At 35.3% G+C, this 144,179-nt stretch overlaps 1 protein-coding gene across 1 annotated transcript; it reads right to left on the bottom strand.

The window, feature by feature from the left end:
* Positions 1 to 41,728: 41,728 nt before the first annotated feature.
* LOC149560104 (uncharacterized) lies at positions 41,729 to 115,010 on the bottom strand. Its single transcript, XM_089824508.1, has 7 exons — positions 114,863 to 115,010; positions 70,039 to 70,251; positions 65,300 to 65,441; positions 65,099 to 65,187; positions 42,414 to 42,468; positions 42,206 to 42,291; positions 41,729 to 42,103 (listed from the first exon to the last, which is right to left on the bottom strand). The coding sequence occupies exons 1-7, from the start codon at positions 114,917 to 114,919 to the stop codon at positions 41,948 to 41,950; spliced, it is 798 nt and encodes a 265-aa protein (XP_089680634.1). The 5' UTR covers positions 114,920 to 115,010; the 3' UTR covers positions 41,729 to 41,947.
* Positions 115,011 to 144,179: the final 29,169 nt, after the last annotated feature.

The following is a 144,179-nucleotide window of genomic DNA, read 5'->3' as shown; positions in this document are numbered from 1 at the left end:
TGATTTTCAGTAACTTCCAAAATATAAAGTTTATCTTGGATGCATGATAATTTTAATTGGGCTTACTATACTTAGTGAAAAACTTGTATCTAGACATTTATAACCTTGAATAACTAATTCACACCACTGGCGCCCCCCCCCCCCCCCCCCCCCCTCCGCCCCCCCCCCCCCATCGCCCTGCCCCCTCTTAGTTATTCTAAAGAATTTTTAATATGATGATGAAGAAGATGAAGATGAAGAGGAAGAAGAGGTGCAAGGTCAAGAACCTTTAGCTATAGAGGAAGAAGAAGCCAAGGAAGCACCAATAAAGCCAGAATCTAAAAAGAGAAAGGCTAAGGCATAGCATGTAGCCAAACCTAAAGTAAAAAGGGCTACAAACCCAAGCACAACAAAGCCAACTACTCCAACAACACAAGCTAGTACAAGGGCCACTACTCAAAAGGCCAAAGAGCAGGCAAAGGAGAAAAAAAGCAATTGAATAGAAGGGCCCAGTGTAGAAGAAACAAAGGAGAAAGTATGTTGCACAGCCTAAAATAGATGATAAAAAGACAAAATCAGAAGATACAAGTCATTTTAGGGTGGTAAGTCATGCACCTAAATCTAATCTTAAGAATATCTATGATAATGTTAAAGATAATGCAAATATGATAGGATTAAAGAGCATTGATTTTGGAAAACTTGCTAGAGAAGAGAAAAACAAGGTAGAAGACTCAGTGTATGCCATGATGTCTAAGTTCAAGAATACTCCACTTGAATTAGACAACATAATTCCCAAGGAGCTATACACCCTTCTAGAAAATAGGTGGCATTATTGCTTAAACCTTGAAAAGAAAATAAGGGAATCAATCCTTGCCCAAGTGATGCCTAACCTAACAAAGGGGAAAATTATCAAGACAAATAAGAAGTATGGTAGCAGATTTGCACCCAAATATAGGGCATGCAGCATTCTCTAGAACAACATTGAAGACATTATAAAGAAATCCAATCAAATGTGGAAATTGATATATGGGTTAACTACTATCAAAGTAGGAGAAGAGGATCCATTTGAGGGAAGAAATAATGGAGAAGGAGAGGAAGAAAAGGAAGAGGAGATAGGACAAGAAAAAGATACCAATGTGGAGGATTACACAAAAGAAGAAAGATGAAATGGCCATAGCTGAAATGCAACAAGAAGAATAGAATGTGGAAGGTACACAAATGCCATCCATGAGCCCTCCACATGATACAAGAACACTTGTAGAAATCATAATAGTAAAGGATGTTCTTGATAAGTCACCTCAGAACATCAATCCATTAACTACAGAGGACCTAAAGAAAATCTTTGACCAATCCACACTACAAGCCATATTGTGTGAGAATCTTGTATTGGTTAGTGTTGAAGAGCTTTAGAAGGTAGTAGCTACTATAACAATGGATAAGGTGAATCCATAAGAACCACCTTCTTCTATCCCTTTAGCTACTAGTGCTCAACCTCTAGTGCAAACATCAGATGATACATCTTCAGAGGTTGAAACTATTGTAAAATTTGGCATGGCTAAACAACAAACTCAAACTACTCAAAAAGAGAAGGCTCTAGAAGCAAAAATAGGATAGACAGAGGTATCTGTACCTAAAATACAAACACAAAGATCAGGTAAAATATCAATGATTGATCAAGAAAAAAATAAAGAAAAGGACATACCAAAGGAGAAGGAGCAAGAAGCCATACAAACATTGGTAAATTTACCAACATCTAGTCACTTCAAGCCTTTGTGCAAAAACTTCTAGCTTGGGTAAGAAAAATAATGAGGAAATCATGTCTCCTAGTGGGCCAAGCAAAAGAACAAGATTGAGTTCAAGGAAGAAGGTAGATGAGGCAACTGGGCATTTGGGTTCTCTACTACTAACATTATTCACAATACTATGGAGGTAGGCAAGGAGGTGATAAAAATGATCAAGGAGTTCCAATAGCTACTGGTGATGGTTCTTGTAACTGGTCTCTGGTTTGGTTTTCTTAGATTTTTTTCTTCCTTTTGTTTTAAACTCTAAGTTTCAGGTCCTTGTAAAACCTAGTTTCATTTTTTAGTCCTTTTTTGTGGTTTTAGGTCCCTATAAAACCTGGTTTTGCTACTTTCATACTGCAGGTTTCAAGCCCTTGCTTATTTGAATATCTTTTTCTTTTCTATTAAGGGTTTTTGATCCCTTCAAAACCTTTCTTTACCTTAATCTTTAAAAAAAAGTCCTTCAAAGATCAAGCTCTGATTCAATACCACTTCAGATTTCAGCACCAGGCTCCAGCTCATCCAAGGTTGCCAAGGTATTTCACTATGGAGATGCAATTTTAGATGAAGAAATAGTGATACCAAAATATGACTATGCAACCATGACACTAGAGAAAATAGGCATAATGCAAGAAGCCTTAGAAAAGAAGAAACAATAGGAAATACTCAAAAAAGAGTACAAACAAAGGCAAGCATTACAAGATATTAAAGACATATTTTAGATGCCTTTAGCTTACAAATACTTGATGAATCTAAGCTAATATTAGAAAAATTATCATAAATTTTGGAACAAGTGAATAATGAAGACCAGGAAGCCAACATCAAACTTATGGAATGGTTTGAAAGAAAATTCCAAGGGAAAGTCAATAAAAAAATATCAGGTGATATAGCACTCTCACAAGTTAAATTGGCCACAAAAATTGAGGAACTGAAGAAGGTACTTGAGAAAATATTCTCATTGTACACAAAATTGTGTGATCCCACATTCTTCACATAGGAAACAAGCCATAAAATTTTGAGTCTAGAGAATAATTTGAAACTATAAGGTATGCAATTACCCAAGAATCCAGCTCAAAGTGAGAAGCATTTCCATTCATTGCTTCAAACACAAATTCAACTAGCTATGCTAACAGTAGAAGAGGCTAATATAAGAGCTAATTTGACTAGCATTCAAGCCTCCCTTACCCCTCATATGGAGATACTCCACAAGGAACTAGGATATGTAGAGACATTGATGAAGAAAGATCCAAATCTTTCAACATTAGATGGACTAGTTCACCTTGCAACAGAGATAGCCATCCAAATAAAATCATTAGATGTTGCATTAAACAACTGCGATGCTACTTTGAAGATTATAATGGAAGTCCACAAGAACTTTTTGGACAAATACACAATCAATGTATAGACCCTTTGACATAAGTCTCAAAAAGGGGGAGATAAATATGAAAGAGAGAGATAAACAAAACAGGGAGATAAACCAAAGGGGGAGAGCACACAAAAAGGTAGAGAAAATAGCAAAAGAGTAGAAACAAGGTACATATCAGATAAAGAGTATCAATATTTTTGAAGCCAAAGAGTATTAGCAAAAGACAAATCGATGGAGACTAGATTTTGGATATAGAACAGGCACATTAACTCAGGGGGAGTTACAAAATTTTGAGGCATATAAACTGTATTACAAAATTTTGAAACATTTTGAAGTTTTGTGTATATGTTGAGTTGTCAATGTATTATACTTGAGGAGATTAGATCTGTTATATATAGTTAAATGTTTTTGACACTCATGTCAAAGGGGGAGATTTTTTATCTTAGATTGGGTTTCACAATTGAGTGTCAACACACTTAAGATATTTACTAAGTTCATGCTTAGCAAGTAATACATGTCAAGTATAATATGTATAGATGTCGAGTTGAAATGAGTGTCGAATCACTTATGTGTCGAGTCACTCAAGTGCTAAGAAGATAGACCATGCTGAGTGATTCAAGTGTTGAGCAAGTAATTGATGCTAATTAATTAAGGTGCCAAGCTAGAAACAAAACTATAGTATGTGTCGAGCATCAGTATTATCAAGTTATAAGTAACACAGATTAGATCTAGTTGTTTGTAATGGCACAAAAAACTATGTAAACCATTTTTATGCCAACTTATGGAGAAATCTCAAAGCTTTCAAGATAAGGACAAATCTATTTGGATTCCCTCTACAATCAACATGCAACCAATCATAAAATTGGAAGGGATTAAGTGGAAAAATGAATGAATCTTAGCCATAGATTCATACCTAACCCTAAGCCACCAAAGTCTTTATAAGGAAGATAAATCCCCATAATTCAATATGTATGTATGCATGTGATCGAAGAGGTGAATTGGTCAAAAAGCATTCAAGGTGATAGCAGAATGAAAGAATTGCATAATCAGTTTATAGAATAGAGGATCGAAGACCTAGCATTGAAAAATTGGATTAGAAAGGATTAAGAAGGACAGCATGGTGATCTAAAACCAGCAAGTTAAAGTTGTAAATCATCAAATCAAACATTCTACTATTACTTTCTAACAACTATATCAGCAAAGTGAAATCCTTTGGACTAAGGTTGACATAACAATCATTGTGAAATCCTTTACTAGGGTGACATTCCAAGTGAATGTTCTAAAGTCCTTTAACCAAGCACACTTCTAACAGGGTGTTAAAATCCTTTAACAGGGTAAGATTTAATAGTCTCTTGTAAGCCTTTAATAGGGTAGGCCTTTTAGAGGGCAGATCATGTTTTATAGTCAACTTATTGTAACCTTAATAGGTGACACTTTATCACTACAGTAGTGAAGAATTGTGGGTGTCATCCCCACCCCAATTTTACCTTCTCATTTGGAGGGTTTCTGGGTAATCATATCAGGTGTCAAGTGTGTGTATTCTTATATGTATTGATGCATTTTCTTTACATTCTATTTCAGTTTATTACATGCATCTAATGAATGATATAAGAGTTTTAAGTGCTAAAGTTTGAACTTTTGATTCACCCCCCCCCCCAAGAAGTGTATGTTTTCCATTTTTAATTCCAACACTAAGACCAAAGAACCTTACTAAGTGATGATAATGAACATACACAAAGGAAGGAATTTCTACACTAGGTTCATGTCTAATGGGAAGGAATTTCTACAATAGGTTCATGTCTAATGGTAAAGTATGAAATGCATGTCATTTTTATAGTGGTAGCACAAATAATCTTATTTCTAAGGGAATGGTTAATAAGTTAAATTTAGAAAGAGATAACCATATGAATCCCTACCAGATTGTATGGCTGCAAAAGGATCATAAGACCTTGGTTATTAAATAATGTTTGGAAAATGTTAATATTGGGAACTACCATGATGAGGTTTTGTGTGATATTATACGTATGCATATTTTCCATTTTTTGTTGTGGAGGTCTTCAAAATTCAATCATCATGAAGTGCATGATGTTGGACTAACCACCAGTGATGGCCATCAAGATTTGTGACATCACTTAACCACCTCTTGTGTTCTATAATTTTAGTGGTTTTATCAAGCATTAATAGGTCAATTTTTTGGTACAACATCACCCCTATCTTGTAACAAGTGGTAATACATCTTGGTCATGTCTTTTCATCGGGTAATGTTAAGGGGTGATTGTTGGACTAACCATCAATGCTTCCCTTTGGGATTCATGAAATGGCTTAACCTCCTCTTATTTTCTATATGTCTAGTGGTTGTATCAAGCATCAACATGTTGATATTTTGGTGCAACGATAACCCTATCTTGTATAACACATGATGGGTATGCAAATACATATTCTTTGGTAATGGATGGAGTTTGACAAAAAATTAATCTATTGAAGGAGATGGAGGAAAAGGTGTAATGCCAAAATTTGTTTAGTTGATGGAAGGAATTTTCAATAAGGTATCAGACATGAGCATATATTTTTTGGTTTAATTCCAAATGTTTGTAAAGAAGAAGTAGAAGATATACTTGCACAAGTTCAATATCTTTTTGATGAATTTTATGATATTATATGGTATACTATTTGTGTGTTGATTGAAGAATCATAATAATGTCATTGATGATGATTTTGGAAGATATGGCTTTCATAACTAGCAAACTATTATATAGGTGAAAAGGTTTAACCAATAGGTAAACAATTATATAATAGGTAAATAGATAAACCCATTGGTGAAAGGAATCTCTTAAGGATATAGGTGAATAGCACAACTAATGAATAGATCAATAGGTAACAAGCTAACAAATGAAGGTTGGAAAAATAAAAGGAACACTTCTAAAGACTTATTCATAAATAAGAAAGGTCACTAGGTGAAGATCAAGTGGTAAATAGGAAAATTCGTTGTTATTGGTGAAAAGGAGGTATTGATCAATAGGAAAATAGGTGAACTACTACTTGATTAGATAAAAAATAGGTGGAAGAAAAATAGTTTTGATAAATTTATATAATTGATCATGGTAGAGATAGATTCATCAAATCTACACAAAAAGGATAATGTTCTACATAGGTTAAAGAGCTAATTGAAATGGTTTATGGGAAATATTGAATAAATCTAAGTAATGAATTCAAATAAAATCTTTGCAAGTAAGAGCAAAGAAATATTTTATCTAGGGAATAATAGAATATCCAAATCCAATCAACATAGTAAAAAATTCAAGAATATTTGAGATAGTTGTGAATTATAAAGGAAGACTTCTAGGAACTTAAAACCCCATCAGGCTCTCTACTCAATGATAATGAATCTTTATAAGGATTTAGTTATGACGAAGAATATTTACTTGAAAATAGTTTTGGTCATGTTGAATTGTTAATGATTTTGAGTTGTGATCATATAGTAAATTGTAGAGAATTTATAGGAGAATTGTATGATCAAATATAGGTCTTACTAGGTCTAATCATCATATGGGGAGTTCAATTATTGTTCATTTTCTTGATGTATTCCTAATAATTTCAATAAATTGTTAAAAATACTTTAAGAAAGGTAGTTCTTCTTGGAAATAACAATGGGAAAGTAAGCTCTAAGAGTAGGGGGTTGAATCAGTACTTCAAAACTTTAACCATAAAACATATACCATACATCCATCTCACATTTTAGCATGTAAAGTGAAATAACTAACTACACATGTTCATCCATAGCATGAAACAAATAACACATAACACAATTAATTTTTTACCTAGAAACCCTCCAATGAGAAGATAAAATTGGGGTTGGGATGACACCCACAAATCTTCACTACTGCAGTTGTAAAGTGTAGCCAATTAAGGTTACAATAAGCTTGGCCACAAACTATGATCTACCTTGTGAAAGGTCTGTCATGTTAAAGGATTACAAAGACCATTAGGTCTCACTTTTCTAAAAGTGTGCCTTGTTAGAGGACTTTAACTTTCAATAAAATAAGCACTCTATTAAGAGATTTACACAAGCCTATTAAGACTACTTTTTTAGGATATTTTCTCTACGTCACTTGTTAGAATGATTTAGCACCATGATCCTTGGTTATCACTCTATTGCTAGATGTTATATTTTATCTTTCCTAATGTATACTTGATCCTCCTGATCAGATATGTCTCCTCTGTCATCTCTTTGCTTTCCTCTATTCTCTCTAAATGATTCTGCAATTCATAATATTATCAGAACCTTCATAGCCATTTGAATGCTCTCTCTACACTTAGAATTCATCTCTCTTGCATCTCCTTCTCTTCCTTTATGCATGCAAACTATATAGGGTTTTTCTCCCTAAGTAAACACAAGTGGGCTAGGGTTAGGTTAGAATGAACAACTGAGGTTGATCCATTTTGCCTCTTAGAACATCCCTCAATTTGATTGATTGCATGTACTACATAGGGATTTTTCATATACATATGTATAAATCTTTTAGAATCATAAAAAAAAAAATTAAGTCAGCTCAAAATGGTTTACATAGAAGTTTGTGCCATTACAAACAACTATGTCCAAAACTGTTCACTCGAAAATTGAAGTCTTTGATGCTTGACATCCACTATATCTTCAACTCTATAACTTGATTCCTAAATGACTTGGTATACCCTATTTACTTGGCTCATGAGTGACTTGGCACTTATTATCTTCTCGGCACATACTAGTGCTTGACATTGATTGCTTGGCTTTCTCTAATCACTCATCTTGCACTGTAATTATGTTGAATAATCACTAAGTGTTTTGTCATTGCCTTGTCAAAACCAATCTGAGATTAACAATATCCCCCTTTGACATGAGTGGTAAAAACACATTGTCATGCATATACAATCCTTATCATGAGCATAACTCAAACAATATATATCTATGACTCGGCTCATATACAAAATTTCAAAACTTCAAAATTTTACAAAATGGATGATTAAAATAGTCATACCTCAATTCTCCATTACTCCCTTTGAGTAAATGTTTCCTTTTTGTATCTGAAATTGATGGTTTTGCTGAGATTTTTTGTACCTTGTTTCTATATAATTACTCTCCTTTATCAACAAAAAATTTATAATCCCCTTCACTTCAATATCCCCTTTTTTGACACTTATGTCATGGATGCTATACTTATTATCTTTATCCAAAAATTATTTATGGATCTCCATGATGATTTTCAATGTTGCATCCCAATTGTTGCACACTACCTTTAGAGATCAATATTGAATGTCTAGTTTGGTAGCAAGGTCAACTAGGCTATCATGAGTAGAAATTTTGTTATCTTTCTTTATCAATTTCTCAACATAGGCTAGTTTCTTGTGCAATACTTCCATTTGTGGGGTCGGTGGGCTCTTGAATTAAAAAATTTTGAATAACCTAGTAATACGAACCCATACATCTAGGGGAAACTACTTCCCATCTACAACATACCCATTCAAACACTAGGGCCAACTATAAGGCTATACTCCTCCTTCTACTTCAAGCTCTATAAAACCTAGGCAGGTGGACCTCAGATTCCTCTATAATACCAGTATCAAAGAATACAACTAAATCTTATAAAGTAGCTAATAACTTTGAATTTTATTCTTATACAAACAACATAGACATTAAATAGCTAATGACATGACCTATGAACTTGATAAGTTAAGTAAGGATAACTCTTTTCAGCTCCTAAATAGAAAGGGAAAAGGATTTTGATTATAAATTTGATTTTAGCATAACCAAGATATGAACAACAAAACACATCGATCCTCTAGCCGATTAGTGCCTTATCTATTAGGAAATTCCACAAATTACTAACATACGTCCTTGAAAATCATTGAGACATTTCATGTATCAGGAGTTCCATATCTATCCATTCACCTTGTGAATCAGGCATCTACATCATTTATGACTCTAATACTTGACCTATCCCTTCATAAAAATTTTGGAAATATAAGAGGAGCAACTAAGAGGGGAGGGGTGAATTAGTTACTACAAAAATAAATCTTAGATCCCTTAGATGTCAATATAGATCAAAAATTTGATTGAACTGTATTATGTTGTAACTCAGAAAACACATATGCACTTAATTTACACTAGCAAATATTGTAACTTGGTAAACACTTAAATAATTTGGTAATTGCTTAACATGAAAATCTTAAGATATTATCTATGATTAGCCTTATTTAACTTAGTTGCAAGCACATAAAATAAATAGCATGAACACAATTGACACCAAGATTTAACATGGAAACGCAATTTGGGAAAAGCACCAATTACAACTAGTTACTAATTTTCACTCTTTTGAAGTGAGCCTTTTTAGGAGCCAACCCTATTAAAAGTTATAAAACACACTATTAGGTGTGACCTATTAGAGGATGTAATCACTCTATTAGGAGTGGCCTTATTAGAGGTCTTTAGACAATTCAATCTAGAAATACCACCTTGTTAGAGAATTTACAATTAGTTTTTAAGCCAACTTTGTTAAATGATTTAGATCACTACTACAATGGTTAAAAAGTAACAATGAGATGACCTGATTTCTAATGCAACTGATTTGTGAATTAGAGACCTCAATTTTGGCTTGTATACTTGATCCTTCCTGATTGAATGTATATTTGCAACTCAACAAGGATATTTTACTTATCCTTCTAATTCATTTCCTCTAAGCATTTCCAAATCTTTTTTTATATTACACACATTCAATCCTTAACTTATCCTATATATATATATATAGTGTCAAGTTAGCTTGAATATAACTTAAAATACTTAATATTCATCTCCTTAGTCAGCTAGAACCAAGAAACAAATTAATTATACTCAATATGCCAAAATAGAAAAATCCTTCGTTAGCTGACCCTACTCAATAGACACTAACTCATAAATGATTTTCCTATATTAACCAAGTGAATTTGGTTAAAATTACATATTTACAAAGTTCCTTTGGTAACTAAGTGAACTCAATTAACACTAGTTCCATCCAACATTTCCTTCATTAACTGAGTGAGCTTAGTTAACACTCAACTTCTGCGAACTTTCTTTTGTCACCTAAGTGAACTCGGTAGACACTGTCTTCTGAACTTGGAAAATTTTGGAATGCTCAAAAAACACATGAAACTATCTTCAATGCTTGAGTGACCTTAGTATACACTGACTGGAAAGAATATAAAATTTTGTGTAATATCAAAGACAATACACAATTAATCAATTATTTTCAATAATCTCCCTCTTTGGCATTGATGGCAATAGAACATGTCATAATACAATAAAAATTTTAGAGAAAGAATAAAGGAACATATCCTTCATTTAATTCTAATTTTAATCCATGAGAACTCCCTCTATTAGTGTGAACTCCCTCTACCTTTAGTTCCTCCCTCTGTCAGCAAAACTCTATCTTCAACATCTTCTTCTGATAGCAAACTTGCCTTCTTTGATATTAGACCAAGTTCTCCTTCTTTGACATCTCTAGAAATATATAGTCTCCTTCTGTATAAAATTTATATGAGATATGATAGCAAACTTCTCCCTCTTTTACATCTTATGCCAAAGACAATATTTAGTGAATATCAATGTACCTCATGTATTGATTCATATGCAATGTGCCCTTTCCAATACTGCATCAACTAACTCATCTTTGACATGCTCTAGTGGATGCATCACTAAACTTCATTTAGTGAGCTTTAGATAGGGGAATGACCCTTAGCTTACCTCTTAAATACAAAATGCATCCTTAGGTAATGGCTTAGTGAATATGTATACATCACATATTCCAATCTTGCTTCTTTATCTTGTACCAATTCTCTTAATAAATGATATTTTATGGCAATGTGTTGGTTTTGATATGCATCACAAGATTCTTCGATATATTAATTGCACTAGTGTTATCATAGAATATAACCACTGAATCCTTGATTTCTATCTTCATACCTACTAACAATTGCTTGAACCAAACAACATTTGAACAATTCACTATTGCTACCACATATGTTTCCTTTTTTGTGGACTGAGAAATATAATTATGCTTCTTGCTTGTCCAAGACACTAGTCATTTACCAAGAAAGAATGCTCCACCACGACTGCTCTTTCTGTCATCAATACTTCCTACCCAATCAGCATTTGTAAATGCTTTCAAATCCAAATTTCCTCCTTTTTTGTACCATAATCCATATTCTTCAATACCTTTTAGATACCTCATAATTCTCTTGATTGTCATCATATGATTTTCTTTGTGATTTGTTGAGAATCTTGCCACCAACCAATTACTAATGCAACATCAGGCCTTGTGTGCATTACATATTGTACTTTTTCAATCATTGATCTTTAAGTTGTTTGATATGCCTCCTTGGAATTATCATTTTTGAAAATCTTATACCTAGTAGACATAGGTCTTCCAATTTGAAACTTCCATTCCAAACATCTTTAGTGTCTTTTTGATATATTTGGATCAAGTAATGCAAATACCATCTTTCTTTTTCTGAATCTACAATCCAACAAAGAATTTTATCTCTCCAAACATGGACATCTCAAATTCTTTACTCGTCTCTTCTAAAAATCCCTTGTGTAAATTTTCATTTCCTATAAATAAAGTGTCATTCACAAATATTTCAGCCAACATAATCTTCTTGTGTGGTCCTTCTTTGATATGCAGAGTATTGTTATCATTTGTTCTTTGAAAACCAATCTTTATCAAGTAGTTATGAAGTCTTTCATATCAAGCTCTAGGAGCTTCCTTGAGACCATACATTTCTTTGTGTAATTTATAGACCATACCCTTTTTGCTATGATCCACAAAACCTTCAGGTTGTTCTATGTAATCTTCATCTTCAAGAATGTAGATTTTACATCTATTTGATAAACTCTATATCCTTGGTGTGATACATATGCTAATAAAGTTCTAAAACCTTCTAATCTTGCAATAGAAGAAAAAGTTTCACCATAATCAATACCTTCTTTTTGAGAATAACCTTTACATACTAACCTTGCTTTATTTCTAGAAACTTCTCCATCTTCATTTAGCTTATTTCTAAAAACTTAGTTTGTGTCAATTATATTTTAATCCTTGGGTCTAGGAGCAAGAGTCCAAGTCTTATTCCTTTTTATCTATTCAATTTCTTTATTCATAGCTTCAATCCAACTTAAATTATCCAAAGCATCTTTTACTGATCTAAGTTCAAATTCAGAAAGCAAACATGTATATTTTAATTTGTTTCTTGTCATTGTTCCATCTGACTTGTCTCCAATGATCTGATCAAGTGCATGGTGCCTTCTAACATATATTTCTAACATAGGTATTTTGGATTTAAAATTCATTCCGCTAACCTCTTCATGATCTTCTATATCAAGCTCAGGTCCCACTATTTGTGACTCAAGTCCATCAAACTCAATTTTCTCTAGCAATAGCTAGGTAGCTTCTGATTGTGACACGAGTCCTTCAAATTATGACTCAAGTTTTAGTAGTTGCAATCAGTAGCTTTTGGATATTTTGGGGACTCAAGAGGTGAGGCCTCCTAACTTCCAAATAGATTTTGCAATGTATCAAGCTCAAAAATAAATAAATCTTATGTAATCATGAGGTTCTTTGTTTCTTTCTTCTTCACTCTTTTCTGCAAACTCGTCAATTTTTACATGTGCAATTTTTATGATTTTATGAGTTGATAAATTCAAACATTTGTATGCTTTACTTCTGCAGGAGTATCCTAGGAATATGTTTTAGTCACCTTTGACATCAAATTTACCTTTCCTAGATTCCTTAAAGATATAACATTTTCTACCAAATACTTTCAAGTAACTTACATTAGATTTGTAGCCATACCATAGTTCATAAGGAGTTTGATATGATTCTTTCATCAACTATACTTTATTTAGGGTATGCATTGCAACACAAATTACTTTCTTCTAGATTTTACTACAACATTCTTTTCTATCATCAAGGTTCTTGCACAATCCATGATGGATATGTTCCTTCTTTCTACTATACCATTCTGCTAAGGTGTACCGAGGGCTGATAGTTATCTCTTAATTCCTTTTTCAATGCAAAATTCATTGAATTCATTGGAAATTAATTCACCACCTTTGTTCGATCTTAAACATTTGAGCTTGTTTCTAGTTTCTTTCTCTACTCTTGCTAGATACCACTTAAATTTTTGAAATGTTTTAGACTTTTCTTTTAGATACATTATAGTCATCATTCTAGAAGAATAATCAACAAAAAGAATAAAGTACTTATCTCTACTATAACTTTCTATTCCAATAGTTCCACATAAGTTTGTATGAACTAGCTCCAAGACTTCTTCTGAATGATAGTCTTTTCTTTTGAAACTTGTATTTCCCATCTTACCAATTTGACAATTTTTGCATAGGCTCATATCAGGTTTCCCTAGGCTAGGAATACCTCTTACTCTTTCCTTCTTGCTTATCTTGATTAGGTTATCAAAGTTTACATGACAAAACTTTTATGCCACAACCAACTTTCTTTGACATGAGCAACAAAACATGAACTTTCACTGAGATATAGGTAGAATATATTACCTTTTTTTTTTTTTATAGACCCAACCAGATTTCATTTTCCATCCAATAGTTTGGCCTTCCCATTCATTAATTCTACCTTGAATCCAATGTCAACTATGCCACACTCAGTAGATTATGCTTTATTCCTTCTACCCAATAAGCATTATCACATCTAAGTTCATTTGTTAGTGAGATACAACTTTTTCCCTTTATCCAGCATGGTTCATTGTTCCAAATCTCACACTTCCACCATCAAAATGTTCCATATGTTTAAACTTTGTTTTGTCACTAGTCATACGATGTGAGTAGCCACTATCAATAATCCATGTATCATTTTTTCTAACATGAGAGATAAGTGTCATTTTGTCTCCATCATCAGATTCATCTTTTACAACAATCTATACCATTTCATCATCTTTACTACTATTTGAATCTTTATATATGAGACAAGATTTCTTACCTTTGTAGTCTTTGTAGTTCTTGAAATCCTTCTTTCCTTTGTACTTGACATGCTTCTCTTTGTCTTCTCCTTTTGGACATCTTGTAGTAATGTGTCCCACTTCTTCACAAGAGAAACAGATTAAGGGAATCTTTCCTTTATATTTTCCTTTGCCTTTGGGATATCTTCTTGCAAGTAATGACTCAATAGTTTCAAGATCACTGTCATAACTATCTTCCTCTTTACTTTTAGATTGTTTTTCTTTTGATGTTTTGACTTTCTTCTTTAGTGACAACTTGGCTTTAAATGTAGACTCAAGATTACTAGAACTAGGAACATAATTCTCATAGTTATCTAGCTCAAATCTTGTTAGTTAGTCTTCCAAATACTATATCCAATGTTATGTCATTCTTTGGATTGCATCTCATTTATTGAATTGTTGATACTCTGATTGCATATATAGGAAGAAGTATTCTAAGAAATTTACTTACCACTATTTCATCTTCAATCTTTCCTCCTAAATCTTTGATAGCACAAATACTAGCTTGATTCTTTCTCTATATTTTGCAATGTTCTCATCTTTATTTGATCAAATTTTCCTCTAAGACTTTCAGCTTTAGCTCTTCTTACATTATTATCTCCTCTGTAGATGGCTTTCATCTTGATTCACATTTCATAAGTAGCTCCATAGACTTTGACCTTAACAAATTTGGCATAGTTAAGAGATGAAGCAATATCAATCATCATGATGTTATGGCTCTTCTATTACAATTTCTTCAACAATCATAGTTCCAGTAGGTTACCAAGATTACTGAGAAAATGGTCCATAGGGTTACAGGATTTCCAACCCTAGATCGGCCCAAGACATTGAGCAGTGAAAAGAAGGAAACAATAGAGAAGAACATAGGAGCAAAGTGGAACAATAGAGGCATGACCATAGACACCATAACTGATCCCCTTCTAAAATTTGCTATAAGGATCATGTCGCATAAGTTTTGTCAATCCAGCAAGTTGAATAGTGTACCCTGCATAGCAGTGGATGTGGCATATAAGCTTGTAAAGAAAGACCACACCTATGACCTTGCAGAGCTCATGTTGCAACAGATCAATGAAAATCTTGGAGCTATTAGAAAGTCCAAGGGAGCACAGTGTAAATTTGGTTCAGTGTTGGTTTTTATGTTCTTTTATGTGATTAAGGAATTCCCTTCATTTGGAAAAGTTAATTGGAGTCAGAATAAAACTATTGTTGATCAAATAAATAATTTCATTACACAAATGGGAGATAGCTTTGATGATCAAATGACTATCTATTTTGATGATTTCAAAAATGCAATAAAGAAAAGAATGAGGATACCAGTTTCACTGGTGGAAAAGCATGTAAATGACATATGTTTTTTGATTGATATTGATTATACTTAGATTCAAGCAGTCCTTCGTGGATTAAGATGGCTTAGACCATTGGGATATGAGCTTGATGTTGACCAAGCTTCTGCAGCCATCACAGCATTACTTGTCGAGGAAATGGACAAATCTGCAAAGGCATTTGGAACATCTGACACTGTCAAATCAAGAGTTGTTACAGAACTCAAGACAGCCTTAGCATTAAAGAAGAAGGACAAGCTGGCGAAGAAGATAAAGAAGAAATTTGGTGTTAAAGAAACAAGTGCAGCAGGCAAAGCAAAGGAGATTAGTGAAGGAGAAGAAGAAGATGATGAAGAGAAAGATGAGGATGAGCCAGAACAAGGGCCATTTGAATTGTCACAAGGCCAAGGCAAAGACAAAGATGAGAGTGCCGAGGAAGAAGAAACCAAGGAAGAATCCATCAAAGGTAGAGTCATCAAAAGGAAGGCAAAGACACCTCCTGCTTCTCAACCTTCACCAAAGAAATTTATCGTGCAAACACCCAAGAAGAAAAAAACCAGAGCTACAACAAGGGCCTCTACACAAAAGGCCAAAGAGGAAGTGAAAAAGAAAAAGAATTCAGTCAAGAAGGCACAGGAAGAGCCAAGGAAAAGGAAAAGATATGTGGCTCAACCTGATACTGATGAAGAAGATCAAACTGAAAAGGTAAGTCATCCTCCTAAGTCTTCAGTTGATATATTATGTGAGAAGATTAGGAATGGAGATTTAAGTGAAATAAAAGGAATTGATTTCAATAAGTTCAGCAGAGAGAAACAAAATAGCATTGAAGAATCAATCTATGCATTAATGGCATAGTTCAAGTATACACCTCTTGAACTAGATGGACAATTGCCAAAGGAATTGTCTAAAATTGTAGAAGACAGATGGCATTTATGTCTAATGATGGAGAAAGAGATGAGGGAATCAACCCTAGCAAACATACTGCCTGATTTGACAAAGAAACAAGTAACTCAAGCAGTCAAATGGCATAATAAAAGGTTTACACCTAAATACATGGTATTCTCCATCTTACAAAACAAAATTAAAGAAGTTGTACAAAGAACTACAAGAGCATGGAAGAATTTATATAAGAAGACTGAAGATGTCCTTGAAGAGGAGTGCAAAGAAGAAGCTGCTACTAAACCTGAAGAAAGAAGGAAGAGGAGAGAAGAGAAGACAGAAGAAGAGAAAAAGGTTGAAGAAGAGAAAAACAAGAAAGAAAGAGAGAAGGAAGGAAAAGATGAAGAAAAAGGTACTGATGAGCAATAAAGTGTGCAAGAAAACAACTTTCACCTCCTAGTCCTCCTCACTCTACTACCACACCTGTAGCAAACATAAAGATTAAGGATGTTGTTGACACCTCATGTCAAAACATCAATCCATTAACTGCAGAGGATCTTACTAAGATCCTTGACCAAACAACTCTACAAGCACAATTATGTACAAGTCCCATATTGGTCAGTGTGGATGATCTCCAAAAGTCAGTAGACAAACTCAAAGAAGCCAAGGTGTTACCACAAGAACCACCTCAAATCATTCAAACTACTGGGTTTACATCTCTACCACCTTCATCACCACCAAGAATAGCCATTCAAGCTCATTAGGAGCTGAGTGAAACAATAGAGGAAGTCACAGGTATAATAGTACAGACAGCAAGTACACCTCCAGTAGCAGTGACACAAGAAGAGGATAAGGAAGAAACACAAGATAAGGAGGAATCTGCAATACAAACTTTGGTTGAATTGCCAAAAATAGGAACTCCTACCAAACCTATTTAGAAGCCAAGTATTGAAATGATGAACTTACATGTTAGTACACCAAGTTCAAGTTCTACTAGGGTAGCCAGGACCATTCATTATGGCATTCCTAAGCTTGATGAAGAAATTAAAATACCCTATTATGATTCAAGCACTCTAAATGATGAAAAGATGAATGAAATACAGAATGCATTGGATAAGAGAAGGAGGCAAGAGGTAATGAGGAAAGACTAAAAATACAAGCAGGCAATGAATGAGATCAAATATATATCCATGGATGCCTTCAACCTACAAACTCCAGATGCAAACAAGCCAATTCTTGAGCAACTATCTGATATAGTTGACCAAGTGAATAATGAAGACCATGATACTAATGTAAAACTAATGGAATGGTCAAAAAATAAGTTTATAGGTAAGGACAACTAGAAGATAGCTAATAACATAATTTTGGACAAGTTGACCCAACTAAGAAATTGGATAATATAAAGATTGTATTAGGGAACATCTTTTCCCTTTATAGAAAATTGTGTCATTTTTCCAGGTTCACGTAAGAAATAAATCCAAAAATTTTGAACCTTGAGAGTAAACTAAAGCTCTCCATCATGCAACTACCCTCGGATCCTACATAGAGTGAAAAGTAATTTTCTCAAACACTTCACACTTAGAGGGAATTAGTTGCATTATCAATAGAAGAGGCCACTACTAAAGAAAAGATAATGTAAATACAAGCCTCTATCACTCCTCACTTGGAAGTATTACACAAGGAGAAAATGTATGTAGAGACAATCCTGAAGAAGGATCCAAATATTTCTACACATGAAGGACTTGTTGATCTAGCAGCAGAGCTTGCAATTCAACAAAAGTCATTGGATATTGCCTTGAATAACTGGGATGCAACTCTCAAAATACTCCTTGAGGTAAATGAGACATGTTTGGCCAAGCATGGCATTACCATTTAGGACCGTTTGACATCAGTGTCAAAAAGGGGGAGATAATATTCTAAGGGGGAGATAATATTCTAAAGGGGGAGATCATATTAGAGAGATATATTAAAGAGAACATTAGGCACAATCGTACAAGACATCAAAATTCATGACATGACAAGGCATAATCAACTCAGGGGGAGTCATAAGTTAAGTGGTTTTTTTTTACACTCATGTCAAAGGGGGAGATTGTTGATCTAATAAATAAGATTGACAAATGAGTGTCAACACACTTAACCATTTTCACCATACATGCCGAGTACACAATGGGAGCCGAGTCAGAATTTCTTTATGTGTCGAGTCACAGATAGTGCTGAGCAAACTACAATTGATGCCGAGCAGAACACATTTTAGTATATGTCAAGCTATATAGAATTCAGCATGTGCTGAGTAGATCAAAAGATAGTGTGTGCTGAGCATTGTGAAGTTAATAGGAGCTGAGTGATTCAAGAATTCTATAGGAGCCGAGTAACACAGGAAACACAGTGGATGTCAAGCAATCTAGAATAGATGGTGTCGAGCATCAGTACTACTTTATGAGCCAAGCAACGCAGAATTAGCATAAGAGTTTGTGCCAATACAAACCAAGATGTAAAATGATTATGCATGACTCATGATAGGATAAGGAGATAAGATTGAATCCTTTCATTTACCTATGTGATCCTCATTTAGCCAATTAGAAAATTGGAATTGCATGCAACCAATGGGTGAATTTCTAGGGTTTGAGCAGGAACATTTTATCCAAGGATGCATAATGATCCACTTATCTTTATAAGGAAGTCCTAATGCCATTCAAAGAGAGTTGAAGAGAAGAAGGAATAGTAGAGCCTTTTTATTAAGGTCATTGCAGAGCTTTGGTGTTAAAAAAAGATTAAGTGGAAAGGACAACAATTAGACATTCAGTTGATTAAAACAAAGCAAGGGATACGAACGAATATCAGATCTTAGGAGATCAAGATTAGGGAAAGTAGATCAAGTGCCTGTATTCAACAATCAAGGATTGTAAGCTATTAGGTTTATTATACCTAATACTCTTTAGCCATTGTATTAGAAAGGAAACCTTATGTTGATAGGTTAGCTTAACAGCTATCTTCTAGATCCTTTAAAAAAGGTGATTAAATCCTTTAACAGGGTAACACTTCATGTAAAGTGTTTGTAAATCCTTTAACCAGGTCACTATTGACACAGTGTAAAGCCTTTAATAGGGCAGGCCTTTAACAAGGCAAACCATCAGAAGTGGTTGAAATTAATTGTTGCAGTAATTTCATGGGTATCATCCCCACCCTATTTTTACCTTCTTATTCCTGAAGGGTTTCTAGGTCACCAAAATCTCAAGTGTTATGTGGTGATGCATGATTGTTTAATGTTTATATGCATGCATGTCAATTTCAGTTATATGTTATTAAGGGTAGAAAAAGTGGTTAAAAGGGCCAGTACTTCTGATTCACCACCCCCCCCCCCCCCCCCCACTTAGAAGATCTCTTCCAATTAAGACATTCCAACATGTTTAAAATTGAGTTGATGATATTTTAACATTGTATAATCCAATCCAATGCACATTCTATATAGTAAATCTAATGATTGTGTGCATAACAATTACCTTATTTCTATCAAACTTAATTACAAGATACTTTTATATGAAACATAACTGAAATATTTTGCATGCAACTTCATGAACAAAAAGTATTCAAATTCCATTAATGATTTCCACTTTATGACTATAACTAAATATGAATTACATTAACTATTGAATGCCTATTCTACATCTATATATAACTCAAGATTGATCATATAATGCATCTAATTGTTTCTATGAGAATAGAGGATAATATGATACAAGAGATAATTTCCTTTACATCTTGGTAATGTCTACAATGATGCTTAGTCTATCTTTTTAATACATTCATATTCATGATAATGAAACAACAACATCAATACAATGAAATTCTCTTTCATGATCCTCTCAAGCTTCCATCCAACACACTTGTCAAGCATGAACATAGGGTGGTGAAATCACCATATCAAAATATACACAATGGAAAGTCCTTTTTACAATATATAGAGGATTCAGAACCTCTCTGTTGACAAGGAGTGAGAACATTAACAATACTCTTACATAAACAAATAAATCACATAACAAGATGGAGCTTATTTCTCCATTTTCAACACAAAACAATAGTATCCTCTCTTTCTATGCAATAGAAAAATCTTCGTGAACTCCAAAAGTCCAAGGCCTCAAGTCAACCCTACAATAAGAGACAAAAATGTGGAACCATGGAGGCTCACCTCCCATCCTAGGCCTCAAGGAGTTTGTTAGATGACATAAGGATAAAAGTTGAATATAGAGGTATATAAGTCATTATTTGTACCAAAGAATCCATAGTAGGATATCAATATGGACTTTTTTCCAGCCTTAACAAGGATTTAGAGAAGGTATAATTCATTCTTTATGATGGTTGATAGGTTTTCGAAGATGACACATTTTATTCTCTGCAAGAAAATTAATTATGCAGTTCATGTGGTAGAATTATATTTTAGAGAATTAGTGAGACTACATGGTCTACTAAAGACCATAGTTTCAGATCGAGACACCAATTTTTTTTTGGACTTTTGGAGAATATTATCGAAGAAGTTAAAGATAGATTTAAAATTCAACTCAACACATCATCCACAAATCGATGCACAGATAGAAGTGGTGAATAGGAGTTTAGGGAACATTGAGATGTTTGGTCAGAGATAAGTCAAAGGAATGGGATTCAATTTTACTATAGGAATAATTCGCATACAATGACTATATTAATAGATGATGCAAAAGCATCCTAGGGAAGTCAAAAATCCTATACGCAAGAGATTTGACCTTGAATTTGTCAATTTGTGGTTTGCATGGTTGGGGATGTGTTTGAGACATATTGGGAAACCTTGTCCTAAGTGCACATAGAGTTTAGATTAATTGTCTTGGAGTTAGAGCCATTTTGTTAATTGTTTGTCACGTGTTCCTAATTTACTGGTAGATTTTGGAGATTATTTCAGTGAGCTTCAATGTGAGGGATTTGGAATGTGTGCTCTTGGATTTGCATAGTTAGATGGCATGTGGACCGATGCCTAAGGGTACATATTCTTATGTGGACTTTTGAGTTTTTTATGCATTATGAACTTGGGGCATTTCTTAAGTATTTAATTATTTCCTATATGTAATGTATGTAGCCAAGCTGACTTGTGGCTTGAGGGTGTATTTATTGTGAGTGTTTGTTTAATGTAAGGTTTTCTAGGCTGACTTGTGGGTTTCTTTAATATAATTAGAGGGGGTCTAGTGGAGTCTAAAGCATTATTCATTTAGCATGGAGTAGATGAGAGGAGCAAAGTTGAGAAGAGGTAGTAGCTAAGTGTGGGCTTGGAAAACAAGAAGGTTGATTGGTGGCTTGTAAGAAAAATTTTAGATTCTTCTTGGGGTTTTCTACCAGACTATGGGTCTAGGATAGCTAGGAGTTGGACCTTGTGAGGTCTTATAGAACTATTATTGTAATTGTTGGTGTATTTGGTCATAACCCAGAAGGCCTTACAGCGAAGCATGTTGAATATAAACCTTATGATTATATAATGAGAGTTGGTATTATTTTGGATCTAAATTTTTATTTTATTTTTTATATTCCATTGTGTAGTTATTTTTTGGGGGTTGGGACATCTCTTTTAGGGATTCTCCTACCTTGCATTGCATCAAGTGGTATCAAAGAAAAGGTTGGTCTAGTTGATCTTGTGGATTCATTTCTTTGGGTTTGCAAAGATCTTGTAAGAGGGTAAAAGCACAAACCTATGTCACCCTTTTACAAAGGAAAAGGCTAACAAAAGTGTAGTTGTTTGCATTCAATGACATAAAACTAGTATTATTATTTAGAATTTTAAAATGAAGTAAACTAATGAAATGTGTAGAAATGGATGAATTTTAGGATTATAATTTTTAATAATTATTTGGAATAATAAATTATATATTTTCTTATTTTTAAAGATACATTTTAGTTGCTAAAAAATGCTAGAAATTAGGGGTCTAGTTCCCACCACAAAACTATATAGAAATAAACTTATTTCCCTTTGATCTTAGATTATATTATCAATAATATATGTAGCTAGAACAATCAAAAATAAAATGGGCTTTAGACCTATATTTTCTCTTTAATAATGAATCAAATTGATAGTTTTCATCTCCCACCACATTTTTCAATATAAATCTATTTCAACCAAAAGAAAAACTATAGATTCTAGAAGAGGACTCTCTCCTCTAGAACATCATATAAAAAAAAAAATTTAATTGATATTATTCAATATTTTTTCTTTCTCAAAATCAACATCTTCTCAAGTGTTAAAATACGTACTTGTAGAATTTTTTAATTACAATATACTATATCTAATTAAAACACTATGAACTCTATATAAGAATGTTCTTGACTTTGAGCTCTATAAAATGGTGTTTATATGTTATTAAAAAAAATCATAATAGATAGTAAGAGTTATTGAAACATTAATTTTCTAAAATAATTGTATTTTTTTAGTAATTGGATACTAACTAGTATAAAACATGCATTTAATAGACATTTCCAATTGGAAAAGTATGAGACCATATATCACTTAGCTAGAATAATTTTATGAAGATCATATGTTTGAAGAAAATTGTTTTTTAGATACAAATACTCAAATTCAGTCATTCTGATAAGTCAACGTAAAAGGTGACACAGCTTTGTACTCTTACCCAAGATGCCTCTAAGAGGATTGGACCCTAGGGAGATTAATGATCTATGTGATGTTGTAGAGACTAGGATTTTAGAGAAGGTTAAATCATATTTCATATCTGAGCCAGAGATGATGAAGAATGATATCATGAGAACTATTGCTAGTGTACCTAAGACTATGGGTATTGAAGACGGTTATAAGGAAGTTGTCAAAGACATTGAATTTGTTGGATCTAGTCAAGAAGATAAAGTTGATTTCATGGAAAGGCCTATTGAAGATAGGGTTGGTCGATTGGATAGATCTGGATCTCAGTTGAATTTGAAGCATAAGATGGATGTTTCTAATTTCTCAGGTACTTTGAATCTTGAAGACCTAATTGATTGGATTGGTGAATTGGGAGACTACTTTTAATTAGAGGATATTAGAGATCCACTCAAAGTGAGGTTGGGACAGACTAGGTTGAAAGGAAATATTTTTTTATGATGGAAAGAACTGCAAAGAGATGGAGAAAAGGAAGGTGAAATGAAGATCACTTAGTGGAGATTGATGGTAACAAAATTGAAGGCTAAGTTCATTCCTTATTATTATGAACTTAAATTGTTTAAACAATTGTAGAATCTAAAACAGAAGGATATGACATACTAAGGAGTTCTATAAGTTAACTATTTAGTCTGTACATGGAGATTTTTCTAAGGAAAATGTGGAAAGATATATTAATGGCCTGAGATTCAATATTCAAGATGAGATTGGTATGCTAAATATTTCTTTGGTTGAGGATGCTTATTAGTATGTTGTGAGGGAAGAAGAGAAGTTGAAGAGAAGACATCAACGTAATTCTTGAGGGAAAGGGAAGAAGGAACATTTTCAAAAGAATAAATAGATTGTTGAAGATGAACCAAAACCTATTAAAAAAAGGAAGAGAATAGATAGAGGTATATTTAAGGGTACTTTCTACAATTGGGGTGAAGGACACAAATCTTTTGAATGTTCATAGAAGGCTAGCAATAGGAGAATTGTTGTAGTGAATAAGGTTGACCATTTGGTGAATGAACCTAACTAGGATGAGGAGAACTTTCTCATTTGAAGAGTGTTGCTTGGTAAGAAGATTCTAGAACCTTGCCAAAGGAGGAATTTTTTCAAGACCCATTGTAATTCTAGAGGTAAATGTTGGAATCTAATTGTAGATGGTGTTAGTAATGATAACCTAGTTGTTGAGGAGATAGGTCATAAACTAGGTTTGAAGAGAATGAGACATCTATGTCCTTATAGGATTAGTTAGTTACAAGATAAGCATGCCTTGGACATAAGGGAGAAATATCTTGTTAAGTTTTAGATTGGAGAGTATGTTGATCAAACATTATGTGATATTGTAGGCATGAGTAATTGTCGCTAATTACATGGTAGACCTTGGTAGTATTATTGCAACGTTATGCATAATTGTGTCAAAAATGTATTTACTATTGAGAAGGATGGAAGGAATCATTCCCTAATTCCCTTGCGGAATGCAGAACTTGGAAGGAGGAACCTAAGTTTTGGTCGTTGAGTTGAGTTGAAAGATTATGAAAAGGTTAGAGATCAGTATAGAAAGAAGACCTGTTGCAAGTAGAGGATATTTGATGTGCAGAAGCAGAACAAAGGCAAGAGTGTATAAGTTGATGTGGTGGAGGACATGTATGTGAAGAACCAATTTGGGGTCTATGTGCTATACCCTAAAAGATTTTCTTATATCTTCTAAGAACATATTCCTTCGTACATGGGGTGTCTGATGCAGGAGCATCCTAGGGAAGTCATCAATCTTATATATAGGGGCTTCAAGCTTGAATTTGTGGAGTTATGGTTTGCGTGGTTTTGAATGTGTTTTAGACATATTAGGAAACCTTGTCCTAAGTATGCATAGATTTTGGATTAATCATCTTGGAGTTAGCCATTTTGGTGACCGTTGGTCACGTGTTCCTAATTTATTGGTATACTTTGGAGATTATTTTTGTGATCTTCGATATGAGGGAGTTGGCATGTGCATTCTTGGATTTGTATAGTTGGATGGCAAGTGGACCTATGCCTAAGGGTGCATATTCTTATGTGGTCTTTTGAGTTAGTTATGCATTATAAACTTGGGGTCTTCCCTAAGTATTTAATTATTTCATGTATTTAATGTTTGTAGCCAAGTTGACTTATGGCTTGAGGGTCTATTTAATGTGAGTATTTATTTAACGTAAAAGTTGCAAGGTCAACTTCTGGCTTGGTTTGGTATAAGTAGAGGGGGTCTTGTGGAGTCTAGATTCATTATTCATTCAGCATGGAGTAGCTAAGAGGAGAAAAGTTGAGCAAATCTAGTAGCTAAGTGTGGGCTTGGAAAACAAGAAGAATTCTCGGTGATTTGTGAGCGCAAGTTTAGATTTTTCTTGGGATTTTCTACCAGACTATGAGTTTGGGATAGCTAGGAGTTGGATCTTGTGAGGTCTTGTAGAACTGTTATTGTAATTGTTGATGTATCCAGTCATAACCCAGAAGGCCTTACAGCCAGACATGTTGGATGTAAATCTTATCATTATATTATGAGAGTTGGAATTATTTTGGATCTAAATCTATGTGTAATTGTTTATATTCCATTGTCTGGTTATTTACTAGGGCTTAGGACATCTCCTTTGAGATTCTCCTTCCTTGCATTGCATCAATAAGAGAATTGTAAATCACCATTCCATATGGTATATGAAAGTAGTTCCAAAAATGCTTTTGAATTAAGAAATTTTGATAAAGGGGAGACAAGTAGTGTTGAAGTTGAAGATTTTGCAAAATACTTAAAGAATTTTCTTGAGGGGAAACATATAGATGACTAAATTTGATTACATAAATTCATAATTATATTCAATCCTCTTCTAAGACATTACTAATTTAATATTTAATATTTAACAAATTTATGTCATCAGTTAATTAATCTAATTAATAGTTAATTAATCTAATTAATTTACTGTAGTCCAATTAATAGATGAATATGATAACCAATAGTCTTATTATTAATTAAATCCTCCCTTCCTCTATTAAATTAAATAATTTTCAAAACCTATTTAACTTAATTTCTCAAAATCTCTTTTGATTAAATGATCCCCTTTAATCATTCACAACCCTAGGACAACCCTTAACCCATCCCTAACCTCCATTTTTAGACTCAACCCAACCCATTCACACATACTAAGTGATTAAATATTTCCCTTTAATGAATCCTAATCCTATCCCAACCCTTAACCCAATCCTAACCTCCATTTTTAACCTCAACCCAACGCATTCACCCATACTAAGCTCACTTAATTCACTAACTAAACTTCATTAGTTAAGTAGCCCACTTTGAGTCTTCTAAAATTCTCACTTTCATCCTAATCACCCCTAATCCAATTCTAATCAAAGCATAATCATTTTCAAAACTTTAAGTATGAAAAGTAAAAAACCTAAACCCAAACCCAAGTCAACTCTTGTCACATCCTCCCACTCCCCAACAAAATGTATTTATTATCAACCTTGAATGCTCTTACATCACTCTTACACACTCCATCCATCTCTTACACTTTTATCCCCCTTAGATACCCCAAAATGGTAATATTCCCTCCAAAACCCTAATCCCCTCTAATGCATTCTTCTTGTGGAAATGGTCACAAGGATATGCATTTAAGAAATCACAATCCATGTGCCTCCCCTTCCTTGCATCTTGACCACTCTTAAGGAGTTTCCAAGCCTACATTTGACCATTCATTCCATCCTTTTTTGGCTCTAAATTTAATCTACTCCCCTTCACAAATCATCTATTTTCCATTGCAAAGTTATAATGGTAGTTTGAGAGCCTAAAAACTATCAAATTGTCATTTTTTCATCCTCAAATCCATAGTTCAAATCCCATTTTATCCTCCATTATTGATCATATCCCATCCTTTTGTAGCTTGAACACTATTGAGCACACATTCTCTCCATCTTAGAAAAATCCTCTTCACTTGGAGCTACTTGAGTGAGGTTTTGCATTCCTTTGCTTGTTTTTAGTTTTATTTGAAGTTATAATCATATATATAGCTTAATTATATTGTTTGAATGCTTTGTTTATCATAGTATTCCCTTAAGCACTTGTGTTTAAGCTTACAAGTATTACGCATGCTTACTATTCAAAAATCCTTTATTCCTATCATTATAAATACCTTCTTTCTCTCACATTGGACTACATGGCTTTATATTAAACCATTAGGATTACAAGATTATATCTCTAGTAGTAACATAGTGTCCCTTACTATAGTTTTATATCAGATCTATAAATTTAACTTAATTTCAACCTATACTTGCAAAATGCATACAAATGATGAGATTGGGTATAAATTGGGTATATTGAAAATCCCTCAAAATAATATATAAAACATTGTAACTCAATGCAACCAATGTAGAATTTTATATCACTAATTAGGGCATGGTTTTAAGATCCCTTTTCTCTAAATACATCAAATAACTATGATATGTTTTTGCTTCTCAATACATCAAAGAGAGCCCAAAATATGGAGCTCAAATATGGAGATAAACTATTGTGCCTTCCAAATAAACTTCTCCAATAATTTAAAAATATTTTGAGAAAAAACCACATGTAGTGCCTGCCCCTAAGTCGCATTTCAATTATCATTGCCAAACTCTTTTAGGCCAGTTTCATGTTTGATGATTAGTACTATTATTTTGGAGATTATCAGATGTTGTGTTACACTTAGTTTATTATATGATGAGATTACTTGGTACTCTATATTTCATGTATACATGATGATTATTCAATGTTTTTAGTTATTAATGATGTTTAGTTAGATGGTTTATTATCACATGTGTTTTCTTATGGATACTTACCCCATACTGCATGTGTATGGTGTGCGTGTTTGTTTTCTTTATGTATGGTGTTTCTGATGTGGTTAAGAAAGGGAGTCGTAATCACCTACTAGTTGGGATCTACACGATGCACCACTTCCTACCATTTCTTGTTTAGCTTAGAATATTGTGTCTGTACATGCGTGGATTTTATGCAGGTTGCAGGTACCGGATATTGACTTTCCTAAATTGCCAAGATGAGTGTACCCTATCGCATTATCTCAATGGTAAGAAAGGGGAGATAAATCTTAAGTCCAAATCCTAAACCCTCTAAGCCATTTGTCCTAATTGAAATTTAGGACAAGTATCTAAGTCAAGTACCCTTCGAATGCATCGGATGATGTTAATTCATGATTATAACCCTTTGATTTAGTATGTGTTTTGCTATGATGGGTTTTTGTATGTTGTTTATGAGTCCTTGGTGTATTTTCTATTAATTAAGTCTAATTAAAAGGTTAAATTAATGATTTAATTTAATGGAAAATTAATATGATATTTTTAATAGTTAATTAATTGAAAAATTAATTAAATAAAAGAATTAAATTTGGAGATAAAAGTTTAAGGATAAATTTAGAACGTGATAATATTTATTTAATTTAATAATAATATATTTAGAGTTCATTTTTAAATAAATGCTAAATATTATTGTTATTTAAGTTAATTAAATATTTTATCAATTAAATTTTTAAAATAAATTAAAAGTAAAAAGATATTAAACTATTAAAAGTAAAAAGATATTAAACTATTAAACTATTAAAAGATATTGTGTTCGTACATGCGTGGATTTTATGCAGGTTGCAAGTACTGGGTATCGACTTTTTTGAATTGTCAGGATGAGCGTACCCTATCGCATTATCTCAATGGTAAGAGGGGAGATAAATCTTAAGTCCAAATCCTAAACCCTCTAAGCCATTTGTCCTAATTGAAAATTAGGAAAAGTATCTAAGTCAAGTACCCTCTGAATGCGTCGATGACGTTAATTCGTGATTATAACCCTTTGTTTGATTTAGTATGTGTTTTGCTATGATGGGTTTTTGTATGTTGTTTATGGGTCCTTGTTGTATTTTCTATTAATTAAGTCTAATTAAAAGGTTAAATCAATGATTTAATTTAATGAAAAATTAATATGATATTTTTAATATTTAATTAATTGAGAAATTAATTAAATAAAAGAATTAAATTTGGAGATAAAAGTTTAAGGATAAATTTAGAAAGTGATAATATTTATTTAATTTAATAATAATATATTTAGAGTTCATTTTTAAATAAATGCTAAATATTATTGTTATTTAAGTTAATTAAATATTTTATCAATTAAGTTTCTAAAATAAATTAAAAGTAAAAAGATATTAAACTATTAAAATATTAAAAGATATTGTGTCTGTACATGCGTGGATTTTATGCAAGTTGCAGGTATCGGTTATCGACTTCTCTGAATTGCCAAGATGAGCATACCCTATCGCATTATCTCAATGGTAAGAGAGGGGAGATAAATCTTAAGTCCAAATCCTAAACCCTCTAAGCCATTTGTCCTAATTGAAAATTAGGACAAGTATCTAAGTTAAGTACCCTCTGAATGCGTCGGATGACGTTAATTCGTGATTATAACCCTTTGATTTAGTATGTGTTTTGCTATGATGGGTTTTTGTATGTTGTTTATGAGTCCTTGATGTATTTTCTATTAATTAAGTTTAATTAAAAGGTTAAATTAATGATTTAATTTAATGAAAAATTAATATGATATTTTTAATATTTAATTAATTAAGAAATTAATTAAATAAAAAGAATTAAATTTGGAGATAAAAGTTTAAGGATAAATTTAGAACGTGATAATATTTATTTAATTTAATAATAATATATTTAGAGTTCATTTTTAAATAAATGCTAAATATTATTGTTATTTAAGTTAATTGAATATTTTATCAATTAAGTTTCTAAAATAAATTAAAAGTAAAAAGATATTAAACTATTAAACTATTAAAAGATATTGTGTCTGTACATGCATGGATTGCATGCAGGTTGCAGGTACCAGGTATCGACTTCCCTGAATTGCCAGGATGAGTGTACCCTATCGCATTATCTCAATGGTATGAGAGGGGAGATAAATCTTAAGTCCAAATCCTAAACCCTCTAAGCCATATGTCCTAATTGAAAATTAGGACAAGTATCTAAGTCAAGTACCCTCTGAATGCGTCAGATGACGTTAATTCGTGATTAAAACCCTTTGTTTGATTTAGTATGTGTTTTGCTATGATGGGTTTTTGTATGTTGTTTATGAGTCCTTGGTGTATTTTCTATTAATTAAGTCAATTAAAAGGTTAAATTAATTATTTAATTTAATGAAAAAATTAATATGATATTTTTAATATTTAATTAATTGAGAAATTAATTAAATAAAAAAATTAAATTTGGAGATAAAAGTTTAAGGATAAATTTAGAACGTGATAATATTTATTTTATTTAATAATAATATATTTAGAGTTCATTTTTACATAAATGTTAAATATTATTGTTATTTAAGTTAATTAAATATTTTATCAATTAAGTTTCTAAAATAAATTAAAAGTAAAAACATATTAAACTATTAAAAGATTCTAGATCGCATGATGCGAGCATGAGTTGAAAATAAAAGAAATTGATTAAAAGATAAAATAAGTGAAAATAATAATGTTATTTTAATTTCATAGAGTGCACATGGGATTAAAAGTAATAAATTAATTAAAAATATAAGTCAAGTGAAAAATTAAATAAAGTTATTTAATAATTCAATTTAATGTACATGAAAAGATTAATGCAAGATAAAGAAAGATTAATAAAAGTTAATTTTAGAGTTAACTCTGGTGGGCAAGGAGTCCTGTCAGGTGATTGCACAATTAGTCCCCCGATTTGAGAAAAGAACTCCTTATTATTACTTGAGGGTTCTTTTTTGAAAACATGAATTTTTGGAGACACAAATTTTGGGAACGAATTTTGGAGACAAATTTTAGAAGACGAATTTTGGATGCAAAGTTTGGAAGCGAATTTCAGAAGGAGAATTCTAAGAAAATTTTCAGAGAAAGGATCTTGAAGAGGAGTGAATTCTCTCACAGTTTTCAGGGGTTGCGTATTAGCATCAGGCTCAGGTAGGATCTTGTGTTTTGATCACTAATTAATTACGCAATTTTCTCTTTCTTGTCTTCTTCGTGCCTGTGAATTATAAATCTGAATTGTCTGGATTTCATTTTTTGATCCTTTCACTCTCTTGTTATGAACCTTATGATACTATATTGTATTTCATCTATATAATAGAACTGGAAGAATAAATCTATTTGAAACACTCGTTCTAGATGAAAGAATTTTAGAAATTAAACTAGGGAAAGCTTTTGAAAGAAAAAAGAAAAAAAAAATCTAGATTGGAAATTCGGGTTATATTTTATAAAAGTTTATAAAATAAAATAAAATAAAATGTTTTATTATACATGTTTAGGGATTAGATTGTTTATTTATTAAACAAGGATCCTTTTTAAAAATAGTATATATAATACTTAGAGAAAACGTATTTAAAAGTTTTTAATTGAAAAGAAAAATAAATTATTTAAAAATATATATAATATATGTTGGGAGGGGTTTCACCCACCTCCCACTTACCTGTCGGCGGCTCTGATGTCACTGTCCGCAGAGTACTGCGACAGCGATAGTACAAAGCACTGCCCACGGTCATAGGCCTTTGTGGCAGCCGTAGACCTATAGCCTGCTGCGATTTTAAATCGCAGGCAGTGCTTTAATAAATGCATTTTCAATTATATTTAATATTAATTAAATTTAGTTTAGTTTAAATATAATTTAATTAACAGTTTAATACAAATCTTAATTATTATTATTATTTTATAATTTTTAAAAGAAAATATTAGTATTAAAATTTATTAAATTAATTAACAATTAATGGATATAAATTAATAAAGGGGTTTGTTAATAAGATTATTTAATTTAATGTTTTAAATATAGATAATTTTTAATTAATAAAATTATTGATAATTTTATTAATTATTAATAATTGGTCATTGTTGAGATATTAATATAAGCATTTAGTTTGATAATCATCAATTAAATTAATTAAAATTTTTTTAATTAAATTTAATTATAATGAATAAAGTTAAACGAAAATTGTAGATTATTTTTTTATATTGCTTACATCAGAATTATTCGCTTATCTTAATAAGTTAAATGAATAACTTGTCCTTAGATCATTTTTAGGAAATCGACTTAAATCAAATGGGGGTAATTATGTTTACTCTTTGAATATTAAATTGGGTTAATTATGGGGTAAACTCAGAATTGTTCATCTGCCTAGAACATGTATTAAAACGAAAATTGAAACCCTATATTTAGCTCAATGTCATGTTTCAGACAAACCGAACCGTTATTCTACTTTGTTTTCTGTGTATTGTCTATGTTTTTGGGAGTTTTGGTGTTTATTAGATGTTGACCAGTTTAGGTTGTTACCAGAGGCTCAGGGTGTATGCGATTGTGATGTTATGATGATTTGTTCTCGATCTTTCTAAACCCAACCATGGTGATGTGTTGATATGTTCCATGATGTGTATGGATTATTGATTGTTATTGTTTCTAGTGTCTGTGTGTGAAGCTGAGGTGTTGTAAGTGATTTATTCTTGATGATATCATGTTGTGACATGTTTGACTTGACCATTTTGGAGTCTTCGATCAGTATTGTGATTTATTATTGGAATTTTTTTTTGGTTGCTTATTGGAGAACCATTGGATATTGTGATTTATCATTGATGCCTTCAGATGCTGACAGAGATCTGTTGTGATCATTATGATTATTATTTGATGTTTTTCAGTTGCTTGTGGAGAACTGATGTGATTACTATGGCTTATCTTTTAATGATTTCCAGTGGCTTATATAAGGCTAAGGTGATTTTGTGATTTGTGATTTCATGAGCCTAGGGTAGGTTATCTATGTGTAGTGTTGGGAAGTGGCTTGCAATGAGGGACGAGAGACCCGAAGTGGCTCTGGGGATGACTCATTGTAAGTTGTTTTTTTAATAAGTGATAACATTACACTAAATACTAACTTAAATGAACCTAATAAGATTAATTGTATGTTCTCACCCATGCCTCGATTGCTAGTACAGACTAGGATGGGAGTTGAGAGAACATTTGGTTACGACCTTGCATTCCATAGTATGCCTTGTCAGTACAAGAGGGTACTACTGGCCGCAAGATTACTGGGGACTCGAGATTCCTGAGGGATTGCTTGGGTAACTTCCAATCTAATTTGTGCAATGGCACTTTCCCGCTTGCATAGTAGGTTTCCTACGTGTCTTTGTATACCTCTGGGTCTAGATGTCTATCTATGTTGGAACCTTTGAGTTAGTTTACTTTTAGGATTTCTTGGACTTAGAGAGTACTTGTATTATGTGATTGATATCATGTTTGGGACTCGAGACTATCTCCTCAACGTGGTGGGAATGGACCATTTAGGTTCCACACGGTCAAGTGGTAGTGCTTTTTACTCTTACCATTGAGATCTATCTATGGTCACCATGGTTGGAGCTTTCTTGATTGGCATTTACCTTCATTCTATCCATGGATTATTATGATGGATGGTTAGATTTTATGATGGATGTTTTATCATTATTGATGTATGGATGTATCATGTATGGTGGATGATTTCATTTATTTTACTATACTTTGTATCATAGATTTGAGGATGATGTATCTTTATTTTTACATATGTGTATTCTTTTAAGCCTTTCATACCCTGTGACATGTAGAGTGGATGGATGAGCATTCTGAATTAATTTGCCAAGAGGCATTCAGAACAAATGTATATTATATGGACATTGGACTTTCTAATTATTCTTTCATGTGGATGTGGTAGTTGTTAGACTTCGGATTAGATTAAATTTAAATGTGACTCAATGTCTTAGGATCCTTAAGGAATGTAACTTGCTATGTATGTTTGTTGATGATTACATGTTATTGCTTCTACTACTATGTGTTTGATGTGTATGTTATACTTTCTTACTTCAAAAAAAAAATGTTTACCAAACTCAGTAAAACTTTAGGTTAATTCTTTTGGATCCCTTGGTGGGTCGTTACACCACATGAAAAAAAAACTCACTTCACAATAATACACAAGGGTTTACTGACACCCATTGACACAATTCACGTAGTGATTGCAAGTTATAGAGCTCACTAGTAGCATAAAATGTATATATACTTCGCCCAACTCATAACCAAAGATCTACAACATATAATGTATGCTCTTAACTTGGAATAAAATTTAAAAATGACCTCATTATTATTATTAAACAAGCAACAAAATCTAGAATTTTCAAGTTGCACAACCCAAAACGTTTTGAAATAACTACTGGAATTGATACCAAACTGTACAATAGAAAAGTATGCAAGAACTTGCACCTAAAAGAGACTCAAACTCTTGTCTTCAACCTCCCTAGAAGCCTTCAAACTCTAGCTTTAGATTAAGGTAAAAACAAGTTTTGGGGGGTCCCGAAATCCCTTTACATCATAGACCCAAAAGATAATCAAAGAAAGCCCAAACATCCCAAAGGGAGCCAAACAAAGGTTATACAAGGACAAGATACCCCAAGTAAGATCTAAAAACCACAAGCATATTGCAACAGAAAAACATTATATGCCTTCAAACTCTAGTTATTCAATCTTTAAAATGGGTTTGGAAACCTCTAAAGACAACAGATAATGAGGAAAATAACAATTCAATGAATGAGGAAAATGCTAACCAACCTCTAAATACGATGCATAACTAGAACTCACGACCAAGAGGGAAAAACATTTCAATTCCCAAAAATTCAACTCCCCCATCCACTTGACTTGATACCAAAAATATTTGCATACCTTCTAACTTTATAACTTGTCATTTTTCATGTACCCATAATGTCAAAAGTTGTCAATTGTCACTTAAATTTCAACCCACAACCCAGACCCTTGTTGAAATAACTACTGAAATTTATACCAATCTACACAATAAAAAATGTATGAGCTTGCACGTGGTGCAGACAGCTAATTATGATTACACAATTACATAATCATATTTTTTCCTCTTCTAAAGAATTGTTAATTAATTTTATAATCTTTAATTAAGATATGTCATTCGCTAGTTAATTAATTCAATTAATTAACTATATTCTAATTAATTATCAATATGACAACCCATGGTATAATTATTAATTAAACCCCCCTTCCTTTATTAAATTAATTAATTGCACAAATATATATAATATTTAATCAATCCTAATCCTATCCCAACCCTTAACCCAATCCTAGCCTCCATGTTTATACTCAACTCAACCTATTCACCCATACTAAGCTCACTTAATTCACTAATTAAAGTTGGTTAATTAAGTGACCCACTCTCACTTGCATTCTAATCACCCCTAATCCAAGTTTAATCAAACCCTAATCATTTCACAACTTTAATTATGACGATCAAGAAATCCTGACCCAAACCTAGGTAACTTTTATCACATCCTCCCAATCCCCAACCAAATGTATTTAGTGTCAACCTTGAATTCTCTTACATTCCTCTTACACACTCCATCCATCTCTTACATTTTTTCCCCTTCAAATTTCCCAAAATGGTCAGATTGCCTCCAAAACTCTAAATCCCTCTAATCCATTATTCTTGTGACACTTGTCACAAGGATGTGCATTTGAGAAACCACAATCCATGTGCCTCCCCTTCCTTGCATCTTGACCATTCTTAAGGAGTTTCCAATCTGCATCTAGATCATTCATTCCAACATCTCTTTGCCTGTAAATTTAATCTTCTCCCCTTCATAAGTCATCTATTTTCCATTGCAAAGTTATAATGCTAGTTTGAGAACCTAAAAAACTATCAAATTGTCATTATTATGCCCATTTTCATCCACAACTCCATATAGTTAAAATCCCCTCTTATCCTCCATTATTGATCAACCTCATTCTTTTGTAGCTTGAACACTATTGAGCACACATTCTCTCCTCTTAGACAAATCATGTTCACTTGTAGCTACTTGAAGGAATGAGGTTTTGCATTCCTTTGGTTGCTTTTAGTTTTATTTGAAGGTATAATCATATATGTAGCTTAAGTATATTGTTTGAATGCTTTGTTTATCATAGTATTCTCTTAATATAGTATTCTCTTAATAACTAGTGTTTAAGCTTACAAGTATTACCCATGCTTACTATTCAAAAATCCTTTATTCCTCTCATTATAAATACCTTCTTTCTCTCACACACGACTAAATAAATTTCTATTAAACAATTAGGCTTACAAGATTATAGATCTAGCAGTCCTATAGTGTCCCTTACTTCAGTTTTATATCAAATCTAAAAAGTAAACTTGATTTCAACTCAAACTTGCAAAATGCATACAAATGGTGAGAGTAGGTATAAATCGAGCCTATTGTAATCTCTCAAAATAATATAAACAAATTTGTAACTCATAAAACCAACATAGAATTGTATATAATTTATTTGGGCATGGTTTTAAGATCATTTTTCTCTAAATACATTAGATACTATGATATGTTTATGTCCCTAAATATATCAAAGAGAGCCCAAAATATGGAGATAAACCATTGTGGCTTCCAAATAAACCTCTCTAATAATTAATAAATATTTTGAGCAAAAAAACACATGAAAAAACACTCAATTAACAATAATACACATGACCTCAAGGATTCCAAGGATTTACTCACACCCATAAATACAAATCATGTAGTAATTGCAAGTTACAGAGCTAAATAGTAGCATAAAATGCATAAAAACTCTACCCAACTCGTTACCAAAGATCTACACCATGTAATGTATGCTCTTAACATGGAATAAAATCAACACATGACCTCATTATTATTATTAAAAATGCAACAAAAAAAAAAAAAAAATCAAGAATTTTCAAGCCACACAACCCAAAACTTGTTGAAAGAACTACTGAAATTGATACCATTCTACAAAATAGAAAATTGTGTAAGAACTTGCACCTAAAAACCTTCAAACTCTAGTTATTTGGTCTTTAAAATGGGTATGGAAAGCTCTCATGATCAACAAATAATGAGAAATAACAATTCAATGAATTGGGAAAATGCTACCAAACACTTTAAATACCATGCACAACCAAAACTCACAACCAAGTGGGGAAAATATTTCCATTCCCAAGAATTTAACTCCCCCATCCATTTGACTTCTACCTTCTAGCTTTATAAGTTGTCATTTTCCACCTACCCATAATGTCAAAAGTTGTCGATTGCCACTTAATTTCAACCCACAACCCAAATCCTTGATGAAATAACTATTGAAATTTTAACCAATTTGCATGATAAAAAAAATTGTATGAGCTTACACCTAGTGTAGACACCTGAGTTTAATCACAATTAAGTAATCATATTTAGTTCTCTTCTAAAACATTATTAATTAATTATCAAATATTTAATTAATTTATGTCATTTCCTAATTAATTAATTCAATTAATTAACTGTATTCTAATTAATTATCAATATGACAACCCATATTAATTAGATATCCCCTTGTTAAATTAAATAATTGCACAAATCTATCTTATTTAATTCCCAATTTTGTCTTTTGATTAACTACTTTCCATTTAATCAATCTTAACCCTAGCCTAACCCTTAACCAAACTCAACACCCATGGTTCAAAGTCAACCCAACCCATTTACACATACTAAGCCCACTTAATTAATTCACCTTGATTAATTAAAGTTCTCACTTGCATTCTCCATAATAACATCCTAATTCAAACCTAATCTCACCCTAATCATTTGCAGAACCCTAAGCATGAGGATTGCGAAATCTGAAGTCAAACCCCAAGTCTCATCCCACTTCCCAACCAAGTGCATTATTGTCCACTGTAAATGTACTTACATGTCTTAGCTCATCCCATTTTCCAAAATGGTCACATTCTCTCCATTTTTCAACACTCTCTCCTTGTAACACTTGTCACAATTAGAGCCATTTGAGAAAGCATAATCTATATGCTTCCTCTCAAATGCATCTTGGCCACTCTTAAGACATTTCCAAGAGTGTGTAGATTAACCATCCATCACACCTCTTATTATCCTATAAATTGAATCCTTCTCTCTTCATAACTCATCCACCTTCATATGCAAAGTTACAATGCTAGTTTGAGAGCCAAAAAAAACTATCAAATTAACCATTATTATGCTAAGTTTCTCCACACTTCCAGAGCTTGAATCACTATCCATCTCATTTATTAATTACTCCATTTTTAATAATATGAAGCTTTAAGTAAAGATCTTGAGAACACAACCAAATCTATTGGACAGATCCAAAGATCAAGAAGGGCGTCTTAGGTGTTCATCATTTGGTTTGAACTATCTTTTATGATTTATGTTGTCTAATCTTAGATGTTCTAAGATTATTTTTTGAGTATTTAGCTTTCTTAATAGTCCTTTTACACACATTTCCATTTCATACACTTAGAAGAGCCTCAAACTCCTATCTTCAGCATCCCTAGAAACCTTCAAAACTCTCGTTATTCAGTCACCTCCATAGGTTTGATAAACTCTTAAGAAGAACGAAGTATGAGAAAAATAAAAAGTCAAAAAGCATTTGCATTGAAGAGCTAAATGTGTGACACTGCTCCTCAAATATGTCAAAAGCGTTTGGTATACCAGTTTTCTGGCAAGTAGTCAGCCCCTACTTACTACATTTCAAAAATAGATAAAATACTTTTAAAACAAGCTCTTGTGAAAGTGCTAGTGTGGGTGATTGTCTCTGTCTTGGACTTCTCTACATGCTTGGGTCGGTCATTAATGGCTTCCATTGAAGCTTAGTCGAGGGAAGAAATATTAAGCTTGAGTTTCCATTTGGATGTTGATGATATGAAGATTGGTGTGCTCACATTTATCATGTTTCGTAAAAAACCAGTAGCACCTACTTCTGGACCTTCTACAAATAACAATACTATTCATGTGGACAATGTGTCAAAATCCCCCTAGGAGGTTACATTTGTGCTACTCTATTGTTTTGTACAGCTTACGGGGTCCATTGATCATGGTCTCTAACTATGGTTCAAATCAAAACTATTATTGCAACAGTCCAGGAATATATATTTATGTGCACATGGAAACCGGCACACATAGGAAAAGCAATTTTGTTTTATTTTTCTTCATATAGTCCTATATCACATCCATTCATTCGATATACAAACAATTCTTTTTATTGATTTATGGTACTGGCTTTTTAATCTTGATCAATTTGTTTTGGGAGATAATCCAAGTCATCACGGTCATGGCCACAGGGGAAGAACATTGTACTCGGTATGGCCACGGGTTTGGTTGATTTGCACTATGGCATTCGGTCTTCAATTTATCAATGGCAGGCTTTGCAATCCGTCTGTAGAGACCTACAGACCTTAATCAATGTGGTGAACACACAAAACCTAGCAATTTTTTGAGACTTTTATGGAACTTATCAGAAACCATTAGATATTTTGCTATCGTATTTAAAAATATGGTAAAACCCCAGGAAAACTCAGACCAGCCAATTGAAAAAAAGAAATCAATGTTTAGAAACTAATTTTTAAATTAATCTTCTTTTAAACTGTATAAGTTCGATAATTTAGGTGACAAAAATTAATTAATAACAAAGGCTACTGGGAGCATTAGTTCCCTGCCTATAATTATGTGTGTGTATATATATATATATATATAGGCAGTGACTTGCCTATCTATATATAGGCAGGGACTAACAAGTGCATCACCACATTCATTAAATTTTGACTTGTCAATAATATATGTACAATGAATATATCACTTTTCATCAGACAACTCGTCATATTCAAATTGTGTCTAGAATTGATTATATATTTCGAAAGATTGATTCTGAGTTCCTAAATACAAGTTAAGACAATGCTGATATGTCGATCACAACATACTTCACAATATTGGTGAGAGCACGAGTCCAAACTAACCTATATATGTTGTTTAATTTCTCAAATTATACATTCCATTTGGTGACACTCTCCAAATGCACTCAACATAGCACTTAAAATGTTTAATGTTGTGAAGGATGCATGCATAAATAAACCTCCATGTACAACTCTTGATCAGCACTGATCCCAACCCCTCACTTATATATCCACAAAATGTAGATGATACATGCAAGTGTCAGTGAATGATTCAAGCACTCCCTAGATGCATTCATACACTTCGAACTTCTCAAAGTGTGGGTGACACTACAAAGTGTGCATCTTCATAATCAAGAATTTGAGTTTTCTGAACATCATGGCCACACACATAATGGTTCTTCGAACCTCTGTTGTCTTACAGGTATTACAAAGGTTACATACCTCTATTTTCATTAATTCCAATCAGATTGGTAACAGTACAAACTCTTCTTACATTCATAATTTCTAAACGTCATATAGTCCATAGATCTTGTCCTGTTGAATAGAAAGTGCTCTGGTTTATGTGAAAAATGTACTTTACAATTATCATGTTCACCGTGAACAAAAAGGCCATTACGATATCCCATATCTTCTTCGAATGTATGGCTTTGCTAGCAAAATCACAGCATAATTAGATTGATCTTTCTTAGTTTGTCTATAAATCTGTCCTCCATGACAAGTATTGAACAGTGATCAAGGTATGACATACACACTCTTACTACACGAGTGTCACCTTCAAAAACATGTGCGATTGCCTTATCCTCAAGAAACTATTTGTTTTGGGATTCATTTTGTGCATTTAAATCAAAGCATTCAATTCAAACAATTACTTGCCCAAATGTTGCATCGATTGAACACACTCAATCAAAATGGCTGTGTTTTCTTATGTTGAATTTGAAGATGCAACATCTGTGCATGCACAATAAAATGGAGAAAATGAATAAATCCTCAGGCATAGAACTGTCATCATGCCATCTATTCACTAGTATGCATTCTCCATGCCCATGGTGAGCTGATGAACCCCACCCTTGGAGTAGTATTTTCTGAATGTTAAGACGACTCGGTTACATAACATCAGTATTTATTAAATTTATTGTATAAATAGGTACCCAAATTTCTAATTTAGCTCGATAACCCCAATGGGAGGGCCCTAATGGTTCAACAAAAATTACCAAAATAAATGCATCATACACAATCAGAAATCCCAATCCCAAAGAACGGTCAAATGATAATCACTTGTTCCCTAATATTTCTCTTTCTTTAAACACGTGCAAGGAGAAATGTGCTACATTTTGCTTCTATAGCTTATGCAATCTGATTAAAAAATTCCCTTAAACCACATGCCACAGAAAGTATCTGTAACTTGAAGAAATTACAATTCCTTGATAACTGCAATCTTTTGTATGGCATTATCCAAAATCATTTAAAAACTAAAATTGACTACTATTGAAACAACTTTGCTTGATATGCACAAGAGTTTGGGCTTGCATGTACAGAGAGACGGGTGCTGCTTCTCATATTATAACCAGCCACTCAAGTACAAGTTCCTCTGAACATTCTTATGTGTGATATTGAGCTATATTCTTCTAGTTGTGATAATGCTATCAGGATTCAACTGTGTAATTTTTTCAGTCAAGCTCATTGACCCAAGTTTCAAGAAAACAAGTTGTACATTCTACCAAAAGTTGATCCTTACATTACAACTATGGTGGAACAATATTACTACTGGATTATACTATGGCATAGGCTTATACTTTTATGATTTTATCCTATCATTAATTTCAGATCAAAAGATTAAAATTTGTGCTACCATTAATTATCTAGACATTTTTTTGCAAGTAGATGAGAATTGTTTTTGTAGACAAATTTTAAGGAATTTAATGTGTCAAATTCGGGCAGACCCTCATATGCAGTTAGCCTCGTGTAAACTCCTGATTGAGGTTTATATTTACTTGTAACAAAGGATATTTCACAGTGCCTGTTGAAGGTCTCCGAAGTAATTTTGTAAGCAGTTCCATTTATTACACTAAAATTGACTCTTAATACATTCATGAATCAAAGCAAGCCGGTATAAAACTGCAATAACAAGAAAAGAAAACTCTTTCATGCAATCACTTGATCAGAATAATTCTATTTTCACTTAGCCGCATCAAGTTCTCCACAATCAACAATCCTGCAGGGTTTTTTTGGCCTATCTGCACGATTTGTTTCTTCTGACTCAAGTTTTTTTATTACATCCATTCCTTCAATAACTTGTCCAAATACCACGTGGCGATTGTCCAACCATGGAGTCTGCATATATTTAGAGAGGCTTGTTACATGATATCAAAACTGCATTCTAAACTCCAAAATTGAAAAGTGAAATCTTGCATATGGTCAGGCTAGAGAATTTACTTTGACAGTGCATATAAAGAACTGACTGCCATTTGTGTTAGGACCGGCATTGGCCATACTTAGAATGCCAGGTCCAACATGAGCCACTGTCAATTTTCATGAAAAGTGACTTTCTTATCATTGAAATATAGATTAAATGGTCCAAAGGCAAAAAAACAAAAATCTACCAATCAACTAGAACACAGAAGCAATCATACAAGCAACTTACGTTTAAAATTTTCATCTTCAAATGTGCGGCCATAGATGCTCTTTCCTCCTGTACCCTGAATTCATCATTCACACGTCACAATATCACATTCAGTAATATGGAATTCACAGTTTCCTTCTATGCTATTATTATAAGCTTCTTCATTGATTTACTTTAGTACAAATATCCCAAAAAGATCACACAAAAGATTGTATATCCATACTGGATAATATAGTATACCAAAGACACTTCAAGTTGAACTGAATCACTCAAGCTTTGCAGGAAAAGAAAATAAACTAAGGCTTTAAACTAGATTTTGTTAGGCATTTCTCTCCAGCAGCACTGGATTTGCAATATTTCATAGTGAATCCTCTAAGAAAACAGAAATATCATTCTATGAACAATATTACGATTAGCTTTTGCAAACTGTAAACTAATTTGGGGAATGTTTACTTACTAAATCCCTAGTAAATCAAAAGTTTCCAACGAGCATAACAAGTCTTAAACTTGCAAGTGAATTCATCCTAGTCCATTTTTTGTTTTACCATCAAATAGACCTTACACCAACTCCCTCATCACATTAGTCAAGTGTGCAACAAGTTCATATGTATTAAAATTCAAAAACAATGAAAAAATAGAACTGTATTGGATTGGGTAAAACCATAGGCTATGGCTAAAGGGCAGAATAAGAAGATTGTAATCCCATGTATCTTCGCACATGAAGAGGCCCTGAAATACTTAATAAGCCAAATAAATTGACTTTAATAGAGTAGAGTTAGTCTTCTTCCACATATAGACAGATAAGAAGCTTGAAATTTTCCAAGGCTCTCTGTTGGCCTTTGAGGAGGGTGGCAGATAACCAACTGGGCAATTCATTCTTTCACGCATTCCAGAATGTATTGGCAATGTGGAGAACCCGATGCTCAACGCCCTGTTTACAATGGACAAGATTAAGAATGCAACATTTCAAACACACCCTGATAATTTGCCCGGCCCAGATGGATTTCCAGGATTGTTCTACCAAAAGTGCTGGGATGTTATTGGAACGGATTTATGGAAACTTGTGGAGGATTTTAGGAAGCTGATAAAGTTTGTAAGAGACGTTAACAAAGAACAGAATGCATTTAATTTGCAGTTTGTAGTGCAATATCTCTTGTAATACTATATATCAGATTTTAGCAAAGGGCCTTAGCGAAGCAATTGAAAGCAACACTGGGCTTCAAAGAATCATCAACAGCATAATTGTTACACACAGTAACAACTGACAGGATAAAAGGTATGTAATCCAAATTCACTGTTAGCAAAGCTTACGACAAGAGTGCATTGGGATTTTTTATTAGCAGTAATGAAGGAATCGGTTTAAATGATTCCTGGTTGGAAATTATCAATGCATGTATCTACACAGAATTTTTCAATAGTGGTAAACAGTTCATTGTGTGGTATCTTTGAAGCCATAAATGGTTTGACACAAGATCGTCTGTCCCCCTTCCTGTTTTCCCTTATGGCAAAAGCAATTGGGCATTCTTTCAAACAATACAGGGCAAATATATGTATGGGAATAAAGGTGACAGAGGGAATTGAACCATATAATAGTCCAATTCATGGATGATAGTGTGCTCTTTGGGGGGGACGACATTAAGGGATAAAATCAGTTTTAATCAAGTACTCCTCAATGTCAGGTCAAATAATAAATAAGGAAAACTCATGAGATATTTTTCTTTAATACAAAGAAAGGGATGAAAAAGAAGACTGCCAACTTATTGGGTTTCATATTCCTATACTGCCTTCTAAACATCTCAGGGCCCCTCTGTTCGCAAGTATGTACATTTTCTAACACCAGGAGGAAATTATAAGCAATTGCAGTAATGAAGTCAAGTCCTGAAGGAGCCAGTGATTATCTTTGACTGGCAAGATTACTCTGATAGAATTTCACCATCACACAGGAAATCACAGGCAATTGTGGAAAAGAAGTCATCGCCTGAAGGAGCAAATGGATATCTTTGGCAGGCAGGAATACTATGATAAAACCTATAGAACCTGTCTTATCAGCTGTTCCAATATACATGATGCGAACTTCTAGATGACTGGTTAACCGATTTCAAAATTGGAAATTTATTTGAAGTTTCTCTGGGAAGAATCCAAGGAAGAAGAAATATCCCTCGAATTCACTGGGAACAACCTGCCTTCCTAGGGAAGTGGCAGGAGCTGGAATGAGAAGAATGAAAATGCAAAATTTAGCTTTAGGAGCTAAACTGGCTTGGAAGATGTACCGGGATTTAGATAACTATGGTGATGTATTTTTCAAAGCAAGTACCTTGACAATGTGGGTCCCAATAGAATATTAACATTGACAAATACGCATGGCGGATCAGCCATCCGGGAGTTCCTGTGGGACAGCACATGACTTATAATAAATCATCTCACATGTAAACAACAGTAGGAAAATGGATTTTTGGATGAATTCTTTGAATAGCCACACAAACTAAAAGATATTGAAGGTTCAAGAGAATGGACAGAAATTAAAAGAGGCGCATCCGGTTGGAGAGCAACAGACTGAGAGGATGGTGACAAGAGGAGTTGGCAAAAGTTACGAGTGGATCAATATCTTTTTGTTTCCTATACTGGAGAAGGATAAATCAATTCTTAAGGTTATACTAAGCCAATGAAGGATCTTACTCTCAGCTGGGGGCAATGAAATTATATGATGCAGTGCAAAGTCTAGGGAATATTTGATGAAAACAGGGTAAGCAATACAGAAGCCACACAAGGGCTTGGCTGGTTGGTGTGGCACTTTCTAAGACCAGTGCTTTTCTGTAAATGCTGCTACACGAGAAACCTTACAAGTAACAACAGTGAATGCACCTAGACAATGTCATAGAAATTAGGAATAATAACTAACAATTGTAAAGAAACTCAGGTGCGGAAACAACTTCCTACACTAATCCCTTAAGGAAAGTATTGTGCAAATTCTATTTAAATCCTTACGATTTCATATTTGATGTTATGTAAACCAAACTATTGCAATCAACCATGAATACAGAAAACAGATAGAGAAAGAAAACACAAACACAAAGATATGCCGATGGGGAAAAACCTTTCGGTAAAACAATCCCACCCGTCCAAAACCTGCACAATGTATTATCTTCAACACAAAGGTTACAACACACTTGCAATGCAAGTTCTTTTAGGACACGGACGACAAATTCAATCGCAACAAAACACTACCAACAATACACTTTCACTCCCTCCTATCTGCAACCCTAAGTCGCTTATATCATGCGCTTTCCATTTTAGGGCAACTTCCAAAGAAGAACTGTATTAGGGTTTTACCATTCTCTAGAAAAGTAGGAACCCAAAAATATTTTCGGGGTGCTAGATGGAGACTCGAGTGTACAGTACTCAATGATCGATTGCCACATGTCTTCACGTCTTCACCCATCATCATATCTTCCAAAGATAGCTCTTACACATCATAGGAATCCGTCATAACCGTTTCAGTCATTATCTCCTTACACACTATTCAAGATGCCGACACATGCAAGTGGAGTGACACATCAACATGCCAACTAGACATGTACACTCACGCTTAATTACATTATTTGCAAAAAATACATTTACAAAACAAATAATAAGAATAGGAATTATCCAAGGTTGAGACGCCTTATTCCTAATAACAATGAGGGGAAAATGGAAGCTCTGCCTCAAGGACTTTGGCTGTGTATGGATAAGGGACTAAATCAAATAGAAATCCAATAGGACTCCCAAATTTGTATCAACATTGTAATAGAGAAATCCAAAATTGCAAACTGAAGCCATGGTCCTAAAGATTTACGAGTGTTTGAATAAAGTGGAGGATTTTTCAATTTCCCATGTTTATTGAGTATCAAAGAGGGCAGCAGATTTATTGGCAAATCAAGAGGTTCACCAAGATGGAATAAAGGTTGTGGGTGACAATTTTCAATCTTGACCCAGGATTCTTTGATTCTATTGCTAAAGAAAGAGAGGAGACATGCATTGGAAATAACTAATGTGATTGAGGGGAATAGAGTATTCATGTTGATAGACAGAAGGGGTGAAGGAAATTACAATAGCAAAGAAAATTTCATTTGTTTGTTCCAAGATGGACCCAAGTATCTTTGTGACCAATGTGTTATAAAGCCAACCAAAAGGGGTGAGAGAAAAGGGGAATGGTACAATGGCCATACCTTCTCTAGAGCCAATGTGAAGGATCCCTTTCACTAACATTGAGGATTGAGACTCAACTTGCCTCATTCAAAGATTTGGGTCATGACAATAAGGAAGGTTTCAAAGTGAAGAACTTCATAAGGACGATAGACTTTATGAAGAAGCAATTTGGGAATATAATTATATAAGCCATCACAATTGAAGGCTTAATATTGTTGAGAATAAAACAGATATTTTCTCTTTGCCGAGGGATCAATTAAGTTTATGAGATCATGCTGAAGTGGAGCCCATTCAGAAGAGCTCAACAATATCATGGCCAGATTTATTGAATTTGCTAACAGGGAAAAAGTCAGAGGAAGTTATCTTCTAAAGGAAGATCTCACATCATACCAAGTGTCCCAGTAGAAGAGCTCAACAATATCATGGCCAGATTTTTTGAATTTGCTAACAGGGAAAAAGTCAGAGGAAGTTATCTTCTAAAGGAAGATTTGTTGTAAGACATGGCATTTTATCATTGGCCCACTAGTTGGTGCCTTTTTCTATTAGCTTCTACTTGTGCAGCAAAGATGGGAGCCATGGAATAAGTAGATAGAGTTATGTCCATCATTTTCTAATGCATAATCAGATCGAAGCCGCCTCAATAGGCTCAAATAGGACCTAAGCACTGAGTGAGTGCAATGATCCTTCGTGATAGTGAATTGGGATAAGTTGGATTTGAGGGGAATATGATGAGGTGATTCAAGCTAGAAAGGCCAAATAAACAAATACGACAAGTTACAAAACGTAAAAACTGATACAAAACAGGCGGGAATCTGTACGTACCTAAAATAGTAATCAAAAGACAATACCAACCTATAGTCTCAATCTGAAATTGAATTTTAGGGTCTAGATCGCCCTAGGCATTCTATTCCCAAGTACAAATCGCCTAGTTTGCTATATATCTATACTTTTGTATGAAATTTACACGGACAATCCATCAAATCCTGTACTCTCCAAATTAAATAACAATAGATTCACCACTTGTTCCCACATACAGAAAAATGGGGAAAATATTGTTGAAAGGGGTTTCCTTGGTCAAACTCCAATTGAGGAATCAACCTTGAAATTGAAATGAAGTTACATGAATAGAAAGCATGTAAATGTAAAGGTAAATGTTAGTTCTACCTTATACAACTTCAAAAATGGATATTAAGGTAGCACATATTTATGAAAATGCTTGTATGTTTCTTGAATTGTAGTTGTTGAACCTTGGAATCTAGAAAGGAATCAAGGATGCCTTCACAAATGCATAGATATATGAATACTCCTCATAGATCTTCAATGTTGTTATGCTCATAGATGTGAGTATCGGTGATACAAGATAAAATCGCGATTTTTTGGGGCCGGCGATTTAGTCGCCCCAAAAATCGCGATTTTTTTTTGCAGATTTTTTCCAAAAAATCGCAAGATTAATCGCCTAAAAATCGCAATTTGTTGCAAAAAAATCGCCTGCGCTCGGAAATCACATAAAGTGACGAAAAAACACATTTTTTCATTCTGTTTTTACATTGCTTAGGGCATTTTGGAGAGGAGAGGATAGAGGAGGAGTTCGTGGCAAGAAACAGGCGGAATCGAGTGCATTTGGAGGCCTTTTGATTCGATTTTTTCGTTACTAGGTAAGTGATTTGAATATTTGTTTTTTATTTTTACAAGAGATTGTATTTTTTTTTCTTGCATGTAAATGGATAAAAATACATTCCTAATTAGTTAGGAATGCATTTGATGAATGTAAGCAAGATTAAATGCATTCATTTGCATTTTTTTCCATTCTAGATCGAATTTATACTAGAAATTTGCACTTTTTTGAAAATTTTGAAACCCTAGCAGCTAGTTTGTTTGAATGTTATTTGGATTTCAATTTATTGGCGTTGTTATTGGAATGTTGCTTGAATTCTTTGTTTAACTGTTAACTTTGATCTTGTTACAATTTATTTATAGTTTTTTTTTTAAATTTGTATGTGTAGGCAAGCCCACAGCAGTTTTAAATGGCAGACAAATGGCCATTGACTCCATGCCCCTCAAGCTACATTGGCACCAGGCCAAAGAATGCGAGAGATCAGGCATGGAAATATGCCTATGAAGCACCCGATGAACCAACCAAAGTGATTTGCATTCGATGTGAAAAGGTAATATCCGGGGGCATTTACCGGTTCAAATATCACATCGCAAAGATCTCAAAACATGATACGAATCCTTGTGAGAGTACAACAGAAGAAATAAAAAGGTTTGCAAATGCCTTGCTCGCAGCTGGAGAGCAAAAAAAATTGCAAAGAGAGCAGAATAAATTGCATGTCAGGGCAGCCATAGCAGAGACCCAGGGCAGTTTCGTTGATGTTCAGGAGGAGGAGGCAGCCATTGAGAGCATGGCCGGCTCTTATCATGGGCCGCGTGTCCGCAAACAGGGTGGTCTTTCTTTCACGAGTTCCGCTCCCACTCCCACTCCTACACCTCCTAGCACTTCCGCACCATCAAGATCAGCAAGTGCTTCTGGGATAGGGAGCTATTTTGTGCCGAGGCATACACCTGGTGCACAACCTTCATTAGAGGCCACTACATGGAATAAGGAGGTCCATGACCAGTTGGACAATGCACTAGCAGATTTATGGGTTTTCAACAACCTTCCTATTAGTGTTGTTGATAGTCCCTATTGGGAGGCTTTGGCCACAAGGTTGACAGTTGCAGGAAAGGGGTACAAGTCCCCTTCTCATTTTGTGTTGGGTGGCAAGTAAGCGAATAATTTTATTACACTCAATTTCCTTTTAATTTTTAACTTTTTACTTAGTTCTAAATTTTAATTAATTTATCTAGAAATTAGAATGTTGATTACTAAAGTCTAAATCAATTTTAAATTACTAAGAATCTAAGACATAACTAAATTTTGTTTTTGTAGGCTTATTGGAAATGTTGTTAAGAGGGCCAAAGCATTTGTTGAGGAACAGAAACAAGAATGGACAAAATTTGGTTGCACCATTCTTTCTGACGAGTGGACGGATGGGAAGAGCAGGACCATAATTAATTTTTTGGCCTACTGTAATGATAATGTGGTGTTCCTGAAATCAATCAATGCCTCCAACAAGGTAAAAAATGCTCAGACATTGGCATTGATGTTGGAGAACATGGTCTTAAAGATTGGCATTGAAAATGTGGTGCAAATCATCACAGACAATGCTGTTGCATATGTATCAGCAGGTAAACCGTAATTTTATGTTGCATGTGCATTGTGAATTTCACAACAAGAATTTTTAATAGTTTGATATTTTTGAAAAGTTGGAAACTAATTAGTATTTGCTTTTACAATTGGCAGGAAAACTCCTACAGCAGAGGCACCCCACTCTCTCTTGGACCCCATGTCCAACACGTCCTTGACCTTCTTTTGGAGGACATGGGCAAACTTGAGTGGGTCACTCCAATTGTGGAGGATGCAAGGCGGGTGACAAAATACATATACAATCACCCATGGGTCCTTAGCCTGATGAGAGAGCACACTGATGGCAAAGAAATTGTCAAGCCTGCCGTCACAAGGTTTGCAACGATTTTTTTGGCATTGCAAAGCATTCTCGATAATTTGGCTTCTTTGAAGCAAATGTTTGTTTCCAAAAAATGGCTTGCTTCCACATTTTCAAAGAAGAGTGAAGGAGAGAATGTTGTGTGGATTGTGTTTGATAAATATTTTGAAGCTAAGGCTGATGAAATAGTAAAGGTAACTACAAAACTTTAAGTTTTAGTTTACACTTTACAACTTTATAACATACTAAGTTTGTAACTCAAGTAAATAATAATTTTGTAACTTGTCAACTAATTTCAAATTTATATTGCAGGTATCTGAGCCTTTAGTCAGAGTTTTGCGTTTGGTTGATGGAGACCAAATGCCAATGGGTGAACTATATGAGGCCATGGACAAGGCCAAAGAATCTGTCAAAAATTACTACAAGGGGGAAAGCATCAAATATGAACCCATTTGGCAGATCATTGATAGAAGGTGGAATAATCAGCTCCACCAACCCATTCATGCAGCAGGATATTTCCTCAACCCACGTTTTAGGTATACCGTAAGCTCATTCTTACTCAAATTTAAGTTAACGAAGACTTGAGTTCATTTTGCTTTCGTAGGGTGTTGGGTGTGTACTAAAATTGCAAGACTTATTTGTTTTTGGTTTTTGGTTTTAGGGCTGATGGTACATATGCAAATCCTGATGGAGAGGTCATCAGAGGCCTAAGTGAGTGCGTTGAAAAGATGGTAACCAGCGAGGAAACAAGAGATAAAATCATCGTTGAGCAAGAGATCTTCACTTCAGTAGGGAGCAAGGTGTTCTCCACTTCTCTCTGCAAGAGAGCAAGGCTTACACAAAACCCAAGTAATACATTTGCAAACTTCTGAATCTCAAATGCTAAATTAACATTTATGTTTCACTTTTTGTTGTCTATTAGTATTTTCTAACTTGTACAATTTTTGTGATGCAGTGGCTTGGTGGACCACTTGGGGTGCAAGCACTCCAAATCTTGCAAAATTTGCTCTCAAAATCCTATCACAGCCTTGCAGCGCATCACATTGTGAGCGCAACTGGAGTTTGTTAGAGGCTATCCACACAAAAAAGAGAAACAGGTTGTCCCAAAAGAGGATGAATGACATGGTCTATGTGCAATATAATCTTAAATTGCGCATGAAAAAGGCACAACAAGATCCTCTTGGGCCAATCGATTTGGATGAGATAGATCCTTATTATGATTGGACGGCACAGGAGCAGGCTCCCTTATTTACACAGGAGGACATCTCCAATTTGGAGAGGGAGGCTGCAGAGGAGGAAGGGGGTGGAACTGGATATGACATCGATTTGGATGACATCGAGGAGGGCGATGACGAGGATGATGACATTGAGCTTACTACAAAGGACCTTGACATCTTGCGCGCAACGAATGTGGAGCTACCGACATCTAGTTCTATTGCTACACCATCTCCTGCATTGGCACAGACACAGACACGGGCACAAACCCTGCGGGGTTCTAGTTCTAGAGCTTTACCCTCTCTCGCACTCGCTAGTAAAGCGACTGGGAAGAGGAAGATGTAGTCCTATATTTGACATTTGTACTTATTTGTAGTCATGTTGATGTGCTTATTTGAACTCTTTACATTTGACACTTTATTTATGAGAATACTTCTCATGTGTTGTGAACTTGTTAGTTGTTAGTAATTTACAACTTGTCACTACTTACTTGTTAGTAATTTACCGATTAATAACTCTTTGCATTGATATATATCTAAACATGATTGTTTCTTATGAATTGTTAGTAATTAAGTCATTAGATGCAAAAAAAAACATTGAATTCTGTAAAAAAATCACATTTTTTTATTAAAATTTAGTGGTTTTTTAGTTCCCAATTTATTCTCTGATTTTTTCCCGATTTTTCCCGATTAAACTTTTTCAGGCCTAGGCGATTAATCTCCTCAGGCGATTTTTACATCAATGGTTATGCTTAATAAACACTTGCTTCAAGGGAAAAATACATGTTGATGGTCAAAGGATCTTCTTGCTTTCTTGAGAACTTCTCTACATGGCCATCATACGAGAGAAGCTTGCTATGATGGAGAAGATTGCCTTCAAAGATGCCTTGGATGCTTGGGAATGCTAGATCTTGAATTCGCTTGCAAATCTTGAGAGCACATATGAAATCTTGATTTTGGTTCTAGTTACTAGAATGAGGAGAGATAGACCATTTATATAACTCTCGCAACATTTTGGGATTCAAAAATTAGAGGACAAGGGATCTAATTTACCACTAAAACTCTACAACGGGCCACCCATTTAAATTTGGCCCCAAATCATGGGGTACAGATTGCCCAAGGCGTTTTGTAGTTGGGTATGCATTGCCCGAGGCATTCCGAGAAAGAGGAAAAGATATCGAGTTGGGGGGGGGATGGATTTTTGGATCAAGAACAACGGACATGAAATATTGAGAATGCCAAAATGGGGCCTGATTGAGCATCTAATTGCAAGGGCTAACTTTTTAAGACAATATAGTATCAAACTCATTTTCTCATTGATCAATAAAACTTATGTAATTTTCTTATTGGCCCATGGGATGGTGCTTTGATTTAGTTGGATTAGCATTAAATAATTGTTAGTGGTAGTTATAGAAACCCTAATTAGGACTTTGGTGGATTAATCTAGGTGATCAATCTCAAATTGATCCTAGCCACTTGTTGTACATAAGGCCTCAATGAAAGGCAACATGTTGTGAGGTTTTCACACCATCAGACCATTGCAACTAAGGACCCTCTCTTTCATTTTCTTGCTCTAGTTGGCTTAGGTAGGTGTATGTTTGGTAGTTCGTTTGTCAGTAAGAAGAGTTTGATGAAGTCAAAGGAGAGAAAGAGAGAGAGAGAGAGAGAGAATGAAGTAAGTCAAGTCCTTGGGCTAGAAAGTAGAGTCTTTTACAAGTGGACAGGCATAGAGTCAATTTATTTTGAACAAGGTGAGAATGAGAAAAGGATATGCAAGGATGATATCAACATTCAAGTCTACTATTAGGCCAAGTGTAATTGAAGACAAAGAAAGTCCCTGCAAATCCATTTCCATTAGCTTGGAGAGGGTTTGGAAAAGCCATAAAATGACTAAGTTCGTCACGGAAGGCATGTAATGTAAAATCCCACCACCACCCTAAATTATGCCTTCTCTTGTAAACATCAATCCAAGCCCTCTCGCACAATAATCCTAGGTATGATGGCCTTACAAAGTAGAACAACTTTGCATAGTGTGAGCGTCAAATCCTTAGGAGATGACTAAAAATCAGTTTGAGGTTCGAGAAGGAAAGATAAATTTCAAAATGAGACATCACAAAGATAGAATCTCAAACATCAAACACTTGGTGCAAACTAAATTGAACATGAAATATGCCTTTGAAGCCAAATTGCAATGATGATTGAGTTGAGTGGGCATAAAATGGTGTGAAAGAAGCTAAGTTCAAAAGGGAAAAGTCCTGAGGGGTGGAATCCACTCCCTACTTGGGATTTTCAATCCAACAAGTGTGAAATTTACCCCCTCAAACAATGCAAGGCATGATTTAAGAACATGGTGCAAGACAAATACAATGACCCCTCAACCAAGGCATGGTATGAGTAGTTTTATGTCCAAAGCAAGCACAATTGAACAAAATTGACACGGGTGAAAGTGACCATGAAAGATCCGAGAGGAGCAGAATTTGTTGCCTTGTTGGAATTCCAAATCCCATTGAATGTGAGAATTCTGCCGCCTCAATCAGACTACCAAAAGAAAGGATTATTCATGGCAAAGTTCGGATTCATCATAGGGGAAGTGGTGGAATTTTGAAGGCAAAGGGGCAATGATAAAAATCCTAAAGGAGTGGAATCCACTGCCTTCTTAGGATTCCTAATCCCAACCAAGGCCAGATTCATGCCCCCTTTTAGAGCCACCAAAATGAGAGTTCCATGGATAAAAGGCTAAGTTGTTGCCGTTTAATGACTTGCACCTCCAAATTGAAGATGAAATAGTGGTGTTGGAGACTCTAAGATGACCAAAACAATCTCAAGGAGAGGGTGGAATCCACCTTCTACTTGAGATTCCCAATCCTAGGCAATGCCAGATTTCCACCTTGCATTAGTGGAAACCATCAGACATAGGGAAGATGAGATCAAATCTATGATGGAGACATGAAGGAATTGAAAGGCAAATTGCAAGTATGAAGCCCAATTGAAGCCAAGAAGAGGGAGATGGATGATTTTGAGTGGAGCGGTCCCAAGGAGAGGGTGGAATCTGCCCTCTACTTGGGATTCTCAATCTCAAGGGAGGCTAAAGTTCCACCTTTATTAAACAATGAACTCAACTCCAATCAAGGCTTAGATTTAGAAACAAAGGAGAAATGAATCACAATAACAGAGATGGAGGAGGTGCGAAGTGGAAACTCCTAGATGGATGGCAGAGTCTGCTGCCCTCTTAAGATTCCAAATCCCATGAAACGTAAAGATTCTGCCCTGCTACACGAGTAAAATCCCAGTGCATATGAAATCTCCACATTGAACAAATGGTGTTTGAAACATGTCCTAGCCTCCCAGCTTGCATGGCAAAGCGAGAAAACGAATGATAGGAGCATAAGAGTGAGGATACATTAAGTTGAAAAATCAGACCCTAGAGTGTCTTCATCACAAGCAAAATCTGTGAAACTACCAACTCTGATCAACCAAGTAAAAGAACAAAGTGGCAATGTTATAAGGAGAAAGACCATTCAGTTGTAAACATTCAATCAGTCCTAGCTAAGGGGCATAATCTGACCCCGAGCTGGGATTCAAAATCCTAACAGGCCTTTAAATTCCACCCAGACTTGAACTAAATCAATGAAGAAGTGGGGGTTGCAATTACACGATATGTTGATTATCAAAACTTGCCTTTACCTCCTCAACATAGTCGGCCAATACGGGAAAGCAAAAAGTATTAATTTCAAATGTTCTTATTGGCCTATAAGGATACAAATTGTCAGCCGACTGGATGGTTCCGGCGGTGTTTCTGTAGCCAACGGATTGGCTGTCGTCGGTGTTTTGTATTTTGTAGCCGACGGGTAGATAGTTTGTAGCGGATGTAATGTTGTGGCCGACAGACTTCTTCGGGAAGGTTCGGCGGTAGTATTTATATCCCGCCTAGGATCATTGTAAAGCATAAATCATCTACTATCATTAATCTTATCAAGCATAAGGTAATGTCTGGTATATGCGAATATAATTCTGCTGTTCGTGTTCGTGTTCGTGTTCGTGTTCATTGTCTTTATGCATTGTTTTAATTTACCCGTACAGCAAACACAAATTAGCCCAAATATTGACATACCTCTTCAATTCACCTATATACAAAGGGAGGGGATGATCCATTTTCACCACAATCAAAAGAAGAATAGTGACTTATAAAAGCAGAGACATCTCTCCAAATTGGCAGCAATTTGACTTGCATAAGGAGCAGTGAATTCCCCTTTTAGCAGCAATTTCATCTTCAATTTTGATTTGGTGACATAGGAGACAGTGATTTCGGATTTTAAGGCAGACTTTTTACTCAAAATCAGGGAGTGTGGTGAAAGAAAGGGAAATATCCCGATAATGCACCTACAGAATCATCTAAAGCCCAGATTTTGGAAAATCCATTTCAGATTGCAAGTTAAAGGCCATTTTGTTAGCAAAATCAGAAATTTAAGCATCCTGGTTTTGAGTTTAAATCAGTAAGACATGCTTCTATTCCTAGTTTTTTCCTCATGAAAAATTGACTAAGATCTCATAGGGGGGAATTGATGGATGTTTGAAGTAGATTTCTAATTGGCTTAGGTACTTGAATGAAGTATTTTGAGTTATTTCATAGTAAGACTCTTGTTCTCTTATCAAGTTCATAAATTCAAAACTAATTGAGGATTTTGATGGCAGGGGCAAGAATATCAGGAGACAAGGGTGCAAATTCAAGGATAGATAAACCCAAAAAGAAGAATGATACAAAGGACATGATGCCTGAAACAAGTTTCTCCATGAAGAACAAGAAGATTGGGGACACCAATCGAGGACCTGTCAATATGTTACAAGTGAGAAATAGAATGTTTAGAGGAAATCTTTCAAGGATGGAAAGAAGAATGGTCAAGGATGGGATTGTGCAAGCAGCTGCCTTTCCTCCTACCATGCAATGCACTGAACTGGAACTTGCGTGTGCAATGCATTACAACCCTCAAACGAAGGCAATACACCATGGAAAAAACACGCAAGTATTGACTCTCTTATCAGAAAAGCAATAAGAGAAACTTTTAATATACCATGTCACAAGGTGGGAATCAACATCACAAAGGAGCAAGCCTTAAAACACTATAATGATCAAGTGAATGTTTGTGCTATGAAGTTGAACGAAGAATGGCTAGTTGAACCAAGGAATCATCATTCCAAAATCCTGAAGTTGTCCAAGCTAACCAAGTCATATTTTAAGGAAGATTGTGGTGACCTCGTCTTCATGCTAATCAAGGTCATGGAAGAGCCACAAAAACTCATTTTTTAACCTTAGATGTTCTACTTCATGGACAACATATCTACAAGAGAGGTGATATTTGAATGGGGATAAGATAATCAGCGACAACCTTGATCTCCAATTGAGGATGGTAAAGGACACGAAGGCATTTTACATGACATATTATTTGGTCTACATCTTGGCCATGGAATTCAAGTATCCAGGATTGACAAGCTTAGGGCGATGTGAGAGTGCAACATGAGAGTTTCTTGTACATGAATGATACCCACAACTGCATCTTTACAAGAAGCACTACAAGATCTTCGATGATGCATTTACAACGACAATTGTAAGGACGCTACAAGAGGCTCCACATGTAAGATTATCCGAGAAAGCTAAGAAGTTGATCAAGAAGCATGGATCATGGTATATCCCATATCCCAAGTTCACATACACTTGAGTGGTGGGAAGTACTTGTTGTCCTAGGAAATTCTCAAGATATCCTACCAACAAGATGGTGATTATGGAGATGGAAAGACAACTTCATGCATATGACAAGATTCTAAAGCACAAACACAAGTCAAGGGTTGGATTTCATTTCAATCTTGGAAAAGACTTGCCCGTCCTTAGCAACAGCTAGGGCAGAAGACAAAAAGTTTGGTATCTATGGCTTAAGGTATTACAAGACAAGAAAACTTTGATCTTCAAAAGAGAATCAAGAGAGCATATGAGAATAGAGGTACCTTCACATTCCGCACAAAAGATTATTGAGTAGATGCAGAGGATGATTTGGAGATCAAGGAGGAGATGTTCTCAAGGCTGAGTAGACATTATTAGAAAATACAAGGAAGCAAATCCAAGTTTCAAATCAATTAATGGAAGATGATAATATCACTACGAGCAATTTCAAGACCACTACCAATCAGGAATTGGAAGTTGTCACTTGGCATGATGATCAAAAGATCAAACCAGAGGCCTCGATGATTCCAATTGCTCTTTTAACCAAAGAGTGGCTAGATAGGAAGATGGCAAGTTTGGTAAGTACAGGAATCCCATTGACATACAAAAAGATGGAGTTGAGGGAATTGAAAAAAAATCATACAAGCAGCCTAGAGCATCAAGTGAAAGACAACAAGGTGAAGTCAACAAGAAGAGGAAGAATGTTGGGAAAACCGCACCAAATAAATACTCAAAAAATAAGTGGATAAGGATTAAGGAGCCACAAGCAAAGAAGCAAAAGCCAAATTCTCCTCCATCCAAAAAGAAAGTGTCACTTCAAAGCAAGGAAAGACTATTCCATACAAGGGAAAAGAAGTGAATCCAAGATCTCGTTGCCTACCAATCAAAGATAGCGTTTGCATGATCTCTTAAGGATCTCTCCTTTGAATCCAACTAAAATGGAAGGAATTCTTCCTCTACAAAAAGAAAATGAAGAAATAATAGATCTAGAAGATTATCCAAAAGAAGGTGAACTCCCACCTCCAAATGAAGGCCCAAGTGAAGATATAGCCATCATAACAATTGAAGATCAAAATACAAGAGAGTCAATTCGAAGCCAATTGAGAATGTTGAAGATATTGTGCAAAATCTTGAGAAATTAGAAAGTCAACCAATGGGAAGATTGGCCAAGGTCATTAGAGATGACTCAGAAACTCGCAAGGTCCAAATTGTCATTCCAAAGGTAGACAATGAAGGGATAGCATCCTTCTCCAATATGACATGAGAGCTACTACACAGAAACAAGAATTTGTAGATGCTCATGATGTCATCCAAGTCTTACAGATAGAGTGAATAAGGAGGTTGGAAAGAAAAAGAAATACGAAGAAGAGAATGGAAGATTCAAGGAGTATTTCAAGCATATCTTCAATCCTATCCAATGAAGAGATCACATATTTGCACCACCTTTCACCCTTGAAAGAGAATCAATGGACAATATAGAGAATTTGAGGATGTCATTCTAGGAATTGCAAGCATGGATGAAAGAAGTTGGACAAGAGGTGCTTCCCTTCCTTCCAAGATTCTTCAAACACTATCATGCACTCGTATCACTTAGAAAAAGGTTTCAAACCTTGGATGCACGTTGGAGAGAATGCCAACCCATCAGGGAGAGAATCCACCACAACTAAAGGCAATGACAAAACTTCCTGAACAACTATTAGAAAAGAGCAAGGTGATAAAAGCAAGTGGAATGAAGGATGTTACTGAATGGCATTTGCTTTGATCTTTAGGCAAGATACTTTAGATAAGGAATGATTGTTACCACATCAATTCCACAACCTGGGCAACGGGCAAAGAGGCTAAGAAAGCAATGTAATAAGATTTTGATTTGATGAGACAAGGAAAGAAACAATGAGCTTTAGTTGAAGGAGAAATTGAGAACTTGCAGCCTTGAGGACAATAACACCATCATAAGGGGATAGTTAAGAAAATTTACAGCCTTCATAGTTTTCATGACTTCAATTCAAGGTTCATCTAATTCGGAAAGAGAGAGAGAGACATAGGAAATTATCTTTTATAAGAAGATTTAATGTAAGCCTAAGTGAGAAGTGATTTTCTCATTGGTTGTTAGTTCAGGTTCTTGATTTTGATTGCCCCACATTTTGGTATCATTTGATTAGTTGAGAAAACCTTGAAATTTTCCTATTGGCTTTTTTTAGGTGCTTCAATTTCATTGGTTAATTAGGTAGAAACCCTAATTAGGATTTGCAGGAATCAATCTAGGCCATTGATTATGTTTAATCGTAGTCATTCACTGTAACTGAGTCCCCTATATGAGGCTTGTTCTCTTCATCTATAAGAGTCATGGTGGAGAATTGTTGCTAGAATATTGTCAAATTTGCTCTTTTATTCATTGTTGTGTTCCACATGGTGAATTAATCTGATCTATTTGGAGTATTGCATGCTTCCTCCACTTCCTCATTTGAAATAGATTGATTTCAACCTGTTAAGATTAGAATTGCTTTAAGTAATCTAGTTGGATAAGAGTATTAGTGAATGCATGCTTGCTTGACTTAATCTTGGAACAAACCATTAGCCACTTATTGATTGTGAGTCTTTCCATGCATGCTCAAATGGTATTTGAATGCACTTAACTTCAATTGATACATGATCCTCAATTTGTATACATTTATGGGGTTGGAGAAAAGTTGAAAATCATTTGAGTATACCTTAGAAGCTTGCACTAGGTGAGTGTTGTCACTAACAAGATTGCATCTAGTAAAGTCCAAGTATTTCATACTTCCTTGCATCCATAGGTAGAAGTCATTGAAGTTAGCAAGTTTAAGTTTAGGTTGAAGTTCAAAAGCTGAAATCCAAAATATATTTTCATTGCACATTATGAAGCTAAATCTTTAAAATCAAGTTGACAAGTCTTGGAAAACTGAGTAAGTACCCTAAGTGATCCAGCAAATCACATCATTTCAACTATGCAAGTGTCCACATTAAGAAGGAACCTTGAAGTCACCTTGTGATCTTCCATTGCAGTCTTAGCATAAGAAATGTCTTTATTCAAGAGAGGATTGGATATTTGGTGTTTCCTCCTAGAATACCGAAGTACTCAATTTTGTATGTTGTAGTCAAACAAAACTCACATCAACACTACCTCAAATCATTTGTAAAGGGAGAGGCTTGTTTAAATTTTTTCTATAATATTATCAGAGTAATTGCAGGTTCATTATTAGTCTTCATGGTGGTTTACTTGTGTAGCTTTGAAATATCGTGTGGTTTCTACATTTTCTCACATAGATTAGTATTTCATTAATGTCAAGTACAAATAGTTGAGTGGTTGAATGGAAGTAATTGTGAGTCAATCACTTGCATAGTTCATACCACTAAAAACTTTTTGATTGTAGGTTCCCCTTGCATGGGCAACTAGCAGAATAATGAGCTTTACTTCAGTTATTGCTTGCACATTTGTATCCATCCATTGATGGTGGTAAGGTAATACCATAATAGTAATAGTTTGTCTATCTTACATTCACCTTAGGAGATTGCAGTAGCTTGATAGAATTGATGACAAGATCAAGTCTAGTGTAGTCACAAAAACATTCACAATCTCTTGCATTCTAGGAGCAGAATAGCTTTCTAAAACCCTTGGCTATTTGCAATTGGTTTGGTTAGACATAGTTGAAGTAGTTGATGACCATTGAATGAACAACGAAGTCCCTTTCTGATATCCAACATATCAAATCATTATAACTGAGTGAAATTCCACATCTAGAAGGAACCTTGGGGTTGCCTTATTTGATAACACAATCCTTATGCATTGTTTAGCATATGAGCTTCCTTGTGCAAAAGAGAGTTAGAAATTTGATTTTCCATTTGGAATACTAAGCTTCCGATTCTGCATGTTGGTCATAGAACTCGAATCAATAATAAGTTCTTGTGAGACGTATGTCCTTAGACTACGCCTTCATCATGTAACACTTTTCAATACTTATGGACAAGTTATTGTCTTGACATGTTGACACCTTTTTTGTACCTTTATCTAGGCTAGCTAAAGCTTCATCATAAGTGTTCCCATAAGATGTGAAGCCATATGTAAGCCTCTACACAGTCACGAATAAAAACTGAAAAAGATACTAAACACAATCCTCTAAAAAGTGGCAATGGCATTAGACAAGCCAAATGGAGGGATTGTATGTGCATTTGTGCCCTAGGGGTAGGGGAATGTTGTTTAAACTTGATATTCCTGTACAATCCTAATTTGGTTATGACCAGTAAACCCATCCAAAAAGAAAACAATGCCTCTTGCCTGCTAAAGAGTCCAAAACTTGGTCAATGAGGTGAAAGGGAAAGCAACTGTTTTTGTTGCAGCATTAAATTCTCTATAGTCTACTGTAATGTTCCCATTTTTAACAAGTTCCTGCAGTTGGCCAGGTCAGTTCACCATCACGACCCTCGTGAGCTGACAATGGGATTCGAGGGTCTCAATTGTGTGGTTATAGGCTTTCCAGCAGCCTATGGTGTGTTTTGGCTCTATTTGAGAGACTTACTATTTATAGTAAGTCAATCTGTTGGTTCCGATGAGCTCAATTGAGTTAGCGGAGTTGGAGGATGCTCTTAGTTTTTATTTCGAGCTTCCAGTTTGAGCTCCAAAAATCTTAGAGGGAGTGTCTATTTATAGTAAGTCACCCTGTTAGGTTCATTCATCAGGATCACTTTGTTGTTATCAGATTTTGATTCTAATGCATCTTCAGTTGTTTTTGGAATACGGGTGAATTATTATTATTATTCATATAAATACACTGAGGTTGCTATTTTTGATAGTGTTGTTGGTTGGTCACCTTAGTATCATAGCTCATTGGAACCAGGATGAAAAGTTTTAAATCATGAGAACAAGAAATAGTGGCCTTACGTATCAGAATTTTAAGTTATGGTGGAAAAGGTCATTTTCGGAGCCAAAAGCTATTAATAAATTAGTTTATAATGGCACTTTATTATATTTTAATTTTATATGTGGGAAGCTTCCTAAGTGAAGTTCATTTGGGAAACTCTGTGCCATTGGAAGATTATAAATATGAGCTTATTTGATAAGTAAAGCATCCAATTGAATATTATTTTCTCTTTTGTTGCCTTTGTGGCTTTTCCGAGGTTCTTAATTTTCAAAGCCCTTGCTGAAGTATAAGGGTTGAGACTGAGTTCCAGTGAAGTGTTATTGCAAAATTGTTGCTGTTGTAAAACAATTTGCTCTCCTCTCCTACTGTTATTATTGTGGCTAAGGAAAGATTAGAGGTTTACTGATTTGTGAATGAGTTGTGAGTTTCCAGTATACCTGCGTTTCATAACAGGAGCACACGTGGGTTTGTTTCGAGCAGCCATTAATCCTATAGCAGCGTTGGGCATTATTTCAAAATTACCATAGCTAACTTCAGCCCATGTGACCATCTAGAGGCATAGAGATTATTTATCTACCACCTGCAATATATTCCTAGCATTGGCATTTGGACTAGGGAGCTGAACTTGAGATCGGCACTGCATTATCCTTTGTCATTTCAGCCCAGCACTACCTAGCGTTAATTAATAGAGTTGCCAATCAGTTATACAGGCCTGCTATTTGTGTTTCAAGGCTGCAGTCAGGTTTCTGAGGCCACAATTTCATGCACATCGCAGTTCATTCATTGCTGCCAATGAGTAAGGAATTCACCAGGTTCATTTCATTTGTGAAAGTTTGTAATTATGCAGCACAATATCCCTTAAATAAATTGCTGAATGTATTGAGTTTGATTGGACTAATAATATTTATTTCTGCGAGGGGAGATTCATTAAATCTTTTGCTAAGTCTGAATTGAAGTGGAATTATGTTCATTACTTTAATAAACTAGACTGATCATGGGTATTTAAGAGGTGACTCTTAATCTTGAGATAAGTTGCAACTCCATTTGCAGAATTAACCTTTAAAGTTCAGAGTTTGCTTACAAATTGTTTGACAAAATGTCATGCACTAGAATAGTGAATTGAATGGTAGAAGAATTTGGCATTTGTTTAAGCTTTAATCAGTCAAGGTTATTACATCTACACAAACATGCACTTCCCTACCTTTTTTGGCATCACTAGAGGGAAACACATTACCTCTCTGATACAGGGTAGATGAAGTCAAAATCCAAGAGTTGTAATTCTCCATTCACAATATCTGAGACTCGGAGATTCAACCTTCGCTGTGGTGGTTGCACAGGTTTACAATCTCCTTTATCATTTATGTGTATATAATGTGTACAAAGGCCTGGGTTAAAACCTTTCATATCGTGGTAATCCCATGCAAAGGCCATTTTATGATTATATAGCATGGTAACTAACATTGCAATTTCACCCAACCATCGATGTTTAATGGCCTGATGGAAAATGCATTGAAGCAATGTCGGAACATGGCATGTTAAAAATACAGCTAGGGTGTAAGAGCTAATGATATACATGAATATCAAACAAACAGCTCGTTGCTGCTACTGCAGGAAAGATGCAGTGGATGAGTTACATAGATGAAGAAGATATCCATATGTGGGTTCATTCTATGGTTCTTCTTCAGAAGGATACAGCATCCTCACCCTATGTCTCTGTTTGAGGTTTATTTCTGTAGCCATTAAGATCTGAATTGACAACTAAGCATTATCTTCAGGATTCGGCCACACAAGTTGTTCTCGATCGCTGAAAGGTTGTGCTAGAGAATACAAGATCAGTTTCTTAGCTATGTTCCCATTGGAAATGATCATTTCTTGAACTACAACAAATAAATGATCAACTCTGATTTGGACCGTTTTCAGATCTATTTCAGAACACTCCAGCTTGCTCTTCCACAACTCAGGAAGTCACATGGTGTAGATTTTTCCTTGTCAGATTACGGACAATACAGTCCCTTGACATTCTAATTCTTTGGTGTTAGGAAAATCTCCCCAATTATCAATTGATGTACGAACAATCCTACTGCATGCTAGGCAGCCATTCATCAGTTGCAATAAGTTTCTTTTCTAAACAACCAAATTAAGTGGCCGGTCACTTTTTATGTGTTGGGCATACACAACTCCAGCATACAGCCAAAACCATGTGGTGAATAATTTTCTAATCCTGGCTCAATTACTTTCCAAACCACATATAAATGATCACTCATGTAGCTGAACATGGGCAAGTCAACTCCACTATTTTAAACATCAATTTAGCACAAAGAAGCATGCTTGCTGAGTTTTAAATGTTAAATGTGAACCATTATGGTCATAACTCATAAAACCCTGTGCAAAACTCCTACTAGATGCCCTCTTCTTCTGTCTCCTCTTATAATATGAATTACTTATTTCCTTTTCTATATTCCCTTAGCATGGCCTTTTCAAAATAAAATATTGATCAGTCTCCTATTTGTATTTTAGACCACCTACATTCGTATTATATTTCTTTTAGTTCTTCCATTATTCTCAAGATATCATTTACAGTGTCAATATTTGATAAAAAATTAAATACGAAACCTTGTAAAGCCAATGAATTAATGTAAACCTTCCCTTACACAGAAAGTATGCAACTTATATATATTACTATGAAATTGTTCTGTGTCAAATAAATTGTAATTCAAGGGAAATAGGATATAGATTTGTTCTCACTGGGTAAAATTAATGGGAACCCTTGATGGATACCATCAGTTCTTTGGCCATAAATATTTAGATTCTATCTCTATTCCTTTTCATCCTCTTGTATGTTTTCTCTACCAAGATTGAACATAGAAGCTTCCATAGAGCCATATCCATTGATCAGATACTCGAATGTTGAACTAGTATAACTAATAAATCTCAAAACAAATCAATGAGAATTCAATGGCTGTATAATATAGAAAATTACCAAATATTCTTCTATTTCACTTCATCTCCAAGATGTACAATACTTTTCACATCAGAAAATGCAGCATAAAATATGAAAGAAAGAAAAGCAATTTGGCATTAAGTTAAAAGAAATCTGGCAAAGTGACCAACACGAACTTAATACATGAAATAATCACTTGTGTAATTCAGTAAAGACATATCGGATACATACATCACCTCTGTCGAAGTCTCCACCCTGAATCATAAAGTCTTTTATAATACGGTGAAATGAAGATCCTTTGTATCCAAATCCTTTCTCCCCTGCCAATTTATTTGGCCAAAAACTTCAACCAGTAACTCTACACCAGCTTCTTACACATAAGTTACCCAGAGACAAAACTTATATGAAGATGAGTCCATATCTTAATCAAACCTGTACATAATGCACGGAAGTTCTCTGCGGTTCGTGGTACATCCTCACCAAAGAGCCCTAATACAATCCTTCCTGCAGGAACGCTTCCAATTTCAACATCAAAAAAGCATTTCTTTGTCACCTTGGACTGCCATGCCACATCCTGTGTGATTCAAGAACATCTAATCCCTTAATGCATGATGAACAAACTTAAAACAAACACAAAACTAGGGAATATATAATTAAATGCACATTATATATATGTGCAGTGAATGTAGCTTGTAAAGCCAACACAATTCGGCTATAAATTAAAATCACATCTCCAAAGCTAAATTTTCCTCAAATTTTCCGTCCTAGGATTTTGAGTCAAACACACAATCCAAACCTCACAATGAGAAAACATGAAATGACAAAGAAATGTCCAAATGAGCTCCCTCGTCCACTTTTTATAATCTACAATGGGGCTTTCTGGAAGTTATATTTAAAATTCGAAATTAAATAAAATAATAATCCTTGAGGCCCTCACAAAGTGACTATATACTCCAATTAAATATAAACATTAGCTCTTTTTTAATTATCATTTATAATTATATTGTTAATTATTTCCATGCCGCTAACCAAAGTACAAAAAATATTAGAATGGACCAAATATGAATCAAAATATTTTGCTTAACTCTCATGAAATTGACCTTTTGAAAATTGGTGCTTCCCAAAGAGGGGTATGGAATGCTGCCAAAGTCTACGCACTGAATTTGAAAAGTATCATTCAACTTGTTTTCGTCCCCAGAACTCACTGCCACTGGAAATTCTAGCCCAAAAAACTCAGCACTCTCCAAGAAAGTTCCCTCAGAGTGAATAGAAGGGCCATAAAAAGGGGTATTACGTACTCTCTAAAGTTAAAAGTGATGAATAAAGCACATCAAGTAAAACTTTTTGATAATTCACAAGCATGTATTTAAATTTGGTTTCTCTATTTATTTATCTAGAAACATCACTGAGTGAACCTCCTGAAGATATTCTCAGTTGATCTCTCCCAATAAATCTCAATGTATAACTGTTCTACAACCTTAGTATTCTTATTATTGTGACATGTAATCAATCTGGTGGGCTTTTATTATGTCAGACCAGGGAAAAACTCTTCAGTGTGCAAATCGCAAAGGAAGATAGCCCATGAAACAATATATATCCCATATCTGATCTAACAAAGATGAAAAATGCTTTGATATATTCATCCATCCAAGGCTGTTCCAAGAAGGTCCTTCGGCAAGGACCATGGTATGAGGTTTTTACCTATCTTCCAGGCAATTTGCTACCAATGCATTTTGTTCCATTTTGTGGTGCATCAGGTAACTTAATCCTATTGGTATTTATAGTTTCTTTTTGTGCAAATTCAGAAAAAAAAAGGTTTAACAGTTATGGTATCGAGCAGTAATATAAGCAATGAACAGAACTTACTATCAAATGACCATTACTTTCTATAGAGGTCTCAAACAAATTGAGAGATTCATTTTCATATGATTTGTAATATACTTTTGACCAGGGTTGTGGGAACTTTTCCCTGCAGAATTCATCTTAGCCTTATCTTCACTATTGCTTCAATGTAAAGTTAAAACACATTGGCTCCGACATTTGTTCTGCAAAAATTATTTCATTGACAATCAAGATTCTATATGTGTGCATCACAGAGCATCTATTTAATGGAGCTGAGTTTAACCTTGGATTGAAGCAATAGCAAAGGCAGTGGTGCAGGAGCACCCTTCCAAGGGCTCTCACCATTACATTTTTGTTGTGTTGAACTTCTCATAAGAAGTATGTAAGTACAATAAGAGCCTTAGCTCATGCTTGTGTGACTAGGCATAGGTTAGATCCTAAAGGTTCCTTTTGGTTCTTGATGTAAATGGCACAATAACCTAGGGAATGATGTCATCCTGAGGTCATTGATTTGCCATGTTCTTAGAAGTTTGGAATAGGAGTTTTTGTTGCAATATGAGCACATGTGTGCCTTAGAAGAACCTACATTTTGGTTATTTGATTGTAAGGACAAAACTTGCTTGAGCAATAAAAAGTTGCTCAAAAGTTGTCATCATGAGATCTTTACATCATTGTGAACTTAGAGGTCTTAGATGGTGTAGTTGGTGGAGTTTTAAAGCCCAAGAATGCCTTGGGAAGACCTAGCAATGGTCTTGGTGATGTAGGAGCAAAAATTGCTCGGGCAACAAAAAGTTGCTCCAAAGTTGCTAGCAACTTTTCAAAGTTGCTGAGTAACTTTTTCTTTGCAAAAGCCTAACTTTGTTAAATGGCTAAAACAAAGCCCTAACTGAACCATACACCGAGGAGGAGGCTATTTAAGGCCTGAGGAACCCTAAATCAAGGGTTGGTTGTTACTATTGTACTGCTGCAGTACGGATACAGTAGACTGTGCATGATTTTACACTGACAGTCACTGGTTTTTGTCATGTTTTGAAGCATATGAAGGAGTGTTTGTTGATTTATTGCATGAGATATTGTGTGTAGTTCTTATTCTTCCTTGTGTGTGCATTAGATTAGGTTTTTTTCAAGTTTTGCAAATGTTTTAATAATTTCTTTCAAAGAGACTGTGCTCTGCCAGTTTTGGAGCATTTAGTAAATATGGGGCTGTAGATCTTGTTTCCACCGTGGGAATACCATGGCATTTTGGATTCTAGGACTACAGACCCTAATGTACATATACATGCAAGCAGGGGCCCAGAAAAGAAGTGCAGACATTTGTTTGACAAAGCCCCAGGCGAGCTAGGCAGTGCCCGGCTAGGAGCAATCTGCAAATAAAGAACTCTCAAGAGCAAAGGAGGTAGTTTCATGGCTTGCCCTTTTGAGGGATTCAAGAAGGGTGTTAGGAGGTGTTATGTTGTGAACGAGAAGTCTTGAGAAGCTCTGGAACGTGTTGAAAAAGTGGGGACAGCAGGGAGTCTACGAAACCTTTAAAAACCCTTGTTTTTGGCATAAATGCTGTACGGTCATTTGAAGGCTTGAGACCCCAAAAATCTGTGAGAATGAGTCATTGCTAACAATTGTTCTTATTACCAGTTGTGATGAAACCTTGAAGGAAAGTTGGTTAAAGTCCTACAAATCCGCAAGGAGGCCTAATTGGGGCTCCTCTAGTAGCCCTGTTTATGAAGAAAGTCTTCAATCGGGTATCAACCCAACTTTGCCATCATTTTGGTTATGTGGAATAGGTTGTAAAACCTCTTTAAGAGTCATCACAAACCCTGTTAGAACTTGGAATGGTGTAGAACCCTAAATGACCCTTATTAGCCTTTAGGGAGTTGGTCGCTAGAGAACAAACTTGGAATGCTGAGAAGTTGGAAGTCTTGACTTGGTGGGTAGGTTTGGTCAGGTCAGGGGATCCTTGAGTGAGTAAGGAATCCTAGAGACCATTAGAGGTGTCAGAAGAACATTTAGATCCTAAGTTACCAATTTGGATGCGGACTCGGAAACGGATGTGGGAAGCGTGATTTTTTTTTTGAGGGGTGCGGATGCATATGGATGCCTCTATGTGTGTGTCTATATATATATAATATTGCTAGACATTATATATATATAATTGTCTATTTGCTGTCCCTCACAAAACACCCAACATTGCTCACATAGGGCAATATATAAATGTCTATATGCTGGGAGTTCATTGAGTGCTAACTGCTGTTACAAATTGTCTATCAGCTGGCTATACCAATCTGGGCAATGTTGGGAGTTTTGTGAGAACCGTCAAGGTTGGAGTGGGACTTTACACATTCAAAGGTTCTATATGCATACCTGCTGGAGGGTCGTACTGCCACAGAAGAAGCTGTCTATGTTAGGGACTGCTACAGCAGTTCCATATAAGTCTGAAATACTTCATTAAGGATGTCGTACAAGATGATTGAGGCCCATACCAAGCCTGTAGCTGAGTTCTGGGCAGTGATTGAGACTGTGACAGAGTTCTGGGTAGTGATTTGGTCAGTAAACAGAAGTTAGCACTCAATAAATGCACCCTGCCAGCACCCAACACGCTTCCAAATGCATCCCGCATCCGCTTCCGCATCCGGGGCTACAGGACACGAATCGGTATCCTAGCATAGATCCTAACTAAGGGTCAGGAGCATAGACTAGTTAGTCTATCCCAAGCCTGGCCACCAGGCAGGGCTAAGATAAACTGTGCAAAATAACTGAGGAAATGATGTGAAAAAGGGTAGATCCAAAAAATCTAAATGACACAATTTCCTATAATATTTTGGCCATATTTCACAATACAAGTCACATAAAATTCCAAGCATATGGTCCAAATAGTTGTTTGCCCGTCACTTAGCCTACAATGTCTGTCATCTGGTAAGGTTGATATGCCACTCACATTATAGGTGGGGATGATGACCGAACAAGTCTTGCAGCAGAGAAAAAAGTTAAGAGATGGGATTCTATAATACCCTGGACAAATTTATTTCATGCAAAAATGGGTGAATAAAGCTTAGTTTTAATTATCTTTGATCGTATAGTGGGTGGATTTCTGGCAGGGTATGTAGACCAAATAAGCACTGCTCATGATATTTGGTTTCTCAAATTTTACAAAACAATATCACCTCTAAGCCAGTTTTTGTGAATATTATGTGTGTATTCTACCATTAGCAAAAAAACCAAATATTTTGAGCCTCTGCAGCAATTTAGGGTAAACTAGATACTGACAGAGTAATCAACACCAAAACAATTATAATCTGAAGAATAATCTATATTTAATTTATGGATAGACTTACCTGTGACATAGCTGAAATTGACCATGTTTTCCAGCTTCTTTTTGAAGTTTCAGTACAAACTGATGTAAATTTTGAAAGTCCTGAATAGAAATTTCTTGATTGCAAATCTTGAGAATATCTTGCTGTCCTCAGAGTATGAGATGGACATTTGAAAGCCACTTGGCAACACTGGGATACTACATTAGGCCTCAAAACTTGTGATGTTGTACTCCCCTGCAAAATTATGAATATATGATTGAGAAAATTCTAATTATGACTGAGAATTTCTATGCAATACCATCTCATATACTATGTTGTTTACACTATAATAGGGGCTTTAAAAAGTATAATAATAATTAAAAAGAAATATATTCCGTCTATCTTTTGTTTGCTAGAAATGATAATAAAGAATCACAAGAAAATAATGCAACTTCTTTTACAAAATTAATATAGGTTAAACCTAGTTAGACAGATACAAACAATGACTAAAGTGCTAAGTAATAACTATTAAGGAAAATGTTACATTGCTACTAAACTTGCAAGGATTAATAGCTTTTATGAAATTAGGAACGTATATTATCTACCCCCATCTTGAAAAATGAAAGAAAGACGTAGAACTATTTTTTCGTTTTGTGTGTCTACCGTACATGTGAACAATTATAAGCATTTTTTTTTTCATTTTGTGTGTCTACTGTACATGTGAACACCTATAAGCATATTTTAGGTACTTGTTTCCTCCATGCAAACAATTCTACTTGTTCAAAATCATATAGAGACACTAACAATGACTACCAAGACTACAAAACAATAAATCTAACTCATGAAGCCAAAAAAGTGAAGTGGAAATGTCTGAAACTATGTCAAGACAAAGGAATCCATTCAACTGATGAAATACCTGTTAGAAAGTAAAGTCCACCAAGATAACTGAGGGGAGGGGGTGGAATCAGTTATCCAATTAAAACAACTCTTATTAACCTTATTAAATCTAAAACATGTAATCAGCAAGTGCAATAACCACAAGAAAATAACCATTCACAATAACACCAGATTTATTGACTAGGGAAACCCTTGATCAGAGGGAAAACCCTAGTGGGGATGGTACCCACAAAATGATGTACTAATAAATAAATTCCTTGTAAGAGGATGGACCTTGTTAGGAGTCAATGAAATACATTCAGTACATATCAATCCCTCTTAGGAGACTTTGAATACCTGTGAGGAGATTCCAACCCTGTTAGAAGTTGTGGAAGGCAGAAGGACCCACTGTCCAAACAGCTTCAAGGGCAAGATCACCAAACTCACTATCCAACTGATCTTAGTACTATCCTTCACAGGATAATACAAATATACAATTGTCCACAACAACCTCTTTGCCAAATACAGTCTCTTTGTTAGCTCGTCATGCCTTATCCGCACCAAACACTTCTCTGATCTCAAGATATTCAATATCAGGTTCACTAGATCTCACATCCAAATTCGCTCACTCGCATTACACATATATCGCTTATACCCTCAATCACTTACAACACACACTTGGAAGAAAAATAACTTTTCGTTATACCAAGTCCTCAAATTAATTATTGAGTTGGCCTTGAGACTTTCTCAATTTACAATTACAATAGGACCACATTAAGATAATACAATACATTACATTACATCTTTTCACAATTACATAACACTATCGGCTCAGAGTCTTTCCAATCCTTCGCACGTGCAACCTCGGCCTTAGCACAATCAACCACGCCATCTTCGTCATGTCTTCTACCTCTGTACAACTGCGCTTAACCAGATTCTACCTCTGCTAGGAGATAATCAAAACACCAGTAACCGCTTTTCAGATCTCTGACAGAACAATGTCTTTAATAAATCTCAAATAACTTTCAACTCTCTTCATATTTCCACATGCGCTCTTAGCCACATCTTCATGACACTCTGTAGAACATCATGTTAAGTGCGAATAGCCTCAGCGTCAATCCTTGAACCTTACAATCTCAATCTCTATCTGTTGCTTTGTCAGTCTTCACAGAATCATCAATATGTTGACATCAATGACAAACACTGCCATGAATGCAACATACAATCATGCTAACAATCTCCCCAATGCTCCAGCAATGCTAGGATAGTCCCCCACAGGAATACCATTAGCATTCATGCTAACAATCTCCCCCTTTGGCATTGATGGCAACATAGATTAAAAACATCTAAGTTCCATGAATACCAAATATATATCTCTCTGTCGCAACTACTCAGTTGTACTCTTTCTTTTCAAACCTCTTCATCAATCAAATCTGAATCTCTGGAACAACTTTCCATCAATGTGCTACTCCCCCATTGATATACTTCCCAATTCCATGTACCATGAGATATTTTTCATGTACATCTTCCCCACTGACATCAATGACAAAGACATCATTATGACAATATGTTGCATAAGATCTTCAACAAGCTCAAGTGTCCAAAGACACTGTTAAATACCAATTACCAAGAGTCCTTCATGAATCAGCTCAAACACAAATACTCCCCCATAGAGGAAGCATCAAGTATCCAATCCAAATAAACAATAGTGTTATGTACCGCTGGACTGATGCAATATCTACATCAACTACTCAGAAGTAGGCAGGGGCATAAGCCCAAGCATACCTCTCGGATACTCAAATGTATCCTTCGGCAAAGGCTTTGTAAATACATCTACTCTTTTGTATTGATATATTCTAATATATCTCCTCTGCAACTTTCTCTCTCAAAACATGATACTTGATAGATATGTGCTTTGTCTTAGAATTTAACACAGAATCCCTAGACATACTCACTATACTTGTGTTATCACAATGTATGGTAACAGGCCCTATAAACTCAACTCCAATGTCTTTCTAAATTTGCTTCACCCACGTGATCTGATTACAATTATTTGTTGCTACTACATACTCTAATTATGTTGTGCTCTGTGAAATATAGTCTTGTTTCTTCCTTAGCCAAGAAACCAATCTTCCTCCTAAGAAAAATGCTCCACCACTAGTACTCTTTCTATTATCCATAATGCCTACCCAATCTGCATCAATAAATGCACATAAGGTAAAGTTATTTCATCTGTCAGACCATAACCCAAAATTAGGTGTACCCTTCAAATATCTGAAAATCATTTTTACTATTGTGTGTGATTCTTTAGGATCAGCTTGACATCTCGCAACAATTCTATCTGCATTTGCTATATCCGATCTTGTGCGAGTCAAATATTGCAAACCTCATGTTGGTTCTCAAAACCAAAGATTGGAATCTTAGATTCTTGCCAACTCGATGTTGGGATGTCCAACCAGTTATGGCCAACTTGACGAAACTGAATGATATAATCCGAACTCCCTCGCTTCTGGCTCTACAAGGCGAAGGCGGGTGCTATTGATCCTGAACCAATCACTTGAACCCAAGAAGCAACAAGAGTCTCTAAGAATGGCAAGAGATTTTAGGAAACTTCTAACTTACTCAAATAAGTATAACTTGAATGATGACTTCGAAATATGATTACTTTCAACTGGTAAGTTATGAGTTAAGAACAAAGTTAATGATTATATAAATATAAGAGTGTTTGAAAAGAAAAGATATAATGGATTTTAAATCAAGCGAATATATCAATTTTCAACGAAAAGATACAAAATCGTTGCCAGCTTATAAATTAGGAATTATAAGCAATTTAATGACCAATGGAAGAATTTGAAGGGGGGGATAGAGTCAATATCATAATCTCAATTTACAACTTTATGAAATTTAATATATAAAACTATTAATAATTCAATCACCAAGATGCGATGAATCAACTACATTTATGCACTTTCAAACTAGTCTATATTGTTTTTAACTCACACAGAGAAAAAATAGGCACAAATACAAAAACAATTCAATAGTTTATGATATTTGTGATTATCAAGTTTGAAAAGCTATAGATGATTTATCCAGTGTTAAATCACTTACAGGAAATAGAAAATGATCATAAAGGACAAAATTATATAATATCTGACTACTAAAACCTTGCAAATAAATGAAATAAAATTCCTTACCGATACGCCTGAAATAAATTGCAATGAAGACACTTAATGATGATGCTCTATTCGTTGCAATTCAATTTCAAAATAACACATAAAATTATTTGCCAATGTTATAACATTCGCCAATTTGGTTCAATCATTTGATCTTTGCTAGTAAGAAAATGGTATATCACAATAAGTGGATATAAAATTCAGTATGCAGAGAAATTAAAAACATTGTATATGAATTGTGTCTTTTGTTTTTGCATCCCCTATTTATAAATGTAAAGAGGCACAAACCAAACAGTTGTCTCTTTGAAAAGTGATGTTTAACAACACACCTCTTCACCATAATAAGTCAATAATTTGGGAATTTGACTCCTAAATAATTATCTTTGATGCCAAGTTATCTCATTCTATTAAGGGATCAACAAGCACCAAACTACAAAAGATTATTATCGAACAAACCATTACTGGTGACTTATAACTGCGTGGAAAACCAACATAGCCCCTCTCACGGACAAATTCTTCCATGATATCTTTAGACACCTACATTCGATTCTATTCATCATCAATTCTATAAACTTGATAATCATCCATGCTAACATCATCCTGAACAATATCCAGCTATATGCGTTTTGACTGTAATACTCCTGCTTGTGAATCTGTTGATTATTGATCCTTTCATCAATATGCTTCATGCTTGTCACGAAGACTCCAAATATGGCTCCTTCGGCATACACCTTTGTTGATCCTACAACAAAAGAGAATATCATTAGGCATGAATCATTAAATGAGACAATAATTGGTAATTGATAACATGTAACAAGAAATCGCTATGGTTTTTGATGAGGAGCATTTGACTATCAAAACACAAGAAGAACATGACTGTTGGTAATGCTTTATCGAAGGCTCAACATGAATAAGGCAACTCCCGTCGTTGGAATACGTGTCATCATCTTGCTAAGTGAGAGTCTTCTTTTCTTTCATAATATAAAGATATTGCTTTCAATCTTTTGCGATGACTACATTAGTTGACTTTTATGAAATCGAATTGTCGTTTCTGAGTATAGCTCCATCATTGATCTTTGTCATATATCAACCTGCTAGGTGCTGTTTTGCGATTTGATTGTTACTGAGAATCCTCCAGTCATCCATAGTGTTACTTATTTGTTGGTGTCTCTTACAACTTTGTTGTTGTTATTACTTCCTTTGTGGCCTCCAAACTTTTGCAACTTTGATACCAATCGAATAGGACCATTATTATCATTGGACATCAATGGAGAAAAGTCGCTTCTTAATAAAAATCTCTATATTTTTTGTTACTATTAGAAGTCATCAAATGTTGTGCTACTGGATTTGATTCATAGCGTTTGACAAATATACTTAAATAAAGTATCATTTCAGATGTAATTTGAGACTATATCATCCATGGTCTTTAATAATCCTTAGAGAAAACAAAATGGAATCCCATTCCATTAGAAGCATACAGACCATCCAATGCATTAATTACTTCAACAAGAAAAGTGTCCTCCCCTAAGAAAGAATCATTATAATCCCCAAACTTTGTTGATATAATTAAACCTTTTACATTGCTGCTTGCTATGTATGAATTTTAAAAATTTGTGTTCTGCTTTCTAAATCAGGCAAGCCAAGCTCAAAAAAAATTATTCAACTGACCAAGCCACAATCATGTCACCATTTAGAAATAAAACTTTGCATCCATATCTTATTGAATTTTAATTAACTTTCCTCAAATTCCATCTTGACATCTCTGCCAATGATTCATCAACATCTAACATTATTTGTCAAATGGAGGCCGAAAAACTTTTGAGCTCCATCACCTCCAATCATTGATCTGTACTTCTGCTCAACAATAGGTATCTCGTCTTTGCTAGATAACTTGTGACCAGTTACCATAGGTTTACAACTTTCCAAACCAAATCTTTTCAACAAATCTTTCAAATAATTAGTCTATGATAAGAAAATACCATCACTATTCTGCCCAATCTGCAATCCCAAGAAATACTTCATCTCACCAATCATGCTCATCTCAAATTCCTTCTTCATTTCATCAGCAAATGCTTCACTCACTTCATCATCACCTCTAAAGATTATATCATCCACAAACACTTCAACAATTAGTAAAGCATTTTCAATTTCCTTCAAATACAAATAATTGTCCACAGTACCTTTAGCATACCCCAATTTTGCCAAATATTTATCCAACCTTGGATACCAAGCTCTAGATGCTTGTTTCAATCCATACAATTTTTCAACTTACAAACCATATCTCCTCCTTCTGTCAAAGGAAAACCTTCAAGCTGCTTAATGTAGACTACTTCTTCTTCAAGTTCTCTATTCAAAAATGATGATTTGACATCCATCCGATATGATGGAACTCTAAAATTTTGGCAAATTTTAGAGTCCCAAACATCATTGTAAGGGGATTACCTTTAGATCTTACTCACTACTTATGTTTATAAAATATGATTCAAAATAAGTAGAGGTGATGATCAAGATAATGTGGAGAAGGAAGCTGGTTTGTATATTCATCCATCTCAGCACTATACGGAAGTATCTGATGTAAAAACATGTCAAGAGAATTTTTTCAAAATCATTATCAAGGATCCAAAAGAGTATTTCACAAACAAGGAAGAAAGTGCTATGAATGTGACTAAAAGGACATTTTCTATATGAATTAACTCACACGTAGAAGGAATTAATTTAAAGAGGGATGAAAACATTTTCTTCAGGCGGTTGATTACAGACAGCGGTCAGCATAGATATATCGTCTTTCTCAAAATTTGCAGGAGTATGGAAAATATATATGCTGCACGACAGATGAGAGTTCCATCTCGTTGCTCTACTCTTTGCTTCATGGGAACTCTGACTCCTTGGAATATGTTTTGGTTCGAACAGATTTAGATACACTGTTCTGGAGATGCTTTATGGTGCAGTTCTGGAGATGCTTTATGGTGCACCTCAAAGATCTTCAAATCAGATATATATGTTGCTTATCATTCTCCTGATACTTAACCAAGATTCATCTTTTAATGCTATTATCCATAAGCTGATACTGCCAAGTGTTCCCTGGTACCAAGAGCAACCATTGTCTCGAACAACACTTGGTTCTTTGATGGTCGTGATTCTTATAAATGAAGTATAATCTATCAAAAACTGAGGGATATTTATCTTAACACAAACTACCTTGCAACTGTGGCAAACATGTCCCCGCATGTCCACAAATTGAATGCATATGCATCACAAAGGCTTGTTAGTCTTTTTTGACATATTATCACGCAAGTAACAGCAAGATCCTTACAATAAAAGTAAATCAATTGGAAGGAAAAGACTCAGCCAAGGAGGTTGTGTATGCGACATTGCACAGACAGGAGCTTTTCAAACCATAGAGGGACCATCCACGTTTTTATAAACTAGTGGACAACATTTATACAGTATTGGACTTTTTCAATAGCCGCCTGGAAACAGCTTGTATAATTCGCCCATAAGTCACAGAATAAAGGAATGAAGATGAATTTGTAAATGACTGAGACGAGAAGCAACAGGAGGGATGGAGACGCAGATTCTCATACAACATATGGTCTTTGATGTATTCAAGCCCCCATATTGTTGTCAGAAGATGCCATAAGTGTGGACGGCAACAAACGGAGAAGAATGAATGATACTGCCTATAACTCTATGCTTCTTTCTCGCCTCTATACCAAGCACCAAGAGATTCGCGTACAGTGAAAATTATCTAATGGAGCAATATTAAGAATTGGTTTGGGTAGCTGAATAAAATAAAATATTAAAGTTGATAAGGAATGATTATTATCTCGAAGAAATATGACTTTTATTTGAGAAGTCATAAAGTAAAGAGAAGATAGTCCAAGAGACTTAGTATAATGAATGGGTTATGATTTACAAGCCCGATAGTTATATTAAAGCGTTAACAATAATTATAGAAAGGGTGCAACTCATTTTCAAAGAGACAAAAGTTTTGGACGTAGAAGTCACGTCTCTGCACATGTAAGATATAAATAAGAAAGCATTTGAAAGGGGCACATCATGGATCATCGGAATACTTTATATTCTCTAAAAAGAAGCATATTTTATATTTATTATTTTGTATGGAGAGATAAAGGCAATATTATGATTTTGTAATAAAGTCTATTATTTTATTTTTTAATAAAATAAAATGTCTTTTGTTTACCTTTAATGGTGTGGAGATTTAAACTGCAAGCGAATCGTCCTTCATAATTATATTTTAGAATTTTGTATATGATTTTGATATCAGATAAGTGGACATGGTCGATTAAGCATTTTAAATTTGATCATCATAGGTGTTGTGAAATATTTAATTGTTTCCACAACTGTGTCCAGTTTGTCTCAGTGGAGTTAAAATTCAATCTGCACTAATTTAAGATTGCATTATAATTGGTTTGTCGCATCTAGATTATCAAAATTGTTGGCAGTATAAGTGCATTAAACATTATGAAGTTGTATGTAAAAATTCTCTGAAGTTGACTCTATCGCCCGGATGAGCAAAGGCACTGGTCTTTTTAATGAAATCAGAAAATCTATATATTCCTCCTGCAAGCATCAAATTTATTATTATTCAATTATTCAAAACATTTAACCATTATCCAGCATCCAATTTTCATTTTAATTGAGTTTGAGGATTTTGCCAGCCAAAGAACTCCACAAGTTTTAATTCGCTATAGAAAAACCTTAAACCAAGCAGTCAGTGTTAAGGTAAAGGTTTACCCGCCTGGGTGTAGCGGAGCCCGAAGTGCAAGGGAATCTAAGCGATTTCCATTCGTTGGCCATAACTGATTGAGAAATCCTATCAGAGAAGTGGCAAGCTCTTGGATTTCCAATCTGCTATTTTGGGAACCAACACGATACACTTTGAATTTCTTGTTAGCCGCATAAGCCAAAAACATTCCAACTACCTCTATTCTAGCAACAACTGCAAATGTTTCCTCATAATATATACCTTGTTGTGAATAGCCTTTACATACCAATCTTGTTTTGTTTCTCACAACCTCACCTTGTTCTTTCTGAAAACCCACTTAATTCCTCTAACATTCTTGTCCTTAGGTCTAGGAACCAATTCCCATGTATCATTCTTCTCAATCTGATCTAATTCTTCTCTCATAGCTTTAATCAAAAAATCATCTTTACTAGCTTTATCTACACTTTTAGGTTCTACTTGTGAATCAAACATATTTCTTCTCTTTGTACCTTGTTCCTTTTCATCACTCCTTTGTCCTTGCTACCAATAATCTGATCAGCACGATGATTCTTTATCAGATTCCTATTAGGAGTCACTATCTCAACACTTACTTTAGCTCTGGGTTCACTCCTTGGTTCTTCTCTCTGTTCCAAAATCTATACATCATTCGACAAATCTATGACAGACTCATAAAACAACTCAACAATCTCTTGGTTAGCCTTTCGATTAATCTCTTCATCAGAATTATAATCAAGCATTCTATTAACCGTATAGGGTAAAAAGGATATTTAAAACATGTAGTATAGCACGATATAAATGTAATATGCACTGAATGCTTACAATCTGAATACAATGATTATCATCATCCAAAGTTTCTTCCAGACGGTGTACATATACTTTCCCGAAGGGATGACTCAACCATCACACGCCCTTTCGAATACTATTCTACCCGTTGGCTACAATATAGAATTTACCAACAACATCATCCCCCCAAAAAAGTAAAGTCGTCTCTGGACGACAATTACAAAATATCCGAGACAGATTAACAAAATGGAATACATTAACTGACTAACTATAACAAGATAGATCTGTTTCCGTTACACCACTTTCACATTCGTCCCGTGCCTGCATCAAACTGGTCTCCAAAACACGTTGCATTTGTAGCCTTTGCTAACACAATACTGTCTCCTTAGCCAAGCTAACCTTGATAGCCACCCGTGCCACCTTCTTTGCTTCCAACTCCTGGGTACACTGAGCCAAGTGTTGCTCTACTGCCTTCAACTGGATGATCAGCTCCTCCCGAGCTCTCTATGCATCCACCAAGATAGTCTCACATCCAACACCTACTCCAAGTGCCTTAAAGCGTAACACCCCTCTCAAAAGGCTTGCTCCAATGCTCTCTCCACCTCTGGCAGACAGACAATCCATGCATGCAACAACTCCAAGTCTCATCAATTGGTCACAATTCCCACGACTGATAACTGAACAAATTGGGGGTTTAGGGGGCATCACCCCCAGCGAGGTTGGGGTCCCCGCTGCCAAGACCAAATTAGCACACTCAAACCCACATAAAAATCCATAGAACACACCATTTTTTGTGATTTTCTTCCGATCCCATACTCTTTCTGCCAACCGCTTATATTTTCTTCACTACCTGTTTATGTCTTTCCCTTCGGCACCATACGTTATTCATTATGAATTGTTATGATTTGTCATTGTTTTTTTTTTTTTACAGCTCCTGCTTCCTAAAGAGTATGGCTTCTGTTCCTATGGTTGTACGGATGGAATAATGTTCTCCCAGGTCTCTACGGTAACTCTCCTCCTATAATCTCCACGGCTAACAATCATACAGCCTCCTTGTTACCATACAGTCCTCTCACTCTTGATGTTGCTTCCATACGAGCCATACACCTTGGTTCTATGCTTTTGTACAACCGTACGGTACACCTCCAAGTCTCTTCCTGCAACTTTCCAACCGTACAGTGCAGCTCCAAGTTTGTTCCTTGTACGTTTTCCTGTGCACGTTCTGCTCTCTGCCGCTGGTGGCCATACAGTTCTTTTTCACACAAGCTTAGCACTTTATTGATGGCAACTACACTTCCTTTACCATACGACTTATCCTCTTTCCTGCACTTGGTCGTACAGTTGCTACTTTCCTTCTTATAAATGTCGTATGAACGTGAGGCCATACGGTTATTCCCTTTCCTCCCTGTCGTACGGTGATTTTCCTTGCTCCTTCAATCACTCAAGCCATACGGTCGTACGGTGCTCTTACAGGCTTCTTCCTACAATCTCCTAGCCATACGATATATCATGCTTCAATCCCCTGTTCTCCAAGTCCATACGGTATGTCTGCTTCCACTTTTGTGCCTTTTAATACCGTACGGAACAACTATCTTCTAGAAGTCTATATGGTGTACGGCTTTTGGTTCAACTTTCTATCTTTTATATTACCTGTGCAGTCGTGCTTATTATCTTCTGGCTCTTTGTTGTCTTAGTTTTGTTTGCACTCTATCTGGCCATATGGTTCTGAAATGATTCTGACTATTGCTCCCCTAATTATATTTCCTTATTGTCTATCAAATTAAAATAAAAAGATTTCATCTTACACTTAATTTACATATATACATTAATGCTCATTAGTTATTCTCAGTTGCTAGTCCACGGGGGCGCATTATTTCTTTTGTGATAGACTTTCAGCTTTCACCCATTCATTGAATCGGCTACTTCCTTCCCATCGAACGTCCATAATTTTATTTCTCCATTATTGCCAACTTCACGTATCTTGTATGATCCGACCCATTTAACTTTAAATTTGTCTAGTCTGATTTCGTTCCGCCCATTATACTTCAAAACTAACTGGTCTAGTTGAAATCTATTCAATGCCAAATGCTCGTCATGCCATACTTTTCACCTATTCTGTGTTACCTCTGTGGGCCATTGTGCCTGCAATCGTCGCTCATCAAGTTTATTTAAGTTATACAATCTCTCCATCAGGCTTTCCATATTGCCCAATTTGTTCTCAAAACTCATTACCATGAATTCCGTTGATTGCCACTCCTTGCCATCAATAACTGTATTCTTGATTCTAGAATCTTTACTTCGTACAACTACAATTTTTATTAAGCCCTTCCTCTTTGTTTCCTATGCAGACCGTACGATGTGTTTTTCTTGTTGTCGGCACCTTTCTACTATATCCATGGTGTGGCGTAACATTTTCTTTCTGTGCAGTCCATTCACCGTGTATCGTATGGTGAAATCTTTCCTTTTGTTGGGTTCGTACGATATGTTCTTCCCTTCAGCTTCAGTCGTAACCTCTTTTCCTTCTTCCGCTTCTCTGTATTCCTTCGAACATTCATTTTCCTCTCCTTTCTCACCTTCGTCAACCCTTAACATATTACAGCTTGGAAAGAGCTCATAATCCTCCATCTGCCAATGGAATAGGTCATTCACTGAGTCTAGGTCATCATCATTCGACCCTCCTAATCTCAATACTCCTTCGTTCGGTTCCATTCTCTTCTTTCCTTCATCATCACCTTCACCTTCGAAATCTGATGACGCCACCTCCTCACCTACCATCTATATGTGCAGGTTAATTACGAATCTTCAACCTCTGCATTGCATGGATAGGGTATTTTATTTCTAGTCATGTTTCACTTTTGTTTGCACCAACCATCCTTATCCAATGATAGCATCATACCCTCTTCTTTTGAGTGGAATGACCACAAAATCTAATAAAAATGGTTACGTTCCAATAGTTACCGATTGTGCCATCAAGGTTCCCAATGGTTTGATTCCATGTTGATCTGTCGTGCGTAACTGAAATGTAGGTGGCCACAGCGTAGGTTGTCTTAACTTTTTCCATATATCTTCTGGTAACACTTTTACACCTGACCCTCCGTCCACAATTGTGTCTATTAGTATAGTTCCCAGAATGCCCATCTCGACTACTATCGGATGCCTTCCTATCATAAGTGCCAGTAACATGGGGTCTGTTGTCATTGTTCCACTATCGTCCCTTCTTATTCCCTTCGTCACTCTCGGGAGTGGTGTCATATTCATGATAGTCGTTCACAACTGTGGCATTGTGAGAAAGTCACTTAATTTAATAGGAACTTCTATTTGCATTATCTGCCTTATCATGTTTTGTTTAGCTAAGTTCCTTTTCGAGGTATCGGCAATGTCTTTTACTTGTAACTTCCCTATTCTCATCTGTTTTTCCAACTCTATTCGTGCTTGTTGTAACCTTTTCCTTTTCTTCTTCTACATCAAGGTATTTTGCCTTCTTCGCTTGCTCATGTGTAACGGCTAGTACCTTCTCATAACATGCTTCCATGCTTAATAAATTTACCCCTTGCTTCAAGCATTTTGAATCTTCGTGGTCTCCTAGACCACACCATCTGGGGAAGTGGCCCCAAAGATTGCACGAACGGCACTGTATAATTGGCCATCCACTCATGTCGTACTGTATCTGACTCCAACCTCCATTATTATTGTTATTATTATTGCCACCCCTTCCGCGTCGATTATTGTTGTGATATCCTCCCGAAATTGCATTGTTGTTTGTGTTTGTTCCCGCGGACACTTCTTGCGTCAGTAATACTTGTTAATGTCCTTTCGACTTCATGTTAAATGGACACTCCTTTATGGAATGTCCTACCGCCTGGCAAATATCACATAATTGTTTCTTCGAGCATGAGCCTTTCATGTGGCCAACCTCTTTACAGTCTGTGCACCACAATTCTCCCTTCACCGAGTCCGGATTCTTTTTCAAATTCTCAAATTCTTTCATCATTTGTACATATCTTTCTGTAACGCTCGAACTTTCTTGTTTGATTCTTCATCACTATTGCTACTTTCGGATGATGAATCATCTGAATCTAACAATTTATGCTTCTTCTTACTTGTCTTCTATTCGCTTTCCAGATCCATCGTGCGACTATACACATCGACGTACGATGTTGGTGGTACAATCTTCATCCTTTTTTTTAGAGCCAATCGTAGCCCCTCAACAAACCATCATTTCTTCAATCCGTCAGCTGGTTAACTCTCCATCTTCCCAACTAGCTCTTTCAATCGTCTTGCATAGGCACGGATTGTTTCGTTCTTTCCTTGCTTGCTGTTGTATATCTCTACTACAATTTCATTATCGTCCCATAGCAATCGAAACTCTACTATGAACTCTTTTCTAACATCCGCCCATGTAGTCAGTTTCTAAGGGTCAACATCCGCAAACCAATCAATTGCCACACCCCGTAGGGTTGCTGGGAACTACCTGACCCAATCATCCTCATATGTCATGCCATTTGTTGTCCATATGGTTTCGCATGTCTTGCAATGTCTGATTGGATCTGTCGTTCTATCACCATTAAACTTCGGCAATTTCTCCTTCAGTCCTACCATCGCTACTTTCTTTTGATTCTATAGTACTTGTTGTGTACCCGCACTGTTTTGAGCATCCGCACTATTCTGAGCACCCGTGTTGTTCTGCATAACCGCACTGCTTCGGACAACCGCCCAGCTCCCAACAACCGCGTTACCTGGTGAAAGAAGATCTTCCTTAAGGGAAGTCATTTGATTTTCTACCTGTATCTGTTCATCGGGTGTATCAAGGACGAAGAGTTCACCCCACGCTCGTGCTCCCTCGGCACTTCGAGCCGTGCGAGTTGCTTCCCTTCCATTCGGATGCTCTACCCTCAACCTATACAGGTTAATGAGCTCCTCCCTTGTTTCTTCCAGCAAATTCAATCACTGTCGAGTCTCTTCCAACAATTCCTCGGCACTCCTCAGCCTGCTAGGTGAATGCACTCCCTCTATCTGTGCCCCTTCACTGTTGAAGCTTCTATCTGAGCTCTGCTTGTTGTGCTAAAATTAAAACTTCTTGTGTTGTACGTATTTCATCCTTATCTTTTATCTTATTTCTATCCTTGTTAAGAAAATTCAAAATGAATCTTCATAACATTTCCTTCGTCCCAAGTTTGTCTGGCAATGGCACCAAATATTTACTGCACAAGGTAAAAAGGATACTTAATGCATGTAGTATAGCACGATATAACACAGAACAAACACTTTATTCATATATGCAATATGCACTCAATGCTTACAATCCAAATACAATAATTACCATCATCCAAAGTCCCTTTCGGACAGTGTACATGTACTTTCCCGAAGGGGTGACTCAACCGTCACGCACCCTTTCCAATACTATTCTACCCGTCAGCTACAATATAGAATTTACTGACAACATATTCTTTCTTGAATTCCAAACTTCTCATCAATCTTAACATTTGCGCTCTCAACAATAGTCTTAGTTCTTTGATTAAAACATCTATATGCTTTACTTTTCGACAAATAACCAAGAAACAATACCTTCATCAACTCTAGCATCAAACTTGCCAATAGCATCTTCTCTCTTCATGATACACTTCCAAAGATTCTGAAATACTTAACTGATGGTGCATATCCAAACCAAAGCTCATAAGAGGTCTTACCAATACCTTGTCTAATTTGTACTTTGTTCATTGTATATACTGTTGTATTAACTGCTTCTCTCCAAAATATCTTTGCAATATTGTTCTCAAACATCATAGCCATCATAGCTCTTGTTGCTTTTGGTACTGATCTATTTCTCATTTTTTCTATACCATTATGCTCAGGTGTCTTAGGGGCTGAAAGCTGTCTTTTAATGTCATTTACTTCACAAAAACTATTATACTCATTCAAAGTAAACTCTCCACCTCTATCAAATCTTAAATCTTAAGCATTTAATCCTCAATCCACATTCATTTTCAACTCTATTCTTAAACACCTTAAACTTCTCAAATGCTTTAGATTTCTCTCTAAGAAATGCTACCCGCATCATCCTAGTAAAATCATCAACAAGAATCATGAAATACCTTTCACCGTAGAATGCTCATCTTTGTAGGACCACTCAGATCTATGTGTACTATCTCCAACTTCGCTGTAGTAAACTTCTTGCTCGGAAAAGATCTTTTCTTCTGCTTTGCCATAACACATTCCTTGCATACCATATTAGTGGGCTTCACAATTTTAGGCAAATCTTTAACAACAAATGTAGTGCTCACTTTCACAATGTTATCAAAATTTATGTGACAAAACCTCTTATGCCATAACCGGTTGTTATCAACCTTAGCAACTAAGCATATCATCTCAGTAGGATTCAACTGAAAAACATTACCTCTTGATCTTATACCAATACCAATCAGCTTACCATCTTTATCCTTGATAATGCATATCTTTTCTGTGAATTGTAACTGATATCCTTCATTAACTAGTTGTCCAACACTCAAAAGATTATGTTTCAGACCACAAACAAAATAAACATCATCAATATTAGTTTTTCCATCAAGAGTAATAGATCCTATTCCTTTTATGTGATAGGCCGCATTGTTTCCAACTCTATCCATTCCTCTGTCACAACTGTTGAACTCAACAAAAAAATTCATATCGCCAGTCATATGATGTGAACAACCACTGTCTATGATCCAATCAAATTTCTTATTTTCAACTTGTGACGCTAATGCCTTTTCTTCTCTAATTTCTTCTTTCTCGGTACTTTCCCCTTTGATTGCAACAAATCCTATTTCATCACTTTCATTATCACTTTCACTCAAAAATATTTCCACACTAGCTTCCAAATCTTCATCATTTACATAAAAACATTTTCTAGGCTTCCTAGGTTTGAAATTCCTATTATACTTCTTTACTCTCTTAGGGAACTTAGAAGCATAATGACCATATTCATTACAAGTCCAACATTTAAAGATTTTCTTACCTCCAAGTTCTCTTCTTACAAGCAAGGCAATTCCTTTTTCAATCTTCTTGTTTTCTTCACATCTTCCTCTGTTGCTGCTAGCATAATCTAAACTAGTACTCGCACTTCTTGTCAATGTAGGTCAAACACTCAATGCGCTAAAGGCAATCTCAACTCTAGGCAAATCTCCACTTTGTCTCATACTTATCTCTATTGATTCCAATCTTCCAAGAAGAGTCTATCTTGTGAACTTTTACATGCAAGGTATTCAATCATCTGCACTATCTTCTTGTATGCAGGTGTCAAAGTTTTTAAGATCTTCCATACAATTTCATCTTCATCCTTTTTTCCATCACAAGCCTTAATTCCTGCAACAATCTCTGATATTCTACCAAAATAACTTCTTACAAATTCATCTTTCATCATTTTGGCTTCTTGAAATAAACATATCCAATTCTACAATCTAACCTTCTTAGCATGCTTATCACCTTCATATAAGTAAATTCCAAAGCTTTCCAAATCTTATATGCCAAATTAAAAGATTTTACCTGACTGTACTCATTTTCAAAAAGAGTTGTCAAAAGTGCTTCCCTAGCAAGCATGTTGCGCATGAATAGTTATTTTTGTCCTTCAATACAATCTTCAAGCTTATCTTCTTCAATCACTTCTTTCTCATTCTTAGTGACCAACCAATATCCCGGACCCATGCATAACAATTGTGTCTTCTATTAGAGTGAGGTTCTCGTTGCACCAAAAGATCGATATGTCAATGCCCAATACAACCACTCTAACTTATTGCACACAGGAGGCAATTAAGCCCTTGCCACAAATCCCGAGGGGAGTGCTAAACAAATTTTTAACAATCTCCCCCTCAACGATACCCAGGGGTCTGAGGATTAGAACCTGTGACCAAACTCTGATACCACTTGTTAGAGTGGGGTTGTCGTTGCACCAAAAGACCGATCCGTCAACGACCGATACAACAACTCAACTTATAGTACACAGGAGGCAATTACACCCTTGTCACAAATATCGAGGGGAGATTCCAATATCTTCATCTTCTCTTTCCAACTGTCATTGTTGGTTCCATCAAACTTTGGACTTTCTTTTCTAAAATGACTCGCCATAGATCTCCTTAACCTGTTAAGCTTTTCCTTGAAGGACATGATGCTGTGATACCAATTATTAGAAAGTAAAGTCCACCAAGATAATTGGAGGGGGGGTGGGGGGTAAATCAATTATCCACTTAAAACAACACTTATTAACCTTGTTAAATCTGAAACATGTAATCAGAAAGTGCAATAACCACAAGAAGATAACCATATACAATAACACTAAATTTGTTAACTAGGAAAACCCTTGATCAGAGGGAAAACCCCAATGGGGATGGTACCCACAAAATGATGTACTGATATATAAGTTCCTTCTAAAAGGATGGACCCTATTAGGAGTCAATGAAATACATTCAATATATATCAGTCCCTATTAAGAGACTTTGAATCCCTGTGAGGAGACTCCAACCCTATTAGGAGTTGTGCAAGCCCTGTTAAGAATTGTGGAAGGCAAATGGACCCACTGTCCAAACAGCTTCAGGGGCAAGATCACCAAACTCAATGTCCAACTGATCTTAGTATTATCCTTCACAGAATAATACAAATAAACTATTGACCACAATAACCTCTTTGCCAAATACAGTCTCTCTGTCAACTCATCATGCCTTATCCACACCAAACACTTCTCTAATCTCAAGATATTCATTATCAGGTTTACTGGATCTCACATCCAAGTTCGCTTACTCACATTACACATATATCGCTTATATCCTCAATCACTTACAACAAATGCACTTAAATCCGAATAAATTTCCTTTATACCAAGTCCTCAGAACTAATTATTGAGTCGGCCTTGAGGCTTTCTCAATTTACAATTACAATAGGTCTACATTAAGATAATACAATAGGTTAAATTACATCTTTTCAAAATTGCATACCATTGTCAGCTCACGGTCTTTACAATCCTTCACATGTGCAACCTCGGCCTTAGTGCAATCAACCACGCCATCTTCATTATGTCTTCCACCTCTGTACAGCTGCACAACCAAATTCTATCTCTGTTAGGAGATATAATCAAAACACCAGTAACCGCTTTTTAGGAATGTTGCCAGAATGTTGTCTTCAATAAATCTCGTATAACTATCAACTATCTTCATATTTCCACATGTGCTCTTAGCCATGCATCACAACACTTTGTAGAACATCCTATTAATTGCGCATAGCCTCAACTTCAAGCCTCGAACCTTACAATCTCAATCTCTATCTGTTGCTTTGTCAGTCTTCACTGAATCATCAATATGTTGACATCAATGACAAACACTACCATGAATGCAACATATAATCATGCTAACAATCTCCCCAATACTCCAACAATGCTAACATACTCCCCCATAGGAATACCATTAGGGCCCGTTTTGTAGCTGGAATTAGAATGGAATTGGCATTCAAAATTCTAAAAAAATTCTTATCCATTGTTTAGGTCCGCACAATCAAAATTGGAATTGGGAAAAATTAGAATCCGGTATCCCCAGTTGACCCCCAAAACAAGGATTCCAAATTCTTCAAAATACTTGTTATTTGGAATTCTCGTTTTAATTCCCATTTTAAATCCCATTTTTTGAAAATGAGGATTTCAACTAAAGTAATATTTAATTGGGTTTGAAATCTGGATGCCCATTTGAGGTTACCTTTTTTTGATTTAATTTTTTAAATGGGGGGAAAATTTTCCACTATTACTTGCTATATGTTTGGATTAAATAAAATAATTAGTACCGTACATATCTAAATTCTTTCGTCTTTTTAAAACTTTTTTCTTGATTTTTTATTTTGCAATGAATATTGACATTTTTGGCATGTGCGGAGTTGAAAGCATCATGAATAGGTCCTTGGAAAAATTAGAGATACAAATCGTCTTTCTCACTATAACTTTTATGCTCATTTTTTGAACAATATATTTGCATTTTGACCCAAACGGACTTGGAATAAAAAATTCTGAATATCAAATATTTTTAAGTTTGAACCAAATAGTCTCAAAACAAATTCTAGAAATCGTAATCTAGATTTCAGGTTCCAAAATCCCAAATCAAGGGTTTCAGATTCCCATTCCTAAATCGTATTTCCAACAACCAAATGGGCCCTTAGCATTCATGCTAACAATACCATTATTCTGGACCTATTTTCTACCAAGACAATTTTGCAATTGTTAAAAGATGTAATTGAGTATTCAAGCATAATTATTTGTATCAATTATGAAACTAATTGTCATATATGCAATTTGTATCAAATTCAACTACACAACTATTGTAGATAAACACAATAGTTGTGTAGTTGAATTTGATACAAATTGCATATCTCACTAAGACGACCATTAATAAAGTTATCCAAATATTATATTTATATTATGCATGCTTAATAAGATGACAAGATAAACCAAATTCAACTACATAACTATTGAACATAAACTAAGAAGACTAAGACAACCATTAATAAAGTTATCCAGATATTATATTTATATTCTGTATGTTTAATCAGATATGTTAATATGCATCTGTTTCGTCTTAGTCTTCTTAGTTTAGGTAGTTTCTATTTACATCTACAGTTCACAATTGTTTCATTTAGAAACATCATATTTGTAAATCCATTTAAGGAGCCTTTTATCTCCCTTGTTTAATACAACATTGATTTACTATAGCATGGTATCAAAGCTGTTCGATGGGGATTTTCAGAATTTGTCAAATTGTTTAAACAAAAACTCATGATCTCTTGATTTTCGGTGCATTTTAAAGAGAAAAATGTGTGGTTCTGTTTTTTTGAAATTTGAGGGTTTTTTAACCCATTTTTATTTGCAGACTCAAAGGTACTCTTTTTTGAAGGTTGAAGGATTTTAGTTTGCAGATTGCATTTTTTTGCAACCCTTGTTTATTTTCAAAGACCTCAGCATCAAGTTCTTGTCATTTTCATCTCTACAAAACATGTCTGTAGGATTTTTGAACTTATTTTCTATGACAGATCTGAGATTCACAATTTTCCAGAGTTTTCTACATGCAAAGCCGTCTACTTGCTTCTTTTTTCAACCCACGCGTATCTGTCAGTGATTTTCACATTTGTTCATCTGCAATACCTGAGAATTTCTTCCGTCTTCAAGTGTATTTAAGGCATTTGTGCGTCATCGTCTGAAGGCAGAAAACACTCAAATGGGATTTGAACCTTGCATTTTGGTGCCCTCTATGCACAATGGAGTATTTTTGGTGTTGCTTCTAGATTTTTCAAAAAAATTGTAACCCGCACAACCTGCCTGTCCACATAATTGCGGACTACAATTTGTTTTGTTTGCATCCTCTACATTTTGTTGCATGTTCTTTCAAGCCTGTGGTTAGCATTTTTGTTGCACAATCTCCAGAAATAGGTGCGAAAGTTTGCAAAGCCACCTGTGTTCTAGTTTGGCCCTAACAACATACCTCTTGTTCTGCTTGATTTCTTGACTCTTCATCTCCTTGCATCAACGCAACAAGACCACGCAGTCCACCCTTTTGTTTGGCTGCCTAGAGATGTTCCAATTTGGATTTTAATAATTTTTCCTTAAAACTTTTGCATGGGTTTATAATTTTTTCCTTAAGAATTATGGGAGGGGTTTTAATAAATTTTTCCCTAAAAAAATCTGCAAGTTTTAATTAATTTTTTAGATTATAAAAACTTTCGCCAAGGGTTTAATAGTTTTTTCCTTAAGTTCTAGGAAAGTTTTATAGTTTATCTCCTTAAAAAAATAATTGTTGCTTTTGAATTTTTTGCCTTAAATATCATTTTTGAAAAAAAAAAGGTTTTACCATTTTTCCCTTAAAATAATGAAATTTTGAAATCTGATCCGTGTTTTAGATTGTGTTGGGTTTTCTCAAATTTTCCTTCAAATAATCACACTTGATTTTATCAATTTTATCCTCAAAAATCATTTCTAGAAATCATGGCTGGTCTTGTTGGTGTCAAGGTTTTTTATTTTTTTTGGAAAAATCAATGGAGGGTTTTAACGATATTTTTCCATAAAAATTGTGGTTTCTTGCAGTAAATTTTGGGTCAAAGAGATCTACTAAAGAATTTGGCGATATCTCCTCAAAATTGTGGTTTCAGTTTCATCTTGGTGTCTTTGGCTACAGGTTGTTGATAGCTTTGTTCAACAACATAAGGTTGGCAAGTTTTTGGGTATTTTGGTTATTTACGAAAGTTTTGGAGAATTGGAGAGGGTCTCAGTAGCAAGCTTATTTTGCAAAGTGTTCTGACAAGAAAGGAGCAGCCTTCTCTATGCATTTGTGAGTAGAAGGGGGGCAGGCTGTCAGCATGAATGCTGATGGTATTCCTATGGGGAGTATAATAGCAATGTTGGAGATATAATTCATAGCTTATGTGCTGCATTCATGACAGTGTTTATCATTGATGTCAACATATTTGTTATTCTGTGAAGACTAGCAAAATTATAGAGCAAGAAGTGTTTAGCATGGTTCAAGGAGTGAAGATCAGCTTATGCACAGATATGTCTAGATGCTACAGCTAAGAGCACGTATAGAATTATGAACACCGTTTCGAGATATGAGGATTCTAGTGAAGGCAACTTTCAAATGGCATTTTTGGAAAGCGGGCTCTGATAGCAATTGTTAGAAAGTACAGTCCACCAAGATAACTGAGAGGGGGGGGGTGAATCAGTTATGTGCTTCAAACAACTCTAAATATCTTTATTAATTCTGAAACATGTAAACAGTAGATGCAACAACCATAGAAAGATACACATGCACAATAACACTTGATATGTTAACTAGGGAAACCCTTGCTCAGAGGGAAAACCCCAGTGGAGATGATGCCCACAATATGATGTACTAATATAAAAGTTCCTTGTGAAAGGATAGACCCTGTTAGAAGTCAATGAAATACAATCAGTACATGAATCCCTATTAGGAGAATATATTTCAAATGGATTTAACAAATTTTGTGAAGATAATGGTATAAAGAGACAGCTTTCAGCCCCTAAAACACCACAGCAAAATGGAGTAGCAGAGAGAAGGAACAGATTAGTAACAAAGGCAGCAAGAGCAAAGATGTTTGAGAACAATGTATCACATGTATTTTGGAGAGAAGAAATGAACACAGAAGTATACACTATGAACAGAGTGCAAATTAGACAAGGCACTGGTAAGACACATTATGAACTTTGGTTTGGACATGCATCTTCTATGAAGTACTTTAGAATCTTTGGAAGTAAATGTTATATTAAAAGAGATGATGATATTGGAAAGTTTGACACAAGAAGTGATCAAGAAATGTTTCTTGGTTATTCATTGAAAAGCAAAGCATACAGATGTTTTAATCAAAGATCAAAGACTATTGTTGAAAGTGTTAATGTAAGACTTGATGAAAAGTTAAGAATTCAAGAAAGAATACTTGACTATGATATTGATAGAGAGAATAATCAAAAGGATGAAAAAAAGAATGTTGAGGAGGAATTGTTTTATGAAACTAACACTGATTTGCAAAATGAATTACAAGGAGAAGAGCCTAGATCCGAGCCTAGAGCAGAAATCAAACTTGAATATGTGACACCTAACAGAAATGTGGCAAAGAATCATCTTGTTGAACAAATAAATGCTAGTGTGAACAAAGGAGTTATGACAAGGAACAAAGTAAGTAAAGAATTGTGTTTGATTTCTCAAGTTGAACCTAAGAATGTTGATGAAGCTTGAAAGATGATTATTAGATTAAAGCTATAAAAGAAGAACTAGAGCAGATTGAAAAGAATAGGACTTGGGAATTGGTTCCTAGACCCAAAGATAAGAATGTTGTTAGAATTAAATGGGTATTTAGAACAAGAAAAAATGAAAGAACAGGGCGAAATTGTGAAAAATAAAGCAAGATTGGTATGTAAAGGTTATTCACAACAAGAAGGGATTGATTTTGAAGAAACTTTTGCACCTGTTACTAGATTAGAATTAGTGAGAATGTTTTTGGCATATGCAGCTCACAAAAACTTTAAAATTTATCAAATGGATGTCAAATCAGTTTTTCTAAATGGAGAACTATAAGAAGAGGTATACATTGAACAGCCTAATGGATTTCCTTTAACAGAGAAAGAGGATATGGTTTGTAGATTAAAAGATGGTTTGTAGATTAAAAGAAGGCATTGTATGGACAAAAACAAGCATCTAGAGCCTAGTATGCAAGCTTGGATAAATATTTGACAAGTTTGGAATTTGAGAAAGGCAATGTTAATAGTAACTTGTATCTGAGAAAGAATGATAATGGCTTATTGATTGTTAAAGTGTTTGTAAATGACATTATTTTTAGAGGTAATGATCAAGCAAGATATTTTCAGAAGAAATGAAGAAGGAATTTGAGATAAGTATGATTGGAAACATGAAATATTTCTTGGGATTGCAGTTTGTACAGAACAGAGATGAAATTTTCGTATCACAAGCTAAATATCTTAAAGATTTGGATTGGAAAGTTGTAAACCTATTGGAACACCTATGGTAACTAGTTGTAAACTATCTAGCAAAGATGAATCCCCTAGTGCTGAACAAAAGAAGTACAAATCTATGATTGGTGGATTGCAGTATTTGAAACATACTAGACCTAATATATCTAATGCAATTGGAATCGTGGCAAGATTTCAAGCAGACCCTAAAGAGACACACTATGCAATAGTAAAAAGAATCTTCAGATATTTAAAAGGTACACCTATTATGGTTTATGGTATGAAAGATCACATGATTTTACTTTATGTGCGTACATTGATGCTAATTGGAAGGAAGTGTAGATGACAGAAAAAACACCAGTGGTGGAGCATTTTTCTTGGGAGAAATATTGGTTTCTTGACTAAGCAAGAAACAAGATTGCATTTCACAGAGCACAACAAAAGCAAAATATGTAGCAGCAACAAATAATTGTAATCACATTATTTGGATGAAGCATATGCTAAAGGATATTGGGATAGAGTTCACTGAACCTATTATCATACATTGTCATAACACAAGTACAATAAGTATGTCAAATAATCCATTTTTACATTCAAAACCAAAGCATATATCTATTAAGTATAATCTTTTGAGAGAGGAAGTTGCAAAGAAAGAAATCATATTGGAATATGTTAGCACAAAGGAGCAGATAGCAGACATATTTAGAAAACCTTTGGCTAAGGACGTATTTGAGTACTTGAGATGTATGTTTGGGGTTATGCCCCAACCTACTTCAGAGTAGTTGATGCCGAGATTGCATCAATCCAGCTGGTAGCAAAGCATTATTTCTTTATCTAGATTGGATGCTTGATGCTTCTCCTATGGGGGAGTATCTATGTTTGAGCTGAGTCATTTAGGACTCTAGGTATTAATATTTAACAATGTCTTTGGACATTTGAGCTTGAAAAGATTGTTTTGGAAATGATTGAACTTAGAGAATTGAGACAATGGTACCTTTGTCATTGATGTCAATGGGGGAGATAATGTATACATGAAAAACATCCTTTGTAAGGGAGAGATGTGTACATGAAACACATTGATTGATGTCAATGAGGGAAGATTTGGAAAGAATATAGAGGATTGTGTATGAGGGAGATTAACTCCTTATGCATGTCGGTTACTTGATATGACAGGTTGTAAAGGATGCAAGAATGTATTGTCTGAGACTGAGATATATGTTTACATTCATGAGCAACATGAATGAGGGAGCAAAGGCATATGAGGAAGAGATATATTTGGTATTATGATTCGTGGAGGATTCATGCATATATATGTGTGTGCGCGCGCGCGCACGTTACATATACTCAAAAATAAGAGAAATATACGTAATTCTAAAACTAAATCATTTCATAGTATGAATCTATAATTCTAGTGTGCATCTATGAATCTAGTATACTTGAGAATTGATCTATTTTCACAATTATAAAGAAAATCAACACATTCACATTGAATTACTGAAAGAAAAATTTTGTAACATTCAAAATATGGATTGTTAAACTTAGAGTTCTTAACATGATTTACTCATAAAAGAGTCAAGAGTCAAGACTAAAGTTTTTGATTTAATCATCAAATGGAATATCAAGAAAATCCGCATTAGAGGGGTATTTGGAGCTCCACAACCGATCTCCTTTGAATCCAAGCACTTTACTTCAAAATAGCAACTATGAGAGAGCAAAATAGACAGCAAACAAACTTGCATAATGAAATAAAGGGTAGTTTTGAGGGTTTAGACAAAAAAAAACATAAAAAATTTGAGTTGGGCCACTTTTTTTTGTTTTTGTTGCTTCCTTGGCCGCGAATTCGCACGGATCTATGCTAGATCCTAGAGGATCCTCACGGATCCATGCGCGGATCCGGCTTGGGCCCGAATCCAGATCCAGGCTCCGACACACAAATCCAATAACTAAGGAAATCTTCTTGATCCTCTTATTTCCACCTTGTTTGAGTAATGAGGCAAACACAATCTAACATTCCAATTTGCACAATTAATGCAAAATTGGAGATCACAAGGCACATAATGAAAGACGACAAGGAATTAAAGGCAAAAGATCACAATTGAGATTGGTTGAACTTTGTAAAGGGCAAGTTCTAAAGTGAGTAATGAAGCACAAGGGAAATCCTCTAGGCATGAGCCTATGAGGATTCCATTATTTTCCCTTACCTTTGATTTCTGTCATTGTCTACAAAGGATAAAAATAGATTGAATTCCCCAAGTTGCACAATGGAAGAAGAATAGAGACCAAAGCACGAAAAACAAGGTTTTGTGCAAGCAAAATTGAGGAGGGAAGTCATGAGTTAAAAAGATAAATCTTGAGCCTCCTCAAATTTCCACCTTGGGTTGATGTTATGAAGGCTTGCTTTCACTATGTCCAACGGAAAATGGAAGAGGGAGTGAGGAGATTAAAGGTTGTCTAAAGGAAAATACAATGAGTTTGGGAAACATAAAAAAGAACTAAAAGGGTCGATGATTTCCACCTTGTCTATACAAGGGTAGAGATAAAAATGAGCTCCCAAGCCTAGTAAGAACAAAGGATTGATGGCAATATCAATTAAGTAGTTGAGTTCAACTAAGGGTGAACTCTCTTCAAAAATCCACCTCGGATTGATATTATCAAACCTTGTTTATAATGTGAGCAAAGAGAAAATGAAGAAGAATGATTGGAATTATATTGAAATTGGAATTTGAGAATAAACTCCTCTAGTGCCCCAAAATTCCACCCTTAGCTAAATGATTGTCTTTGGCTGCCAACTTGATAAAAAGAAGGAAAATTGATTGGCCAAATACAAGAGGGAATAGACATGACGTTTTTGAAATAAAATCAGAGTAAACTATGAAAAAATTCCTTGAGGGAGCACCATCCCCCAAGGATTAATTATCCTTTGCAACATCTAATTTTTGCCTACACTTCAAGGCTGGATGAGAATGAGGAAGCTGTGATATGATTGGTGATGCATAATACCAAATTTTGCATCTGTTATGTCAGACTGCAAAGATGAACGGGGATACAAATTCCATGTTAAAATGATCTAAATAGATCAAGTCGACATCTGAATGGGACATGTCTCTTCAAGATATTGATTGCATATTTAAAGGGGCAATGTTAAATCATTTCACCACCAAACCAAAGCAAGTTCATCTCATCTAAAAGGCAGCAAATTTCATTCTTGCTGGCTCAAAAAGGCATCAATTTTGCATACTAAAGACAGATTCTTCCCCCCCTCCTCTCCTCTTCCCCCCCCCCCCCCCGCCCCCGCCCCCGCCCCCCGAAAATCAGAAGTAAAGCAAGAAAAGATGGTATAATATATTAGAATTTTGCATTGTTTTTTTTAATAGTCATCTTAGCTAATCTTTAGCTTATTAAGTAGTTTCTATTTTCGTCTTTAGTTCACAATTATTTTTGCCTTTGTAAATCTATATAAGGAGCTTTCATCTTCTCTGTTTAATAACAATTACAACTACAACATTGATTTACCTTGACATGGTATCAAAGCAGGTCAATGGGATTTCATAAAAGTTGGCAATTTTTTTAAGAAAAAAGTCAACCTCTTGTGTTTTGAAACTTTTTTCAAAAACTTTTTTTTTGAATTTTTATAATAAAAATCGTTACAGGTATTTTTTTTAATGTGTGGTTTGTCTTCGAAGATTTTTGCCGTAAAACACGAGCCTGGTTAAGAGTTTTGATTGTGCAATTTCTTGGTTCAGGTAAAAGTCTTTGATTCTCGAAGGTTGAATGAATTGCATGTTCCTTGCATGTGCAATTTCTTCATTTAGGTAAAAGTCTTTGATTCTTGAAGGTTGAATGAATTGCATGTTCCTTACATGTGCAATTGTTGCTTGCATGTGTTTTTTGTGAGTTGCATGTTCTTACCTGTGTTGTTTTACTATGTGAAGTCTTATGTTTTGCCCCAGGAAGGTTTCTTTGATGGGTTTTTATAATTTTTTCCTCAAAAGTTATCTAGTGGTTTTATAATTTTTCAGCAAAAATTATCTGTTGGGTTTATAATTTTTCCCTCAAAAAAAAATTTGGAGTTTTACCTTTTTCCTAAAAAACAAAGCTTTATACTCTTTGATTTGTGTCTCTAATTTTGTTGTCTAGTTTAGACCGATTTTTTACCTCAAAAATCATGTCTGATCTTTCGATTTTCCTCCTAAAAAATAATGGCTTTTTGCACTCTGTTTTGGGGCATCATGCTCATCTACAAAAATTGGAGGGTTTGCCAATTTTTCCTCAAAATCGTGCTAGTTGATCTCAGTATTTGTCTGTCTCCAAGGAAGAGCAACTCCATTATCCAACATCAAGTTGGATGTTTTGTGATGATTTCTAGTCAAAAGATTTGTTCATTTTGGGAGGGTTAGTGACAGACTCACTCAATGGCAAAGTCAGTGGCAGGTTCTTGTCTCTTTTTGTAAAGCTTTCTAAAGAAAGGGGCACCCTTCTCTGTTATTTTCTCGAAGGATTTTGGCTTCTTGGTCACTTACATTTTGTAGATCTAGGGAAGGTTTCAGAAGTAGCAATGTGTTTTGACGAATTTGTTACCGTAAGGCAGTAGTTAGATGATGACCATTAAAGGAGGGCATTAGAATATTGCATTGTTTTTTTAATGGTCATCTTAGTTAATCTTTAGTTTGTTAAGTAGTTTTAATTTTCATCTTCATTTCACAATTGTTTCTATCTTTGTAAATCTATATAAGGAGTTTTCCTCTCCAACGTTTAATAACAACTACAACAACATTGATTTACCATAACAAAACCTAGGCATGTTGTGTATTGAAGAACTCAATGACTTTCTAGATTATAAGTGAATTTGTACCAAGTTGTAAGATTGGGAATTGCAAGAAGCAAGAGAATTTTGATCGAAAGCCTTTTGCCTTCTTGTTTTGATGAAGATTTGATTTCATTCAAGCTTTCAGATTTATGTTATTATGTTTATTCTTATCAATTTTGTGAGCATGATGAAATGTCTTCTTCGTTTAGCAAGGTAAATCATTCAAAGAGAAGCTAGGCGAGCAAAGAAATGGCGGTAGGTCAAGCTCAACTTCAAGAAAGAGGATGCTCGAAGACTTCAAATGAGGAGGTTCAAAATCAAATTATCAAAGTACAAATTCAAGATCGAGATCAAGATGGAATTCAAGAAAGCAAAGAACAAGGAGAAGGAAAAATCAAAGAAAATTCATCATCAAGTTCATTTGAAGGATACAAGTGCATGAAAATTTCATCACTTCAAAGCAAGTTCAAATTATGGCAATGAGAAAATTTCCAAGAATGAAGATGGAGAAAATTTGAGAGGATAAAACAATTTGGGAATATGCCATCACAATTGGAGGTTTGATAATGTAGGGTATCAAGAGATTTTTTCTCATCACCTAAGGATTGATGAAGTGTACAAGATAAGGATGGTAAGGTGGCACCCACTTGTCTTCTACCAATTAGAAAATTCCAATTGCATGTGTCCAAGCACATTCAATCATATTATGCCAAGTGTACAATTTTCCATTGGCTCTCAAAAGCATTATAATTTTCTTACTGGCCTACAAGGTGGTGCCTTCATGTAATTGGTTGATAGGATGGCAACCCAATTAGGGTTGTAGAGAGAAATCTTGGTCCTTGATCTTGAATTGATCATGGCCCTCCATTGTAATTGAACAAATATAAAAAGCCACAACCTTCTCATTTGTAAGGGGTTAGATTCTAGATACATTAGAGAGATGATATTAGTAGAGTAGGAGAGGAGACTGGTGAAATTGTTGCCATAATTCTATCAAAGTAATTGATGATTCATTGTTGGTCTTCATGGTGGATAACTTAATGTTTCTTTTAAGTATTGCATGGTTTTGTAATGAAATAACTTGTACAATGGAAGAGGATAATATGAAATATTCTACAAATACTTGATAATAACTGAGAATAATAGGCCACTTCGAAGGGACAACCTCCAAATATCTCCAATAAGAACACACTTTACAATATGATCCTGAAATAAGACTCACATCCTCCTATATATACCTAATTATGCTTAGGATGAAAAGATACACCCCTATATAACACTTAGGCTGACCTACCTAACTAAATGATAATATAAAAATGATAACATTACTTAATTAAGGATTAAGATAGCCATAAGCCGACTATACATAACCCTATGTACACCAATATTAAGGGCGTAGCATGCCCCCTCTCTTCAAAGAAGCATTGTCCTCAATGCTAACCAAGTGTGGATTATCTTGAATGAACTCCTCATCCTCCCATGTGGCCTCTTCAACTAGTAAATTCTTCCATTGGATGAGATACTAGGTCAGGGTTCTATTCCTCAACTTCTTTGTGCATAATTGAAGAATGCACTCTGGCTCCAAAGAAAATTCTTCCTTCTTTATCAAGCTCCTATAGTACTGTTTACGAAGGAATATTCTGCCCAATTACCTTCTTCAAACAAGAAACATGAAAAACTGGATGTATCTTTGTTGTTGGTGGCAACTTTAGCTTGTAGGCAACATACCAATCTTTTGAATGACTTGGTATGGCCCATAATATCTTGGAGACAACTTATTATTCTCTTTTTGTTGCTTCATTGAGATTTGTTTATAAGGCTGCAACCTCAAGAATACCCAATCCCCAACTTTAAAATTTCTTTCACTACGATGTTGGTCCGCTTGTTCTTTCATTTGATTTTGTGTCATAGCTACATTCTCCTCGAGTCCTGAAAGTATCTGTTGTTGATGAAGCAAGTGGTCCTCTACTAGCGAAACTCTTGGTGACACCTTTAATGATGATGTGATGGAAGGAGGATGATATCCATAAAGTGCCAAAAATGGAGACATTTTTTATGAGCTATGAAAAGAAGTGTTGTACCATGGTTCTGCAAGTGGTAGCCAATCTACCCATTGAGATTGTTTCTCTGAAGTGAAACAACGTAGATATCCTTCCAAACATTTATTAACAACCTTAGTTTTCCCATCTGATTGAAGATGGTATGAAGAACTATGAGCCAATTGAGTACCCAAATATGAGAATAAATCTTTCCAAAAGTGACTAGTAAAGATAGGATCACAATCACTGACAATAACCTTAGGTGTACCATGTAGCTTTTGGATATTCTCCAAGAAAACTTTTTCTACTATACTTGTAAAAGGATGTGATAATGCAATGAAATGTGCATATTTAGTAAGGCGATCAACTACTACCATGATGACATTATGACCTTTAGATTTGGGAAGCCCTATGATGAAGTCCATGGATACCTCTTCCCAACGTTGGCTAGGAATAGATAAGGGTTCTTCCCAACGCTGGCTAGGAATAGATAAGGGCTACAGGAGGCCTGGTGGCTTAATTCTCTCCCCCTTATTTCTTTGACAAACCAAACATTCGGCCACAAATTTTTGAACATCACCTTTTAGCCCTTCCAAAAAAAATCTTGCTTGACCTAATGATGTCTTCAAAAATCCTAAATAACCACCAACTAGGGACTCATGTAGCTCTATGAGAATCTTGTGTTTAAGAGAGGAATTCTTGCAGAGATACAAGTGCTCTTTATACCAAAGAATATCCCCCTTCAAACAAAACTTTTTTGAACTACTAGGATCACTTTTTAATTGTTGGATGAGGTCACTTGTTGCAACATCATTTTGCCACTCTGCTTTGGTTTTTACCACCCAATTTTCTTGTAATATTGAAAGGGCACACAATAAGGCTTCATCTTTTTCATCCTTCCTAGAAAGTGCATCAGCCACAATATTTTCTTTCTCTTTCTTATACAATCTCAAAGTCATATCCCAACATCTTAGTAACCCAATTTTGTTGCTCTTCAGAGGATAGTCTTTGTTCCAAATAAATATTTTAGGCTATCATGATCTATCTTAACCTTGAAGTGTCGACCCGTTAAATGAGGCACTGGAGTTGTGCACAGTCTGCTTCAATTGCTCGAATGCTACATTCGCAGATTCATTCCAATGAAAAGAATCCTTCTTCAATAGAGTGGTGAGGGGTGTTGCTATACGACCATAATTTGCTATACGACCATAATTCTTCACAAATCTTCTATAGTACCCTGTCAATCCCAAGAAGCCCCTCAGCTTCTTAATGGTTTTTGGAATAGGCCATTCCATGATAGCTTAATTTTGTTTGGGTCCACCTTTACTCCATGTAAAACTATGTGTCCCAAATACTCCACCTCCTTAAGACCAAAAGCACACTTGGGATGGCTTAGCATAGAGTTTATGATCTTCGAGTAATTATAATGCTTGATCTACATGCTACAAATGTTCTTCCCAAGTTTTGCTACAAAAAAAATATCATCAAAGAACAATAACACAAACTTTCTCAAGAACTTCTTAAAAAGGGAATTCATCAAACTTTGGAATGTAGATGGTGCATTGGTAAGACCGAATGGCATTACCAAAAATTCATAATGACCCTAATGAGTCTGAAATGTTGTCTTACAAATATATTCCTCCTTAACCCGAATTTGGTGATAACTAGATCTAAGATCTAACTTGGTAAAATACATAGCTCCATTTAATTCATCTAGCAAATCATCAATGACTGGAATAGGAAACTTATCTTTTAGTGGTGTAATTATTGAGCATTCTGTAATCTGGACACATGCACCAAGTTTCATCCTTCTTATGCAGCATCACCACAGGCAAGGAGTAAGCATTTTGGCTATGCCTGATAATTCTTGCCTCTAGCATTTCCTCAACAATTTTTTCTATCTCACTTTTTTGAATGTGCGGGTACCTATAACGCCTAATGTTTGGTGGTTGGCCTCCTGGAACTAGTTGTATGGCATGGCCATGATCCCTCTTAGGAGGAAGTCCTTTAGGCATATCACAAAGAAACACTAAATGGCAATCAATTATTGCTTGTAAATCTGGACGAGTAAGAGCATTAGATTGAGAGACTTCTAATGAACATGGCTGGGCCACAAATCCATTCGCTCCTTTCTTAAGCACTTTTTGCATTTGATGAGAGCTTACCATCTATGGGGATTTTGTTCTAAACCCCCTTAGCTCCACTACCTTTCCTTCTAATTGAAATCTCATGAATAGTTCTTGGAAGTTCATCTCAATTGTTCCCAATATAGTAAGCCATTGTGCTCCCAAAACAATATCTGTTGCACCCATCGATATCGCATACATTGGGGTGTCAAGTTGGTAATCTCCTATGTTACCTTGAGTTTCTAGGACGGGGGGATGGGGAGGCAAAAAAACAGGTTTCCGAGACCCTTTTTGTTGGGCTGAAATAGGGGACGGCAGGGGACGGATATATATATATATATATATATATATATATATATATATATATGAATTTCAGAATTAAATAACATTCTCACATTCATCATAGCAACATAGTTTAAAATTATCAATTTCATTAATCGAATCAGCATAGACCATAGCATCAAATCGAATCATCATTGAAGAATTGGAACATAGGATGACATCAAACAACAGAATCAATCTGCCATAGATTAGACTTTAGAGCCCTTTCTTGTGGGTTTTGGAGGAAAATCGAATTTGTTGTGCCAAATCTTCCTAGACGGGTAGCAACCATCTTATTTGGGTAGTAATCAGCTACAACAATTTATTTATGGGCAATTATTGCTACTATTAGAGCATTATCAAAGGTGGAAACACTTTGAGTATTCCTCAACCCAGCAGCAATCATTTCCAAGTCTGCAATATGAATATCAAATAGAAGTTTGATTTCAATCATTTTCAAGTCTAGTTTGTTGAACAAAAGTTGAAGTTTTAATTTTCAATCATAGTTGGATGTTAAGTTTGTAACGGCTTCCAAAAAAAATCTTTCGACAAGGGTTATATTAACATATTTAATTATTTTAATGTGGGGCCAGTGAATGGGAAGAAAATCACCATTTTTTAATGTTTTTTTAAAGTTGAATTTTAGTTTAAAAACGAAATCTTCAAGCAATCCCTAGGATGGATGGGAAATGGCTACGGAGTCCCTAGGACGGTCAACACCCTCTGGAAACTCGTTGACCGTCTTCGAAGTTTCGAGGAGGGGTTTCTAATTTTCTTACTTGGGTGGGGACGGCTTGGAAACGTTTCCAACCGTCCCCAAGTCCCTGAATGGGGACAGTTTCCTAAACTCAAGGCTTAGGGCTAGAAAAGCGTCCCCGAGTAACATAGGTAATCTCCCATGGATAATTTAATGCTATGACGCTTCCCAAAACAACTAATACCCTCATCTGCAATCAAAACCTGAAACTTTGGGGCTGGATATATAAAACGATTTAGAAGAGTTGTCAACTTTTTGTTGATGAAATTATGAGTACTACTTGAATCGATCAACACTATTACTTCTTGCTTCTTTAAGAAACCCACTACCTTGAGAGTTAGTGGTGTACTAAAACCTGAAAGTGCATGACAAGAAATGACTGGTTGAGAATCATGTGATTCCTCACTTGACTCCCTATCCTCTATTAATATATGGATCCAGTTCAATGTACCAAACCAACAATACCAAATGAATGGATCTGGTTCTATATATAGGGAAGCCATTGTGACCTTTTAGCCATATGGGATTTGATGTACTTCAAAAAAAATCTCCATTTGGCTTATCCATGTTAGAGGGTCCTTACCATCAAACTTGCGCATATCCACCTTTGGAATATAATTCCTAGATCCCATAGGAGTATTAAAATTTGTGTCATTATTAGCCGACTTGAAGGGTTCACCTTGGTTGCTTGAGAACTCTTTCCTTGATTCATTCATATAGGCACTTAACATGCTTCGTATATCTGATATATCTCCTCGTAGGTCACACATATCCCTCTTAACCTCTTTCTTGAACTTACTTATTTCCTCATTGGGATTACTAGCCTCTGTTGTTTCCCAATCCGTATCAGAGGATTTCCCCAGTGTGGCAGCATTCTCTTTGCCTCTTGTTGCAGGCCCCGTCATGATGGAAACCAATATTTTTGAAATAAATCACACAAATGAAAAGTAAATTCTCTAAAAATTTTACTGTAACTTACTAGAGCCAAGATACAAAAAGAATCCAACAAATTAGCAAATTCGCTGCCTTGAGAGCAAATTTTCCTAATTTTGCAATGACTCGCTTATTTTTGCTTCAATTTCTCAAGCTTTGGAATGTAGGCTCCTTTACTATGTATTCAAAAACCCAATACAAATTATACTCTAATTCGGTAGGATGTGAGAGATATGTAGATCTCAATAAATTGTGTAGAAATCGTAATTCTGTAATAATTTGCTCAAATCTCCTCTAATTCCTCTAAAATTTGGATTGTAGCTTCTTTACTATGGTCTTCAAAAACCCTTCAAGAGTCTTTAAAAAAATTGTTAAACTCTGAAAGTTATGCTCTTCCCAAAATCACCTCCAATGTTGAGAAAAAATCTTACCTCTACAATGCCAAGATCATGCTCCGATACCACTTGTAATGAAATAACTTGCACAATGGAAGAGGATAATATGAAATATTATGCAAATACTTGATAATATTAGATAATAATAGGCCACTTCGAGGGGGCAACCTCCAAATATCTCCAATAAGAACACACTTTTCAATATGATCCTGAAATAAGACTCTCATCCTCCTATATATACCTAATTATGCTTAGGATGAAAAGGCACACCCCTATATAACACTTAGGCCGACCTACCTAACTAAATAATAATATAATAATGATAACATGACTTAATTAAGGGTTAAGATAGCCACAAGCCAACTATACATAACCCTATGTACACCAATATTAAGGCCGTAGCAGGTTTCTTCAATTCCTCACTTAGATTACATCTCATTTCATATTAAGTAGAAGTAAAAGTAGCTGAATGGAAGATATTGTGGAATGGTGATTGATGGTGAAGCTATAATCCATACCTTTTGATACTTGTTGACTATGAGTAATAGTACAAGGTTAGTCTGGGCCTAAATTGCAAGTGTTTAACTTCTATTCAAGATGTTCATTTAGATTGGACCTTCATAGGGTATTTGGATGAGCATCAACAATGTGAAAATCATTCATGCATCCTCAAAAGTTAGCACCCTCCTATGCCTAGTTGATATGGTGAAGCAAGGATTGGTTAGAGGCCCACTCCATCATCAACATTGTCTTACATTCCTAGAGTTAGACAGCTTTAATTTCCTTTGCAATTGTTTGATCGGACGCTTTTGTAGATGTTAAAGTGGCTGATATCCATTGAATGAATAGTGTAGGTCCCTTTGCGACAACCAGCATATCACATTATTAAAACTAAGTAGAAATCTACGATAAACCAAAAAACCTTGAGGTTGTCTAATAATAATTTGATCACACAATCCATATATATTGTTTTCCATTTGAGCATCCTTATTCAAGAGAGTTGGAAGCTTGGTATTTCATCTTGGAATATTAAGTTTTTTATTCTGTATGTTGCAGTGAAACAAAACTCACATCAACACGCCTTTATGGTAGCTCTCATTATGTTTTATGTGGCTTCATGCAGTCAAGAGTTTAAAAGTTTTGAAATAAAAAAACTCAAAAAAAGCATTAACCATCATAGCGCATTGTACAAGTAAATAAAATGAACCACCGTGTAAATTCTCCAAACTGGATTTGACTCTGAATTGTTTGCATGTCATTCCAAGGAATAGGGATTCACAAGAATAAATAACATGGTAGAACAGTTTACCTAAAGAAGTACCATTTAAATTCGAAAAAATAAATTCAAAGGAGAATTGAATTGAGCAACTTTTGATGGAAAAACATACTACCTTAAGTAATCAAATTATCTTAATATAAACTTCAGGGGGGCACACATTGTGAACAACTTCGGGGAAATGTCATGATTAGGTACGCCATGCTAAAAATAAAAGACTTGAACCAATTGCAAATGGAACAAGTGACAATAACCTATCACCAATTCTACTACGCTAACTACCACCTAGGTAATCAGGTAAACATGCTTGCTAAATATGCAAAAGCAAGCCACTTTTCATTTTATCACTTGAAAGGCTAATCTTCATGCAATCATGTCTATTCCCCAGGCCACCATCTAATTCTCAATGACTATTGTACATCCTGTGCAAAAATGTCTCGCTGAGGCAGACTCTTGAACTGGGCAATCTTAATTAGCAGTATTTCAACTTTTAGGCAATGAGCCTTGCAATTTGCAAAGTCAAACAATAAATAAAGAATTGAAAGACAATAACCACCATAAACTAAAAAACATGTGCTCCCAACCCAGCAGGTATCAATAAATATATAGTGGAGTTCAAGGTGAATCCGGGAGTCAAAAGGTAAAACATGTTGCAGAGAACAGTCTCCAAAGAATTTGGCTTGAAATCATATACTAGTAGAAACTGACTACTCTGAAAAATCCCATCCATTTCTGCACACATAATGCACTCAGTTTAATTCCATTTCCCTTTTATTTCTGCTAGGCATTTCCATCAAAACTACTCCTATGCACATGCCTAATAGGCTATGAAAGGTGAGTCCAATCACAAAACTCGAAAAACTATGAAAATCAATATCAAAATCCCTTTCACATTCAAGATTAACAGAGGATACAAATTACAGAAGTGATTTGAAATGGCAAACCCCATGCAGTAAAGTACACAGCATCAAAAGTAACCCAGGTCTAACAAGAGCAGGATTTGTTTTAATAAATTCAAAAGCAGACTATGTGCAAAACAGTTTGCAACTGCTCAATGCAGCAGAATGGAATAGTGCAAGGTATATAAGAGTGAAGTTTGAAAGCAATTTACACATTATGGTATGTATTGTTAATAAAGGGTAGCATCCTAACTGGCAAACAAGATCAACAACAGGGGAAATTTTGGTATGGATGAGCAAATTTGTATGAATCTCACTGCTATTGTGAATCAAGATGTATCAGATTTCAATTTGGTCAAAAGTCTGGAGGTGTATGTAAGATTGGAATGAAGTGCGATAATGATATTATGGAAGATCATCCCTTGTGAGGCCTGGTGAATATTAATGTATTTTGTACAAATATGGACAGTCTATTGTTTTGGTAGTCTGATGATATTTAATGTCCTTTCACATGTATATAGGATGGAAATAATCAATGAAGGGTATACTCATTTCATATCTTAAACTAGGGCAATACGAGGAAGAGGCGATAAGTTGCCAATAACAGTTGGTGTTTGTAGGTATGTGCCACTGTTTGCCTCGGGCTAGCGGATTATTTTGAGTGTTAGAGTTGTTGATGTTTGTTAGCTTCAGTCAGATAAAGTCATTAAATAAATTAAAACTAAAAGGTGACTTTATATTTAATTAATTTAATTTTCTAGAAGCACAACTAATTATTGTATTGGAAAGGGGGAAGCTTCTAGAGAGTGCTTTTTCTAGAAGTACAACTAATTGTTGCCTTAGAAAGGGGGAAGCTTTTAAAGAGTGCAATTAAATAATAATTTATTTCCTTCTAGAAGGGTGAAAGAAAAGAATAAATAGGGAGGGCAGCCTCATTGTTGCGCATCGAATGTGTTGCCATCTACTCTTCCGAATAGCTTGTGGAGCCAAGGGTTTCTGCAGTTGTTATATTAATCGTTGGGAACGAACACTCCCATTGATTTGCATAACTAAGGTAGTGAAATATCTTCTGAAGGGTTGCGACCGTTGGAGAAGACAAATCAGTCTTTTCATTGTGCCAAATTTGTGGCCTAGGGCCAGCTTTGTGGAGTAAAGAATAAGTTGGAATTTGCTACAGTGATTTGCTACAAGAAAATTCATGTTTTTGGAGCAATTCCAAGTTTTTATCTACTACATTTTGCATTGTTTGAGAGTAGATATTTAAGGCATTGGTAGGGTTTGTAAAACCTATTGTAGTCTGATTTATATCAGAATTTGTTGCCCTAATGTCTTATTGATGTAGATGCATATTTTCCTATTTGTAATCAATCAATGTTATTCAAAAACAATTGCATCTTCATTGTTAGTTGTTTGGTGTGTCCTTTGGAAGCATATTTATTGAAGTTTGGCATTTAGAAAGCAATCAGGATTTACATATGCAATATATCTCTTGCTTGCAAAGTGTTTGACGAAATGTCAAACAAGTGAATTAGAAAGGACTTTGTGTTTGATGAAGTTATAACATGTTGGGGTTATTACATTGGTATCCCAACTGTTTGACAAAATAACAATTGGTTGTAAGTGCACATTTTTTATTTAGAATTCATCTATATGCATTTGAAAAGCCAAAAGAGAATTGCATATGCACTAAGTTCTTTTCCTAGATATAGTAGTAATCAATTATAGGCTTTCAGATTCCCTTTGATATAATTTCAAGCACGCATAATCAGTCTGAAGCTCAAAAACAGCAAGCATGGAGATCGTATTGGAAGTGTTTGACAATTTTCCTTCACCTACAAATCAACAAGTTGAGGTTCGAATTGACAAAGGATATTACATATAAGTTTATTGTTATATGAGAGAAAGATATATATATATATATGATTAAATTTCTTATTATAATAATTATCTTATTAACAAATAGACATGTCTCTTCATGGCTTATTCTCAATATAAATAAGAGATCACTGTCTTTGCAAAACACATACCAAACATTATGGTAGTGCTATTACATTTGCAGCGATCCTCAAATAAACAACATGGTATCAGAGCAAGTGAATCTCAAGGCATGTTAATATTGAGAAGCATTGGGTCAATATAGCCAAGAAAGATCACAGTCAATGGGAGAACCCTAGTCTATATTCCACGTAGACTTTAACATGGAAATAATAATTTAGGCAGAGTTCTAAATGGTGATACAAAATTCCAAACTTTTTTTTTTCAAAGGCTTGCTTAACAACGAACTAGCAATTCGCATTGCATAACTAAGGATGGAAAATGGAGTTTGGCAAAATCTACACGATGAAATTGTTGAATATCATAGCAAGGTTTCTCCCAAGAAGGCGTTTGTATAGATTAAGGAGCATGTGGAAAGAATGGAACGAGATGTTATCAACGTGTGTTATCATGCAAAGAATACATTGAAACATAAATCTTTCTTACTTTCTTAAATACCAATTATGCTCTAGCACACCAGCATATGAGTTCTTCGGTGGAAGGATAGTGCGTTTTATATTTTGTTTTATCTCTTTCATTATCAACATATTGAGCCACATGAAGCGTTTCAAGCGCCTCTTATTTTTGTCCAGAGTATAAAAGAGATCCTCATGATCCACACTGAAGGTGGTGTTGCTTGCTAGCTTTGCACCATACATTGAGATCGTATACTCTGACGAAATGCATACACAGTCAGCAATATACATGACCAAAATTGATTCAAACATGGACGAAGAAAACAAGAGAACCGTATCCAATGCTCAAAACATGAAGATGAGACAAAAGCAGTGATACTACAGAATGACAAAGAATAAGCAATTATACCAGTCAACGATGAGTCATGGAAAACAAAAAATAGCCCTATAGAAATATGAGGTAGGCACAATAAATATCTATTGCATATGTATTTGATTCAGAAAATTACGTATCACGGGAGTATCGAGTTATGGAATGATGAAATGACTAACCTCTGAAATTAATAAGAACCATGTGCCATCGGGAGTGTGAAGTCAACTTCAACTTATTGTGACGAAAATATGGAAGTGCAAACAGACAAGTATCCACATATTAAGGAGCTCGACAAGCTTAAGCAAAAGTGAGATTTCAATTGCTACAAAAATGGTAAGAGTCAACAAATATGCCTATGCAACTATAGAAGAACCTATTGCGTCAGCAAAGTAATAAAAATGTTAAGTCATTTATTGTGTATTGTCCAACTATGCAAAGAAGAGGAGTTGGAATTGATTCAACTTGTGTTAGCCTCTAGACGAGTGATAGGCGCGAGCATCATGCTGCTCAGTTAGCAAGCAAATACAAGAGGCTTGCCTATTGCATCTCTAGCGTGCTGCAGGACAGAATCCAACTTGAAACATCTAGTATGTTAAATGGCATTGTTAAGTTTGTCAGGTTTCTAAAGTGTTCCAATATAAAACAAAAGGTTGGTGGCCTGATTTAAACAAATAAGTGGGCTCGAGGAAATTGCCATGTGGAATCAGGGAGGGAACATATATGAGGATGAACACAATGTATATCAACCCAATATTGTGTACAAAAATAAGGAAGTTTGTCTACAATTAGTGAATTACTTCATCAGCTTGAGAACAACATAAAAGAGCCATAAATAGTGTCGATTGCATAAATGAATTGCACAATTCAGAATTGAGGAAGTCTATGCATAAAATCTAAACTAATATATAGAATAAGATTATTCTAAAAATGATACATCCTTGCAGCCACATAGTATCATTCCCATTGTTTCGCAAATACTTATACGAAGATGTTTTTTGATTGGAGAAACTTGTACTGAGCAGATAAGTATTTATTATCCTTGAATATTATATTTGTCTCTCTTATTTTTTTCATTTCAATACATTCTATATGAGCTATTTGCCTTGATCTTTTTCTCAGCGAATGTTCTTGCAGGAAAAGGGAGATTGATATCAGATTCAAAGGGGGTCTGGCACTTCTTCAAAGGTAAAGGAGCTCAAAAGATTGATGTTCAGAGGGAGTCTGACACATCCATCTAAAGGAGCAAATAGAGGATATGTTTCAATCGATCTTCGAAGATCTTGATCATATCAGAATCAGAGAGAGTTTTGACTTCATATAAACTTTGGTATCATGTGTGTGATTGCATGATTTAGTGGGCCCACCCCCTGTGTACATCATGAGGAAGAGACGACTTTCAAATGATCATCACTTGTATTTACAAAAGTTATTAGAAGGTGACGATCTTATAATAACTTAAGTCATGATATACATTTATGTAGATGTTGAAACAAATCATGATGGATTATATCTTGTAAATCAACAACTAAGTGTTAGATGTCATTCACTTGACGGTCTATGAGTTGTGTGTATAGATATATGATAGGTATTTGGTGAATATCATATGTTGATATTCTGCAAGCAATTACCTTATTGAGTACTTGGTGAATATCACGTGTTGATATTCTGGAGACCAATACTCATGATATCATATGTGATATCAAACCTTAATGAGTACTTAGTGAATACCGTATGTTGATATTTTGCAGGCCATTACTCTAAGTATTTGTTGAATATCATATGTTGATATATCAAATTGGATACCAAAATATTGCTCGGAGCATTTAGGGAATATTATATGTTAATATTCTGGAGGCCAATACTCATGATATCAAATGTGATATCAAAATGGTGGATATCTTCTAATCAAGGATATCCTTAAAATTTGTCAATCATAATATTACCAATGGTGTAAAATTTGTCTTGTGTTTATCCTCCCTAGCTAAGAGGGAGTGTTGTTGTTTCATACCTTCGGTCCGATAAACCTATCTATGAGATATAATTTATATGTGTGTGCATGTGTGTGTTCATTATATATGAGATATAAGTTTATTGTTATATGAGAGAAATTAATATAATAATGATATATATATATATATGATTAAATTTGTTATTATGTTAATTATCTAATTAACGAATAGACATGTCCCATGAAGGGACGTGTCTCTTCATGACTTATTCTCTATATAAATAAGAGATCGTTATCATTTGGAAAACACATACCAAACATTATGGCAGTGCTATTACATTTGCAGCGATCCTCAAAAAAAAACGAGTGCTATTGTTAGTTTTGTGTGGTTTGTGACTTTGTAATGGCAGGTGGCTTTTCTTCTCACAATTCCTGTATCAAGGTCAATTCTCTGATCACAAGCTTATGTGGAAATTGCAACAAGAAAGGTGATCTCAGAGTTGTGAAATACATATTAAGGATGGAAAGGGTCCGAACCAATGGAAGGCTGCAATCTAGGCTATCTATAATGAATGATTTCATGCAGATATTAGAATTGGTTGTAGAGCATGAGGAAGCGCTGGGAGAGCATTAAGGAGCTGCTAGTTCATGCAGTCACTCACATGCAAGAAGAAAACAAGGAAACAACAACATTAGCTTGTAGGAAAGATGATAGACCAGTAAAGAAGTGAATTCATGAGCTGAATGTTGATGTCCCAATATTGGAAGATTTCTGTCTAGATATGCACTCAAAGATGAGGCCAATGGTAACAACTATCCACAAAGGCACAATGGAAATTACCAGTGGCTACATGATACCCTTTCTGAAAATTGGTCTTTTGACAAGAGCTCTTAGATGCACAGAGGTCGCAATAAGTTTAAAATTTATAGTGTGATAAATGCAGAAGGCCCAGTATCATTTAGGCAGAAACTAACCCCATGTCTGTTTCGTGATGGAGTTTATAACCGTGGATATGCTTGATGGAGTTTATAACCGTGGGTATGCACACTAGCTAATTGCACCTCAGAGCAAGTGGTATGGCACGCTGGGAAATATAATTGTATGTCTTACCCAGGGTATTATCCGAGGGGTTTCAATGTTTACTGTTGTTGCTATGGTATGTAGTGAAAAGCAGTTCTGTAATAAATAGGTGTGTTTCAGGTACTATGGTTGTGTTAGCTACAGCTTCTCTGTTTAGCCCGAGCTTTGGGGGTTTCAACGAATTTTGAATAGGTTTTGTGGTATCTTCCAGTTATGTGTGGGATGAGGCCCTTTTTATAGAACAATAATAATATATGAAGTTGAACAAAAATTCAAAACCTCCAACTTGCTTACTACAGCTTCAAATATACAACAAGTAGATCCAAATTATAGCATTTTTTTATTTTACGCAAACTCCAAATGTATTTCTCTTCCAAGAATGCTCTAAAGAGAAAGTTCATCTTTTGCAAGGATATTCCCATGTCTTCTTGGAATCAATGTACTTATGCAATGAATATATCAAGCTTCTATTTCATTAAGTGAACAAACAATACCAATAAAAATAAGTAAAACTTCCCTTCGGAGTATTCTCCAAATTATAAATGCCTATGGCTGGGGTATCCACATGGATTTGTTTATAATTAATACATATAGTGCAATTTTTCTCTTCTAGTTCTGGGCATTCTCCAAACAACGAATCAATGCATATATGTCTTCTTTATTACTAATACATTAAGTTAATGAATATATATATATATATATATATATATCTCTTTACTACGAACAAACACAAACTGCCAAAAATTGAACACATCACTTCGGGGCATATCTCATGCCGCATACCTATAGAGTATATCTACAGTTCTAGCGTACACACGCACACACTGACTACATCAAGCATATATCACTCTTTCGGAAAAACTTCAAAATAGAAACAATACCAAACTTCACTTCTAAGTTTGCTTCAAACATATATAGTGTGTAAGTTGATGCACATATACAAGCAGGAATCCAGATGGTTTTGTTACCAAAAAAAATGGGAAATTTTTGTTCCAGTTTAGTACGGACAGGACTCATCGATGGCTTGTTTAATATCCAGCTTTTATTTTTACCAAATTAATAAAAATACAATAGATATACGTTAATTTTTCTTTTTAAGGAAACCTGCAGAACAATCTATTTCGGGTATTCACCTAAGAAAAATAGCCTATATAGCCTGTTTAGAATTGATACATTTACACATGAATACATGGAATTTATCCCATGTCTTCAAAATAAAAGATACCAAGTGCGGAAAAATATGGAAGTCTCATTCTGGGCAATCTCCAAATAGAATTGTTTATCCATTTCTGTGACACCCACATGGCTTGTTCCAATCAACATGTATGTAATAAACATATACCGCTTATATTGTGCCTTAAACCAAACAAACATTAAGATGTTAAGATGTTCAAAATATATACCAGCCTAGTGCCACAGCTTGTCATCTCTGAGGAAAATGCTTTTGCCATTGCTGCCATTGCCGTCTGCGAAATGGAGATAACGTATGTGCTTCCAGAGGTTTCCACTTGGAGACCACACCTACTTCCCCTCTTATGCTTGCCCCCTTACACTCTGAAATAATTATTCGAAGTCTGTATATACAAATTTGGAATATGGGTAGGTGGGACCAACATTTGTGGGCATTGATTAAGAAATCTAGAATTAAAACAAATAAATTAAATTATCTACCACTAAATTGTTTTGGTTCTAACCACCACCTAATCTCTCAAGGTAGTGTGGGGCGTTATATCTAGATATTGTGCATGAATGAAAGATCTGGTGTGAACATTCGTGAAGGCCATTCCTCCCCTAATTTATGTTGCTTGTAAGGAAATGAAATGTTTGTTAATCAATTACACATTATCACAATAAAATAATAATAATAATAATATGAATTTTATTCGTTTGTTATGGTTGGTATATAATAGTAATTGTTTCTTAATGTATATAAGTATATCGAAAAGATGTGGAATGTCAAGTACAAATAATTTTGTTTTATTAATTATAATAAATATTTGTGTTGTGAAATAGATCATTTTGGTAGGTTAATTAGCAAGTAATAGTGTTTGTGTAAAGGTCTTAATAGATAATTGATAGCTTTAAATCAATTAGACACCGTGTTATAAGAATCAAAATATTTTCAAAATAAAACTCTTGAATCAAAATGATAAGTAGGCTTTATTATCCATGTGATCATGCTCCTCTCTATAGATAAGAAAATGTATATATATAAGCACAAACATGTGTCACCTTTTATAAAGAAAAATGATTTCAAAATGCAATTGTTCAATTTTAATACAAAAAAATGGTATTTGTGTTTAGAATTTAAAGATGATGTAAAATGATGAAATCTGTAGAATTGGATGAATTTTATGCTATAATTATAATTTTTTGAGTAAGAATTTATTTATTTATTGAAAAAATTAATTTTTTTTTTAACTGTAAAAAATATAGAGTGTAGTTTCTGTCAAACAAGTATATACAAATCATTTTTTTTATCTGATTTGAAAATATCTTATAGATGACATGTATAGTTAGGAACAAAAAAATAAATTATTATTTTTTATGTATATTTTATTTGTTATAAGTACTCAAGGTCGGTCTTATCAGAATCCAACAGTTTTTTCCTCCCGTCAAAACTTTTGAATCTAATATAGACCTTTTTTTTAAATAAATTACATATTCTTGAAGAGGACTCTCTCTTCTAGAAATAAATTATTATTTTTTATATGATTTGCTTTTTTTTTCCCTTTTTGAGGGAGCATCTTCTGAAATGTTAAAATATCAATTTATAATATTTTGAAATTATAACATATTATAACAAATCAAAACACTCTAAAATTTATATAATGATGATATTGAATCTGAGATCTATAAAAGGGTATTTTTAGTTTATGAAAAAAATTGATGGGGGTATAGGAGAAGAGATGATTAAATATTGATATACAAGGGATTCTAGGGCAGGTAGAGATAAAGAGGGAAACTATAGGGCGGAAATAAGGAGACGATTGGGGGAATCATGTGGGAGTGAAGAAGGAGAGATGGCAAATATAGAAAGGGATGTGTGTGTAAGAGAGAGGGGGGGAGGGAGATGCAGGCGCATCATGGGTGGAAGAGCAATTTTGCATCACCCAAAAATATTTTATTTTTGTCTCTTGAACAAGGGTTGTCTCATTGTAGAGTTGTTTGTGGAAGCTTCATACTTAATAAGTTGGTCATACGATCTCAAAATGTCCTAATTTCAGAGGTGGAGATTCATCTTGGATATATCAGTCTATCAGTTGAGGTTCACAACCATATCATGAGTGTTCATGAAGTTATTATGGACTTCTGGTGTAAAATTTTGGTACAAAAAATTGAGGCTCAATTTTGAAGGCCTTAGAGGTTTGAAATGGGCTTTGAAACTCGACTAACTATAGTTTGAGTAAGTTAAACTATGTAGATCATAAGTTAAGGATTCCATAACAGGGTCATAATAGCCAATCGACTCAATGGTTCACAAGTTATGGTCTTCCAAAGATGGGCACAAAAAAATTCTAAAATAAAATTCATAATTATTTTGAGCTAACAATGTATCTAATTTTAGGGTTGGTTAGCCTCCAGGGTTAGGGTCTAATGTCTTCCTAGGCGGTGTAAAATTGCATGTATAAGGAAGGCATGTAGGTTGTCTAGGACAGTTATGAGTGATAGTTTGCAACTTTGTCTTGCAGATTATTGTAGGCAAGGCATCGGGTTTGCATATTGTGTTTCAAAATTTTGTAATTTCACATTTGTGGAAATAATAAAAAAACTCATACTATATTCTCACAAATTGTTGTTGTTTATGCATTTCTACCTTGTGTTTGTGGTATTAAGGGAAACACCCTTAATGTTTGTGTGTGTGTGTGTGTGTGTGTGTGTGTGTGTGTGTGTGTGTGTGTGTGTGTGTGTGAGAGAGAGAGAGAGTGTGTGTGTGTGTGTGTGAGAGAGAGAGAGAGAGATGGGGGGAGGGGCGGGGTATAAAGAGAGATGGAGGGAAGAGGAGAGAGAGGGAGAGAAGAGGGAGAGATGAAGACATTGACTAAGAAGGGGAGGGAGAAATAGAGATTGGGTGGATATGAGTGACACGTCTATGTGATTTATGTACGTGTGATTGTGTGTGTGTATTCACACACACATGTATGTGTCAATATATATATGTATATGTATATGTATATGTATATGTATATGTATATGTGTGTGTATATTTATATTTGTGTATATGTATGTGTATGTGCATGTATGCATACATTTGTGTGTGGGTATTGTTTCCCTATTTTAGCATACCCAATGGGCATATGCACCGAGTTGTGGTGCCAAAAAGGTGACAAATAGTTTTTTTTTTCCTATTTTAAATAGCGCGCACGCACTATAGCTTGGGTAACCCAAGCCATAACGTATGCGCACTATAGTGTGTGCGTGCCATAACGCGTGCGTGCTATAGTGCGTGTGCGCTATAGCATGTGCGCGCTATAGCGCTTACGCGCTATTAACAAAACATAAAAAGTATATATGATGGGCTGCAGACCCGCAACCCATCATTTTCATCAATATTTTCTTCTACTCCTACAGTGAGCAGCGTGTACGCGAGTTGAAAACTTAACATTTTCACCACCATTTGCCAAAATGCCTCCTCGTCGACGAAATTCAAGACCATAAGGGCACCCACGACGACACCGTAAGTGATATAAACCTAACTTTGCATTGTTTGATATGTTTTTCATATTGTTTTGTAGGTTTTTTATATTGTTTTGTAGGGTTTAAATTACAAATTTCATTTAGATTTGTTTATTTATTTGAATTTCAATTGATTTTTTATTAGGAAATGTCCATAATCAACCAGAAAATCCACAAGAACATCAAAACCCTAAAGAACCTCAAAACCAAAACCCTCCTCAAGAAGAACAACAAATTCCACAACTCGAACCAATTGCAAGACCTCCACCAGGCACACAAGAAAATATAATAAATGAAACAGTGAGAGGCAAAATTGAATTACAAAGACTCATTGCTCGGTTGAAAGAATCCAGACAAACCAATCCAATGAGGGCTCAATTGGCATCATCCCTCGAATCCATTAACACCCAAATAGCCTCAGTTAGTGGTCAGCTAGATATTTGGTGGGTTAAGAGGGATGAACAAAAAAGATTTTATGCAAATAAATTGTCATATGAAGATGTTAAAAAAAAAGAAATACCAAAAGGTAGTATATGTGCATTATTTAGAAAACTCGGTGAGCAAAATACTGTTAGAGAGGGTACTAAATGATTCCCCGTCCATTGGTGCATACACAATGCTATTAGAAATAATTTTTGGGATAGATGGTGGATGGTTTTTGATGCCCCTCCTTGCAACAATCATGAGGTCCCCATGTATTTTTTGAAGAAATTATATTGTGAGTTTGTCCTTGGGGAGATCCCCAATTATTTTGATTTATTAGACTCCCAGGGTAGAGGTGGGGGGTCATCATTTGAGAGGTCGGGAGCACGTCGTGATCCTAATGTAGTTAGGGCACCTGTGGTCAAGCTACAGCGCAAGCATGTGACTATTCCTTTAGTTGTGAAGGAAAATGTAGAGGCCAGCACTCTAAGGACCATTAATGCTTTGATGCAAACCCTCATCCATTCCACGAGCCCATTAGTTGAGGGGGAGCCTTTTGTGCATCGTGGTCACATGTGCACTTCATGCGGATCCCTATGCACATTTGGTACTCATGCTGGAGATGGTGCAGATGATGGGCTTGTCACCGATCAGTTCCTAAACGACACATTTAGCATTGACACACAGGTAAATTACAATTATAATTTACTAATTTGATCACATTTCATATGTATAGTGAATGATTAATTAATTAGCATCTATTAACATTGTTCAAAATTCAGGGTCAAAGTGTTGCTAGGCCTAGCAGCGATCCTCCAGGCCCATTTTTTGTCCCTTCCACGAGTCATGAGGTATGTATCGATTTAATCATTTTAATTAATACATATATTTATTACGTAATCATATTAAGGATTGACAAAAAATATTATGCATGTGCATCAGTTCTCCACAAGACCCTCAACCTTTACCACAGACTCAGAGCATAGACATCATACGAGCTTCACACAGGTACAGTTGTTTCATGTTAATTTAATTCATTTGATTATATTTATTTTATGTTTCATGTTAGATGTAACGTGTATTATATGACATGTAGCTCATGATGTCAGACACACCTCCTCATCTGCGACAATCTGTTGATAGTGGAGTGGCCGCAGTTGTGGCTAGCTCACAGCCACTGACGGAGGTATGAGAGAATTTTCTTCGTTTTAGTTGTTGTTTATAATAGTTAATCTCAAAATTTATAATGTTAACCTTTGTTTATATATTACTATAGCTTTTATGGTTTTTACACAAGCAGTATGTATGTTAGGCCTACTGATACTCTTTTAATTATGGATCAAAACCTTGTTTTTGTTTTACTAAGTGGTAAGGGGTAGTTTTGTTTAATGGTTATCTGCTAATAGTAGGTTAGTTTGTTGTTAAAGGGTCAACCCCTAGTTTTGGTTAATTTTAATTCAAAAACTAGGAGTGAAGGTAGAAGTGGCAGTGAAAGAATTAGATAAAGAAGAACTAGGAGCACATATTGAAGTTAGAAGTAGAGAAGAAGTAGGAAAATTAAATAAAGGTATGAGGACTAAGAGTAGGAGATAATGAAATTAAAAGTAAAGATAGGAATAGAAGATTAGTTGTATTCCAAGTCAATTGCAACTAGGAGTAGGACCTACAAGATGGAGGTTATATGTTTTCTATAAATAATAGTCAAGTTTAAAGATATAATTGGTGATTAGATATACTCACCTTGGTCTAGTAGAGTCATATGTGCAGGAGAATTTGTGTTTTAAATTAATATTATTCATAGGCCAAAGTCAAATGTTGAACTTGATAACAGAACTAGGCATATCCTTAGGATTCAAAGAAACTATAGTTTTTGGAATCAAAACCATCAACTATCCTTCACTATTTCTTTGGGATGAATGGAACTAGCATAACAAAATTCTACATTCTTTCATTCTCGTCATCCTCCTCCTCTCATACAAAATAAACTTGGATAAGATAACTTACTAGACTTTTGGATTCATGGCCCTTCTCTCTTCTTTTCATACTCTTATAGCTATGCTAGTGGGATAAATCATTGAGTATTTTCTTATCTTTTATTTTTGCTCTTTCTTTTCTCAAGTGACCACTTGAGCTTTTGCTATAGCTTTTACAACACGATGCTTGATATTGAGACATTTTCTTGAGTGAGGTCGCTTCAACTAGTTGACTTCGGATCTTAGTAAGCTTTAGGATTTTGTTGTTCTTTTATGTATCCTTGCAAATGAATGTAATAGTTAATATTCTTGGTTTGGGAGCTTTTGTCCTTCAGCTTGGTGATATTTAATCTCCTTGTAGTTTTCCCAAAATCTTTACCTCTTTCTCTTTTTTTCTTCTACTTTATTATGTGCATGAGGTGGACACGTGCTTCCAATAAAGGTTGGACTACATGTATCATTTGAAAAAGTAAGAACACTTATTTGGTATTAATTTTAGCCCCATTTTAATATACATTATGGGTTCCTATATTGATTTCACACTCTCCTAACACTAATTGGACCTTCAAATTATTATTTAAGTCCTATATTGATTCATTTTCTTTAAAAAATCAAGGTTACCCTTATCTATAAGTGTGCTTCTCTATTTCAACTTCAATCAAATAATTCCTTTCATTTATTGGACCTTATCTTACCATTTATGACATGTATTTTCTCTCTAAACCTAAAAATAAGTTGTTAGATCAAATTTCACACACTCTAAATATCTTGGACCAACAATCAAAACTTGGGTTGGAATTGGTGGGTATAAGATGACTTTGGTGATATTTACTTGGGTACAATATTTTTGTTGGTGATATGTGTATTTATAAGTGATTATATTTATTGAATTGTTGTAGGGTCTCATCATGCCTAATCGTCCACAAGCATTTGAGGTGAACTTACAAAGTGACTATTTGTTGACGGTAAGAAAATAATTGATTTTGTGTGTACATATATTTGATTTCAACGTATAATAAATATTGATTCATATCTACTTTCTTTGTATCAGTTGGAGCTGGAGAAGAGCCTCAACAAGAGGTCGAGTGAGCATGTCAAGAGAGCCTCGTCATCTCCACTGTCTCCCTCCACACGATGGCAAAGGATGTCGAGAGACTTGTTTCCTTCCCCTTGTAGGAAGGAAAAGATGTAGTTGATCTAGACATGTATATATATAGGCATCAGTGAACATATTCGATACACATTTGATGTACATGACATTCTATATTTGATGTATGACATTTATTTGATGTATGACATTATTCGACTTATGACATTATTGGTTAATATATGATATGTTTGTTCATATACGACATAGGATATGATATGTTTGTTCATGTTTGTTCATGTATGACATTAAATTAGATATGTTCGTGTATGACATTAAATTAGATATGTGCATGTATGAAATTAAATTCAATACCTAATCTATTCAAAAATTTGATAGAATATTGATTAACAATAAACTTTATCATTGTTTAAGCATAAGTTAATCATTTGCAATATATCATCGTCATATGATTTATGATCTTGTTCATGTTTAAATTTTTCCTTCTCTATCATTTGTTTATCAAGTTTAATTCAATACCTAATTAGTTTGAATTTTTGATACAATATTGATTGGCAATAGACTTTATCGGGCAATATTCGTGGACCTCCTGGCAATTGGTCACCTAAATGAGAACCTTGAGATTTATTAGGAACTCCATTAAAGAAATCAGTAGTTTGAAATTACTCTATCCAACAAAATAGTGGTCTACAAATATTAGAGAGATAGACTTAATATTTACCAAGTGGCCATCCAATGCCAAGTGTTGTGGATGTATCTCCATTCAAAGTTCAATCACATGTTAAATAATAGACATTTTAGGTGTAAGAATAAGTTATCTAACCTTATTAACATTCTTTTGTATGAGTTCCAAGTAAGGTATCAAGAGTGCTTGAAATTCAAGACTTTGTCTTCTCATCTTGTCCATGTCTTTACTTAAATCAACCTGGATTAACTAAGGTACCTCAGTTAACTTAGAAACACTATTCTTTAAATCCTCATCAATATTTTTCAACTTTCTTTAAAATATATTGTGTCAAATGTAGTACATCACATAACTATTGGAGTAGGTGGATTATCTCCTTAAGAATATTTTCTAGCTTGGTTGTAATACCACCAAGTTCAACTTGTTGAGCAGTAATGGACTCATTTAGTTTATCCATAATCTTCTTCTCTATTCTTTTCTCTTATAATTGTATCAAATTTTCATTAACATCAACATCAGGTGCATTTACCTATTTTACAAGTAAACTTAATTGATCAATCATTGGAGGTTTGTCATTGGCTGGTGCATCTAGAACAATTTGTAATAAGATGCCCTTCACATCTTATAATACTTGTTTGTACTTCACTTCCTATCTTTCTCTTTTGCATCTTTGCCCTTCACAATTCTCCATAATTTATCATAGCATCAGAATCCAATTTTGTATGATCATAGATTGAAAGTATGATAGCTTCATCTAATATTACCTTATCTCTTCTACTCTTTTTCATCTTTTTCTTGTCTTGTAATGTGATTGATCTTATACTTGGTGATATAATTGGTTGCACTAAAGCCATCTCCTCCTTAGATTTCTTATTTTTCTCATCAATTAAAGGTTTGTCTTACTTTACCCACTTTTTGTTGTGCAAATATTAGGCTATTTAGCTAGTGTCCCTATAACAACATTTGAAACAACAATTTTGTTTAGTTTTGGCTATGCTTATACAACAGTGTTCATTATTATTTAAGGGAATAGTGATAGTTACTAATCCATGTAACCCCAATAATGTTTCCTTTTATTCATTACAGTCCTATAATAGTTGATAATTTCTATGAGGATTTAACTAATTCTAACTTGGTTATGCATAAGGTGCCTATTAGTAAGTCATATTTTGCGAATAAGGACTCTAAGAAGAATTTTGATCCTTTGCAAAGCTATTCTCCACATCAAACTCCCATGCCTGATTCGATTCAAGTGTCTACTTGTAAGAGACAACAAAGCAAACCTAATGCTTAAAAGATTAAGGAGAAAATTGACCTTGGTATTCAAGCTACTCTAGAAAAAAATTTGATAGATAGAAAAAAGAAAAGGAGTGCAAAAGGCACTCCTTAGAAGAATGAGGGACCTTTCGTGAAGTTTAAGCATATGTGGTTTAGGCACTTGGGTTTCTTGTCACTACTCAACCAATGTTGTCTGCTCCTTTTGTCAAGGAATCTAGAATGTATCAACTTAACATGAAGCTTAGATAGGGTTTACTTGGCTACCTAGAGCTAACGGAGTAGGCAGTTCGATCCCATGACGAAAGGTGAGAGAGATTTGGCAATTGGCAACTTTGTACTAGCCAACACTGCAAGTTTCAGCATCACCCGAGATGGCATTGTAAAATGAAAACAGAATGTGATCTTCAAAAAGTGAGAGAATTTATTGTAGGTCTCTGCAACATGGTCCTGTAGGAACTAGAATCACATCCATACCTCGCACGAGCTCCGACATATGCCCCATCAAAGATCACAGCCCTATGGGATTTAGTGACCCTTGGGGACATTTTGGTTTGGCATGCCCGAAAATGTTCGAGCGCTGAAGGGGATAGGACGAGGTTGAGGATAGGGCTTACCCGGCCACTTGGAGCTAACGAAGCAGACAGTTCAATCCCATGATGAAAGGTGAGAGAGATTTGGTAGTTGGCAACTTTGTACTAGCCAACACTACAAGTTTTAGCATCACCCGAGATGGCATTGTAAAATGAAAATAGAATGTGATCTCCAAAAAGCGAGAGAGGTTATTGTAGGTCTCTACAACACGGTCCTGTAAGAACTATAATCGCATCCATACCTCACACGAGTTTCGAGATAGGCCTCATCAAAGATCGTAGCCCTGTGGCATTTAGTGACCCTTAGGGACATTCTGGTTTGGTGTGCCCAAGAATGTTCCAGCACTGAAGTGGATAGGATAAGGTTAAGGATAGGGTTTACCCGACCACCTAGAGCTAACGGAGTAGACAGTTTGATCCCATGATGAAAGGTGAGAGAGATTTGGCAGTTGGCAACTTTGTACTAGCCAACACTGCAAGTTTCAGCATCACCCGAGATGGCATTGTAAAATGAAAATGAAATGTGATCTCCAAAAAGAAAGAGAGGTTATTGTAGGTCTCTACAACACGGTCCTATAGGAACTAGAATTGCATTCATACCTCACAGGAGCTTCGAGATATGCCTCGTCAAAGATCACAGCCCCGTGGCATTTAGTGACCCTTGGGGACATTCTGGTTCGGCGTGCCCAAGAATGTTCGAGTGCTGAAGCGGATAGGAGGAGGTTGAGGATAGGGTTTACCCAACCACCTGGAGCTAATGGAGCAGACAGTTCAATCCCATGACAAAAGGTGAGAGAGATTTGGTAGTTGGCAACTTTGTACTAGCCAACACTGCAAGTTTCAGCATCACCCGAGATGGCATTGTAAAATGAAAACAAAATGTGATCTACAAAAAGTGAGAGAGGTTATTGTAGGTCTCTACAACACAGTCCTGTAGGAACTAGAATTGCATCTATACCTCACACGAGCTTTGAGATATGCCCCGTCAAAGATTGCAGCCTTGTGGCATTTAGTGACCCTGGGGACATTCCGGTTCGGCGTGCCCGAGAACGTTCAAGCACTGAAGTGGATAGGAGGAGGTTGAGGATAGGGTTTACCCAGCCACTTGGAGCTAACGGAGTAGATAGTTCGATCCCACGATGAAAGGTGAGAGAGATTTGGCAGTTGGCAACTTTGTATTAGCCAACACTACAAGTTTCAACATCACCCGAGATGGCGTTGTAAAATGAAAATGGAATGTGATATCCAAAAAGTGAGAGAGGTTATTGTAGGTCTCTGCAACATGGTCCTGTAGGAACTAGATTCACATCCATACCTTGCACGAGCTTCGAGATATGCCCTGTCAAAGATCGCAGCCCTCTGGCATTTAGTGACTCTTGGGGACATTTCGGTTCGGCGTGCCTGAGAACGTTCGAGCGCTGAAGCGGATAGGACAAGGTTGAGGATAGGGTTTAACCGGCCACCTAGAGCTAATGGAGCAGACAATTCGATCCCACTACCTTTTTTCACTAAGTTGCACATTTGAGCAACTTTTACAACTTTCAACAATGCAACTTTGCACAAAAAGCGCAATTTTTACATTTTTCACTTGATTCCAATTCTATGACTTAGAAAAGGTTTGGCAATAGTAAAACCTCAAAGGAATATGGGAATATAGATAGTTTTATGGTTATTTCCTAAAAGTTGCTAAATTGTTGCAAAAGTTGCTAATGCAACTTTGCAATTTTTGCATTGACAACATTTGGGTGAATTATGCATTTTGGCTTGGAGGGTATGGAAACTGAAAGGTGTTGATGGGAACATGCTAGATAGGGTAGAACAAACCTATTAAAGCCTAAAAAAATCTTAGAGTTGACTGTTTGTAGGATTTGCCCATCAGGAACTAGAAGGGTCACTTGGCACATTGTTACAAATTTGCTCATTTTGGGTTGTTACTTGGGTCCATCACCCTATCCTCTACATCATGATTGATCCTAGGTTAGGGGTGGATAGAAAAGAACTATAAAGGTATTAAATAATGTAATAAGGCTATTGAAACCTCTAAAAGATGTAAAGGTATACCTTGCCTTTTAGGCCATTTTGCACTCTACCTAGAACATTTTGACTTCCTACACCCCAACTACCACACTTAGGTCCAATGACCCTTATTATTATTTACAAGAGCTCTCTTGGAGCACAAGACAACAAAAAAAAAGGTGAGGGACCTATGTTTCAATGTTCCCCTGCACCACCAACACCCCATTCTATGCTCCTTTCAAACACTTATTTGCTGATTTCATTGCCTACCCGAGTATGCAAACTCGCCTAGGGCCTCTTGGGAAAAAAAAAAAACCCCTGCAAAACAAGACCAAAATAAATATTTAAATTTTTTATACAGTCTATTACTTGATTCCAAAAGGCCATCATGGTTCCACCATTGGAATTCAAGTTATAGAGGTTTCTTTGCTGATTGCTTTGTACAGACCAAGGAACTGACAACTTTAAAAAGATTTTTCAAACTGGTAAAGAAACTAATAAAAAAAACTCCTAATCTTTACCAAAGCATCTAAATTCCATAAAATATCAAACCACATGAAAAAAACAACCCTATCAATCCATTAAAGGTGTGGATGAAGGGTGAAATCATAAAATTGTCATCAAAATGCTTAGTTTGCTCTTCATTCCAATGCGAAAATTCATACAAAAGCATGTGCCAACCCTCAAACTGACTTGGATTTGTCTTAAATGCCTCTTACCCACATGATTCAATAGATCTCATAGGTTTCCAACTGATTCTTGAAGCCCTTATAATGTTTTAGCACTTTTTGTTAATGTTGTCAAGCAACTTTGCAAACTTGCAAAGTTGCCAAGTGCAACTTTTGCACTATTGTGCATTTAATGGCTCCATGACCTCAAACATGGTTAAATGAACCTATTTCCATGTAATTACAACTTTTAACATTTTTCCCATCTTTCCCATCCTCCTGGGGTCTTGGTCAATGTTTGACCATTCTAGGCTCTAACAAGCAATTTAAGCAATTTTGCCAACATAGAAGCAACTTGGGAACTCAAACACAACAAAAACCTATTTACAAAAACAACTCACAAACTTGGGGCTTTATCACATAGCCCTTATTCATGTGGTTTGGCCAAGACCACTACAAGCCAAAAATGATTTAGGAAACTTGGCATATTTCCTAGGTGCTCCTGCACCAACAAAGCTCAAAGCCAATGGGTAGAAGTCAATAGTAGGAAGAAGAAGTTGTCGACTACTAGCCCCTTTTTTAACATGGTTACTAAGAGAAAGTAAAAGCCTAATGTGGAAGGTAAGAATTATTATTTGGGTAGGAAGAATAATAAAGAAATAAGAGAATTGGCAAGTAAAGTTGATATAGTAAATGGGAGACAGTTCACCATCTAGGAGAGTTGTAACAAAAGTTATAAAGGAATATCATATCATAGAATATTAGAGGATTGAATGCTCCACATAAGAAGGATATTTTGTGGAATGTGGTTTGGTAACCCAATAAATTTGGTAACCCAATTTGAACATTTGGAGGGACCCTTGTGGAGAAGGGTAGGTATTTAGTTTAATGGTTTGAATCTATTCTTGAAACAAGTCATTTGCTGAATATTTATTACTTCTTGGGGATCTAGTTTGACTCCTCAAATCATTGGTATCAAATCTAGTAGATCTATTGAGAGGTGCAAAATTAGTTACTTGTGTTGTAGATTGTTATATTGAGAAGATGCCTCCAAAAAAAATATATAGAAGGAGATACAAGAGCTAATATAAGCTACTAAAATAATGGATAGAGAGTTGAGGAGACAAAGAGACTAAGATGCAATAAGGTAAAGAGAACTAAGACAAGTAAGCAAGTAAAATGCAACCATCTTGGAAATCTTGGAAGCTTTGGAAAGGATTCCTATGAGGGATGTGCATGAAGAACAAGAAAGTGATGCTTAAGCACTTGAGAATCCTCATGGAGAGGATGGAGGGGACTTAGATCTTGAAGAAAGAAGGATGATAAGGTTGTTGAAGATATTTCAATGTGGTAGAAGAAAGACAATAACTTATTTCCATATCTATCATGGCAAGATAGATAGTGAAGAGGTTTTGCGGTTGATAGATTCCCAAGAGAACTATTATAATTATGGAGATATAAGTGAAGTAAAATAAGGTAAAGCTATACAAAACATAGCTAAGAAGGACAACATTGACATGGTGGAGTAGTGTAATGGAAAAGAGGTTTTTGTAAGGGTGGAACAAACATAACCAAATGGTGAAGGATGTTCCTCTTCCATCAAATAATACAATCCAAAAATAGAGGATAAGGAATAACTCGAGAGAAAAGGAGATGGGTTTGATGACCTACATAGAGGAATTTTACAAGTTGAGCATAAGAGGTGGATTAGAGAATAAAGATGAAAATGTTGCAAGGCATCTTAATGGGGTCATATAAAACTTGCAAAATGGGATTAGCTTGATTTTTCCTAAGACACTTAGAGATAGTTTCCAATTGGCTATAAGTGCATTAGAGAGAGACAAGAAGGTGGTAGGGGAAATGAAAATAGAGGAAGGGGAAGAAAAACCAATAATATGGGAATGGGACAAGGAAGAAATGACAAGGGTAATGAACCTTTTTTTCTTATCAAAGAGGAGGCTATAGAGTTGGAGGAAGATTTTGTTTAGGTAGAGGAACATGGATGTTTACAGGAAGGGTAGGGAACACATCAATTAAGTGTCAATTAAATGATCAAGGTGAAAGTAAGATTAAGAAAAGGGTCAAGAAGTTAGAGCACATAGAGGTTTAGATCCTTATGTTTAACTAATTTTAGAGACTAAAGGATAAATGTTGATTTTTATAAGGGGAAAACAAAAAAAGTGAAACCAAAACTATTAATTTTTAGAGCACAATATAAGAGTCAAGATAAGTTGTGAATGACAAGAATTCATCTAGGTTCCAATGATAGTTTAGTTTCATATGAAATGGTGAACAATTTATATTTGGAATGGTCACCACACAATAGGCCGTATAGAGCATCACATGTAAGTAGTGATGATTTTCTTAAAAGATAGATGACTATGAGGTGACTATCCTAAATTGAATGACATCTCTAGGAATTGATTGGAATCCAGTTCTATATTATTGTGCTCTACTTTAAACAAATGGAAGTTCTGAGCATTGTAAATCTGTTTCAAGTAATTAGAATGTGACTTCCCAGAAGTATGTACTTATAACTCTTTTAAACTATGTCAAACTCTTCATGAAAGCTATGACCCAAATGCATCGCCATTGTGTTGAATCTTCTAATATACATCTCCATTAAAATATGTTTGCTGGTGTAAACCTGTGAGGAATAGTTGGTCCCAATTCAGTTGTGTGTCAATATTAGGAATGTGACCAATTAATGTGACAACCTCATCATTTATCACTTGAACAAACTTGTGCATCAACTTTATTAGCCCTCTTCTTTGGTGACCTACAAATGAAGAATTAGCACAGTAACAAATCTAAGATAAGATTAAAAAAATGGGTCCTATTAAAGAATCTAATATAAATTCAAATAATGTATCTAGTTTCTAAACAAATAAAAACTAAATCTCATCACTTACACATCATAACAATACGGTCCACCTTAGTCATGTGATAGTCTTGGGGAAGAGGTTGTAACATTGTATTTGGATCCAATTGATCACTTTTTATCTCTCTCCCTCTCTCCCTATTTAATCTAATGAGCCAACTGGATCTGCTCAACATTTTAATGTCTCAAGTATTGCCTCATGGTTTGACTCGCAAACTTTCCAAAGAATCTTATTATGTGGTTTTCCACCATATTTTATCAAGTGGACATTTGATGCGACAACAAGGTTTGAATAATGAAGAATCTTCCTCTCTGTTTGCTAATCTTCGAATAACCACAAGTTAGGATTCTTCATAGGATATCGTATAAGCCATGTGCTTGTTACAACCACCGCACCGACATGGTACTCTAAAACTTCACCATCTATAACCAAGTGATCCAATTTTTGTTTGGCTTCAACACAACGACACAAATAATAATATGTCCCTTCTTCATTGTCTTCAGATGCAATAACAACAAAAACATGGCCTACAGTGACAAATGTACAAAATGCAGTTATTAATTTAGAAAATACTTGGGTAAAAGTTATAAAGTTACATATTGAAATTACAAAGATATATATATATATATATATATATATATATATATATATATATATATATATTACCAAGTTGCACTAGATCTATCAAGCGGTCAAAGTCAATAGACGAATCCATCTCTACCATTTCTAGTGCTTGTGGGGGACGATAGGTGTCAATTGGGTCCAACACCCATACATCCCATTTGTCCACCCATTCAGTTGACTCACAATTATCCCAATTTTCCTCTGTACATGATGGACAATAGCATGCCATTTTTCGTGTGTGGATACTCCATGAACCTGCATTAGAGCTTCTAAAAGAGTGTAACTCACTAGATCCTGCTAGTGTGCAACAATCCTGATATAGTGCAATTTTAGTATTATCTATCAACCAAAAAAATATACGAACTGTAGACTCACCTTCCTTACCTGGACCCATTGTAGCGTTACACCATTGGACGATGGATTTTGCATCTATCAATATTGCTCCATCTTTGTACTTTAGTTCTTCATGAGCCAAGGCTCTTTTAATGTATGTGCTTGCACCATCGTGCTCTCCCTTACCATGACCAGCCTCTGTGAAATTTCACATATATTGAATTCTACACAACCTATGCATCCTGCTCAACCAATAGAACATTCGTGCATTCTTGAATTGAGATGCACAATTGTCTGACCAAATAATGTGCTGACGATATGATATGCCCCTGTTAGCCAAATCTCCATAAAATAGTTGAAAACAACCATGTACGAACTCTGTAGAATGTGATCGATCATCACTGATGTAAAAATGGTACTCCCTCAAAATCTTCCTATCATCCTCTGTGCTTGTAGGTGAATGCATGAATGTTATGTCAACAAATATGGAAACCTGTTGAGATGTATAATACTTTGCTTGCACCTCATTTTGTGGTTGTAGTGTGTAGTTCTCTGCAAAATTTACAACCGAAATAATGGTATCCAATGGAAACATATCCTTGCACAACTTGAATTGCAAATCCAACCATCGAGCTCTATGGGTATGCCTTGCATACTCGTAAATAATCTTTTCACGAAAAATCTTCATGAACTCATACACTGGAATCTTTTCAATGACTAGATCACATCTTTTACCATGTTTCCCATCTTTTAGAGCATATGTTATTCTCTTGAATTTTTCGTAATCTACTATTTCATTTCCAATTGCATGTGTACTATCCATATGTTGACAAGTTGATAAAAGTTGCAAAGAACCACAAAATAAGCATGTACCATCCAAGCATGATGTCTTGTAAAAATTTTGGCCGTCCCCTATTTCACATAAAATGCTGGATATGAATTCCCTTGAAGATCTTGGTGGCTTTTTTATGTCACAATCTTGCAAAACAAATTGAGAATGCAAAACTACGCATATATGCCTAAAAACATCAAAATGGTTAGAAAATTCAATATGTATCCTACAACAACAAGTTGTGCGTGTGTGATTTATCTTCACATAAAAAGGTTTAGCCATCTCAAAAAATCTTTGACTTATTCGAATTTGAGGATACATACTAATAAATTTTGCAAAAAATTGTGTCTGAGTTGAGTCCAAAAAATGTTTTGCATGTGGCTCATGATTTCGGCTACCAATCCTCCTTCTTACAACATCTCTTTGATTAGGAGAAACACGTGTATTATTTTTTCAAAAATTTTTGATCAATGATTTCAAAGCTTCACTAATTTCTTTATCCTTTCGTGGTAGTATACTGCTAAATGTCCATAACTCATTTTATGTTGGATCTTCTAATCTCTCACGCCTTAGCATGGCTCTCCTTAGGGTACCTCTACCAATTTTTAATGTTTTGCTTGTCTTTCTCATGAGTCGAGCTTTCTTCATTTGGCTACTTACTATTGTCGATGTGAGTACTTGTCTTGTGATATTACTATCTTTCGTGCGTGATTTAGAACCCACTTTGTCATAAGCACTCATTAGATTCTTTACAATATTTCTTTCATATGAACCATCCATCGTTCTTAGCCCAAGAATCTTCATGATAGGCCTAAATTTCAAATTTTTCATCATTTCAACAAATAATTGGCATTGACCTGTAATATTTAATTTTTCAAAAAATAATCTTCACATACTATTAACTTTTCTTTGACAAGTACGCTTGCTAATCTTGTCAGGCATTGATTTCAAAATGTTAGTATTAGTATCAATCAAATATTTTGGTCTTCTAAAACAAATTCTAGAAGGTGTTCTAATCTCTTCAATTCTCTCAACATTTTGAACATCAATATAAGGTTGAGTGTATTGCGTACCTTGAACCAAAGATGATGTGCCTTGGCAATAAGATGTAAAAGATGGAGTATCATCTACTTGATGTGTTGATGTTGTGCTTTCAACATGACATGATGGAGTGTGTATATTGTCGGATCTACAAATCAATGTCTCTTCTACATGAGAGGATGATATGCCTTCAACATTGAAAGATGGTACTCCAACATTGGAAGATGGTGTAGTGGACGATATGATTCGAACATTGGAGGATGGTGTAGCTTCATAATTCAATTGTCTTCTTGAGCGTAACAATCTCATTCGTTCTCTTTGTCTTTCTAATTCTTCCTCTTTGTTTCTTTGTACAAGTGGTTCTTGATCCTCTTCAAAAGTCAATTCTTCATTATTGCTTTGTAATTTTCTTTGTTCACATAGTAATTTCATTTTATCTCTTTTAATTGCCAAATCTCTCTCCCTCTATTCATTTGTTTGAATCTTTGGTTTCTTCCTTGGCATGATGATGATTTCTACAAGTCAAATTATTCAAACATCCGAATTACTTAAAATGTGTAAATTACAAATTATTCAATTACATATAAAAATTATAATTATTTGAATGATTATACAATATATATCAAACGACTTGTCAAATTTCTAACCATTCCAAAATAACGTTTCATTCAAACATACAATTTTCAATAAATTCACTATATATTAAATAACATGTCAAATTATAATCAAATTTGTATCTATATATTGACAAACAATATTTAAAATGGATTGCACTAACCTTTTCTATACAAGGAATATTCAAAAAGTCTTCAAATCACGTATCCAATGATTGAATTTGGTGTTTGCTAACTTCCAAAAGTGTTGAAATAGTGTTTGCTATGTTGAAACCCATGATTTCTGTCGAAATAACAGAGTGCATAACAGACCAAAAGCAAGAAATGGATAAAATGGGCCCCAAGGTTGGTTTTTTTACCATTTTTAGCTATTTGAGATAGTGTGTACACACTACGTGAAATCACATCACTTCCCATCCTCCCTACTCTCTATCCTTCCTACTCTCTCTCCCATCCCCTCCCTCTCTCTCTTCCTACTCTCTCTCCCCTCTCCCATCCTTTACTCTCTCTCACTCTCCCTCTCCCACCACCTACTCTCTCTACCTCTCTCACCCTCTCTCCTCTCCCATCCCAGATTGTTTAGATCTCTCACACACTCTCTTATCCCCCCTATCTCTCTCCCTCTCCCTCTCCTATCGCCTACTTTCTCTCCCCCATCTCCTACTCTCTCTCCTCTACCATCCCCTACTTTGTCTCTCTTACACACATTCCCATTCCCCCTATCTCTCTCCCTCTCCTACTGCCTACTATCTCTCTCTCTCAATTTCTCTCTCTCCCTCTCTACTCTCTCTCTCTCTCCCATCTTGTACAAGCTCTCTCTACCACCACCTACTCACTCTCACACTCTCTCTCATTCCCTACTCTGTCTCTCTTACACACACAATCCCATTCCCTCTCTCTCTCCCTCTCCCACTCCCTCTCCCACCACCTACTTTCTCTCCCCCATCCCCTGCTCTCTCTCTCCTCTCCCATCCCCTACTCTCTCACACTCACACTCTCTTCCATCCCCTACTTTATCTCTCTCTCACACACACTCTCATCCCCCCTCTCTCTCTCCCTCTCCCACCACCTACTTTCTCTCCCCCATCCCCTACTCTCTCTCTCTCTCTCTCTCTCTCTCTCTCTCTCTCTCTCTCTCTCTCTCTCTCTCTCTCTCTCTCTCTCTCTCTCTCTCTCCTCTCCCATCCCCTACTCTCACACTCACACTCTCTTCCATCCCCTACTATCTCTCTCTCTCTCTCACACACACTCCCATCCCCCTCTTCTCCCATCCCCTACTCTCTCACACTCACACTCTCTTCCATCCCCTACTTTGTCTCTCTCATACAAACACTACCATCCCCCCTCTTTCTCTCCCTCTCCCATCACCTACTTTCTCTCCCCCATCCCCTGCTCTCTCTCTCTCTCTCTCTCTCTCTCCTCTCCCATCCCCTACTCTCTCACACTCACACTCTCTCCCATCCCCTACTCTATGTCTCTCACACACACACTCCCATTCCCCCTCTCTCTTTCCCTCTCCCACTGCCTACTTTCTGTCCCCCATCATCGTACTCTCTCTCTGCCACCCCCTACTCTCATACTCTCACACTTTCTCCCATCCCCTACTCTCTCTCTTTCATAGATACACACACTCTTATCCCCCCACTCTCTCCCTCTCCCTCTCCCACTCTCTCTCCCACCGCCTACTATCTCTCTCTCTCTCAAGTTCTCTTTCTTCCTCTCTACTCTCTCTCTCTCTCTCCCATCCATTACTCTCACTCTCTCTCCCATCCCCTACTATGTCTCTTTTACACACACATTCCCATCCCCCCTCTCTCTTTCCCTCTCCCACCGCTTACTTTCTCTCCCCCATTATCGTACTCTCTCTCTGCCACCCCTTACTCTCCCATCCCCTACTCTCTCTCTTTCATAGATACACACACTCTTATTCCCCCACTCTCTCCCTCTCCCTCTCCCACTCCCTCTCCTACCGCCTACTATCTCTCTCTCCCTCTCAAGTTTTGTTTCTTCCTCTCTACTCTCCCTCTCTCCCATCCCTTACTCTCACTCTCTCTCCCATCCCCTAGTATGTCTCTCCTACACACACACTCCCATCCCCCCTCTCTCTTTCCCTCTCCCACCGCTTACTTTCTCTCCCCCATTGCCATACTCTCTCTCTGTCACCCCCTACTCTCACACTCTCTCCCATCCCCTACTCTCTCTCTTTCACAGATACATGCACTCTTATCCTCCCACCCTTCTTGTCTCCCATCCCCTACTCTCTACATCTGTCACACACACTCCCATTCCCCCCTCTCTCTCCCTCTCCCTCTCCCACTCCCTCTCCCACCACCTACTTTCTCTCCCCCATCCCCTACTCTCTCTCTTCTCTCCCATCCTCTACTCTCTCACACTCTCTCCCATCCTCTACTCTGTCTCTCTTACACACACACACACTCCCATCCCCCCTCTCTCTTTCCCTCTCCCACAGCCTACTTTCTCTCCTCCATCGTCGTACTCTCTCTCTGCCACCCCCTACTCTCACACTCTCTCCCATCCCCTACTCTCTCTCTTTCAGATATACACACACTCTTATCCCCCCACTCTTCTTCTCTCTCATCCCCTACTCTCTACATTTGTCACACACACTCCCATCCCCCTATCTCTCTCCCTCTCCCTCTCCCACTCCCTCTCCTATGGCCTACTATCTCTCTCTCTCTCTCTCTCGTTCTCTTTCTTCCTCTCTACTCTCTCTCTCTCTCTCCCCCATCCCTTACTATCACTCTCTCTCTCCCATCCCCTACTCTCTCTCACGCTCTCCCATCCTGTACGAGCTCTCTTTGCCACCACCTACTCTCTCTCACACTCTCACACTCTCACACTCTCTCCCATCCCCTACTCTATCTCTCTTACATGCACACTCCCATCCTCCCTCTCTCTCTCCTCTCCCATTCCCTACTCTCTAGATTTGTCACACACTCCCATCCCCCCTCTCTCTCCCTCTCCCACTCCCTCTTACACCGCCTACTATCTCTCTCTCTCTCAAGTACTCTCTCTCCCTCTCTACTTTCTCTCTCCCATCCCCTACTCTCACTCTCTCTCTTCCATCCCCTACTCTCTCTCACACTCTCTCCCATCCCCTACTCTCTCTCTCTCTCTCTCTCTCTCTGCCACCTCCTAGTTTCTCTCAAACTCTCACACTCTCTCCCATCTCTTAATCTATCTCTCTTATAAATAAATACACATTCCCATTCCCCCTCCTCTCTCTCTCACAATCCCTATCCCACTACGTACTCTATCTCTATTACATGCTTCCATTCCACCTCTCTCTCCCTCCCACTCCCTCTCTCACTGCCTACTATCTCTCTCTCTCTCTCAATCTCTCCCTCTCTCTCCGATCCCTTTGCCATTGCCTACTCTCTCTATCTCTCTCTCCCTTCTCTCATTCTCTACTCTCTCTCTCTCTCTCTTTCACACACACACAGACCCATCCCCCCTCTCTCCTCTTCCATCCCCTACTTTTTCTCTCACTCGCTCTCCCTCTCCCACTGCCTACTCTCTCTCTCTCTCTCTCTCTCTCTCTCTCTCTCTCTCTCTCTCTCTCTACTCTCTCTTACATTTTCACACTCTCTCCTATCCCCTACTCTCTCTCTCTCTCTTACACACATTTCTATCCCCCCTTTCTCTCCCTCTCCCACTCCCTCTCCCATCGCCTACTCTCTCTTCCATCCCCTACTCTCTCTCGAGCTACTTTGTCTTCCCCCTCTCGCATTCCATACTCTATCTCTTTCACACACATGCACTCCCATCCTCCTCTCTCTCACTCTTCCTCTCCCACTCCGTCTCCCATTGCCTACTCTCTCTCCCCCTCATCTACTACTCTTAATCTCTCTCCCAACCTGTATACTCTCTCACACTTCCTCTCTCTCCCATCCCTTACTTTTAATCTCTTTCCCCCATCCCACACTCTCTCTTTTCCACCCCTACTCTCTCTCACACTTCCTCTCTCTCGCATCTTGTACTCTCTCTGCCACCCCTACTCTCTCTCCCATCCTATACTCTCTTTGCCACCCCTACTCTCTCTCCCATCCTATACTCTATTTGCCACCCCTACTCTTTCTCACTTTCTCTCTCCCCTCTCCCATCCCTACTTTCTCTCTATCTCACTCTCTCACACACATGGCCATTCCCTTATCTTGCCCCCCAACCTAGTTCTCTTATGCAATTTAGGTCTTAATAGTGTGTGCACACTATAGTGCGCATGCGCTACTGAGAAATCATTTTTTAGATAGAATGTGTGCACTATAGCGCGTGCGCACTATAGGGCACACACGCTATTGAAAGCTTATTTAAACCTAAGCCTAAGGCTTGGTTTTGCCTTGGAGATCTAACCCAAAGGTTTGGAGTTTATGAACAGGTCTGAGACGTGTTTTCCAGCAAACATACCAAAAATGATTATTTTTTCATGTGCTCCCCTTCAAGATTCCTCATGGTTGGGTATCGATAAGATCAGGTTTCATAGCATTATAGGTCTTTGTGTTAGCTATCTAACCATATAATTTATTTTTAATTTGAACTATTTCAAACCTTTCATCTATAATTTCTTTTGAATGTATGTTCATTTTTTGTCAAAAACCACCATATACTAATTGGGCTATAGATTTTAGCTTGTTCATCAAATTTTGCAACAACTTAGTTTTTTAGAAACTAGACTCCATTCTACACACTTTGAAAAAAAAAAGTTTTGATTTTAGATTAGTTTTCAATTATTTCTAGGGAGCACACAGATATTTCACGTTTTTGGGATGCGTCTAGTTAAAAAAATTATTTTAAAAAAAATACACATTATAAAATTATCCGAAAAATCTGGGATAAACTACATTGTGTTAAGTAACTTTTGACCAAAGCGATTAAAGAATTAAAAAAAAAAAGTTAAAATTTTAGGGGGGCCACACTTTGTACTGTGTTATGTTTTTTTGGAATAAACAGTACCACTTTTTGTGGCCCCCTTTTTTGAGGACCTAAAACTAAACCATTTTGAAAAAAAATTAGTAGTTTAAAAACTAGATTCAAAGGACTACGACTTTTGTTTTTTTTCATATCTTAAAATTTTGAGCGTAACTATCTTCAAATTCTTGTTGAAATTCAAAATTTGTACATTTTAGGAAAAAGGTGTCCACTTATACCCCCCTTTTGGCACCACAACTTTGTGCACTTACCCCAATTAAAAAAAATTTACACCATGATAATGCCTTTCCAAAAATCTAAATGCTCTTTTCGATTAGTTGCACACTCAAAATTCAGTTCAGATCTCAAGACTTAAACTATTCTCACTCAAAAGTTATTAGCACATTTCAAATAAATGTTATTGAGTTTCAAAAGTTAGTAGTGGTTAACGAAAATTTGAAATTCATTAACATAGCAAAACAAAAGAAGTTAATTATCTTTTTGAAAATTTCTAAAATATAAAGTTAATCAACTCTTCCCAAACATTCGCCTCTTGTCTTTTTAGCCTTTGATCTTCTCATGATGTGAAATGAAATTGTTGCACAACATGGATTTGTTGAAGGGTTTTATAAACTTTATGGAATGGTGATATTTTTATAAGGATTTAACTAAGTATCTTTTTAGTCAAACTCATTGACTCATATTTCATTAGTAGTGATTCATAAGAACTCGTCTCTCACGAGAATGAATGAAACACTTAGCATTCATTGGATCAATGGAGGTCACCCATCCCAGTGCTACTACAACTTGAACATCATTAATTGCGAAGTTTCCTCCATGGTTAAACCCACTCTTCTTGCAACCTCATTTGAAACACTTTCACCAAGTGTTGTGCTTTATGAACCATTCATTAAAAAGCCCTCTTAGCTCATCAATTGATAAATATGAGATATTTTCTACAACAAGTCAAATTATGATATTTTTATCAGAATTTAAAACCAAATTCCATAACAGTATATTCTGATAGGGTTGAATTATCAAGATTGTTTCAGATGTTGGCATCATTATCATAATCATGAATATGTGTAACCATAACCAGTAGCAAATGAACTATTCTACAAATTGTCTCGAAGATAAGTATAATCAACCAATTCCAGAGTTGACATCCCTGCAAAATATGAGAATGAATAAGAAGACATTTAAATGGTTTTAATACAAATTCTTAGACATGTCACTACGCGTTACATAATAATTGTGTGGATGTATTTCTTAGAAAATTTAAAGGAAATTGCAAAGCCAAATTTGAGGAGTCCTCCTAACTTCTTCCTTGTTGATAAATGAAATCACAAATCTTTGTAATACGGTACAAACATACATTAGAACCTAACCTAAATTTTCACAATTTGACAAAAAATTTAAAAGAGACACCACCTCGTCAAATCCAACGGTTGCAAGATTTGTAGGAAATGGATTTTGTTAAAGTTTAAATTTGAATAGGGTGTGACCTTCCTTGATCTAGCTAGTTCTCTGGTTGATATGTATGCCAAATGTAGAGGACTCAAGTTGCATGTTGATTGTTTGATATAATTCCCAAATGAAATGTCACATTGTAGACTTCTATGATTTCATGGTATGTGCATAATGGAAAGGGTGGGCTGGCTTTAAAACACTTGCCATAGAGGCTTCACGTATGTAACATTTACTTATGCAAACCTCCACCTATGGTGTTCTATATTTTCGTTGGATTGAAAAGCTTATATGATTCATATTTATGCTTTTGGTGAGATTGTGTGTAAGTTTTATCAGCATTAACATTTCAAATCATATTCAATGATCCATCATCAGAATGAGAGAACTCTGAAAAACATGTAGCAGACTCTATAGAATGAGACAATCCTATGATATAAAAAATTATGTTTAAAAAGTGATTTAATTTGATCTATTTAATAGTTTTTGTAAAAAAATTAATAATTAATATGTAATAATACCATTAAAACTAATGTACAATCCAAAATAACATGACCCATTTATTATCTACCATCTACAAATGTTCAGATTTTGCAGTAGTCACAACGGCCACTATTTCGTAAGCTAAGTGTAAAACTAATTCTAATAAATTTATTCTACTTGGAAAACTAAATAACAATTGGAATAAATATACATACAAATACAAATTTACATATTTCACATTCACCCAATGTGAAAGCTGGTGGAAAACATGATATAAAGAATAGACATTGCTAATCAGGGTATTAATCCCTTTGCAATAGTTTTATTGATCTCCAAATCTGTAGTTTCATAAATTGGAGGCTCGGTACCATAAACGGTGAGGTTAAATATGAAACAACTGTACTCGGGATCATTATAATTATCTTCCTCGACTTGGTCTTCAAACCTTGTTGCCTCTTTTATATTGATATTAGAGACTGTGTCTGAAGGGCAAGGTTGAGTTGCTGCTTCTTCTTCTTCTTTAGTGGTAGAATGATACCTTGTGTCTCTTTTCTTTTGCATCATACATCCTGAAATATAACCACTACCTAAGGCAACAACAGTCAATAATAAGAGCTGCCACATATTTACTCTTTCTTTTATTTTTGGCTTCTACGAAACAAAGCCTTCGCTTCAAACTTCAACTATTTTAAATGCTCAACTCTGGATATCTTACATACAAACCCTGAAATACCCTATTTATAATTCTCAGTTGATAAGTAAATGGAAAATATGGGTTAAACCAACAAATTTTGGGTACAATTTTAGAAACATCTTTACTGCCATTGCCAAACTTATATGTGGATGTTTTCTCAGCACAATTTTCGGTTATATTTTCTCTGAACATTTTTTCTTTTCGTTATATCACCATAATTTTAGCCTCTGTCTATTTCTGAGCAAAGTTTTACAGAGCTGTTCAGATTAAATGTTACTAATACTGAGAATACCTAATGAACCAAATTTTAAAAGGCACTATTTGAAATTAAATAGAACTCATTATAAATCAATAATCTGAAATTAGTCAGGGTTTATTAGGAGTTGAAATGGTGTGAGTGGGTGGTGTGAAGAAATTTCGGTGAGGCCTTCGGAAGTGCACCTCGTGAAATTATGTAATATGTATTTTTCTTCTTTGAATAGCGAGTTACAATGTTTATATAGTTTAAGAGTTGTGAATTGTAAAACAGAGAAATTATTGGCATAATGAGGAGAATCCCCAGCTTAAAAAGTGGATGTATTATGTGTTTTTGTTCTTATTTTATTTTTATCTGCAACATCTAAACTCAGTAATGCCAACTATCATCTTCCCAACTTGCACCAAAGTGTGGGTTTTGAAACAGTGTTAACATTTCAACGGCAAAAAGGACAAAAAATTTGTCAAAGATTGATATCTGCAACTATCCTCAAAGACATCCAGGCAGAATACGAAATTATATGCAATGTATTTGAACAATTTGATCAAATTCCTTAAAGGGTCTGTTTGGTTTGTCGAAGATGACAGCAATTGACTTTTCCAAAATCTGAATTTGAAAATTTTTGTGACTTTTTCAAAATCTAAATTTGAAGTTTTCTGTGCTTGTTTCAAAATTGGCAAAATGGATTTAGAATACCGGAATTCTAATTTTGTCTCAAAACCAGGTTTTTCAACTTCTTACTAGCAAACTGTAGGAATTGAAATCAAACCCTGATTATGTTTTTTGAGGAGTGTAAAAATAATAGATTGGATTAATTTTTGGACTCTACCTTCAACTCCAAGCTTACACATAAAAATGTGTTATCTTCTGAGTAAAACAAACGCTTCAAGTAAAATCTCAAAAATAAGAATGAAGATTTGCAAAACCTTGATTTGGCTAAACTGAGATTTGTATAAATCTTGATTCTACAATTCCATGAACCAAACATACCCTAAAGAGATATGATCTCAATGGAATGATTGTAGAATTTGTACAATGTAGATTTTGCAACAACGTTCTCAAAATCTTTGTAGTAGTTAGCACTCTCAAGCTAAGGTGAGAGCTAGGTCTAAATGTGTTTTCTTGGTGCCTAGAGTTCATATGTGAATATTAGTTGAGTACTTCCAACACTACTTTCTTAGTCGTATCTTCAAAATGCTACGACTTATGATGTTATGAGAGCAAGGCTATGTAAAAGTTGGACAAATCTTGAAAAATAGAGACCTTGAAATAGGGTATGGATATGAATCAAAGTATATTGGTATGAATATAGTTGCGAGATGTTACGGTTGTTATTTTATCTTTGAAACAATAAGTTATATGCAAAGGCACAATCAAGCAATTTCAAATAATGCCTCAAAGAAATGTCACCTCGTGGTATACATGATTACATGCAAAATGAGAGAGAATAAGCACAAGGATGTTGTTGACATGTTAAAAGAAGGGTTGATACTAGTGAATTAGCGACAACAAACAAGAGAGTGTTGGGGCAATGTCCATAAGCAATGATTGCAATGCAAATCTTAAGTAGGCCATGTTCTCTCTTAGAAGAACTCCAAGGTTGCAAAAACATTGGCTACATTAGCACAAAAGGTATTTATATAAGGAATATAAAAAGGTGATTCAAATATGATGATCTTATTTATCAATTTTGTCGATGAAAAATATATCAATATTAATAAATGTGAAAGGTTAGGTAAGGAATGAGTAATTTACAAGCTCTGAATGAGGGTTTAAAAAAGCTTTGTGTAGAATGAGATTTATAGTGAGATTTGATAAGTTCAAGTAACAACATCAAGGTAATGAAATTATTTAAAGGCAACCATAAACATTATCTTCAAATTAGATTGTTCGGGAACATAAACAACTCACAAAAATAAAAGTGTGGTCATTGAACACGTTTGCAATGACTATGCTCAAAATTCATTTTTTTGGCAATTCAGCAATTGGATAACTCTATGCCTACTTCATCGAAATAAATTATTGATCTTCTCAAAATGTATTGGTTTTCAAGAAATATTCTTGTAAATAGTGCCTTTTGTCACTCTTGGTAAAAGTTAATCATTTGACTATTTCTGCACAAAAATTGTAAAGTTCACACATTTCACATAAAAGCAAGTTACTTATTAACTTATTAAATAAAGTAGTTACAGGGAGATAAGTCTATATAAATAAGTTTTGGTAATGTTTTAGGGAATTTTAAAAGGAGGGAAAATCTCTGCATAATTTTCAAGAATTTTGATTTTGATGACTTTTGATATTGCACTATGTATAGAAGGGTTTGTAAGATTTTATAGTCTCATAAAGATAATGAAGAATAACTTTGGATCATAAGTTCTAGATGTGATTCCAAGTTATTATTACCTAGTTTTCTTATGCCAAATTGGTACTATTTTTTTATTTATGTGGAAATCATTTGTCATCTACTAAATGTGCATCACCTATGCAATTGATGCAATGAAGTACAATAAAGATTTGATATCTTGGTTTAAATGTATTGGAGTTATCCATATCTTCATGTGTTGAGATCCATCATCCTTCTTCATTTGTCATTGCATGTGAAAACATATTTTATCATAGAAAAAACCTTTGCAATTGTTACCAGTCATGAAATCCTATTTGTTGTTCATGTCTTCTGATAGGGTTTCCATCATTCAATTTTCTCTAGTTTTCTATTTTATCATGCTTGTGCTTTTAGGTGAAAAGTATATAGAAAATGTTGAATATCCTTATCATATGTGGGATCTACCCTCTCAAGCCCAAGGAAGATTGTAATTTACTATAATCTCTCTAACTATTGGTACTATTATCATTGCTCTTTGGAAAAACAAGGTTAATTTCAATGAAACAATCACAATGACAAATTTGTTTACCAACACACACAAGCATATACATATACTTAGACACATACAAACATACATATATTTGTTAGAGTAAATGGTTTATTATCTTTTACTTACTCTCAAGATTTCTCTTTAGAGCTTAACTTTTGTTTCATTATAAGTCTGACATTAATAATTGTTTCCAATTATTAAATGTCTCCTTATCTATTTAGAGCTACTTCAGAGTTTACTTTTTTGAGAATGGTTGATCTCCTTATGTTTTAAAATA

Source organism: Cupressus sempervirens, chromosome 4 (genome assembly GCF_028749045.1).
Source record: "Cupressus sempervirens isolate cs-2001-9-10 chromosome 4, ASM2874904v1, whole genome shotgun sequence".
In the NCBI taxonomy this organism is placed as follows: domain Eukaryota; kingdom Viridiplantae; phylum Streptophyta; class Pinopsida; order Cupressales; family Cupressaceae; genus Cupressus; species Cupressus sempervirens.
The sequence above is the reverse complement of the archived record's forward strand: the minus strand, read 5'-3'. Positions and strand labels throughout refer to the sequence as shown.

Bases quoted from the DNA above. Each gene is read 5' to 3' on its own strand.
- LOC149560104 (XM_089824508.1), bottom strand. From the start codon at position 114,919: ATGGCAGCAATGGCAAAAGCATTTTCCTCAGAGATGACAAGCTGTGGC. The intron at 70,252-114,862 runs GTATATATTTTG...ATAATTTTGCAG, and splicing joins CAAGCTGTGGCACTAGGCTG to GGGAGTACAACATCACAAGT. The intron at 42,292-42,413 runs GTAAGTTGCTTG...GAAAATTGACAG, and splicing joins TGAAGATGAAAATTTTAAAC to TGGCTCATGTTGGACCTGGC.